The sequence below is a fragment of the Esox lucius genome, chromosome 10 (assembly GCF_011004845.1).
Source record: "Esox lucius isolate fEsoLuc1 chromosome 10, fEsoLuc1.pri, whole genome shotgun sequence".
In the NCBI taxonomy this organism is placed as follows: Eukaryota; Metazoa; Chordata; class Actinopteri; order Esociformes; family Esocidae; genus Esox; species Esox lucius.
In genome coordinates, this window is record NC_047578.1 from 4922833 (window position 1) to 5067011 (window position 144179).

At 45.3% G+C, this 144179-nt stretch overlaps 4 protein-coding genes across 11 annotated transcripts; 1 reads left to right on the plus strand and 3 right to left on the minus strand.

Annotated features, from left to right (window-relative positions):
* Positions 1-548: 548 nt before the first annotated feature.
* Positions 549-61538, minus strand: ppp1r9a (protein phosphatase 1, regulatory subunit 9A). Of its 4 annotated transcripts, none has more exons than XM_010891502.5 (20): positions 61034-61538; positions 54392-55954; positions 30981-31113; positions 29286-29406; positions 25125-25229; positions 21018-21153; positions 16447-16623; positions 15094-15147; positions 13741-13970; positions 11691-11787; positions 11299-11413; positions 8726-8811; positions 7569-7665; positions 5897-6017; positions 4303-4351; positions 3988-4032; positions 2459-2581; positions 2095-2118; positions 1599-1781; positions 549-1188 (listed from the first exon to the last, which is right to left on the minus strand). In XM_010891502.5, exons 2-20 carry the CDS (start codon positions 55856-55858, stop codon positions 976-978), a joined length of 3576 nt encoding a protein of 1191 aa, XP_010889804.2. In that variant the 5' UTR covers positions 55859-55954; positions 61034-61538; the 3' UTR covers positions 549-975. The 4 variants fall into 4 exon arrangements, with proteins under 4 accessions (XP_010889804.2, XP_010889803.2, XP_010889806.2 ...); XM_010891501.5 differs by lacking the exon at positions 61034-61538 and adding an exon at positions 57347-57693; XM_010891504.5 differs by lacking the exons at positions 2095-2118; positions 61034-61538 and adding an exon at positions 57347-57693.
* sgce (sarcoglycan, epsilon) lies at positions 59500-74015 on the plus strand. 4 transcript variants are annotated; one of them, XM_010891495.4, is made up of 12 exons: positions 59500-59669; positions 66808-66930; positions 67233-67390; positions 67870-67942; positions 68234-68432; positions 69346-69508; positions 70061-70275; positions 70845-70871; positions 71747-71932; positions 72421-72464; positions 73034-73077; positions 73284-74015. In XM_010891495.4, the coding sequence occupies exons 1-12, from the start codon at positions 59633-59635 to the stop codon at positions 73332-73334; spliced, it is 1320 nt and encodes a 439-aa protein (XP_010889797.1). In that variant the 5' UTR covers positions 59500-59632; the 3' UTR covers positions 73335-74015. The 4 variants fall into 4 exon arrangements, with proteins under 4 accessions (XP_010889797.1, XP_010889800.1, XP_010889801.1 ...); XM_029122872.2 differs by lacking the exon at positions 59500-59669 and adding an exon at positions 60489-60601; XM_010891498.4 differs by lacking the exon at positions 70845-70871.
* A 2225-nt stretch (positions 74016-76240) lies between these two features.
* On the minus strand, positions 76241-90889 carry casd1 (CAS1 domain containing 1). The gene is made up of 20 exons (XM_029122869.2): positions 90441-90889; positions 85717-86102; positions 84148-84244; positions 83866-83986; positions 83369-83413; positions 83160-83222; positions 82718-82762; positions 82506-82629; positions 82044-82258; positions 81402-81568; positions 80897-81152; positions 80589-80678; positions 80301-80420; positions 79876-80032; positions 79625-79704; positions 79384-79485; positions 79056-79196; positions 78052-78129; positions 77087-77179; positions 76241-76978 (listed from the first exon to the last, which is right to left on the minus strand). Exons 2-20 carry the CDS (start codon positions 86063-86065, stop codon positions 76700-76702), a joined length of 2622 nt encoding a protein of 873 aa, XP_028978702.2. The 5' UTR covers positions 86066-86102; positions 90441-90889; the 3' UTR covers positions 76241-76699.
* A 2468-nt stretch (positions 90890-93357) lies between these two features.
* Positions 93358-114378, minus strand: col1a2 (collagen, type I, alpha 2). Of its 2 annotated transcripts, XM_010891507.5 has the most exons (50): positions 114176-114378; positions 112499-112500; positions 111463-111474; positions 111060-111095; positions 110113-110196; positions 109356-109412; positions 108491-108535; positions 108213-108266; positions 107794-107847; positions 107571-107624; positions 107405-107458; positions 106729-106782; positions 106330-106374; positions 105948-106046; positions 105473-105526; positions 105030-105128; positions 104789-104833; positions 104348-104446; positions 104152-104205; positions 103935-104042; positions 103787-103840; positions 103598-103696; positions 103458-103511; positions 102947-103045; positions 102398-102451; positions 102096-102149; positions 101895-102002; positions 101614-101658; positions 101340-101438; positions 100879-100986; positions 100569-100622; positions 100406-100459; positions 99530-99583; positions 98869-98922; positions 98643-98750; positions 98437-98490; positions 98259-98312; positions 97982-98143; positions 97696-97803; positions 97286-97393; positions 97069-97122; positions 96856-96963; positions 96709-96762; positions 96460-96567; positions 96168-96221; positions 95965-96072; positions 95480-95726; positions 95152-95336; positions 94740-94982; positions 93358-94497 (listed from the first exon to the last, which is right to left on the minus strand). In XM_010891507.5, the coding sequence occupies exons 1-50, from the start codon at positions 114243-114245 to the stop codon at positions 94351-94353; spliced, it is 4071 nt and encodes a 1356-aa protein (XP_010889809.1). In that variant the 5' UTR covers positions 114246-114378; the 3' UTR covers positions 93358-94350. The 2 variants fall into 2 exon arrangements, with proteins under 2 accessions (XP_010889809.1, XP_010889810.1); XM_010891508.5 differs by lacking the exon at positions 111463-111474 and having other exon boundaries at positions 114176-114377.
* Positions 114379-144179: the final 29801 nt, after the last annotated feature.

A 144179-nucleotide genomic window follows, 5' to 3' on the forward strand; every position in this document is an offset into this window, starting at 1 on the left:
CTAAACAAAATCCGTCCCATCACTAAGTCCACAGTCATTCACATCGTCAATTGTGTTAGGTTGTTTTAATACGATAAAGAGGTTGGTTAATTGATTTGTTGAAATTCCAGTGTTTGGACCTCAAGTGTACTTCCAGTAATGTTTATAAATACTTTGTTATTCCCACAAACTCTGTTCTTCTTCAGGTAAGACAAGAAACCAAACTATTCAATAGACATCTCTGTAGTAGTTCGCGTCAGTCTCTAGTGCCAGGGGGCAAAGCAGCAGGCCCGCCCCCTAGTGGTGGGTTTTGCCCGAGATTTTATTATTACCACAGGCCTTTTATACAGTATGTGCTTCATAAGAGCTATAAGGGGAGATTCAGATTCCATACATCCATCTAACTGCAGACAATATACAAGTCTGTTATATCAAAAATGGCACATTAGACATATTCATCTCTATGTAATTGATATATACACTGTCATTATGTCTAAAGGTGCTTGATATAATACATCATATAGAAAGAGGGGAAACACTGACAGGTGTGAAGGTGATATGATTCCGTCTCCAGGTGAGCATTTTTTTTATTTATCCCGAAGGAAACATTTTACCTGAATTACAGCCAAATAAAATAAATTAAATGGAGCGGGAAAACGGTACGAGGATGTAAAATGACAGGCATGTGGTGGGGCTGGAAGCATCATCACTGTCCAACTGTTTGCTCATTTTGGTATCATTTGTTTGGTGGTCCGTTAGCTGGACAGCCTCCACTGCTACAGACCACTGTAGTAGTATTGCACTGAACTCCACGTCCTGTACTCAAGCCCTTTACAGGTGTTAAATCCACAGACACGTAATCAAACATCAGCTCAGTGGTTTTGTTCACAGTCTCTCCTTGGAGATGCTACCTGGTTGTAAGACAAGGAGGGGCGTGTCTTAAAGCCTTAGGAGGTGTGTCTTAAAGCCTAAGAGGTGTGTCTTAAAGCCTTTGGTTTACTCTACCGGGCCCCCTACTGTGTCAGAGGGGCCCTTGCTGCTCGGAATGCGGGCCTGTTTCTGTTGCTGCTCCAGCTCTTTCTTGCGGAGCTTCTCTCGCTGTTTGTCTTGCTTTTCCCGATTCCTAAGAGCCTTCTCCATCAGGACCTTGAGGTCCTTCGCCTTTTTCTTGATCAGTGCCCGATCCTGGGAAGAGGCCACGCCAAGTGTCTGTGAGCACAGACACACACACACACACACACACACACAGAGAACCAGAGTCAGAGATGCGAGGATGTAGCTATGATAAAAACAAACGCAAGCAAATTTCACTGTAGAAACACCACGTCGTTTGTTTATAGTTAATAGCTTCAGCCCAGACAGTTGGGAAAGGAAATCACAGAAATGTATTCAGAATGAGTGAATATCAAAAGGTTAAACTGCCTATAGTAATGTACGGTAACACACCCTAACGAAGGATAATATTCAATCCAACGGCACTTTAACACGAGCCGGCATACTGTGTTCATCGTGAACGAAGACGGTTTTAAAAGTTGCCCTGCCGGATGTAACAGTGCGGTTCCACGTAACGTGACCCATTCCGTACTCGGAGCAGGCCCCCCCCCCCACCCTCCCCTTACCTTGAGCTCGGCACTGTCTAGCCGCAGCAGCTGGGATCCGTCCACGCTCCTGGCCGTGAACTCTGGGATGTACTGATCCAAGTTGAGTCCGGTGAGCCAGCGGCATACCTGCTGTGAGGTCCAGTCCGGCACGCTGCGGTTCTGCCACTGGTGCTGCTTGGGAAACTGGCCCTCATCCAGGATCTGGACAGAGCCAGGCAAAACGGACGGACAGACGGGCATAACTGGTTAAATAAAACCGACATCCCTCTCCACACTCTGTGACAACACGAGGGAGGGTGCACACAGCGATGGGTGGCTTTAAAATAATCATCTCTAAAACATCGAGACAGAAATTTGACAGCCAGCTGAAGACTGAATGTCACATTACAGACATGCAGTCCAGGGTTGTGTGGGATCCAGGGAAAAACAGTCTCAGAGATATTGACACATGGGAGATAGGCATGTTGGAAAAAACATGTCCTTGTTGAAGCCCTGGTGGCCAATCAGATCTCACCTCGTCATCAATCATATCCAGACTCTGAACATGGCAGCACAGAGGAGAATAAAGAGGACAGGAGAATAAAGTTGGTTAACTCAAAATATGACAAGAACAAAGTGAAAGAATGTACAATGCAGTCCTGGTGTACAGGGTTCATCCAAGACCACAACTCTGGCACAACCAGGGCGTTTTTGGCTGAGACAAAGGGCTTCCCCAGCCTGACATAGCAGGACTCTACTGCCCCCTGCTGGACCTCAGGCCAATTCAGGATTTTAAAACACCTGGCTGCAATGACGCATCTGTACTGCAGGGCAGAGACTTAGAACAGTGGGGCCCACAAGTTTGAAGATCCAGGCGAGATAAAATCCCGATGTCTCACCTCGTCTGAAGAGAACACCACGGTGTGTGAGCAACTGGACCGCTTGGTGTCCCTCGGCAGACCACTGACCTCCACTGAGCTGCTGCTGCCACTGGCACTGAAATCGTCATTCAGCCCAGGACCCTATGAGAAACAACACAGCATGTCAGGACGGCCTACATCAAACATGGACGCCAAAGTCAGAGGAGAGGAACAGGATACCATTTCAGACCCAGTCGGTGGCTTGCGATTATCTAACATTTCATTTCACGGTCTGTTTAATTATAGTCCCAAGCTTCCCAAATGGAATTACTTTTTTTTAGTTGTATGATGTTTTTAATCAAAAGCCACCACATGCCGTTGCTGTAGCAATTTGCCGCTCATTGATTCGTCCACTCAAGGATTTCATAATTATTAGAGTGAATTGACTTTAGGGAATCACAAACCCAGAGAATAACAATTCAATTAATTTGACAAACAGAGTTTTCTTACATCTATGTCTGGTTCAGAGATGCATTGTATATAAATAATAATCATGACAAAACGGCAACTAAAAACACATTCATTATTATACTGTGTAATTATATGCATAATGCAGTTTTGCAGTGACAGCAAATGTTATTGTTGTTTTGGGTTCTGTGTGTGTGTGCGTTGTTGTTGAGTTGACGTGCACGCGTGTTTGTTAACGAGCGCTTACGTGACCTCAAGCCGTTCTCCCTTTCCCCGGGGATAACAACAATGCCAAGTGGCGACAGAGCGGGTTGAGGAGACGCGGAAGCCGACAGCTGCTCACGTACCTACACGCCTGCTGTAACTACCAGCCGGGGAGGGAGTTTCCCTGTTGTCTACAAGTCAGTTAGAGTCTCGAGGAAACATGTGTCAAAGGTAGCCTTGATTTGACGTGGGCACAAACACAGCCCCCCTTCTGAGCCTCTCCTCTTGCCTGTGACCGGGACCGAGCTGGGCTGGGCTGGGCTCTATGCTAACAAATATAGTATCGGCCAGTTTGCCTCTTATGCGGAAATCTGGAGTCAGTCACACCAGTCAGTTACAACTATCTCATTGGTGTGCAGCCTTGCGGAGAACGCCCGAGAAGGCCACGTCGTATTAGCCGTAAAAATACCAGACTAGGTACTACGGAGGCGATTTCCCTCGCCGCTATCTTCCCGTGATTGCCAACATCCGTGGCCAGAGCATATCTAGTTGATTGCGGTTGACGAACGAAACGTTGCCTGGCTCACTCTGAAAAGTCAGAGTGAGCGAGGCAATGTGACGGTTGTGCAAAAAACCTAACCTCTGAAATTAAAATAAAATTAATAAATCAGTTATGAGGGTTCATAACAGGCCACAAATTAGAAGTCTCATTTGTATTTGATTTTATTACCTCAAGCCCAATTGAATTATGCCTCCGTAAATGAATAGAATTAACTCTGATAACAAGTGCAGCGAGAACATGCTAATTAGTCCATCTCAAGCGTCTGCTACCTCAGTAATTGTTTGTATTCCATTTGATTGGGTATAATTTGAGCAAACAGAAAGAAATACAATACCAAGTAATGTGAATAGGAGAAAAAGTCTGGCCATGCACGCGATTTCTGTGAAACAGAAATGCATCAAGACCCGACAGAGGTTAGATCAATGCAACGTGAAAAATAACACGCAACACACAAGGCTGTGCATATCATATTATAATACTTAAAAATCGGTTAGTCTGAATTCTGAATGCTGGCTGGCTGATAGCAATGGTTAATGTGACTGTATACCATAGATAGGACACCACATTACTCTTTATTTGTCTGCATTCAGTTGGGACCCGGGCTGTACAATTACAGATAGCCACTCGCGGGTTCACATCACGCACATACCTTGGCCTTAAGTTTCTCTGGGCTATTCTCAGGAGAGTGCTCTGTAGAACTGGGGAGAAGAGGCATCGGTTACTTGAGAAAAAACAACGAGATCAAACATTGACACTGGGGGAGCCCATATAAGTTCTTCAAGGGAAAGTTTAAAAGGGTATTTCAAAGAACTTCTTTTAATTATTTTAACTATATTGCCTGCCCACTCAGAAATCAACCACAAAAGGTTATTTGAAAGGTTATTTAAAGAACCATTAAAAAGAGGGTCTTTGAAGGACCTATTCACAGTGTTCTTTGAGGAACCTGTAAGAGTCCCTTGCATAGCTTTCACTTTTTTCGAGTCTGTATACAGACATTGGTAGAAAACAAAACAATAATTTTGGACTATAGGTAGAATAACTGTTGACATGAAGAAAAATGTGCGCCAGTAAAATGAGTGCACCTCTGGAGATGATAAAACATAACAGGAGGAAAAACAAAATCCCACACGAAGAAGCTAGTTTAATTCAGATTGTAACAGGTTAATGTAGCTTCTGGTAATCTCAAATTGTAGTAGGTTAATGTAGCTTCTGGTAATCTCAAATTATAGCAGGTTAATGTAGTTCCTGGTAATCTCAGATTGTAACAGGTTAATGTAGTTTCTGGTAATCTCAGATTGTAACAGGTTAATGTAGTTTCTGTTAATCTCAGATTGTAACAGGTTAATGTAGTTTCTGGTAATCTCAGATTGTAACAGGTTAATGTAGTTTCTGGTAATCTCAGATTGTAACAGAATGTAGTTTCTGGTAACCTCAAATGGTAGCTGGTTAATGTAGTTTCTTATATTCTCAGGTTGTAACAGGTTAATGTAGTTTCTGGTAATCTGAGTTTATAACAGATTAATGTGAGATAACCTCTGAGGTGAACAGGGGCAGATGTGTAGTGAATATGAACCCTGCAATATTGGAGGCAAAGTAAACGAAAGAGAGTGGACACATTGACCTCTCTCTGAAGTCAGAAAGAAAAAACATCACTAAATAATAATCCTGTGTTGTGTGTGTGTGTGTGTGTGTGTGTGTTGTGTTATGCATGCATGTATGTGTTGGTGTGTGCACACCTTGGCTTGGCGGTATAGATCTTCAGGCGTGAGACACCCAGAATGTCCGAAGGGCTTATGTTTTTGTAGGTTTGGCCAGATAACTACCAACTGGGCCAACCAGAACCCATCTCACCCAGCCTGATATAAAAAGGGTCGATGTCTGGGTCACAATGGAACTTGATTCACTGTGTGTTTAGTGTGTAGTTGTGTGTGTAGATGTGTGTAGATGTGTGTGTGTGTAAATGTGTGTGTGTGTGTAGGTGTGTGTGTAGATGTGTGTGGGTGTAGATGTGCTACAGTGAACTCTTGCTATCATCCACATGAATGGAAAGTATCAAGGCCACCAGTGAGAATTCTTCCGCAGACGGGCAGACAGGCAGGCAGACAGACGGGCAGACAGACAGGCAGACAGACGGGCAGACAGACAGGCAGACAGACAAACAGTCAGACAGACAAACAGGCAGACATGGGGCTGTATGTTGCTCAGGAAACAGCCTGAGGTAGTGTCAGGGAGGTGGTCAGTACCTGTTTCCAGGTGAGCTTCTGGGGTCCTTCTCTTTGCTCCCCCTGAGGGGATCCAGGCCTCTCCTCGGGATCTCCTCTTCCAGGCTGAGGGAAGGGCTGGACACCACAGGTGACTGAGACCCTACAACACAGCCATAAAGACAAAGCTTTGGAAACCCGAATCAACATGCAGCACTTGGATCATCAGGTAGTAAAATCCTGTATTGGAACATCAGGGACATAACTGACGATCTCAGATTCCACACTCGAAATCATCACTTTAGAAGGTTTCCAAGACAATTCAGATTCCACACTCGAAATCATCACTTTAGAAGGTTTCCAAGACAATTCAGATTCCACACTCGAAATCATCACTTTAGAAGGTTTCCAAGACAATTCAGATTCCACACTCGAAATCATCACTTTAGAAGGTTTCCAAGACAATTCAGATTCCACACTCAAAATCATCACTTTAGAAGGTTTCCAAGACAATTCAGATTCCACACTCGAAATCATCACTTTAGAAGGTTTCCAAGACAATTCAGATTCCACACTCGAAATCATCACTTTAGAAGGTTTCCAAGACAATTCAGATTCCACACTCGAAATCATCACTTTAGAAGGTTTCCAAGACAATTCAGATTCCACACTCGAAATCATCACTTTAGAAGGTTTCCAAGACAATTCAGATTCCACACTCGAAATCATCACTTTAGAAGGTTTCCAAGACAATTCAGATTCCACACTCGAAATCATCACTTTAGAAGGTTTCCAAGACAATTCAGATTCCACACTCGAAATCATCACTTTAGAAGGTTTCCAAGACAATTCAGATTCCACACTCGAAATCATCACTTTAGAAGGTTTCCAAGACAATTCAGATTCCACACTCGAAATCATCACTTTAGAAGGTTTCCAAGACAATTCAGATTCCACACTCGAGTCTTCTTCGTTGTGTCTCGGAAAATGTAACGTAATGTTCACAAGCCCTTAAAAAGTGTTGTATAGTCCTGGATTAATTGTTTGACAGTATAGTTCAGTTAGGATATTAAAGGGATAGCATGAACGCAGGGATATTTTAGAACAGGTCAAGTAATGTTTAAAGTCTGTCCATCAACAGGAGAAATCAGGATTTTAAAAGTGAGCACCACAGCTTTGTAAATAGAAATAGATAGGTAGCCATTAGCTTTTATTCCAATTCTATCTAAGTAAAGCTGCAATACTGGAATAAGAGTTAAACAGAAGGAGAATGCGATGCACGTGTAGAGACATTTCATTCAGGGAGTCCTCGGAAGCTCGATGGCTAAAAGCTAAAAGTGCGGGCGACACTGACCAATACTGTCTCCGCAGAGGCCCTGGTGATTGGCCGGTGAGTGTTGCTGTGCAGCGCTCTCTCATATAAGAGGTGTGCGTGCCCATTTAACCAACCCATCTTTCGTGTGAAAAGGCCTGCCCCACACCAAGGGACATAATGACAAGGTCCGCATTTGATAACCTCTGTGAATATATTACGTGAAACAGATGCCTAAGATTGAAGAGAGAGTTTCTGCTAGGGAGCAATCCGGTCTGACCCAAGTTGGGCCAAATAATGTAATCTGTAAGCCAATGGTGTCATTTCTTTTGTCAATTTTATGCATAAACACACTATTTACCGACAGGTGGTATATGGTTTGTGATGCGGCTACACACTGACCGTTCTCTGCAAACCGCTGCAGAAGGATGTGTCTGGGGGATCTGGACTCATCCACAGTCTGAAGGGACGGACGAGTACTGCCAGGGCCCTCTGGCGACTGGAGGAAGAGAGAGAGAGAGAGGGAGGGAGAAGAGGGGAAGAGAGGGGAAAGGTGAGAAAGAAAGAAAGGGGGGAGGGTGGAGTGAGAACAAACAGGAACATTGAAAAGAGAAAGGTGGTATATGGAAAGAGAACAAAAAATGAAATCATTTAACGTGGATAAAACATTGCAAACAAATACGAAAAGAGGTGTTGAATACAGCCCCCCCTCTTATTTTTCAGAGGTGGTTATTTTACTGTAGCAATGTTTACACACTGACCGCTTGACTTCCCCTGCATACTGTTGTAAAAGCCAGAACACAGAGACTACGATCCGTTTCTAATGGACAGGTACATTATCTTTATAATGTGGTATTTTGTTTCCTGACGCGAAAAGTAGGAGCATAAGAACTGTATGTCAAGACACCAAAATACTTTGAAGTCTTACATTGCGGTACGTGTTTTTATATGTAGTCGATGCGTTTTGTCTTTAACAGCCTTTGGTGTCTGTCATCTTGGCTTTCTAAACCAGTGCAATCTGGCATTCCAAATGGCGACCATGCTCCCTTTAAAATCTAGGGAATAGGGTGTCACCTGGGGGCCAAGGCAAGTCCCATATTGTCGCTGAGTAAGGTAAAGAGCTGGTAATTAATGAAGAGTGTTTTCCAAAAAGAGACTTTACCAGCAATTACCTCAGGGAGGGGGGATAGAAGACTGACACCAGTCGAGATAAAACTGGTGTGACGCAGGGCAGAGACACACCAATTAATACATTACATAAAGGCTTTTACATAAGATCAGAGAACAGACAGGGATAACCCCAACCACACACACTACCACATACACACAATAACAGGCACACACTAACACTCAAATATGCTCTCTGTCTCTTAACGTGATTAACTTTGCATAAAACACAGAAATGTGAAAACGGATTTGACATCGTCGCCGACATGAAAGTCTGTTGTGGACATTAAAAGGATGTGTGTGTGTGCGTGTGTGTGTGCGTGTATGTGTGTGTGAGTGCGTGTGTGTGTCTGTACGTGAGTGTGTGTGTGTGAGTGCGCATCTACACCAACCTCTCCCTCCTCAGAGCTGATGATCTCCGGTACCAGTCCTCTGCGGTCTCTCTGTCCGCTACTGGACGGAACCACCTCCGTCGGCTCTGAAACCAGGAACATGACACACCCATCTAAAGGTCATCACAAAGGTCATGTCTTCAGCATCAGCCATAAAAGGTAATTTAGCTGGGTCCCAGGCCTCTTTGTGCTGTCATGTTTGGTGTGAAAAGCAGCTTGACACAGTAGGACAAACACTTCTGGCTCCAGGCAAATACAGGGCAATTTGATATTAAAAGAAATTGTACATATGAACATTATACGTGACAAGAGAACTCAGTACTGTTTAAATTCATTGCAAAATAATTGTATGACTGTATTTTTAGCTACTGATTCCATATTGAAATTTGATCTTTCTGTTTTGCAGGACTCATCCAGTTAGAGAAGGCTTCTATTTTCTCTATTTTCCACTTTGAAATGTTTGACTTTATCTTCAGAAAATGTACTGAACAAAATGTTCATAATTATAACCCTCTGTAACAACTCCCTTTTCCTGTTTCTGCAGGACCATCGATGCTGCTGTGTGAAATGGACTTAAGTGAAATCAGGTTTTGTCATAATGTCAGAGGTCACTGAGAGACCTGCAACTCACATTAAACAGAATTAATCAGAGAAATGACCTGATCACAGATGGATCTGCCCCTCCCTCCCTTTCCTGCCCCCGTGCTTTTTCTCTCTCGTAGTCCCTCTTTCTCTCTCTCCCTGACATAAACTGCCTCATTCAGTCTCTCCAGATCAGGGTTAGTGTTCTGGAGATTGTCCGCTGTCTGCTTATCTGGCTTGTTATGGAACCCGAGAGATGGCAAATTCGGAAGAGCCACTGTCTCCCATCTAAAATACTGGGACTGAGAGAAAGCCAGGGGAGTAGAGGAGCCAAACCAGGGCAAACCCATTCAGACGTGTCTAAGTCTCACTGACAGATTCACTTTGGGTGTTTGTTTACTGTTTGTTTATCAAAGTGGAAATGGAGAACAAGGTCGAAGTTCGAAAGGGCACGTGAAGAAAAGGTCATGAGGAACTCTGCAGAAGAGGAGTCCTCAATGAATCCAAGGGCAAGCAGAGCCCTTTGGGCACCGCGAGCCTCGAAGCTACGCGTGACAGTGTGCCGTAGCGTCCTCTCAAAACGAACCCCTAAACAGCGCCCCAAATTTTGACAGGCGCTAATAGAGCGTTACGTGAGGCAGAGACGGGGTCCTTGTTTGCCCCTCCGTGTCGTTTCAGGACAGAGGACACATGACAGGAGCTGACAGGACAGCTGTGTATCTCAGGGTTTGAGTGAGTCTGGCAAGCTACCTCTCCACGGCCTACATTAGCCCCTATTAAAGGGATAGTTAAGGTTTTTGGCAATGAGGCCGTCTATCTACTTCCCCGGAATACCGTTTTTTATGTATCTTTTTATGTATTTTGATCTGGATCCAGTATGATAGGAATAAAAAGTGGTGTTGCTACAACAAACTCAATTCGAGGCTAATAGCTTAGCGCAACAAAACCGGAAATCAACAGGAGCAGCTGTTCCCATAGACATCCAGTACCTGCGCTAACGCTAGTAAGCAGCTGCGCGAGTTCTAGACAGAAACTCCTCTCCACAGATGGACATGGTTTTCCGCGAGTTCCTCGGACTCTTGGGAAGTACCGCGGACGACCGTCTTTGGCTGACCAAATCCAGGACCACTCCTTAAGGACACTTTGGTAGACACGCAGACAAAGCCAGTCGTGGTCAATCACAGCCAGGGACAGGGTGTTCTGACTCTACCTCACAGGGCGTGAAACAACGCGTCATCTACACAGCGCCTGCATCCCAAATGGCACCCTAATTATGTAGTGCTCTACTTTTGCACAGGGGCCCATGGATCTCCAAGGTAGTGCGCTAACGTAGAGAACAGGGTTGCCATTTGGGACGCTGGCAATGCACTGCATTCAAAAACTCAGTAGTGACCTATTGCGAAATGTGCCAGCTTAGAGAGGCAGCAGCCGAGTGCAGAACCGAGGTCCATTACAGAAATGAACCGGATGAGTCATTCCATTTCCACTGTAGAGGGAGTGGAAGCCGGTAACAGTCTGACAAAGCCCTCCAGAGAAGTGAGCCGTCAAGTCAAGTATGGGATGTGAATTGTATTTAGCAGACGCTCTTATCCAGAGAGACTTACAGCCGTGAGTGAATACATTTATATATGTGCTTTATCGCAAGGTTCCAAGAACACAGTGATGGTGGTGTGTGGAATCTGGTGACATGGAGCGACACGCAACACCAGTTTTAATACAAGGACCAGTGTTGGGTCTTTGGGTGCCGTGTTCCCCCGAAGACAGGGTTGACAGCGCGTACTAACACCTTGTGCATTCCAGATACTCAGACAAACACAAACTCCCTGGTGGGACACGTTGGAGTGTCATCTGAAAAGGACCGGTGTGGGTGGTGCTGGGGAGGAGGCGAGCTGTAACAGTGGGTTTTGAGCCAGGCTTCTCCTCAAGGACCCGTGTGGGTGGTGCTGGGGAGGAGGCGAGCTGTGGGCCAGGCTTCTCCTCATCAGACTCACCTCTGGCAGGCCCGACCTTCCCGGGACTCTGCCGTTGGCCGCTGTTGTTATTGTTGTTCACCTGGACGCCATTTTGTTTCATCAATTGCATCAGCTCTGACTCCAGCGCTGCAATCTGCAAAAGACACAGTTTCCAGTTTCATTGAAAAGTGTGTGTGTGTGTGTGTGTGTGAGGTGGGGGGTGGGGGGGTGGGGTTTTGAACCCAAGGTGTGGCAGTACATAGACCTTTGTACCACGCAGAGTGTATACCTACATGTCTATGGACAGATAAACATCTATACATCTTGCATATCACACACATACAGAGGACTGCGGCGAGCCTGAATAATGGTGTTCAACTGGAACACCTTTTACCCGCCACAGGGGGGCCGCGGACGAGGGGGATAGTCACCCTGACTTGCAGAGCCTGGATCTCCTGCAGGTGGGCCTTTTCCGCGTCCTCCAGCCTCTTCCTCTCCGCGTCCTCCTTCTGAACGAACTCCACCTCCCTGGAGGAAACAGAGAGAGAGAGGGGAGGGTTGGAGGCTGCGGTAGGAGGAGGCGGAGGAGGAGGCGAGGGTTAGAAGGACAGGGCCCAGGGAGGAGCGCTAAGTGCTTCCGGGGAGCTAGGAGCGTGCCTCTCACAGGGGTGGGAACGCATTGGCGACAGGTAGACCTAATTTCTGTGTCCCCTGGAACAGGAGCATGCAAGGTGAAGGATGCGGTGTGTGTGTGTGTGTTGGGTGTTTGCATGCAAGCATGTGTAGTTGTGTGCATTTGAACGCCTGTAAGCACTTGTGTGTGTGTGTGTGCGTGGGTAGGTGTTTATATACATAAATATGCCGACATTATATGAAGATGTAGATATATTAAACTGGAAGAATAATATCCCTGAGAGGATTGCAGTCCAGTGATGTGAAGTCATTCTGACAGTCAAATAGAGCTCTGTCTCTCTCCTCCGGCAGGGGTTAGGGAGACACGGCTCCTTCGCACGCACTCCCACAGACAACCACAGACAACCACAGACAACCACAGAAAAAAGCTGTCATGGAGAGAACAGACACATACATTTGCTCTGAGACATTCGCTGTGTGTGCCTCTGTCTTCTTCCGGCCGGCTTAACTTGGCTTTTTAAACGGACGGGGGGGTTTGTCCTCCTGCGGTTGGCAGCAATGTTGCCTCAAGGGCAAGAGAGCAATTAAAGAGGGCCAGCGTTGAGGAGAGGTAAAGCCGTTCTGATGGGAACGACCATAGAGATCAACTCTGCTCAGAGAGAGAGGCTTTGGTGGGCAGAGAGAGAAGCTGTCGTGAGCAGAGAGAGAAGCTGTCGTGGGCAGAGAGAGGCTGTGGTGGGCAGAGAGAGAGAGGCTGTGGTGGGCAGAGAGAGAGAGGCTGTGGTGGGCAGAGAGAGAGAGGCTGTGGTGGGCAGAGAGAGAGAGGCTGTGGTGGGCAGAGAGAGAGAGGCTGTGGTGGGCAGAGAGAGAAGCTGTCGTGGGCAGAGAGAGGCTGTGGTGGGCAGAGAGAGAGAGGCTGTGTAGGGCAGAGAGAGAGAGGCTTTGGTGGGCAGAGAGAGAGGGGCTGTGGTGGGCAGAGAGAGAGAGGCTGTGGTGGGCAGAGAGAGAGAGGCTGTGGTGGGCAGAGAGAGAGGCTTTGGTGGGCAGAAAGAGAGGGGCTGTGGTGGGCAGAGAGAGAGGGTCTGTGTTGGGCAAGAAGGCTCCATTGGAATTCCACACAGCTCTTTATTTCCAGAGATGCTTCAAATAAGTGCCACTTGGATAAAATGTCCTCTATTATAAGGGGTGAAATGAGTTTGTTAAAAAGGGATTAGAACCAGCAACCCTTTAAATACTACACACACGCTTCTAACCACTAGACAGTAGGAAAATGATCCAGTAGCAAAAGGAAATTGAAAATGTTATGATCCTTATTTACTTTTTGGTTTTATGGCTAGATCAATTAAATTACAAGCTTATGGAGGGTTTTTAAAGGGGAATAACGATTAATATCTAAGATTTGTCTAAATAGCATGAAGTAATTGTTGAACTGTCTGTCTTTGAACACAACTCTCTCACTCATGGTGAGCAGTAATGAGAGTTAACTTCTCAAGGAGTCTGGATCTGAGAACTTAAGATCATTTCTAGATTCCAAAAACAGTTGAAAAATTCTTATTGGCCTCAGAAGCCAAATGGTTCTGTTTGATTGGTCCCAGAAACGAATGGAATGGGCCAGAGACAGTAGATGTGGGTTAAGCATAATCTAGAAGTGTCAATAACTTCAACACTTTGCTTAAAGACGAGCCAACCGCAGATGCAGTTCGCTGACCTTTTCACTCAACGCCCCAGATTTTGACTTCACAAAAACAACCGCAACGTCAGGCATCACAGACTGAAACGTGTAGCAAAAAACGACAGAGCAGCGTAAGCTGTCGGTTTGTGTCGTCAAGGCAACAACTCATGACTCACTTCTGCTGGAAGTCCTTGATGAGTTTCTTGGCCTTGTTGTACTTCTTCTCCAGGGTGGAGTACTGGCTTTGGGCCTCCTTCAGGTGCTCATTGACCGTGTGGCACAGGGTCTGGGCTTCGATCCAGTAGCTCTCCAGCTTCAGCATCCTCTCCTTGTTCTCATCAATGCTGGCCTTCAGCTGGCTCTTCTCCTTCTCCCAGTGTGCCTTCTCCCTCTCCACTGCCGCTAGCTTTTTTTGTGACAAACACACACACACACACACACACATACACAATAACACACAAATGTAAACACAGAAATATTACTCATCAAATACACAAACACTCACCAATTGTTTTCTTTACATATTTGGATCATCATTAACTTCAGCAGAGACTCTTTTTATTGCAGTCCTCACAAAACAACACAAAAAAGTCCCATTAATTAAATTCAAGGCCCGTAGCACAATAAGCACCACAGACAAACAAATGAAAGTGATGCATTTGGATGGAGACAAAGTACGGCCACACACGCACGCACGCAGGCGCACACACTAACATGCACAACGACTGTTACATACAACCCTCCCCAAAACACACCCAACACATTCAAACAAGCTACTAGACAAATAAAAAGCAAGTCAATAAGACACAAGAGTTATTTACCTCCTATTTATGTATATACTTTAATTCAAAACACGAGAAGGAACCAGAGGAACATCCATGGAGTCATTTACTGTATATGTATATTCTGAATATACAAGACAGACCGACTGAGCGTTTAGCGGATGGCATTAGGGTCACCAAAACAGTGTTCTACTGTGTATTACTTCACTAGTCAAACTGCGTTACCTTCTTATCGTCTCAGCGACCCTCCCACAAACCATAACCACTAGGGTTTCCCATGTTCATGGTATTACGTCGAAAGGCTTATCTTTCAATTTCGCTAAATCCTCAAATTCAGCTAGTATCTTCGGAGTCTTTGAATTAATTTCCCGCAGTTTGACCTAAGCTGTCCCGAGAAGGATGCGGAGGGAGAGAATGAAGCAGAGACTTTCAGGAAGCTAGCCTGTCTGTGCCTGAGTGCATGTCAGTCATACTAGCCTGTCTGTGCCTGAGTGCATGTCAGTCATACTAAACTGGCATCTCACCAACCAACACCTGTGACATGGCACTGCAGGACAGGTAACTAGGGAGTTACTGTGATGAAATATACATGCAACATTCATAAATAACTCAAAATAGAAGCTATAATGCACTCCACTATCTGGTGATTTAAACGTTTGTATATATATATTTTTTAATGTTTTTATTATTATTATTCTACACAATTCATAGAAGCAGAAGAGAGACAGTAATGTTTTTTTTTCTTACCTTGTTTTTCAGCTTCTGAATCTCAGCCTCTGTCACAGTGTGTTTAATCTGCAGCTGTGGGTGTAGAAAAGGAAGAAGTCGATTAGATGATCAAGTGCTTGGCTGTGCAGCCTCTGTGCCGAACAAACCTTACGCACACACACCCACACACACGCCTACAGACACACACACACACACACACACAATGAGCACTAGGACGGGCCTTACAGATTGGCCTTTGGATGACAGCACTTTCTACCACTGACAGAGAGAGAAAGTCACAGAACAGGAATAAAACCCAGGAAGAGAGAGTCACAGAACAGGAAGAAAACACAGGAAGAAAGAGTCACAGAACAGGAATAAAACAGAAAGAGAGCGTTAATAAACAGGAATAAAACACAGAGAGTCAAAGAAGAGGAATAAAACACAGGAAGAGAAATGCACAGAACAGGAATAAAACCCAGGAAGAGAGAGTCACAGAACAGGAATAAAACACAGGGAGAGAGAGTCACAGAATAAGAGCAAAAGAGAGGGAGAAAGAGTCATAGAACAGGATCTAAAGAGAGGCAGAAAGAGTCAGAACAGGATCTAAAGAGAGGCAGAAAGAGTCATAGAACAGGGTCTAAAGAGGGGCAGAAAGAGTCATAGAACAGGGTCTAAAGAGGGGCAGAAAGAGTCATAGAACAGGGTCTAAAGAGAGGCAGAAAGAGTCATAGAACAGGATCTAAAGAGGGGCAGAAAGAGTCATAGAACAGGGTCTAAAGAGTGGCAGAAAGAGTCATAGAACAGGGTCTAAAGAGAGGCAGAAAGAGTCATAGAACAGGGTCTAAAGAGAGGCAGAAAGAGGCATGAAGTAGGGAGAGAGAGCGAGAAAGATGATGAGAAAGAGAAAGGGAGGACCAACTGCAGAAAAAGAGAAGTGAAGAGAACTAGAGAACGGTAGAGAGGAAGTGTGACAGGAAGAGTGACACAGAGACCCCAGAGAGCCTGGAAAGGCATTTGAGCCACAGGAATTCGGTCATTATCACCCAATATCCAGAACACTGCAATGCAGCTCAAGCAATTAATTTAAATGTGCCACGCAGGTTTACGGTGGGGGACAACATTCTGTGCCGGCAGCGGTAGGGAGACTATTGGTTATTTTAAAAAGGCAAAGGCAAAAGGTTCTCCGGAGTAAATACTACATTGTTAAAATGCAAGGGATTCATTGTTCCTTCGACTTAGCTCCAATCAGGAGCAAGAACAGGTTTTTTCGAACAAAGTGCCGGACAATGTTGTCAGTTATGTTCGTGTGACAAAAACGAGTGTTGTTACTGTAGGTGTTTCTGGCGGTGAAAGATTGGAAATGTGGCAGAGAAGGTGGTGTCGTATCACCTCTCGGAACTTCTGGTAGAGTTTGGTGGCGTCCAGTTCAGCGGGGGAGATCATTTCATCTGGTTCCGGCAAATCAAACACCTCGATGCTCTTCTCCCTGTCTCCGTCCCCGCCCTTGTCTCCGTCGGTGGCAGGCCCCGCCTCCTCATCCTCTTCATCAGTGGCGTACTCCCCTGTCTGACCAGACACACACACGCACACACATCATAAGAAAACACACACTTTCTGCACAGCTTATCACACGCATCCTCTTTTCCATTGTTATGCGTTCATCCTATCATGGGTTCCCGTGGCTTCCAGTTTTACGTCATGCGGACTGTCGTGTCCATTCGTTAATGAAAATGGTTCGGCATTATTACGGCGAGCCCAAATCCACCATTAGGACGACCATTCACCGCTGTCCGCCTTACATAAGTGGGAACAGGAACGTCAAGGCTGCTGGACGTGGACCTGTAGCCTTGGGATTGTCTGTGCTTAGCAATAATCTTGCCTTTGACCTCCTCTGATAATTCCCAGCTGGTTTTCCTTTCTCCTCGCTCGTTGAGGTGTACTCGATGACACAAAACAGGGGAATTAGCCGTTTTCTCGGTTCAAACTGCCTAAACGATTTTCATATTGCGGACACCTGCAACTCACCAATGTCAATTGCAAAGGAAATTTTATATATTTTTTTAAATACTTTTAGTTGGCAATATAATGTTTAGAGTTCTGTTCAGAGGAAAACTACAAACAATGCATGCTGGTTAGAATCAAGCCTCAACCAATAACAACTAAAAAAGGTCGAAAAAAATCCAATCACGCAACCCTAACCCTAACCCAATCCTGCAAAGCCAAGAGTCTCTTCATCTACCTGGCCCTGTGGCGGAATTCACCAATCTGTAATCCTTACACACTGTGGCCCCACGAGCAAAACACCCAATCAATAACAGTGAATCAAATTAAAACACAGTCAAAACAGAATTACGATACCAACGGTAGTAAATCAACAGTACAATATGGGCAACTGTTTGATCATGGTTAGTGATCTGAAGCATGGAAAGGTTAGACACAGGAGAACACGCTTCCCTGTAAAGGACAGCCTGTACGATCACTTCTGTTTTTTGCTACTACATTGTGAGGTTAACTGCCCTGCTCAAAGACAGGACCGCACATTTTTCTCCTTGCCAGCTTGGGGATTTGCTACAGCAGCCAACTGGTCACTAGTCTGATACTGTAACCACCAGGCTAGGATTCTGCTGCCTTAAATACAGCAAACCATTATAACACTCATCCACGTCATCCAATACCTACATCATCGTTATCATCCCCCGTCATAACCATCCTCCACCTCCTCATCCGTCCACCCCTACTGTCATCATTACTGCCTTCTCATCCGTCCACCCCTACTGTCATCATTACTGCCCCCTCATCCGTCCACCACTAATGTCATCATTACTGCCTTCTCATCCGTCCACCCCTACTGTCATCATTACTGCCTCCTCATCCGTCCACCCCTACTGTCATCATTACTGCCCCCTCAACCGTCCACCACTAATGTCATCATTACTGCCTTCTCATCCATCCACCCCTAATGTCATCATTACTGCCCTCATCCGTCCAACCCTAATGTCATCATTACTGCCTCCTCATCCGTCCACCACTACTGTCATCATTACTGCCTCCTCATCCGTCCACCCCTACTGTCATCATTACTGCCTCCTCATCCGTCCACCACTACTGTCATCATTACTTCCCTCCTCATTATCCACCACTCTCATCCTCCTTTTCCACCCCTGTGCGGAATGTGAGTTTGAACAGAGTCTGACTGTAGCTCTCCTCTGTGGGCAGGTCCCCTGCAGCCTGATAGGCTCTCACAAAAATGATCCAGACAGGCAAGCATGATGCGTTCCACATGACAACCCTACAAAGCACCCCACAATTGTCCAGGACCCAATGAGCTGTGGTCTAAAGAAGGGCACTATATAGAGCGTAGGGGACTGTTTGGAACAGCTTACAGTGACCGGCTTATAAAATAGAGTTACGCTCTGCTGCAGCCAGCACTGGCTTCAGATCTGGTTGAAGAGAGTCAGGCTGGGAGAGTCAGGCAGATAGAGTCAGGAAGGGAGAGTCAGGTAGGTAGAGTCAAGCAGGGAGGAGTCAGGCAGGGAGGAGTCAGGCAGGGAGGAGTCAGGCAGGGAGGAGTCAGGCAGGGAGGAGTCAGGCAGGGAGGAGTCAGGCAGGGAAGGCCTCCACCCAGGATGAAACGATCTGTCCTGGCCTGGGGCCGCACATCTGAGCCCGTTTATATGGTCCTCCTGCCAGAGTTCCTCTGTGTGACACCTTGGAAACACGGCCTCCTCCGCCTCCTCTGGGCGGGGTAAACACCACCAGCCATTAAATGGAGCCCCCCTCCCACTGGGCGTCGACCTAGACGTTGCCTAGCATCACTCCTCATCTCTCTCCCACACATCCATTCCCCATTTCCCTCCCCCTTTCCTCCTCTCGGACACCCCTTAAAATGCCTCATTTGAATCGGCACCTGTATACAGAGAGAGGGGGAGAGATTATGGAAGCCTATCACCTCCTCAACACCACAGATGAGGTCGACTCCTCCTAGATCCAGAACCGAAAAACCAATGACCTTCTCCCCCTCAGAACTGACCCTGCGTTCCAAATCGCACTGTACTCCCAGTACCACACTCCTTTGGACCCGGGCATCATCAGAAGTGGTGAATTAGGGAGTGTTAGGGGTCCACTTAGCGTGGGAATCCGCTTCGAAGAAAACTAGCAAAACAATACATCACAATGCCAAAAAATGGTACATGTGGTTGACTATGAATCCGTGAGGATCATCTATACTCTTCAATAAATCAGAGCTTAGTATAAACAACCTGAAAAAATCGTAAATTAAGTTACACAAATGGCCAGACCTCCGGAGAGCTGATCGTCTGGTTGTTGTTTCAAGGATGTAGGCAGACGTAATAAAACAACTGTCAGTCACAACAACTAACGAGCCAGCAAATTAATAACAAGTTGGCCAAATTAAGTACTGGTCTTTGAAATGCTTAGTAGAAGTACTGTATACACACAGAGACCCAGCTAATGTTTTACCATATTTGCAATGAAAATCCTGCTTTCTCTACCCGTAACCCAAACCTTTAATTCAACCTAACCCCAAAAACCTCACCTTAACCTAACAAGTAACCTTTATAAACCTAATTGTTCTATTTACCCCGACCCTAAAACCAAAACAAACCTAAACCCAAACACAAAATCACAGTGTACTGATGCAGACCAACAGGATGTACTGACACACTGAGGAAAAACTGCCAAATGTCATTCTAGACCACAGTGTGATATGATTACGTGATTTATATCACACGTTTCTCATACTTACATCATACATACATCATCCTTCTCTTACATATATCATATACACATCACCCTTCACATATCATACATACATCTTTGTGTGTCACCAGACCAGAGCCTACAGGACACGCATCACTCCAGCCAGATACATGGTGATTAACACCACGTCTCCCTCTGCCTCCAAATGTAGATTTAATATAGACCCTCGCCCTTGAAGCCATAGTGACATGCAGCCCATTGTGCAAATGCCCCTGATATGCGTGGAAACACATCAGGGCATGATGAATGGAGAGAGCTGACAGACAGATGGAGGAGAGAGTCAGGGACGGAGGGAGGGATAGAGGTATAGATGGATGGGGGGATGAGAAAGAGGGCGGCTTTATTGTCCTCCAGCCTCCTGACCCATTAATGATGAGTGAATGGTAATGGGCTTTAGTTTGTACCAGGACAAACACAGGCGGGAACAAATGCTGAACGAGAGAGCGATAGAGAGCTGTTCTAACAATGAAACACTGGAGACACCCCACAGCCATTTTCTAATAACCCCAGACACTGAAACACGGGGGGAAAAACATAGTGATGTTCCAACACACCCAAGACACTTAAACACAGGAGAAGTTTGGTGAGATGCGAACAACCACGTTATTCTTTAAGTACATTGAGGCAACGCCTGATTTGACAGTACATAAATGCAACCACAACCTCCACCCATAGATATACAACCCATAGATATACATTGAACCCATCGATATACAACCCATAGATATACAAAAACCCATATGTATATTTTGTGGCGTGAACGCATCCTCTCCATACGAGCATAAAACGAACACCCCAGGAAGAACCACCCCGCCCGGGGCAGCGAAACGGGGCCCTTGAACGCAGCCCATTTGCTGTCCCTATATGTAGCTTGGCTGCCACCCCCTGACGAGGCCCACATGCCCCCGATCAGGCCTCGCCAGGGGGAACTAAAAGGGTAGTTTATAGAGCGGAAGGCAAGTCCTTGCACCTGTGGTTTTAGTTTTTCCAATTTTGTGTTAATTTCTTCCACTTTTTGTTAATAAATGCCCTCTAGGGCACAGAACACAGCTGCCGCTGTGTCTGTTCCCTGTGTCTCTCCCCATCACAATATATATAGAAATAATCTACATAGAACCTGTACATTTAGAACACATAGATAAAGAACCCATAGATATAGAACCTGTAGATAAACAACCCACCTCGTCGTCATCGGCGTCGTACTGGGCATATTGCTGCTCCAGCATCTCTCTCTGTCTCCTCTCTTGCTCCAGAGTTTGTTGGATCAGAGCCGCCACCTCGCTCACCTGGCCAGGGCGCTCCCGACCAATCACAAACCTAGAAAAAGGAAACCAACAACCGGGTAGAGCATATAACAGGGTAAAATATGATAATTATTAACTCACTTGATAGCATATTACAAAAACCCATGATTTCTGTCACGGGGAAAGCTTTGAAACGCTGTGCACTTTGGTTAACTGATGGTTAGGGTTTACCAACAATGACTTTTAGTTACAAGTAAAACATGAGACATTCCTCCTCCCTAGTTTGGGAAATAGAAGGAGTCCTTTTCACTCTGTTCACGTGTTTGCATGTTGAGCGATGCTTGACAGGCAGTCAGTATGATTGGCAGGAACTCAATTACAGGATCTGCTGAAATGGGGAATGAGGGGGGGGTTTAGCCCTAACACAATAATGTGAGAAATGTCATGCAGCCCTCCAGGGTGGAATGTGCACATCAGCACAGGAGTATTGGCACGGGCAGAGTGGCAGCCTGGACCAGGCTCAGGGCTACAGCTGTACCCTCCATTCTCCCAATGCATACTAACTCCCACTAACACCTACTAACCCATACTAATGTTACTAACCCTAACTAACCCACAGAAATGTTACTAACCCCGACTAACCCCTACTAACCCTTACTAACCCATAGTAATGTTACTAACCCTTACTAACCCATACTAATGTTACTATCCCCAACTAACCCGTACTAATATTACTAACCCCCACTAACCCATACTAATGTTACTAACTCCCACTAACACCTACTAACCCATACTAATGTTACTAACCCCTACTAACCCTTACTAACCCATAGTAATGTTACTAACCCCAACTAACCCTTACTAACCCATACTAATGTTACTAACCCCTACTAACCCGTACTAATATTACTAACCCCCACTAACCCATACTAATGTTGCTAACCCCCCACGTATCCCTACTAAACCATACTACTGTAACTAATCCTCACTAATCCCTACTAACCCTTACTAACTGCTACTAATGTTACTAACTCCTACTAACGTTAAAGGTGAATTTATATTTCCACTCGAAGGTGGATGAATGGCCACCATCTGAACACAATCCAGCTCAAAGAGCGAATGGCAGAGAGAGAGAGAGAGACAGACAGAGACACCGACAGAGAGAGAATGTCAGTAACATATCCTGCTGACTCTGCCTCAAACCTCCAAAAGAAGCATTTGTAAAGCACCCGGGTGATCAGTAACAGACCTGAGGACAGAGAGTGAACTCTGGATCACTCCTCCCCAGAACCACCGGCGGTACAAGCACGTCTCCTGACCGCAGCGCTGTGGTTCACTCCAAGATGGAGCCCTCCATCTTTGTGAGAGAGTCTCCAATCATCCGGACTGGACTGATTCCAGAGTGGCGAGGCTGAGAGCTGTACACTCCACAGGCTAACTGCACATCTCCTCCCCACGCAACAATTAAGAGGAATCAGAATCAAGCTCGGAGTGGCAGCTGACCTGGAAACAGATTCCCTTTTCCAGTAAAGCAACATGGCAGGGGGGGGGGGGGTTGGGTGGGCAGGGCATGTCTTGTCCAATAGAAGCTGCTGTGTATATTGGCCATAGGGCTCTAGGAAAAGGTATTTAGGGATTAGGGTGCCATTTGCGCCCCACTAGGCCACAGGGTTGAGGGTTTACAGGGATGTCCACTACGTAGAATCACACAACGGGCAGAGACTACCTCAGGTAACCCAACATCCACGGGGGCTATTTAATTCTGTGCTCTCCTTTCAAATCTGGTTCATAAATGTGATGGCAAGTTTATCCTTTTTTAATGCCCAACACGATTATGGTTCTCCTGGAAGTCGGGGTGAAATTTAGTTGAAATGGCAAATCCGGGTCAAGATAATCAATCCCAGAGAGGAAAGGGAGAGAGATTGATAGACATACGAATTGAGAGTGAAAATTAGAGAGAGAGAGAGAGAGAGAGAGAGAGAGAGACTGAGACAGAGAGGGCGATTGCAAGAGGGGAATGACCGAGAAAGGGAGTGAGAGAGAGATTTACTGGACATGAAAAAGAGGATGAACGAAAAAGAATAGGTAGAAACAGAGAGAACAGATGAGAAGGAAGAAAGAAAGCAAAATGCCGGCGTTTGATAAAATCGTTGTGTTACAGATAGCCAGTTGTCTTTGTGGAAGCCGCTTCAGTCACTATTGGCTCTACAAACCTCTAACTGTCCGTGGGAACAAAGTGCTACAATGCTGTCTGACAAGTCGTCTTTCTCTGGTCCTCAATCCCTGAGCACCATTCACGCCTTCACCCCGATAAGCAAATGAGGCCTTCTCTGAACAGGGGTCTGTCCCAAGTGGCACCCTATTCCCTGGTCTCTATTGGACCAGGGCACATCGGTAGTGCAGTGGTACACTTCATAGGGAACAAGGTTTGGTTTGAGACACAGGTGTCCCTGGTGGAATGGCGTAATTACCGTCAGATTTACTGTATAACAGTAACATTCACGGTGTTCATAGTAAAGAGTCCCGTTTGGTCAGATTCATCTCATATCTGATGGAGGGCGGAGCAATGTAACCCGGGGTGTTTGAATCCCGAGTGCGGCTCAGGCTGAAAACCGTGGCCGGAGTGTATTCACCATGGAGTATGGCCTGACCTTGCACTGGTCTGACGGCGTTGGTGACCCAAGACTCTGAGATGCGTCGCGTATAACAGCAGCTTTAAATGGTGGTATACAGGCCACAGAATACACCCCCTTGTGCCACATTCTGTAAACATATGACTGGTGTCACACAGAATGACTCGCTCTGCTGTTCTAATTCCATTGATAATCAGTTTGTAATAGCGGACGGCGTTTGGTTTTTGGTATACTCCCGATGTGACACAGATCAGGGCTCCAAACAGAAACCCAGCGTTACACCGTGTCTGACAACTTAACCCTCAGGCCTTATTGGTCAAACATAACGCAGACAGACAGATAGAACAGAGAGAGACAGACGGACAGACAGACAAGAGTGGAGGGGGAGGGAGGTCCAGAGAGGGAGGGAAAAACCTAACACCATGTTGAGAGGGGAGGGAAGACAAGAAGGAGGGAGAGATAGACTAAACAGTGATGGAGAGAGGTAGAGAAAAGAGAGGGAGAGAAACAGGAAAACAGAAAGACAGGCCACAGAAGCGACGGGGGTGATAAATCAAACGCTTCTCCTCACGCTGGGCTACCATTGTGTAGGAGAGGAGTACCCTGCTCTGTGGAGGCCTGCTGTCCAACGCTCCTCTCTCACAATGGCACATTCTTCCCGGACATCTTTCCATGCTATTTACATTATGCTAATGGGTACATGAATGGGAGCCTGCCAGAACTGTGTCAGCAAACAGGCCGTGTTACGTGTTTGTTTTGGCGCTCTGCAGTTCGACAAGCCTACAGAAAAGAGGTGGGCAAATGTGACCTATAACACAGTACAACAGTAGCACCACTTTCTCAAATGAACAAGCAGCAGTATGTGAGAGAAGAGGCGTGATATATGTCCAGTATACCATGGCCAATCACGCCAGAGTATACTGGAGGTGTTATATACGGCCAGTATGTATGGCCAGTATACCATGGCCAATCACGCCAGAGTATACTGGAGGTGTTATATATGGCCGGTATATATGGCCAGTATACCATGGCTAACCACGTCAGAGTATATTGCACATTGACCACAAACCCCATGGATGCCCATATACATAGATCCACACATTTTCTCTCTTTCTGACTCTCTCTGAAATAAAAATGTATGATTATGAACAGGAAAGTTCAAATCCTGAATTATGAACAATAATGCACGAGTATATTGCCAATATACCACATATAGTATAGTATACATATTGTATACACAGAATAAGTGGAATTTACATAGGTCTGTGACCATATGTTGACTATGTTGACAGGCATTTGAATAAACTGTAGACATCAACTGGTTCTAGCGATGACAAGGCAGCTTTAATTCCTCAGTTCAAACTGCCGACGGCCAGGACCTTGGTCGTACGGAGGTTCCTGTTGATCTTACCTGACCACTCCCTGGGTGTTCCTCAGGACAGAGGCGGCAAAGCTCTGGGTCACGCCCACCAGACTGGTCCCGTCCACCTCTACAATCTGGTCGTTCACCTTGATCCTAGGACGTAACACACAGGGGTCAACTCAGAGGTCACACAGTACAGCCGGACCCCCTGGAAACTCTGACCTGGCTGGTGAAGAGGGAAACCCACAGCCTTGGTTCCAGTCTACGTCATTGGTTAGACTATAGCCAGCTGTCATTTGGCACAACACCTCTCTATCTTTGCCCGCCTCTATCATTTCCCTCTCTATTCAATCAGATTAGAAAATCATAACATATCATTATATAGCAGGGGACATCATAACATATCAGTATACAGCAGGGGACATCATAACATATCAGTATATAGCAGGGGACATCATAACATATCAGTATATAGCAGGGGACATCATAACATATCAGTATATAGCAGGGGACTTCATAACATATCATTATATAGCAGGGGACTTCATAACATATCAGTATATAGCAGGGGACATCATAACATATCAGTATATAGCAGGAGACATCATAACATATCAGTATATAGCAGGGGACATCATAACATATCAGTATATAGCAGGGGACATCATAACATATCAGTATATAGCAGGGGACTTCATAACATATCATTATATAGCAGGAGACATCATAACATATCATTATATAGCAGGGGACTTCATAACATATCAGTATATAGCAGGGGACATCATAACATCAGTCACTGGCTTGTTGTTGATTCTCTGTTGCGCACTTGTGCAATTGGGCTGTATGCTGCTGGCAATACTCAGCCCTCATTCAGGGGGGTTGCGGTTGGTGGGTGTCCCTTTGGTTGATGCCTGGCAATGTGGGTGGATTGATTTCCTGCCTGTTGGGCCCTGTCCGGGGCCTCCCCCGGGTAGGGCCACAGTGTCACCGGACCCTCCTGTCTCAGTTCCAAGGTGTTACGCTGCTATATTATTGTGCTGGGGGACATGAGGAATGCACTACTAACTTTTTTTCAGTCTCTTCCAGTTTTAAATTTTAGGAGGAGATGAGGTCCTGGTCCACATCTGCGGATTACCTGGTTTGGGGGGCCCGTTGCTGTCCCTGTCCTTGTCCACCTGGTCATACTTCTGACCTAGTCTAAAATCAAATAGACTCTGGATTTAGCCCAGATAAATGTATTTATTATTCCAATTGGACTCTTAATATCTCACCCGGCACAGCCAGAAGAGGACTGGTCACCCCTCTGAACCTGGGTCCTCTCTAGGTTTCTTCTTATAATTCGACCTTCTTAGGGAGTTTCTCCTAGCCACTGAAATTCAACACTACTGTTGTTTGCTCCTTGGGGTTTAAGGCCGGGTGTCTCTGTAAAGCACTTTGTGACAACTGCTGTTGTAAAAAGGGCTTTATAAATAAATTTGATTGATAACATATCAGTATATAGCAGGGGACATCATAATCTGGTTTTCAATCTATAACATTGACTCTTGACAATTTGTGCAATCGCCGATTATCAAACGGATGATCTTGAAGAGACGTCACAGGGAAGACGGCTTGAGAGACACAGATTATTCACAGAAAGACCCGGAAAGACAAACAGCAGAGCTAGAAATAGATCAGCCCAGCTAGGCTGAGGTGAGGAAGCCACTCTCCATTACAGCAGCAGAGCAGCGCAGTCGACGACCCGACACAAGGCATTACGTTCAAGCTGCAGGGTGAGCTGGGACACTGCCTGCCAGCGGCCGAGGCGTGTGAGCCAACGTCACATCGGTCCAAAGAGGAAACGACGTTATCGGAGTGTCTGTGTCCACCCTGACAGGCTGCTCTTTATCTAACGGCAGCTAGGCCCACGGGACTCCACCCGAAAACGGTGGACGGCTTCCAGAACAGGCTGTCGTTTGGGACACGCTCAGAGCCTTCGACGGCGCAGAGGAAGTGACAGCTCGATAAAACGGTGACGGGTAGACGGCCAATTTAAAATTCCATTCTGACATAATAAATTAAATGTAATACCATGTGGCCCGTTTTCAAAATGGTTATGGTCCCCAACAAGGAGTTTCTAGGATTTCCGGGGCGTTCTTGGCCTGTCTACAGGGGGTGCTTGAGAAGACTTGTGAGGCACTGTGCCTGCTGGTGAAATGCACTGGAGGGGTACACCAGGGGTTCTCTGTGCTAAGCCACATCTTTGGAACAGAAACCGAAACAGGTTGAGAACCTCTACCTCTTCTACGGTCCCAAAACCATTCAAACAACCATGCAACTACTGCCCTGACACAGAGGGTCAAGCTAATCTGAGGACATTTCATTGCAGTTTAAAGTATGAATCACTGTGACTCCCAGCTAACTCAGTCATGATGGTGGACCAGCTGATATAATAACCTGTACATGTAAAATTGATAGACAGACAGACTGAATACAAGCCAGCTCATGAAGACAGACAGACTTCCAGACAGACAGACTGAATACGAACCAGCTCATGAAGACAGACAAGACACTGACTAAACACAAGCCAGCTCATACAGACAGACAGCTAGACTGAATACAAGCCACCTCATACAGACACGGGCAGACAGACAGACAGATTGAATACAAGCTGTCACTAAATCCATCACCGAGGTGACGCTCCAATCAACCAGCTTGGCCTCTCTGAGTCAGTCTGTAACAAACTCCATCACTGAGGTGACGCTCCAATCAACCAGCTTGGCCTCTCTGAGTCAGTCTGTAACAAACTTGATCACCGAGGTGACGCTCCAATCAACCAGCTTGGCCTCTCTGAGTCAATCTTTAACAAACTCCATCACTGAGGTGACGCTCCAATCAACCAGCTTGGCCTCTCTGAGTCAATCTTTAACAAACTTCATCACCGAGGTGACGCTCCAATCAACCAGCTTGGCCTCTCTGAGTCAGTCTGTAACAAACTTGATCACCGAGGTGACGCTCCAATCAACCAGCTTGGCCTCTCTGAGTCAGTCTGTAACAAACTTGATCACCGAGGTGACGCTCCAATCAACCAACTGGACTTCTGTCACTAAATCAGTCTGTCACTAAACTCACCATGTTAGGTTTTGGCTGGAACTAGGAGGTCCAGGGGAACATGATGCAGAGATATTTCAGGGGATCTCTGCCTGTTACTGGCTTGTGTGTGTGCGTGTGTCTGCGTGCGTGCTCATGTGTGTGTGTGTCTATGGAACATGGGCTCAGTGTTAGGCTAGAAAGCTAATTAGATACAAACCTCATTACCACCTACAACATGTTTCCATGGTGATGGAACCCACTCACACGCCCTTTTTATTAGGACAAGCACACACACATTCACACACATACACGCCCACACACATACACACAAGCACACACACACACACACACACAAACAGGTGCGCAAACACACATGCACACAGACACACACAAACACGCACGCGCACGCACTCATGCACACAGACAGACAGGCAGTGTGTTGGGTGCAGCGGTGAGATCCCAGAAACATTCCTTCAGCATCAGGCTCCCCACTGGCTGTAATCATCAGCCTCCTACTGTTAAATCTGTCTGGACAATGAGGGCTGTACCGTGTGTGTGTGTGTGTGTGTGTGTGTGTGTTTATATGTGTTTTAGGTCTAACTATACTCATGGGGACCAAATGTAAAAAACACAAATATTTGACTCATGGGGACCTTTTACCAGTCTCCATCAGGCAAAAGTCAATTTCCAGCTCAGGGTTTAGGGTCAAACTTACAATTCATTTTAGAGTAAGAATTGGGGTTTCTCTAAGGTCCAGGCAGGCGTTGTTGGTTAAGTTTAGGGTTAAGGTTAGGCATTAAGTCTAGGTAAAGTTTAGGCATAAATGTTACTTTATTGAGGTTAAGGTTAGGTTTATATTAGGGTTAGGTTTATATTAGGGTTAAGGTTAGGTTTATATTAGGGTTAGGGTTAAGTTTATATTAGGGTTAAGGTTAGGTTTATATTAGGGTTAAGGTTAGGTTTAGGGTTAAAATTAGGGCAAGGGAGCGTGCAATTTCTATTTTCTGGTCCCGATGAGGATAACCATACAAACTTGTGTGTGTGTGTGTGTGTGTGTGTGTGTGCACACGCGTGTGTGTGTGTGTGTGTGTGTACACGCGTGTGTGTGCGGGCAGAGAAGCTGAAAGCTCTCACCTGCCGTCTCTCTCAGCGGCCCCGCCTTCGATGATGGTCTTGACGAAGATGCCCAGCTTCTCCAGGCCGGCATCTGCCCCCACCCCCATTCCTATGATGCTCACGCCAAGGCCATCTTCATCTGGACACACACGGCACAGGAAGGACGGAAGAGTCAGTGTGTGTGTGTGTGTGTGTGTGTGAGAGTGTACAATCTCCAATGTCAATAACTCTGTGAGGAAGGGATGGATGGATGGATGGATGGATGGATGGAGGAATAAAGGGAGGGATGGGGGGAAAGATGGATACAGTTGGATGATTGATGTATTAATGGATGCGGAGTAGAGTAAAGTAGAGTAGAGTAGAGTTGGGTTGAAACATAAGTCACTGCCACTGGTCCCACTGAAATGGAAAACATGAAACACCTTGACATGAAACACTCCCAATACATGATTCATGATCCTGTGAAGGGTTGCACAACCAGGAAGGAGAGAATCCCACAATGCAAAGGAAATAGACTTGTAGGGCTGCAACAAACTATCAGCCATGATCAAACAGTTGTTCGCTTTTTAAGTGTGTCTTCGGGAGGCTTACGCTCATTGAACTGAAGGTTACTGTCGGTCTGACGATGCCAGGCAGATTAACCTTTCAGGTTCATAATGTGAAAAGTGTCTTTTTGAGGAACCCCTGTGAATTGGTTTGAGCCTGAATACTTGTTTCATAAAGGGAGAGGTTGCAATTATTAATAATTTAATATAATAATTATTGTATTGTAGAGGTAACAGTCCGTCCATGCTAGAGGTGTGGTTTACTCAAGACATTCTGGAGTGATTTTTGACCTCCCATTAAAGCTAATGTAATTTCCATTCATCATGTTAAGTTTTTACATGGCAAAGAACAATGCTACTTGAATATACATGTACAGTATAAAAATGTGAGTACACCCCTCACATTTTTGTAAATATTTGAGTATATCTCTGAAGAAATGACACTTTGCTACAATGTAAAGTAGTGAGTGTACAGCTTGTATAATAGGGTACATTTTTACATATTATTATCATAAAGTGAGTACTGTATTTATGTAAAATGAACAATAACTAAAATATATGCTATGATGATATCCACTCCAACTTTGGAATTTGCTTGAGGAACTCTTAGACCACACTTAGCCTCTTTATAGTCAAAAAATGCCCAAAGAATGACAATCCATTTAATGGGAGGCACATAAACGCTCTTATGGCCATGCCTGAACCCCCAGAGGTCTGTAGGAGCCGTTGGGTTTGTCTTATTTTTATATTTTTACCCATTTTATCCGTTTACAATTTTGTGAAATGCAATTTGCGATAACATATTTCCTCTGAAGCGCATCTTGACAAGCCGTTCTGCTTCTCAGCCAGGACGTTTTTTAGGATTCTGCAAACACTAGTTTGCAAAATGGAACTACTTATTCTCACTTCTCTTATCATGGCACTTTTTTATGCCCGACCCCAAACACTAAAGACTACGAATTTCTGTAGATCTAAAAAAGAGTGTTTGGGGTACGTAGGAGCAAGATGGTGAACAAGCTGGAGCAAAACACATAGAAAGAGGAATTAGAAAGGTTTTTGAGATTACGTTGCAATTCAACAGGATCTCTAAGTCTATGGATTTATTGGTTCAGATCAGTGCACAGTCACTGAGGACATGGCTGTATTTGGGAGCGAACCCCACACCCACCCTTCTCTAGTTCCACTGGGAAAAGTTCCAGTTTCTCCACTCTCTTCTCCAGCTCATACTCTGCAGACGAGGCCACTGGATCAACGTCCTCATTTCGCCGGTCATAGTCCTCATTAGAGTAGGTCTGGAACACCTGGCGGGACAGACGAGCACAGACGTGGGTTAGCGAACACGCCCAACTCACTACCTACCCAAGCTGCTTTGGTGGAACGCTGTGTTGTTCCTGCGTAGCTGGCGAGAAGACAGTGACGGCAGTAGTGGTATGTTGTGCATGAGCTTACAGTGAACGTTTAGGACATAATTCAGAATACCACATCAATAACAAATGAAGGTGACATTTTGACCCAGCTCAGTGAATAGTGGTTCTGTAACTGTATGGTCCACTAATATGTGATCAAGGGATCAGTGGAACTCATCCAAAACAAGGGAGAAAAGCCCCGGAATCTCCATATTGCAAAAAAAACCAAACACACATTTGACTTATATCCACTTTGTTGGATCAGATTGGCTGAACATGCTGGGGAGACGACATCACATCGCCCAGTGTTCCACTGACCTCCTTATCTGTCTATACATGGGCCCAGTGAGATATAGACAGCCCTGTGGTCCTCACTGCAGTGGCCCATCTGCACTCATCCGTAGCACAGACACACCCTCACGCGGCAGGATATATGACCACGCTCCACAACCGAGACGAAGCGGAAAAGGGGCCAAGTCGTCGGCCTCGATTTGAACATGGGCCCACTGGTCCTCACAGACACGCTCATCCCCTGGAACGAGAACCGTCACTTCCACTCAGCCTCAACATGACCCTCTCCGTCGTGGCTCGCTCGCTCTGGTGTGAAGGGGACAACCGCGGGCCACGTTCCAGGCGGTGTCTCTGCCACAGCTCAGTGCCGTCCCGGCCCACAATGACCCCCGGGTTACTGACAAACACCTGGGCCCATTTAGAGTATGATCCCGGATCAGCCCGCTCCGTCCTTGTTACCTTTGGACTTAAAAGACCAGCAGGCCTACAATGGGTTCTGCATTGCCAAAGATACGCCAGGATGACAAACTAACACACACACACACACCTGTGTATTCAGTAGAGTGAAACAGGAAAGCAAAACTGTAGAAATAGAATCAATAAAGCGGACACGTTCCTCCATACGACAGAACGACAATGTATGTTCTGTACTGCACTTTTCTATCGGAACACACAGAGCTTCCTCACAAGGGAGCCGCGTCTGGAGAACGGGTGACGGGTGTGTGTTATGTCGTCGTGCAGGTGCAGTGACCAGGCGGTTGACCTTCACCGCACGACGGTGACTCTGTGGCCGTGTCACTCAGCGTAATAAGCAACAACAAGAGAGTAATCGTGCGTCATGATTGCTATGTAAGGGACACATTCATTAGAACAGAGCACAGTAGACGAAGACCACAGAGAGACCATGGGGATGCGGTCCGTGATTTGCCTGACAACTCATACTTCCACTGAACTACCGCTTGGCGAATATTTTGCCTGAAACTCCGACCACGGTTGTATATGTGATGTCAAAATGAGTCATCGGCATCAAACTCATTTTCTAAATGCCGTTAACCCACACATTTTGACCATCTGTTTCTGGGACCAAACAGGCAGAACCCTTTGGTTTCCGTGACTAATCACAATGCCAATATCAGAAATAGTCTTGGAGCTACTTAGATTCTGACCCTGAGTTGAGAAGATCCTGAAATCTGTGGCGTGCCGTGGCAGTTCACCGGGCACTGTATAAGGCCTGGGGAGGCTGTCTGTGACGCAAACAGTGGGACAGCATGATGTTAGATGATTTCTGTATCGTCAGATCCCGTGCACATTATATACATTACCAAGAGGCTCGACCGTTCCGTGACACCACAGAGAGAAGGAACAATGGAGAGAGTGTTGGGTGGAGGGGGACAGGGGTGGGACAGGGGGGGACAGGGGGGGGACAGGGGTGGGGTGATCCCACGAATAGCATTGTCTTCCGCTGCGTGACTGATCACTGTGACCTTCCCATCATCAATCATTCAGGGTTATCAACGGCGCTGCATTATTGACGATTCCAGCCACGCCGCCGGTCAGATGCTGGAACGGTCCACCGGCTTTAGCGGCACATAATGGCAACGCCGCTGCTTCCGTATTTATTAGGGACTCTTCAGCGGCTAGGGCAGGGTAGGAGGGAGGGAGGGAGGGAGGGAGCTGGGAAGGCGAGGGAACACAACCAGGGCAGGGAGAGAGAGAGGGGAGAAACATAAGGAGGGGAGAGAGGGAGGGAGGGATGGACAAGTATAGAGGGAGGTAAAAGCCAGTTAGGAAAGGAGGTTGGAGGTTAGAGGCAGACAGGAGGTTGGGATGTTGAGGGGGAAAGGGAGCAGGTAGGGAGGGGAACGGAGTCAGAAGAGAGTGAGAAACACACAGAGCGGGATAGAGCGACAGACAGCGAGGGAGAGGGAGAGCTAAAGAGAGAGAGAGACACTGTGACAGTGCTACTCCTTTGAGGGGGCCAGAGCTGAGCACTGTCTCAATGGGATGTGAAACGTGGCCAAAACTGCAGGCGTCCTGTCGTTTTCTGCCTATAGAACTCCTACCCAGCTCCCTGGGTATTTGACGAAGCTCTGACAAGTCCATGAGGACTAGGACAATAAGCTGCCACTCACAGACAAAGAACCACCAGGAGCACTGAACCCAGGCTTTAGAAGACCAGAGACATAACTGATGTACACTGGAGAGAGAAATGAAGGGAGTAAGAGTGTGTGTTTTGTGTGTGTTGGTGGGGGGGGCGGGGTGTGATATGCAGAGAAAGCGTAATATAAATGTGAAACGGGCCAGGATAAGAAGAGAGGGGGAGTGTGAGATCAGAAGGGGAAGGTGTGTGTGTATGCACATATTGTTTAGTGTGTATTTGAGCAGTAAAGGTACAGAAAGAGTGGATGAGTGACAAAGAGAGGTAAAGAAAAAGAAAGGAAGAGGGAGAGAGAAGTAGAGACATACATCTCTAATATATACTCTACAGAGAGAGAGAGAGAGAGAGAGAGAGAGAGAGAGAGAGATCTTTCCTAAGAGAATCACTGCAGAGTGGCATCCCTGAGGAGTCCGGCATTGAACCTGGCAACCTGCTGCCAAAATGCCCTTCAGCGGACGTCCATATGTTACCATCTACCTCCACACAAAAATACATACGCAAAACAGCTGTTGACAACAACACCCAGGCACATAGACAACAATCTAAACCAGGACTGGGTCAGAGCGTCAAGGGTTACGTAAAACACCAAATAAAATGTCCCTCTGTCTGTGTACCTCTGAAAACATTACGATAACACAGAACACCAGTCGCAGTGGCTCCCAACCTTCTCTGGTTACTGTGCCACCAACTGAATGTTGTTCCTCTCAGAGGTCCCCTGAAGTTAATTTAACCAGTAAGTCTAACCAACGAGCATTCTGAAGGAACCCCTGTGAACATTGTCAGATGTCCAAGCACCCTTGTTTGGGAACTGTTATCACATAGAAAGCCAATGTCCTAACGAATAACACTGAACTCCTACTGTTATTACTGTAACAGTAATGAAACAGAACTCTCATTTTATAACTGCAGTTATAACAACATACAACTCTAATGTTATAACTGTAATAGTAATGAAACAGAACTCTCATTTTATAACTGCAGTTATAACAACATACAACTCTAATGTTATAACTGTAATAGTAATGAAACAGAACTCTCATTTTATAACTGCAGTTATAACAACATACAACTCTAATGTTATAACTGCAAATGTAATGACTTATAATTCTAATGTTATAGCTGCAGTTATAACAACATACCACTCTAATGTTATGACTGCAAATGTAAAGACATGGGGGGGGCTTCTAACGACTTCCCTTTCTAATTGTCTTGTTTGTTTCATCTAGATAGACTGGCGGGCTACAATAGTTAATACTTCAGTGAATAACTTGCTAGATTACTGGTCTACACAGAAATACTCAAGTCAATATTACCAGGTGAAGTAATTACACTGTATAATTGTAAAATCACAAAACAAGCTGAACTATTAGTTTAGGAGATTAAATCTGACCATGTTCAACTTGGTAAAGATTGTGTTTCCACTTCAGAGCTGTGTTTATCAGGTTGCTGTGGTGATGTGTCAGGACGGAGAAGGTCCGTTGGCTCATGGTAGTTAGAGGAAGAAACATTACTAATCTGAATCCCCAACGTATACATTCAGGACATCTTTATGAAAAACTGTATGTCATTTGTCATGACAATGTAGATATGGATGGTTTTTGTTCTAAACAAGTACATCATTTTCCCAGGTATCGCCTCCAGCTATCGATTTCTGCACGTTTACACCACAAAATGATCTAGCATCTCGAGTCTTCTTCGATATGTCTCAGGGTGTCATCTGGCTGATGTGTGTTCAGATGTTTGAATGTTTCAGATGCTTGTGTGTTCAGGCGTGTGTGTGTGTGTGTGTGTGCATGTGTGTGTGCAGGTGGGCCTAACTTTTTGCATGTGTGTATTTAAATGTTTGTGTCTGTGTGTGTGTTTGTAGTCATGTAGCAGATGCTCTGATCCAGTTTGTCTCAGGGGAAGGCTATGCTACCCATAGAACAGACACTGGCCCGTGTTGCAGCGTATCCTAAACATCTTTCCGTTGGGAGTGGGGCCATTCCCTAGGAGCGATCTGGGGCAATTGTTTTTTGTGGAACAGCTGTCAAGCGGTTGTTTCTGTCAAGCTGTTGTGCATGACACCCCAGCCTTCTCTTTATTTACTCTGACAACAATTGAAAATTCATCTTCAGGGTGGTATTTTTTTGTTTCTGGTGAATGTGGTTTCTAGCTTATCCGCTCAGGCTAACTGTTTATAGGGAAATCTAGGAAACAAATAGCAAGACAAATTTGTTATTATAAAGGTGCTGTAGCTGGTAGTAGAAAAAACACAAAAACATCGGGGTACTTTTTGGTTAACCGGCCACTGTGACAGGTACATTCAAAATGTATCAGCTAATTACATCATAAAACCTGTGTTCCTTTTGGAGAGTGAGTGGGAAAATGAACTACTCATCCCATCAAACGTTGTGTTCTGTGGTGCCAAACCACCAACTAAAAACTAAGTCACCTGGCCTATCTCCTCATAATGTGCACATTCAGTAGATCTGGTATGCAAACACTGACATCGGGAAGCTACTAGCTAGCATAACTTTGTTTGGTAAATATCAGAGGTTAATTTGAGCTGGATCCTGCTGGAACAGAATCCAACACCTTTCAGATTTTCCTCAGTTTGTTCCGGCACCTCCTTTTCACAGATCCGGTCTGCTGCGCATGACTTGTCTTTTTCCATCACTGTCTTCGCTGTAAAAATTCCACAAGAAGCAATCAGATTCCATAAAGTTGCCTATCCCTTGTTGCTGGCCATCCTCAAAACCACTAGAGCAAATTAGCTGAATTAGCCACCACTTTGGTTAGCGCTAAAGATAATTAATAGCTAAGGCAGTGCCGCTAATGCTTGTGGTTAGTGTCGTTTTTGGGCTCTTAGAAAAACGGAACTGAAGGTAAAACATTTCTCAACACAGAGGTTGAAACATTTACAACCGATTGCCACTACATGGACATACGAAATGTTCCACCATCTTGACAAAGAACAGAACTTCTACGTTCCACAGTAATATAGGAGTCCTAAATATTTAATATCTCCGGGGGTCAAAACAATGGATATTTTACTTCCGGAACCTCCCTTTCCAAGTCTCTACCTCACTATTCCGACTTCATTGCTAGCTGGTGCTAGAAGACAAACCAATAGTATAAAAAAAAAAAACAACAACACTGAAAATACTGCAAATATGCATTTTATGCAGTCATTTTATCTTTCAACGCCACGCCACTTTTTGCTGCTGCTGCAGCTGAGCATGATTGATTAGACATTCGTAATCCAGGAGGTTTTTGGTAAAACTTGCATATATTATTTCCCCAAAAAAGAATGAGTGACACACTTAGCAATATATATATATATAAATTAAATAAAAGTGTTTGCAGGCTGAGCCTAGTAATTGAACATATGTCTTTATCTCTTCCTGTTTACTCTGTAATGTTTACTACAAGAGAAGCCAATGTGCACTGCACCTCAGACACAGTCCAAAACTGTTTCGCCTTGGTGGTGTAGATTCAGCAGGCGCGTAACAGCCGGACATACTGTCCTGTAGGGCAAATAACCTCTCCATCACAATCCCCCTCTCATCCACTCTCTTCCCATCTTCCTCTCATCTCTCTTTTCCATCGTCGCTTCTCCCATTTCAGTCGCTTTGAAAGTGAAAGGCTGAGAGAGAGACAGAGAAAGAGTCAGACAGAAACTAGCAGAGAGAGAGAGAGAGAGAGAGAGACATAGCAATAGAGGGAGATTAGGTGTCGGACTCCAACCTACTCAGTATTCATCTGACGGCCTGCGGTGGGCCCTTTAGCCAAATTATGTCTGACTGCTTTTTCTCCAGGCCACAGTCGAGGGATTAGCGTTGGGGGAGGGGGTTTGGGGGGTATGGGGGGGGGCAGTTGAGTCAGTGCCCAGGATGGTACCACATGGTGCCCGCAGCCAGGGCCAACCCGCTGCTGATCGCATTAAATGGTCCTTTGGCACGGCTGTGCCAGAGACCACACAGTGCCACCCGATTGACCCAACCAGCCAGACCAGACCTAGATCAGTCCACAACCAGACCTAAATCTGTCCACAACCAGACCCAGAACAGACCACAATTAGACCCAGATCAGACCACAACTAGTCTAACAAGAAGAGAATTATGAAGGACACCTGATTCCATTTGGGAGAGAGGTCCGGGCCAGGTTCCCAGGTGCGAGGAGAGGCCCTGAACACGTCCCCAGAACACAGCCCTTAAACACATCCACAGGACTCATAGTCTCACACTGAACTCGATCAAAAATTATCAAAAAAATTATGTCATGGATTTTGTGCATTTTTGTGCACTTAAGGGACTAATTTGTGCAAAAACGTATTCATTTGCAGGCCGTATTTCATGCGTTTTGTTTTTGTGGTTTTAAGGAGACGTGTTTTCTTGAAAATCATCACCAGAGCATACCCCCTGAACACATCTCCTGAACACAGCTTTAGAACACATCCCCAGAACTCACCGCCAGCAAAAACGGCAACATAATTCCCGGCACCCGCGTCCTTATCTGTTCTCCTGTAGCTTTGCGGCAACAAGGACTGCTCACCATATTAGCATTCCATTACAGCAACGTGTGGCCACACACAGACACACAGACACACAGACACACACACACAGACACACACAAACACACACACAGCAGACACACACACTCAAACTGCAACACTATTGCTACCGCTGCCTATTGATGAAGAGTAGGTAGGATACTGAGAGTATAGTGCATTAGAAACTGTAACTGTGTGTGTGTGTGTGGGGGGGGGGGAGAAAGAGGCAGCAATAAAGACAGGGAGATGAAAGTTAGTGAGGGAATAAGAGGAGAGAGAGAGAGAGAGAGAGAGGGGGGGGGGGGAGGTAGAGGGGGAGGAGAGAGAGAAGGGAGATTGAAGCCTAAAGAGAAGGAAGATATTTCCCAAACAACCTGGTAGCGTCCCATTGGTGGGCTATGCAGCCAGAGCTCAGGGACGACGCCCCTGTGAAAACAGACTGTTGTCGTGGAGCCCAGTCGTTCGACCTGACAAGCCGAGCCATTACAACTCCCAGCCAGGCAGACTCACCTGAAAGACCGTAATCCTGCGTGATCCGTGTACAGGAGTATGTGCCACGGCGTATCGCGCAGTCCGTTTGACCGGGGGGGGGTGGGGGCAGGACGGACGATGGGGGCACACGCGAATAATCCATCCAGCTAGCTGAAGCTTTCACGCGTGTCATCCGTCGGGGGGGGGGGGGGCAGTGATCCTTTTTCAGAATGGTCATGGCAAAAAGATTGCACTGGTAACCAGACTTCAATCACAATAAAGCATCTTGAGGGTTTGTGATGCATGTAGTGGGACTCCTCAGTGCCTAAGAACAGTTATTTGCTGTGGTATATTGGCCAATTATCACCCACCTTCGTGCCTTATTGCTTAAAATTAACATGTAAATATAAACAGAAACACATAATTTGTACTAGTAAATGTTTGTTTATGTTGTTGTTTGTATACTGTGTTATGAACTAGATAAATAATGCTGCAAAGGTTGCATCATCCATGACTTCCAAGGTAATGTACAGAACATCAGTGTTTATTCCTTACGTAACATAACCCATTTAGTTGTTTTTGCAGTTTTCAGGGGTTTGCTTGATAAATTACACTATTTGTTTTTCTAGCACAGAAGTGATGTGTGGTAGAGTTTGCCAAACAAATACAGGCTGGCTGGACAAAAATAGTATTGAAAACATTCTGTCAGGGAACCATAGGCTAATTTGTAGTTAAGATTTTAAAATGAAGATTTACAATAAAATCTTAATATACCAGATTAATATTTAATTATGTTTATTGTCAACAGTTACACAAATGGTAGCACTGCATGCAGAAAAACAGGGCATTCTTGTTCCTCTCTAGTGTCAGGAAATACACATCATGGATGCATTCTCTTCATGTCTCTTCAATGGGAAAATAAACATGTTTAATACATTTAATTCCCTCCCTACAAAGTTTAATACATTTTGGAATACTGTTAAACTCCCTTATAAAGTCCTGAATCTGTCACAGATTCCTTCCTTTCCACTCAGTGGAGTACAATATCGACATCGACAAGCCCTTCCACACAGTACACAACCTAATGCCGTATTCCTGTTTTTGACCTAACACACTTCAGCTGTAGGCCCCAAGAGCCCCTCTAATTCATTAGCGTCTGACACAGTGAGATGGGGAGATTGCAGCCACACCATTGGCTGAGAGGCTCATCACACCACAGAACACTGAGTCACCGTGGAGACGTCTCCAGGGCTGCGTCCCCAACCACACCCTTCTTCCCATTAGTGCACTATTTTGGATCCGGCTGTTTTGTGAGACCACAGGGAGAGTACGAACAACTAACCCGATTGGTGGGGGTCACAGGTGACAGACACAAATCATCGAGGGACAACTGACCAAACGACAGACAGACGACAGACCAACCCACAGGCCTACAGAGAAGTCAACCGACAGACCGAAAGGCAGACGACCTACAGATGACAGACCAACCCACAGGCCTACAAAGAGATCAACCGACAGACGGACGACAGACCGAAAGGCAGACGACCTATAGATGACAGACCAACCCACAGGCCTACAAAGAGGTCAACCGACAGACGGATGACAGACCGAAAGGCAGACGACCTATAGATGACAGACCAACCCACAGGCCTACAAAGAGGTCAACCGACAGACCAATGTACGTGCCTGCCGACAGACAGACTAAAGGGACAGACCAAACGACAGACAGACACACCCTCCGGGCTCAAAAACCACAGGCCTCATCTCTGGTTTCCAGGATCATAAAAAATGCAACCCCAGGAGATGGTCTGGTGTCACATGAAAGCAAGCAAACAAACCCCCCAAACATGAATGATAAACAGTAAGGGATGGAGACACTCACACACCCTCACATCACACAGTCCTCCAACCAGTCTGGTTAGTTTACATTACCAGCGAGGGTAAAACACTAGATTAGATACTGCACCGTTCGGTACAGGACGTTTGGTTCGGTACGCGTTGTGATCCGGATTAATATAGTCTTGTTTTCACCACACACGTGACTTTTTTGTGTGCAAAACTAACATTCTAAATTCAGAGTTTTCCCCCCGGAGACAAATCTTGGAGCCATAACTTAGCAACTGAAGTAGCCTAGAACATGTGGCGCAACCTTGCAAATAAATGTGGCGAACACAAATGACAAGCCAGAGCTTGAGGACCTCCCGTATCCTTCAGATCTGCCGTTTGGGAAAATTACGGCTTTCCAGTTAAAGCTGAACTAGGTAGGATTTTTTCAGTAAAAAAAAACTCTGGTTTTGTCCCCTATAAACATGTTGTGTAGGCTAATGAGGTCCTCTAAGAGTTGTTTAGCAACACAGAGCTCAGGGCCAGTGAAATGTCAATTTATCATTTTTGGAGCATCCCGCTACTTTCTAGCCAATTGGGTTCCCGCAATCCTGTTCCAGCCAATTGCCTTCTGCGAGGTGGGCTTTCCTCCGTGGTTTATTTTGTGAATGCAGATTTTACCTAGATTACATATATAGCATAAGTACGGGAGTGAAGTTCGCTCACTGTAAAAAACTATAATGGCAGCTAGAGACCAGGAAGACAAACTGCCAGCTCCTCCCTTGTCTATTACAGCATACACTACGAAAACTGCAAAGAGGCGAAAGAAGACTTAGACTAGTTCTCTATTGCTAGCCACCAGGAACCCTAACCAACCATTACAAAGGCTAACAATAACTTAGAGCATTTTTTTGTAACAGGTAACTCTATTTTTCATATTGGTGCGGAACTGCTTTCTGACCGGTGAGTAATTGCAAAATAATCGCTGCAAAGAAACTTGATACAGTTCTTACACAACTGTCATCACATTTGCAAATCTCCAAGGCGGGGTACGATATCTCCCAAGTCCACGCAACAGAATAATCTAGCATCTTCGTCGATAAGTCTTGGAAAGTGTAGCACAACACAAACAAGCCTCGGTCATCATCCTCGCCACTATCACGGACGTGTGATTTGAGATGAGAGAGCTCCTCCCGGGTCACAAGTCGGTTCCCTTCAAACAGGGCTTCTGCTCAGGAACTGCAGAACCCTTGACAGGACACAGTGATAACACGGTGAACCGGCTGAACAGTCCTCTTTATAGGGACTGGAGGACCCTTGTGGCCTCGGACCGCGGCGGGGCTGTGAGAGTTCAACACTGCGGTGTGCTTAAACGGCACGAGGGCGTCATTTGAAATGGAGCCCGGTTTTGTATTCCGGAGGCACCTCATACTGAAGCCAGTGGAGCCAGTGTGTTTGTTTGGGCTTCGCTGTGCGTAGGGTCCGTTCATTACGGACCCCTCTACCTCATGAAATCCCGTTCAGTCTCAATGCAGACAAACACAGACTGAAGAATGATCAGTCTGAGGGGAGGGACTTCTGCCTCACTGAGCTCTGTCACAGAGTTGGATGGAGAGATAGAGATGGAAAGAGAAAGAGAAAAGGAGAGAGATCGAGAGATGAAGAGATAGAGATAAAGAGAGATATGGAGAGACTGGAAGGAAGAGTGAAACAGCCAGCTAGGGAGAAAGAGATACAGTGGGGAGAACAAGTATTTGATACACTGCCGATTTTTCAGGTTTTCCCACTTACAAAGCATGTCAAGGTCTGTAATTGTTATCATAGGTACACTTCAACTGTGACGGAATCTAAAACAAAAATCCAGAAAATAACAGTGTATGATTTTTAAGTAATGAATTTGCATTTTATTGCATGACATAAGTATTTGATCACTAACCAGTAAGAATTCCGTCTCTCACAGACCTGTTAGTTTTTCTTGCTTTAAGAAGCCCTCCTGTTCTCTACTCATTACCTGTATTAACTGCACCTGTTTGAACTCGTTACCTGTATAAAAGACACCTGTCCACACACTCAATCAAACAGACTCCAACCACTCCATAATGGCCAAGACCAGAGAGCTGTGTAAGGACATCAGGGATAGACCTGCACAAGGCTAGGATGGGCTAAAGGACAATAGGCAAGCAGCTTGGTGAGAAGGCAACAACTGTTGGTGCAATTATTAGAAAATGGAAGAAGTTCAAGATGACGATCAATCTCCCTCGGTCTGGGGCTCCATGCAAGATCTCACCTCGTGGGGCATCAATAATCATGAGGAAGGTGAGGGAATAGAGCTTTTTGGTCTAAACTCCACTCGCCATGTTTGGAGGAAGTACAACCCCAAGAACACCATCCCAACCGTAAAGCATGGAGGTGGAAACATAATTCTTTGGGGATGCTTTTCTGCAAAGGGGACAGGACGACTGCACCGTATTGAGGGGAGGATGGATGGGGCCATGTATCGCAAGATCTTGGCCAACAACCTCCTTCCCTCAGTAAGAGCATTGAAGATGGGTCGTGGCTGGGTCTTCCAGCATGACAATGACCCGAAACACACAGCCAGGGCAACTAAGGAGTGGCTCTATAAGAAGCATCTCAAGGTCCTGGAGTGGCCTAGCCAGTCTCCAGACCTGAACCCAATAGAAAATCTTTGGAGGGAGCTGAAAGTCCATATTGGCCAGCAACAGCCTGAAACCTGAAGGATCTGGAGGAGGTCTGTATGGAGGAGTGGGCCAAAATCCCTGCAGCAGTGTGTGCAAACCTGGTCAAGAACTACAGGAAACGTATGACCTCTGTAATTGCAAACAAAGGTTTCTGTACCAAATATTAAGTTATGCTTTTCTGATGTATCAAATACTTATGTCATGCAATAAAATGCTAATTAATTACTTAAAAATCATACAATGTGATTTTCTGGATTTCTGTTTTAGATTCCATTACTCACAGTTGAAGAGTACCTAAGATAAAAATTACAGACTTCAAATGAATTACTTAAAAATCATACAATGAGATTTTCTGGATTTCTGTTTTAGATTCCATCGCTCACAGTTGAAGAGTACCTAAGATAAAAATTACAGACTTCTACATGCTTTGTAAGTGGGAAAACCTGCAAAATCGGCAGTGTATCAAATACTTGTTCTCCCCACTGTAGATTAGTGAATGGTATTAATATTTTGAGTGTTGCTCACTGAAAGCTAGTCATCACGAACTGACCCACAAACTGTCACCAACCCGCGTTCTGTTTAAACACCAGTATTACCAACATCCCAAGATTTATTTCAAGACTTATACAAATCCTCTGTCTCTCTCCTACTGAACCAGCCTGTCATGGAACATGAAAACCATTCCTATAGCTTAGTCCTTCACACAATTCATCTTCTACCTTTGATAGTTTGAAAGATTGGCTCTATCACGAATCTGTAGGCGGCTCAATCCAATCAGAACAACCCAGTCTGTCTTTATATACCATGCTGGTATAAATCCTGAACCCTGTGCATTACACACGCTGGAACCCCCTTGTGACTTCGGCGACGGTGCAGTGGCCACCCAAATGCCGATGTATGCCGGGGGAGCGCTGTGCGATACAAACAACGGAAACAGGCTGAGGTTTGGTAACACTCAACTGAGGTTCAGAGAAGAACCAGTGGGACTGGTGCCCGCCCCGCTTCCTCGGGAAAGACACCCTAGTACAAAGCTGCACACGTGTTCTACTGCCCCCTGGCATGCCGACTAAACATACCATAGCGTGTTATGGTAACAGAAGAAATCTGTTATGAGCAGGAAACCGCCATCTCTTCGGAGCGCAACACCAAGGGTGACATTTTGGCATTCTGCCCCGATTTCAGACTCCGACAGATTCTGATTGTGTACAAAGAGCAAATATTGGCTTTGCCGTGTTTAAACATGATTATTACGCCTGCGTTCCAAATGACACCCTACGCCCTACATAGTGGTCAAACAAAGAGCACTATATCAGGAATAGGGCGCCAGTTTAGGTGTCAGACTACATGCTTGGTGTCCCTCCAGCCAAGCCACTTGCTGTCTATAACACAGGCAGGCCAAATGATCGCTCCTTCATCCCATTACAAAATCTCTTGTGAAAGTGTAAGAGGTTGTTGATGTGCGATGGCATTCAGTCTGTGTGTCCTGCTCCTCTCCACATACCAGCCGGGTCTGAATGAAACAGCAGTATCACTGCAGCCTCTCTGAAATGTAGGCTTCTATAAGGACGCTGCCAAAGGCTCTTCCTGTCCACCGCACAGACCACGTTTTACAGCAATACAGAACATGGACCAGGTTTTACAGCAACGCAGAACATGGACCAGGGTTTACAGTAGTACAGGATGTTTTTAGTAAAAAAAAAAAAAAAGACACACACACCCACACACAGGTTCATTGTTTACCAGTGGGACCAGGTAAAATATAATCAACAAGATCACCAATAACAAATAGTGAAGCAAAGGTAATAAGCGGTTTACTGTGGTACAGTACAGGTGGATGTGACGGTACCACAGACCAGCGGCCTGTCGGGGCAGTAGTCTGCCTGTCGGGGCAGTAGTCTGCCTGTCGGGGCAGTAGTCTGCCTGTCGGGGCAGTAATCTGCCTGTTGGGGCAGTAATCTGCCTGTTGGGGCAGTAATCTGCAACGCTACCCCTTCTTCAGAGTCAAATTAAAACAGGAAAGGAAGGAACAGTTAAACACAACTCTCCATATTCTCCACAAGACAGACAATAAACTCTGCCTCTCGCACTCCTACTTGTCTCTATGGAGGTTTAATATGCCTTTGGTTGTACCCAGCATGCTGTGCCGCTCAGCTGGTGACCTACTGAGTACAGTAGCATAAATGGCGAGCTAAACGCTACAGCCTCTTTGGTATCATGACAGGGTGAGGTGCTGAGAGTCAGTGCAATTCCACAATCACTTCAATGGCACATTCATTGACACTCCCCATGCCCTCTCGCTTGGCCCTTCCTTAATTCCATTAGGAAATCAAGATGTCCGAGTTAAGGCAAGAAAAAAGGACTGCCTTTGAACAGCAGACACACAAACGGCTCTACAGAGCCGCTATAAACACTGCTTGAGTGGAGGTGCGAGGGAGGAGCCGAGACTGGGAGGGATGGGCACGGGGAGGACACGGGAGGAGAGGACACGGGAGGACTGTGAAAGGGAAGGAATGAGAGGGGGTAAGCATGACTGATTGGGTTTGAAAACGGATTTCCTGCACAGAACAAAACTGTGGATTCCCAAACCTCTCCTGGCTTCCCAAGACATATCACCTGTTTTTGGTTTAACACCAAACGGCTGGCAGATGTGAAAGAATTTCTCAACTAATCATAATGCCTTTGGCTAACTGAATCAGGTGTGCCAGAATAACAAAACCTATAATGCCTGGGAAGGCCTGGGGCGGCCAGGAGAGGCCGGGGGGAGGACTAATGAGGCCGGGGGAGTGGTTTAGGACAACCTGCCCTTGGCCAAACCTCTGCTATGGATCAGACAGCTAACATTAGGCTTGAAAAGAACTTGTGCCTACATCCCAGGCCAGTCTCAAATGTCAAGAAAACTACCAGCGAGAACCGAATATAAGTGTAGTTGCCTGCCTTTGAAGCAGGACATTACCCAGTCCCCCTCATCACACCGACCAAACTTGGAATTAAAACACACCAATCTCCACCTTTCATGTGCTTCAAAGGATCTCACTGAGACGGAACATCGCCGTATCCAAGGGGGGGCGCTGTCCAAATGGGTGGCACTATCCAAACAAAAAAAGGGCGTTTTCAGTTCATTTATATGCCAAGAATATATATATATATATATATATATATATATTATTATATACACATATGCACGCGCACACACACACACACTGCACAGTATACAGTATATGGTTCCCCTTCTTGAGAAAACCATGAACTGAGGATCAGTAGAAGGACATTGCGTGCTGTCAGACACTAATGATATTGTATGTTCTTCCTTTTTGAATAGCTTCTGTTGCTTTTATTGGCAGCATGGCATAGTTGTACTATTATGTAGGGAACATCATGACCTTACCCATGACCAAACCTCCCTGGTTGTACAAAGCATCTATAATTAGAAAATATTGACTCTGAATCTTTACAGAAGGGCTGTGCACACCTCCTGTTCAGATGAGAACACGGAACGTCTCAGCCAAGCAGAAGGGAAACTCAGTGCCTTGCCCAGCCCTAACATTGTATGCCGAAGTGAATGATAAAAAGCAGAGGGGGTGAAAACTGAACAAAAGTCAATTCTTTTTAGAAGGGTATCCACACAACACAGAGTCCCAATGGAGACACGGATGACTGGAAAGCCACACTGCTCTTTTATCCCAATTCAGGTATAATGTCGACCTATCTTTTGTTCAGTGTCAAAGATCCTCTTCGATCTCAGGTGGGATGAAGACATCCCCCTTGGACTGCATGACAAATCCTTGGCGGAGCTAATCTCCCACTAACCCAGGTTAAAATATTAGGACTCAACCGATCCCAGCCAGAGTGAATAAGCATATACAAATGAATGTTTGCCCACATAGCAAAATCTTACTTCTGTCTCTGAGAATCTGAACATGTCATTTAAGGGAACATTGTGATGAATGCTATTTGCCCTTTTTTCCCTTCATTTATAACAAAATTAAATGCTACAAACTAATAAACTATATATATATATATATATATATATATATATATATATATATATATATATAAAAACTAATAGATTATCTTTTAGTAGCAGCAAGGAAATGTCTAAAAAACTAAAGAAAATGAAAGTGTAACTTCAACATTGTCTTGCTAGGTTTGAGACATGTCAGGTGTCTACTGAATGACTAAATCGCAAACGTTTCACAATTTTTAACACAAAATGTCCATAATACAGAGATTTTAAAATGTAAATTACAGAAGTCAGAACCCTTTTTAAAACTTGCTGTGCAGGAACATTCTCAGCCACAAAAAGCAGTGATCAAATGGAGAGCCTACATCCTCAGGCCATGTACACAGGAGGGATAACAAATATAGACTAAGGCCCTCCAGTAGGGCAGGAGAGTCACTGTTTGGATCACCAGTATCCTGAAAAGGAGTAAACAAACTCTAGATGAAAACAGACAGTCACTAAGGGAAGGCAAAAGAACAGCAACTCTGTAGTTTTCTAGCTGTGCTTTGCCCTTCTGTTATTTCCTTATCCTTCTGATTAAGGCTAGATTAAGGGTGAGCAGCTTTGCAGATCAAAGTGTCCAAAAGCATCTCATTTGTCATTTTTTTGAATTGCCATTCCTCTATGCAATGAATTGGGACTGCAGAGGCTGTAAGCTACAGAGCTGTCAGAATATAGTGGAGACTTGTGATGCAACACAATGGGTAAAATAATCAAAATACCTTCAAAATGTATTTACGTTTTTACCCATGTAAGGATGGAGTAAATCAACTGAGATCATTGAAGAAAGGGGGAGAATTTCACGAAAAGCTGGCATTAGAAAATGACAGCTTTTAAAGATGCAGTACACAATTTTGGGGCAGTGTTTGAAAAAGTGGTGCTGTTGAGTGAAAAAGGGTCCCTGAAAATTGTGCAATATTTAATGTTTTATATTTCAGTGTGGCCGATTTTTGCTCATATCATCCAAACCACAACCTTTCAAACTTGGAATTGACTGTGTAACTGAGGTATGATGCTGGTTCTACTCACAGATGATTCACATACAAACAACATATTTTGTTTAGAAAATATTTTGTTCTTTAAGTAACCCCGGTGAGTATTTTGGGTAGTTTTAAATGTAATCCAAGTGACTTGCAAATTAATGTATTACTCCTGTGTAATGTATTACTCCTGTGTAATGTATTACAGTTTTGCTCATAAGTTTGCATACCCTGGCAGAAATTGTGAAATGTTGGCATTGATTTTGAAAATATGACTGATCAGGGAAACAAAATGTATTTTATTTAAGGATAGTGATCATATGAAGCCATTTATTATCTTATAATTATTTGGCTCCTTTTTAAATCATAATGATAACCCAAATGGCCCTGATCAAAAGTTTACATACCCTTGAATGTTTGGCCTTGTTACAGACACAGAAGGCGACACACAGGTGAAAATGGCAATTAAAGGTGAATTTTTGCAATTAGTGTCTGTGTATAGACAGTCAATGAGTTTGTTAGCTCTCACGTGGATGCACTGAGCAGGCTAGATACTGAGCCATGGGGAGCAGAAAATACCCGTCAAAAGATCTGTGTAACACGGTAATGGAAAAGGATATAAAAAGATATCAAAAGCCTTGCAAATGCCAGTCGGTACTGTTCCATCACTTAAGAAGTGGAAAATTCGTGGATCTCTTGATACCTAGACAAGGTCAGGTAGACCAAGAAAGATTTCAGCCAAAACTGCCATAAGAATTGTTCAGTTGACTAGACCAAAATAGAGCTTCATGGTCAAAACCATAAGCACTATGTTTGGAGAGGGGTCAACAGGGCCTGTATTGAACAGAATACCACCCACACTGTGAAGCATTGTGGTGGCTCACTGATGTTTTCGGTGGTGTGTGAGCTCTGAAGGCACAGGGAATCTTGTGAAAATTGATGGCAAGATGAATGCAAAATGTTATCAGAAAACACTGGCAGTCAATTTGCATTCTTCTGCAGGAAAGCTGCGCATGGGACGCTCTTGGACTTTCCAGCACGACAATGACTCCAAGCACAACGCCAAGTTGACCCTCCAATGGTTACATTGAGGAGGTCAGGAGACTGTGATCTCAAATGTGCAGTTCACGTAAGACGACCAAAGACTGTGCATGTGTTTTGTCTGCTCACTCATATTTTATTTACAAATGGTACACATATTGCCATTTTTTTTGCACAACTATATATAGTGTATATACCTCTTTGGTAATGAGGTAGTACTCCTGTGGCATATATAGTGTATATCCTCTGTGGTAATGAGGTAGTACTCCTGAGGAGATTATAGTGTACATCCTTTGTGTTAATTAGGTAGTACACCGGTGGCTTGGTAGTCCAGATGGTTTAGGGTTGGAAAGATAGTACCGTGAGTTTCTAAAGAGTATTACGAGATTACAAGTAACTGTAACTGATAGACGAACTGGCAAGAAAGTTTAAATGAAGAGCATGTCAGTCACTGATTAATTTTGTCGAAAAATATCATTTGAAACATTAACTTGTAACATTAACTGCAGATGTAAATTGGTAATTTTTTCTTATTTTTATTCTAGTGGTACAGTAAAAATCTTGCCCCTTCCAAGTTACCTCATTATGATTGGAATTTCTTCCTTTACCCTCTCAGAAGCAAAAACAGTGTACACAATGGAAAGTCAGTAAATTAAGTGTTCTGTATGTGTAGAATACCACCGCAAACTGGTCAAATCAGCGCGTATGGTTGTGGAAACAAAAAAAGTTTGTATATAATGCCAATTGCCACAAGCTTATATGCCGGCAGCCACTAGCCTCCAAATAGATTTCTAGATTAATTAGAGTTTAGCCTAAATAGATTTATCCGCTTTAAAAAGCAAGCCAGTAAGAAATATTACAATTCTGAGGAAAAAATTAAGTAAGTAAGATTAACTGACATGTTTTCTTTTCAGTGTTATTCACCGTAAGTTTACCTCTCTCTGGGTCGAGCTGGTCTCGTGTGGGGTCGGCCTGAGTGAATGGCCTACGACTGAGAAATATCTTTCATGAGTCGAAAAACAAAAAACAGAACACTGCTTGTTCGCTATGGAATTAGAAGGAGAGGAGACAGAGAGAAAGGAGGGAAAGAATGTGTGGTCTCATTTTAATATTCCATATGATTTACGAGCACACTGACAGACCTTCTATGGGATAACAGATGCCTGAGACCTGCTTAACATTTCAACTCCACACACACACACACTTTAACTATTCTGTATAAATCAGAGCAGTTGGAGGAATGACTCTTTCATTAAACCCGAGATAATGTTTTTGTAGCAGTACGTTGTTGATATTTTCTGTGTAGTACAAAAGAAAGCAAACATAGTCCAGTACAGCTGGCAGAACTATACACAAAGTTTATAATTAGCCGGCTAATCTGAGAATTAAAACTGAGCGTAGCATGGAAATGTGATCAGATTATAGAATTCTTGGAATATGATACACATTCTAGAAGGCTTTCCTTGTCGATCCCATTGTCTTCAACAAGGGAAAAACACACTATTGTCGGAAGTGACTTCCATTGTGTGTGTGTGTGTGTGTGTGTGTGTGTGGCTAATGCATGTATGTGAGCGTATGACCAGGATTTGTGGTCCAATGTCAATATTATCCTGTATACTAACTAGGGTAATTGTTCTGCTCTGTTGCAGAATGTTAATAGGATCGATCCCCAACCACTGGAATGTATGGGTTAACTCTGGTTTTTTCTACTTGGTGGTTGATCAGCTTAACCATTGCAAATCTTGATCGTCATACAACATTTTGTCTTATCCTTACTAATCCTATTTTTTTTTTTCTGGCATTCCCTTTAACCCACACACAGACACACACGCACACATCTTTCTTAAATGCACATAGAAAAACACACACACACACACACATACAGTTCTTTGTCAGTGTTAACGTTCCTCTCAGTATCAATACCATAAACAAGTAAGTCTTTGTTTGTCCAGAGTCAGCAGATCTTCATGAACAAGCAAATATACTGGAGCAATTTGAATCAACACACAAATGCACCCATTATAAGCAGGATGTAATCCCTTTAAAACACATAATTCTGCTCTAACGGCGAAAGGAGTGTCATCCACAAATGTGTGCTAATACAGCTAAACAGATTCTCTTCATTTACTGCCTCGAATGTGTCCAAGTGGTATTTTTCTATTATGTTTTTATACAGTCAATCCAGCATGCACACGTTCTTAAAATATCACAGTTTAGCCTGTGGTCACATCACAGCTACTGAAACACCCCATCTGTGACAAAGTAGTAGTGTGAAACCGCGACCCCACAGCAGACTTTGCACTTTGACCCTGGTCATCGATTCTAAAAAGCTAACATGTGCTTGTTGACTCCACCCATCGCTTTCTTCTTAACCCGTGTACAACACTGTGTTTCGCCGTGCGGAGACCAAGGGACAATGTGCCCAGGTGTTGGGCTCCTGGCACACTCCACCCCCAATTAAGTAAAGTATTACACCAAACTTCTAGTGTCCGCTGACAGTATTACATCCTGAGGGGAAGAGAAGTTGGCCACCATAGGTATGAACATGTGTTAGTCACTTGCACTGGCTTATCGATGTGAACCCAGAAGGAGGTAAAGTCAGCAACTACAACATCAGCTGTAATGTTGATTAATGTGACGTCCAGGTTGTTCAATATTACAAAGTATTTCTCCCTCGCCCCTCAATTTAAACAATATACATAATTTTTTTTTTTTTTTACAAATGCTAGTGCCTGACTGAGTGTGGTTGTCAGCTTTTTGCGAGGTTGCAGTGGCAGTACCAATATTCCTCAGCCACAACAATGACCGCTCTACTCAGTTAAAAAGAGGGAATCTTGGGAATCCACTAAGACTTGGGCAGTCTGGACTGACTGCGAATACAACAGCTAGATATATGGACTCAAACAAAGTTGTGAAACTATTTTCTTTGAGAATGTGTCTATAATGGACTTCTGACCACAACCAAACCATTGGATAAAAAAGGTAAAAATGTCCTTTAATGATGGCTGATTAAATTCAGACAGCTTACGCAGCTCACTGACAGAAAGGACATTTCAATAACCTCAATTCACCTAAGCTGATAACTAATCCCACCAGGCTGACCCTAAAAGACACATCTTTTCCTGAGGTGGTTGCATGAGGTTGTTTGAGCACACGGAACCAAACACAACACTGCCAACAGAAGAAGCAGGGTCTCTCTGATTTCCAAAGGCAAATTGCCTATGGATGTTGTATGATCCCCAATTCTACCACAGCTATTGAATGTAGCTAGCTTAGTTAGAGGTATGTCAATCTCCAACTTTCTCTCAAATCCTCTTTGTTAGCCATGAGAAATCGCTTCTGAAACAGTAATAATCTGACCTCAGTGTTGATATGAAGCCATTGTGTTCTGTAAATAAGTTAGTTAGCTAGCTAGCTACCACAGGTAAAAACAAAGACATCTAGTACATTAATCAATATAACTGCAGAGGGGATAACAAACCATGACAAACGCAACAACACACAAAACAACGTATAGATCAGTATAACATGGATGATTGGCTAAAAAAAACATAAACAAATGTATTCTTCAGATGTCGCTCGGCCTTCAGTGCACAGTGTGACCTACAAGTGTAGTTTGGCGCGCAATTCCATTTCCATGTTACACACCACAAGGTCGAACTTTAAAACAAGAAAAACACAGCATTAAGACACAGGATTGCATAGTACCAGATATGCCAAATGCAGCTTCTAAGCTAGGTAAAACCGCATTTAATTTGTCCCACAGCTGTGAGGTATGTTGTAAAATGAGGTTGGGCTTCAATTGTTTTTGTCTATACACCAATTTAAAGCATTGTCAAACATTAACCTTTAGGGCAAATGTTTGTACAAATTGTTGAGTGCTTGCTTGTCGTAATACAATGTGAATCCTATCGGTATGCATGCCCTTTAGTTCATTTTGTTCCTATGAAAAGGAAAGGATTTCTCAATGAGTTTTCCATGATCCATTACTCCTGGACAAGTCAATGTAATCAATCTCTCCATTCAATATTCTCTGAAATGCACTTATCTAAATATCTGAAGACAGATTCTCCACTGGGCAAATGCCATGAACATCAGAAACAACTGAGAGCTGTATCTGAAACGCCCACACATACAGCAGAGAAGAAATTAACGGCTCCATCCACACCTCTATCTCTAAATATGACTCAGCACAGGAGAATGAGCAAGTGTGCACGAGTCACAATGCTTCTGAATCAACACCACTCGCGCCTGAATTTGTGTCATTATTGAACACCATAGTGAAACATTCTGCAAACCGAAAACCCATATTGGACAGGCGGACGTAGTCACTCCCCACTTCAGCCAACTGCTTTTGTTTTTGCAGCAAGTGAATAAAACCCAGGAACTGTCTGACTTGTGAAAATGGATGTTCAAACACGTTCGCTTCCACGTCTCTGTGAAAAACTGTCACGTCCTGGCTATGCCCCTAGCCATCTCTGCGCTGGGCTCGGGGCATAGTCAGGACAGGACAGGAGGTGGCACATCTAACCACCTCCAATCCTTTTGGTCTCCCCAATTGGAGGCAGGTGTCGGTCGTTGCCTCCAATTGGGGACCCTATTTAAGTTCCTTGTTTTGCTTTGCCAGTGTGGTTAATTTTGGTTTTGCCTGTGTATCAGTTAGCCCACGTCACTGGTTGCTGCATCTTTTTGGTTTGTTTGCGTCTTTTTTTTATCAAACATGCATTATCCCTGTTATCGCGACCCTGCGCCTGTGTCCTTCCACACCCCAGCACGTGACAAAAACCAATGTTCATGCACACATTGTCCGGAAGACAACAGTGACTGACCCCCGGAAACCATGTCACTACCAGACTCCCGGGCCTACCAGTCAAGTCAAGGGTTCCCGTGCTCTAACTCACAACAGTGCTCTAACTTTCAAAACAAATATCAAACAACCTGACTCATGTTGAGAGACGAAGAGGGAAGGCAAAACCTGCTCAGATCCCCTCATCCTACCAATATGACTCGAAAAACCATTACATTTTAAACAGATATAGGTTCATCTTCTCCTCTCCCAATCTTGGAGGGGGTAACAAAACTGACCTAAAATCGGCATCCAGGGGCAACTTGACGAAGTTTGACGAGGTGGCAAAGGCCTTTCAAAAAGGCCACAACAAGGAAATGAGAACATACCATCATGGGTTTGGTGCTGAAACGGATTTTCCTCTTCTGAGGAACATCCTCTGTCGCTTCCTCCGGTAGACCAGGGATCTCAATTAGCTCGTTCCCAGGGTCATAGATGACATCGTCTTCACCATAAAGGTCATCCTCCAGGTCGGTACAGCTCTCACCCCAGCCCTGGTAGCACGCGTCCCCATCCGCATTAAAAACCACCCTCTCATTCCCGCTGTATTCCTCATGAGGCGCCACCTGGTGCACTGGAGGGACCCTGGGCATGGAGGCCTTCTCCACCTCCCCACCGGCCTGTTTCTCATTCTGGGCTTCTTCTAGGGCTGGTGAGGCTGGGGTGTCAGGAGTGTCGTCAGATGTCTCGTCCCTGACCGCGGAGTCATTTGTGGGCCGAGAGTCCGTGCAGACTCCCTCCATCTCCTTGGAGGTATCGGTTTCCTCCGCTCGTTTCTCCTCACACAGTCCTTTCACCTCGCCCCCATTGGTGGTGGCCCCTGAAGGATGTCCTTCCCTGTTGCTCTCCCCTGACTCCTCTGTTTTCTCCACTTTCTCCTGGGGCTCCTCCTCCTGCAGGACAGGTTGTAGCTCCAATGCCTCTGACAGTGGGCTGGGGCTGAGGAGGTCCTCTGAGGACGAGGACACCGGAAGTTTGCCCCCCACGCGGTTCCTGTAACCACCGCCGCGCACTGGGGACTGTCGCGAATCATCTTCACTGAGGTCACCTTGCCGGTGGAAGTTGTCTGGGGAGTACAGCGCTCTGCCCCCGTAGCCTCGCCGTACAGAACACGCGCCAACTCCTCCTCCTCCTCCATGATGGTCAACGTTTTCGAACACGGCGCTCAGCTGGCTCACAGTTGGCGACTGGGCTTCCGTCCTGGAACACAGCGAGTCCAGGGAGTCTGTGCTGCCCCTGTTGGAGCGCACCCCACGCCAGTCATCCAGGTGCTCGCAGGAACCCCTCTTCTCGCGGCCGTAAGAGTAAACGGGCGACTGGGACGCGTCGCGCGACTGCTGCTCAAAGAGCTTCCGGGTCTCGACGACTTTCGATCCCGTGCCGGTCCGGTCCGCTGTAGGGTGCTGCGTGAGCTTTATGACGGAGCCGTCCGCCTTGTTGATGAAGTTGGTGGGCTTGACCATCTTCTGAGGCGACGGGTCTTCCCGTCGCGGGGCGCCGGCGGACCTCTCCGTGCCCTGCATCTGCATGAACATGTCCTTGATGCGGCTGACGTGGGCGCCATACTGCCTCCCTCTGCGCTGACCAGCACGCTCAGGGTCCTTGAGCTTGGCTTCATTGCCCTCCTGCCGTGGCGGCTGGTCGAAGGCCTTCTTCAGGGCCTGGAACTCGGTCCTATAGGCGTTGCGATGCGGGGAGGCGCTCCGGAGAGTGGTCCTCTCCCCCGAGGCCTCCGTCTTCAGCATAATTGAGTCACCGGCGAGGGGGCGGAGGGGGTTCTCAGCATTGCTGGGCATTCATATCACATATAGTCTTATAGTGTGCAGCAACTGTTCTGACCGTGGGATAGTCGCTGTGGTTAGACTTCACACTTCATTAAGGTCCATAGACACCTAGGAGAGATAAGGAGATACAGTGATTATTAGACATAGGTGAGAAATGCTAACCTGGGACATTTTCACAGCATGAAGGGACATTAGGTAAAACAACACTATTCTTGTCACAAATAATGTTAAAGTGCAAAGTCATCATAGCTAGTGCTCTATCCCTTTAAAGCTGTTAGCAGAAGTGCAATGGTTTTAAAACGTATAAGACCTCTTAGAGCAAGCCCTGAGTGTAATGATGTATCTGATTTGAAAGCATTGATTAAACGCTTTCCTCAGATCAACAATCCCTTCAGCAATCAAATCACATGTGGTTTGTCGCCAAACTTTTCGAGAAACTTCAATAATCTTGAAATGTATTCGTATATTTACATTTATAATAAATGTGCAATACAGTGTTAACACCGTAAACTATGTTACACCTTGCAGCATAAGAAAAATGACAATATAGTAGAGACATCTCCATTATGGTCGTGAGGCTAATCTTTTCCTGGGCATGAGATATGACCCAGCTCACCGCGGCCCCGACCACTGGGATTCTGCGTGATCGTCGCGAGGTCTGAAGGACAGTTCACAAACACACGGACCAGAGATGATTTAAGAGGAATTGTTTACACACCACACAAATATACGATAAATTAATAGAAATTATCCAAAACACTGATTACATTTGTCATGCCAATAATGTTTATGTATTTTCAGAATGAACATAACAATTCAAATGCACTTCTTGAGTTCGCATGTGTTATTACTGTCTATAGCCTGCTGTAGCCTACTTTATCACACACCATCACACATTTTTGTGGTGTCGGATTTTAATTAGCAAATTGAAAAAAGAAACCGAATTAGACAGTATCTACAATATAGGAAACACTGAGCAAGAGAAAGAATAAAAATTATACAATGTTAAAGTAATGCTGCCGGACGCAGTGGTCGCTTATCACACACCAGGTCGATTATCTTGTTCATCATTTGGACTCCATTCAACTAAATGTCAAATTGCAAAATTCTGCAAATGCAACCGTTCGTTACTGCGATTATTTAAATAAACGTGTGCTGTTTTCAGAAAGCGGTAGACTACAGCATCCACCCAGCCATTTTAACAACGTCCCACGTAAATGGTGAACTTAGAGATGCACAAGATAAAACTGGAGCGTGTAACATCAGTTTCAGCTCGACACATCGAATGAGCAGATAAACGCGCTTCAACTGCACAGGTCATTGCCAGCTTCGACAAATGATCGAACTCTTTATTCTGAGACATGATTACATTTCAGTAGCCGAAGTAATAAAAAAAAATGCATTCTTATCATCATGTGTATAAAAAAAGCAGAAGTTAACTGTTACCACATAGGATACCCTCGTTGTTTACACAATGCTCAAAACAAAAGAGTGACTTACGTTTATTGCTTAGTGTGACATAAATGTCCTCGTCATTAAAAAATGTCCGGCAAAAATGAACATGTAAATATCCCTCGAATATGACATTTCCATTCAAGCCCGTCGATAGCCCAGTATTCTGTCGCCTTTTGAAACACTTTGATATGCAAGCCGGGATCTACACACTGCCAGACAACGCCATTGCAGGCAATGGATGATGCTGCTATTTGCACAATGGGGGAGTCAACGTTATTAAGAATTCCATCCCTGTGAGAGGTGCGAAAGGGCACGTTTTCTACGGTGAAAACGTCTCACTCGACTCCGTAACCGACAAACGAAAGTTTAATTTACGTGTAGGAAATATGATGTCTGCAAATGTAATACACATGTGACAGGTGTTTAACCTTATCCCAATAGGCTAATGGTTCGGTCCAATCATCAACATGGAGGGGGTTCCTGTAAAGTGCAATCTGGCAGAAATGTAACCACAAATAACTAAACCAGCTTTATTATGTCGGTCGTGCGCGGGCGCTACACATTACACCCGGAAACATTTTACATGTTTGATGTTGTGATCAGTTGTTGGGTTACTGAGGGATGTCCACACGACATATAGCCTACTATCATATTTCAGCAAGCAGATGTAACAGATACTGCAAATGTGTGGGAAAAAAACGTTAATGTGGGAATTTTTATAATAACATAATGTACGCTTATAATTCAATAGGCTTACATAAAAAACAAAAACAATACTAAACTTATGGTGGTTTCGTAGTAATATTCTGTAGTTACACAGTAGCGTTAATATTTTATACAGAAATGCGCGTGTTGGTGACAATGCAACATGACAAGGGGGAGGGTGTGACGTTTAATAGATTTCACATAAGTATGATGATCAGTTGGATCAAAAGCTTGTCTGTCTGGAAAATGTGAATCCAGGGCAGAGAGTGAAGGCATGTGTGCTCGTGTTTGGCAGGAGTAATCTAGAAGGCTTGTCTTGACCAACATTGTTTCCCCCAATGAATGCGGTGTTTTGTCCTTCACCAGCCAATGACCATGACTCCCCAAAGACCACGGCAAGCTATATTATGAGGTAGTCTACATGAAACTCACTAGTTACCATGTCCATTATCCACCCACAATCACAAGCAACTCAAATCTGTACATGTTGCTAAGCAACCTAAAAATAATCTCTGAATTTGAAAGAGGAAAACAGTCTGGCAGTACAAAAACAGAGGTGCCATTTCGTTCTTGCCTGCAGTCTGAATACACTCTGGCAAGATCCCCATTGTATAGGCACATCATTCATAACAAAGGCGTGATCAGTTATCAAACCCAAATTTGAGGGGGGGGGGGGGGGTCGCCAAGGGAGGTAAATAGCGACTTTAAGGGACCCCTTTTCCTTCCTCAGGACCACAGCTGATCTAAATACCCCCAAAGAGTGAAGGAGGCTGCTAGTGGCCATCTGTCTGCGCTGGCTCACCACAGGGGGTAAGCACAGATTTTAATAGACCTCAGACCTCTCACTGCTTTCTTTACAGCTGGGGTTCCAGTGAAAGGAGGCGTGAGACGGATCTGATCTGGGGATAGCCTGTGTTGGTCAAGCCAGGTCAGTATAGCCCCACATCTGCATACATTTTGAAGCAAGGCCCAGACAAAGGAAGACAGTGATAGAGAAAGTTATACACACACACACACACACACACACACACACACACACACACACACACAGATAGCGACAGAGATAGGCCTAAATGTCATTCATACTCAAATGTCATATGGTTACAACAATACATAGAGAATTTGAATACATTCGCAATGCCGTTTTCATGTTTGTTTTAAAGCTACTTATTATATCTGTCTAACTTTCCACGTTGGCGATGTAAACAGATCCATTCCCATGCCAATAAAGATTTTACATTTAATTTAATTGGTACAAACATTTGTTACCATCAGGACTGAAAAGACAATTAATGTTTGTCAAACAGACTGGCAGCCAGGGGTTAGCATGATAAGTTTTAGAAATACATTTGAATCATTGAACATAATGGTAACGATGAAGACGGATTTTTAAAATGAAAGTCTTTTCCCAATTTATTTGCATACATTGACGTACATTTCCACTTTTTTGACAGCGCATCTTATTTTCCAGCTTCTGCGCCAGATGTTCCAACCAATGAAACCGCGAGCGCTCGGGAAGGAGGAGGCGGAGGCTGGAATTTAAGAGATGCTTGTTATGGCCGTTAAACGGCTAGCGATACGAAAAATATCAGTTTTCAAATAATATTAACCAGCCCCAAATGCAATATGGAGACTGCGGTTGTTCTCGTATGGCTTTCAATCGGTACGTATCGATTTAGAATGGAAATATTGATTTACATGCACGCCTTTTCGTGTTTAACTAGCTATGCTAGTTAGCGTGCTGGAGCTAGGCTACATGGTTGGTGGTTCATCTCTTCCCACAGCCATGGAAAAAAATGCTAACTATAGCTGGCAGCTCGTATTATTCAGGCAGAATAGTGTCATTGTCGTTAAAATGCGCAGGTTCTTATCTAGCTTGTAAATATACAGTTTTGGATATGAGAAAAATAACTGTTGGTAAAATGTAGCTGTATACATTTGCTGGCTAAAATGTAATTGACCCTTCACGTTCCGTTGGCAAGTGTTGCTATTCATCCAACTAAAGTAATGTGTTTTAGATTAGCATGTTCCTCTTACATTCTGCTTCGCAGTTATATCTACTGTATACTATAGTACCTTGTATCACCTTATTTAGAGCAGGTTTATACACGTTAAGTAAACGAACGATAGTATTACACACAGTAGGATATGTTGTCATCAATTGATGCCACTGATGTGTTCACCTTGTATTTATTACTCCACAAGGATGTTTGGATTAAATTATTTAGGCTACGCGAACAAGACCTATCCTATGATAGAAGTAGTTCTCACGTCTATTTGCCTACTTCATATAAAATACCTTATCGTTCCAGTCTCTGCTGAGAACTTGATAATTGCAGCATGACTAGATGTGCCAAAACACAGAAGCAATCTGTGTTGGAGTTTAATGTATAGCTAAACCTCTAATGTAAATAGAATACAAATCCTATGACTTTGTTAAACAGAAAGTGTTGATAATATGTATTACTTTTGTTGTTTTGTCGGTCTATTAAGTCTTAATTGTGCATGCCTGTGGTGTCACACATGGTGATGATGGGAGAAATAGCCATGTACAACACGCTCTGGCCTTGAAGCAGAGAACTGCCATGCAAGACGGTGAGTGGGCGTGTCTAGTGTGACTCCCCTCTGACCTCCACCCCTGCCACAATAATGTGACACACGCTACTAGTTCCTCATTAATGGACACATGTTTAACCCACAGGCTGTGTAACCACTTTTGCTTGGTAAATAACCTTCAATGTGCAGTTGGTTTTGATTTCTTCAGTCTAATCCTGGCTGGCCATGATTGTGTCATTTTGAGGTCCTGTAAGTTAGAGGTGACTTGCTTGACTTTACGTTGTGAGCTACATGTGGACGCTTGCTGAGTTTTTCTGCCACAATCACAATCGTCTTCAACAGAGATCGCCTGTTAAGTGACGATGACAGTAGTTCATTTTGGAAATCCTAGACGGAAGCCTTCTAATCTTTTTTGTAACCCTTACAAAGACACTCAATGCCCTGGGGCAAAAAGAGATAAGAAATTGTTACCTCAGTCCAGAATTATTCTGCTCCGAGATCCTTCTGTGTTCAGTGGGGACGTCTGAAGTTCGCTGCGCTGCCCCCCTGATAGCGACGCTGCCTAGACGTTAAGCCAGACACAGAGGTCAGTTTCACTTCCAGGTAGTCCCCGTTTGGAAACAGACCAAAAGCAATGTCCCTGCGTGGTTTCGAATGTCCCCCGTAAATCAGTGTAGTTTTTATGAACACCAACAGCGCATGCATTTCCTCTGACCGCCAAGGAAAGACAGATCCACCTCTACCACCCACAAAGAGCTGAATCAACGAAAACACGGGACAGACGACATCCCCTCATTGCCTGGCCAGCCATTCAACAGACACGGACTGTTCTATGTGTGGCCAATGGCAATAAGAAAGACACTTGGCTGAGATGTGTGTGGCCAAGGTCAGGTACCCATAAAGCCATAAAAGCAGGTTATCCATTCTGTCAGTGATCTTCATGGAACGAAACGTCACGTGGCGTACAGGTGTGTGTTTTCGTGTTGCATTAAGTACCCTATAGGTGTGTGTATGTGTGTGTTTTTTTTTGTTGGTTTAAAGACCCTATGTGTGTGTGTGTGTGTGTGTGTGTGTGTGTGTGTGTGGAGAACGGCAGCCACATGATTGGCCGTGGTTAGGTTTAGCACGTTTGGCATTAACGGTGAATGGGTAATGTATTAGGGTTGGCATTAACGGTGAATGGGTAATGTATTAGGGTTGGCTGTCAGTTCGTCATCTCCAGAAGGCCTTGTAATGCTCAACGAGCCTGGTGTATGCAGATCTGATCTGATGACTTGTCGCTAGCTTAGCTACCGATCTCTGTGTTCTTTGGCTGGAGTCCCAAATGGCACCATATTCCCTGTGTTAAATTTGTGAGTGCACTACCCATGACCAGGGCTTACAGGCATTTCCTTTTCTTCTGATCGGACAAGAAAGATTTAAACAGTGAGACAGTTCAGATGACATGGTGAGACAATTCAGATGACAGGGTGAGACGGTGCGATGACCGGGTGAGGCGTTTGAGATTATAGGTTGAGACATTTGAGATTATAGGTCGAGACCGCTCAAACGATGTGAGGTCAGACGGATCAGATGATAAGGTGAGACAGTTCAGATGACAGGGTGAGACAGTTTAGATTGCAGGGTTAGACAGTTTATATTGTGGGGTTAGACACTTCAGATGATAAAGTGAGAGAGTTGAGATGATAGGGTGAGTTCAGAGGGGTACTAGCTTGAGTGGCGGGTGAGAGCAGAGGGTAGGACCAGAGGGTAAGGCACTTAGGTTGTATCCAAAGACGGACTGGCGGCAACCAGGGGAAGTTCATCTGGGAATTTGTAGACTTCAATTGGGATATCTACTTGAGCACTTTTGTTTCTGCAACCTGCCACAGTTTCCATACAGTGTGTATTTATTTTACCACATCAAGGAGCCCCTGAAAACAACGCAGCGGTGACATCACAGATTTCCATTTGGGTTGGCCACTTGGTACGACCACAATGGGCTTGACACTCAAACAGCTTATTCACTGAAAACGTAATACAATCAGTCTTTGAACAAGGCCAGAGGAGTGTTTCACCTCTCTAATTCTTTGATCAGTGTGACCTACACACTTCTTTTGACCAGAAACGACTAAACATGACTAGCAGCAATATAACTAGTATCCATCTTAGGGAATAAAAAGTTCCTATAATCTTGTGTTGTACGATTTGTTTGTATCGTGTTTCTTTGGAAATGCAAAACTACTTTTCACCTGTTTAGCCTGGATAACTGGTGCTTACAGATATTAGCAAAGTGATGATAGCTGCCACTAACTCTATGTGTGTAAAAAATAATTTTAACATCACAAGCCTCAAAAGTAAAACAGCCATAATTCCTGTTCTTCTTATCAATATGCGCTGCACAGACCTTAATATAGATGTCATAGTTTCTTCGCTGCGTGGATTCTAGATATGACACAGCATGCTGTTACGATAAAACAATGACGTGATGGCACTGTTAATGTTCCTAAAACGAGCTGTGGATCAAAGCAGCCTCAACATTTTCCACTTGACATTAGCGCCTGCCTTACAGAGTTAAAATGCCTAACCAGTGCTTTTTGAATGTATTATCGTTGCTCGTGAACTTTGGCGTTGTGGCCATTTAGCACTTCGGTAAGAGGGGCAGTGGCTTTGAAAACATCCGTGTTATCCTGGTCTCTGTTATGACAGCTGTTCCAGACCTGGTTCAGGCTTCACCATGGTGACAGCGTCTCCAGCTGCACCCAGTTCACAGTATTCACAGTGGGGAGGACAAGTATTTGATACACTGCCGATTTTGCAGGTTTTCCCACTTACAATGCATGTAGAAGTCTGTAATTTTTATCATAGGTACTCTTCAACTGTGAGTGAATATCGTGAGTTATATCACACACACGTCAGTGCAGCCCTAACCAATCCTCAAGCGCAAGTGACACACATACAGACGAAATACCTACTGTGTCTTGCTTCTCGACGCCACCTGCAAAGGCCAAAATATTCCCACAGTCTCCCGTTCCTCTATGACAGTACTGGTTCCTTAGTGTCCAGTGACCGGTCATACCTAGTACATGTCTTATATACTTAGTTACGTTTCACCCAGGGACAACCTGACATAAGCGACGTAAGCGGTCGCCTAGGGCCTCCATCCCCTCGGTTGCCTCCGACTGCTAGGTAGCCCCCAACCGAAATGGGAGAGGGGGGCCCCAAATGAAATTTTGCTTAAGGCCCCCAAAAGTCCGGCACTGGTTTCACCGGAACCGCACACCTCTTGTTCATGACTTCATCATTGGGCAAGTTGGTGCAGCAAGCAACTAGCCTATAATCTCGTCCTTATTAGGGGCCTAGGACAGTGGTTCTCCAGAGGTGACCGCAACATGACTTACAAGGAGTTTGGATGATTCCCTGGTGTCAGCGGTTTTCATTTTTATGTATTTGTATAAATGTATTCACATGTTTGAATCTAGGTGTTTTGAAAAGCTAATGAGCCTAAACTATTATATACTGTATTTGAATTCTTTGAAAACCTAAAGTGAGTTTACCAACAATCTTCATTAAGAATATGAGCAATATGGAATTATTGATAATGAAAAGGTCAATATATGTCAATATATAACCATATATAATCCATATAACCTTTTTTAAGGCATATATAGGGTCACGTGTGAGACACATTGATTCACATCTAGAACACAGGCCTAGGGTGTAGGCTATCGCTTGCATTCAAGGTGAAGTGACCCATCAAATCCCAATATAACAGCTGTCTAAAACCCTGGTTCCCTGAGGGAGGGAAGCATGTACAACACAAATCAGATTGGTGGAGGAGACTTAACAGCACCTGGAGGGAGGGGCTTCCTGCTTCCCGTTCTGCGACCTGGCCCCATTCAAAGTGTGACCGTATTACATTTTTCAGTGAATGAAAGTACTGGAGTGTTAAGCCTTTAGTCTCATTGCCTTCCCTTCCCTCACGCCTGACTGATTTAAGATGTCTCTGGGCTTCGTCCCAAGAAACATAAGCCTGTATAGGCAATAGAGCGCCATTCGTGATTTAAGGTTGTCTTTATCGGTTCACTGTTAAAGGAACAACATAGATATAGACCATATCTGTAGTACATATATCAGCGTTGGCAGAAAAGTTCCGTTTTTCTATAGCTCAAGTCGCTGTGTAACAGTGACGACCAGCTTACAGTGACAATCAAACGCAGTTTTCTGTGACAAGATCTTGAGTACAAAACACCACTGGGTCACTAGGATGTGCGATGTCTTACTTCAGACAGGAATTGGTTGAAAATGGGCCCGTACATCAAAGATGTTTGCAAAACTCTATACTTGATATGGCTTCAATCAACTGTCGGCGCTGGTTAGGATGAAAGCTAGCATCTGTTCGTGCTGTGTTGCCTTAATCTGACTGTGGTGTTTGTAATCCCTTCCATATCGGAGTGGTTTAACCCTTTATGTGGACTCTCGTTGTGTTTATGTAACTCAGCGTCACTAAAGATAATGGACTGGTTTCCGGGACAAAGAGTAAGCCTAGTCCTGGACTAGAAAAAGCATGTCCATTCTATTTTAAAAATGGTCTTTAGTCAAGGTAGGTCTAGGCCTAATCCGTGCCCGGAAAAGAAGCCCAAATCTCCCAATGTCATAACAATGACAGGATAGGGACTTATTTCCAGATTTTCCAGGCTCCATTTGCAGCCAATGCAGTTGGTTTGTCTGCAGGCATGAACAGTGGAGCTCTCTCTCTGACACACACACCCCATTACTGCAGTTCTCTCCCTCCCTCCCTCCCTCCCTCCCTCCCTCCCTCCCTCCCTCCCTCCCTCCCATCCCAGCACACTCACTCTCCCATGGTGATTAAAAATGTAGCTCCCATCCACTGGAGAAGAGCACAGGGGGTGTAAACACTGTAAAAACAGACTATAGGAGGTGAAGGTACGGTGAAGTAGAGGAGGGAGGTCAGGGGAGGAGGAGGATGATGAGGAGTAGGGTGGGGGAGGGGTTGGGAGAGTGAGGGGGACGGACGGGGGTTTTTGATATACAGTAAATTGACCAAGGCTAGCGGCTGGAACCAGGCACTCTGCTTTGGGTCATAAAAAGAGATTTTAGTGTGAAGCCCACCTTTTCATTACTGCATCACCATAATAAATAACATAATGCTTATTAACAAACAGGAATGTGTGGCGAATAAGACGTTTTGCTACAGAAATGCCGTTTCTCACCGTGCTCTACAGCTAGCGTCCAAACCAACACCGACATAAACCTCAACATCAGATGTTATTCTTCGCACATGATGTATACAAAATGAAAGACTGTGTGGGCAGCAGACTATGGCTGTAGCTGCCTTGTGGGGGGGGGGGGCGGGGGGGGTGAAACACCGTATTCACACCCATTGACTTTTCCTCATGCCTCAAGTCGGCCAATTATCAACTGGGTGGGTTTCGAGCCCTGAACACTGATTGTCTGAAAGCTCTGGTATTTCAGACCTAAATAACCATGGGTATGAACAAAACAAATCAATTTTACTGTTCTATTTATGTTAGGAACTAGTTTAGGATAGCAGTAAGTCTCTGCATCTAAAGGCTCCATCTAGACCTGTAGAACCTCCACTTCAGGACCCCCGATCCAACAGTGGTTTACCAAAACAATGTGGTGGTGGGCCATTTGGCTGTGCATCCGAATCCCAGACTGTCCCTTTAAGGGTCTGACTGAGCCGACGCCGGCTCCGATTCACCGCAGAGCCCCCGCCGCTGTGGACAGCCAGTCACCTCCCTGGGCCCCTGACAGTGGTTGGCTGATGTCACAGGCCTTTAGCTCTTAACAGCTACTGACAAATCAACCGCAGCCTGGTCACCTAACCGACTGTTCCTGTACTCAACGCTGGGCTCACAACAAGGAGACGGAATAATTTAAATGTCCCTCGCCGAGGGGGCAATGTGCGATTCAAGCAGTAACAAAGGGTCCCGCCCACCTACTGAATTCTGATGGGGGGGGACGGGGGGGACATAAATGTATAGTAATATTAACAGGACGGGGAACAACCGTCACAGTAACAAGTGAATAGTTTGATGGATCCAGGCACAGGCATTCATTATTCTGATTGATTATTCAGCTGGTTGTCTCTATGGGTGTGGTGGGAAGCTACTTATTTTGCTGCTAATGTGGTACACCAGAGTTTTCTCTCTCTCTCTCACACACACACAGACACACACAGACAAGCTAATGTTTTCTGTGTCCTCTCCTCTGTGCTTCAGTGGTCGTCATCCTGTCAAGGTCACACGCGGACCGCAACGTCTACCCATCGGCCGGCGTGCTGTTTGTCCACGTCCTGGAGAGGGAGCACTTCAAAGGGGAGTTCCCACCGTACCCTAAAGCAGGTCTGTGTTCTCCTTTAGTAATAAGCAGTTAAGTTAAGCTACTACTGTACACAGACAGAAAGCATGGCTTGGGAGGGGGGGCCCACAGATCGTAATCATGTCAGTGTCCTCTGTAAGCGAGCGGGGCCCAGGCACATTCATGTACCCGTGATTCCCGGCGATGGCCCTGTATGTCAGTGTTGCGAGTGTCACGTGAGCCTGTCTGCCTCAGTGCCCAGGTAACCTCGTCCCCAGGCAGGCGTCCAGGGACAGGATCCTGTGTGTTGAGTTTCCTATGCGTGTGCCAACGTCTGGGTCCACAGGGGATTCCAGCAATGACCCCATAACCTTCAACACCAACCTGATGGGCTACCCGGACCGGCCGGGCTGGCTCCGCTACATCCAGAGGACGTCACACAGTGACGGAGTGCTCTATGGATCCCCGACCGCGGAGCACGTGGGCAAGGCCACCGTCATAGAGGTGTGTGTGGCCGCCAATTTGACAGGGGGGCGGGGTTGTTTGTCTCGCTCTCTGACACACACACAACCGCACCCAATCATAGACACACACACACGCACACAAACTGCAATAATAGTAGTTATGAATCGATGAATGAATCAATTACTGGTTTAATCTGGTTTAAACTGGTTTAATCTGGTTTGATGCTATGCTGAATAGTCTAGCAATGTAGTGGAACAGTATGTTTCGTGCACGCACGATGTAAGAGGTGTCCACGCAAATTTCCACATGTTCTGGCGTGCCTATTCTATTCGGCTGTACAGTAGCTCTCCCCCAAAGGATTTAGGTTCCCGGTAGGAATATTCCTATAATATAACCGTGACCCAATTTTCCACTTATGAGCCTACAGCTATGGTATGTATGTTTGCCTCTGGCACAGGCCTCTCAGACGAGCCTCGAATGTAAGCTGGACTGATCTGGGCTTAAACTTTATGTTTCAGATTACTGCCTACAACAGACGCACTTTTGAAACGGCCCGACACAACCTGGTCATCAACATCATGTCCACTGAAGGTAAGAGAGCAGAAGGTTTTTCATTTTTACCTCGTAATGACACAGCCAACGACTATGAAAAACACAATGGCTCATTGGTTCGTCCGTGTTGCGCCTCTCGCTCCAAATGCGAGGCAAAAAACATGACAGTGTCCAGCGAAAAGCAGGGCGAAATGTTTTGTGGCCAACGCGCGTGGGCTACGTCCTCACATTGTCTGACCCGAGGTCCTCAATGGTCGTTATGCACACTGAACTGTGAATGAATGGAACGGACATCCTCATGTTGCCTTGGTCCCTCTTTCCCTCCCTCAGAGTTCCCGCTGCCCTACCAGGCGGAGTTCTTCATAAAGAACCTGAACGTGGAGGAGATGTTGGCCAGCGAGGTCCTGGGAGATTTTCTGGGGGCGGTGAAGAATGTCTGGCAGCCCGAACGCCTGAACGCCATCAACATCACTTCGGCTCTAGACAGGGGTGGCCGCGTCCCCCTGCCCATCAACAACCTTAAAGAAGGGTGAGGGTGTAGAGATGGAAACACCGACACTTGCCTCCGCGGGTGACAGTGACCCTGTTTAGCACAGTCCAGTACAGAGGATGAGGATGAATTAACACATGACCTCGTCCTGGACTGGCTCCAATCCCCTGCCCGTCAACAACCTTGAAGCAGGTAGGGGATGTGGACACAGTGTACGGGCCTACAGAACCAGAGCACTTTGATAAACTTTCAAAGAGGAAGAGGGATTCAAATATCGTCAGATGACAGTGGATGATGAATTTCAGTTGACAGAGGAAGGGGGATTAAAGTGTCTACAGATGACAGAGGACGATGTATTTCAAGTGAAAGAGCAAGGGGGATTAAATGATCTTCAATTTTACTGAGTGTCATGAATTAAATTGTCTTTGGATGACAGAGGACGATGAATAGGCAAGCTTACATTTTATTTTTTCAATTGCAACACATGATGCGCGTGCAGTTATAAAACCGCAGTAAAACCTCCATCCTCTCTGCTCACTTTACAGCATGTCTTAATGAAACACTACGCCCAGTGTCCTTTAAACGGACACTCAGAGAGGCTGTGTGTTAGAGATCCACATCTAGAGTGCTTTAGACCGCTGGTTCTCAAATAGAATCCATTAGACCGCTGGTTCTCAAACGTCTCCCCTGAGACCCTCAGCCGTTCCACAGAGTTGATCTATTCCAGAGATATTTCTGTGTAACGGTCTTTCTTCCCCTTGAACTCAAATGTGTTTCAGTGTAGATTATTCCGGTGTTGAATTCCCATCTATTTCAGCTGTGTGTGTGTGTGTCTTTGTTTGTGTGTACTGTACATCTTAATCATGGCCCTGATCTTCAGTTTGCCATGTCCATATTTTCTGATGTAACACTTGACGGCACCCCAGTAACAGCCAACTGCCACCCCCCCCAGGGTGTATGTGATGGTGGGGGCGGATGTGCAGTTCTCGTCCTGCCTGCGGGAGGTGGAGAGCCCCCACAACCAGCTCCGATGCAGCCAGGAGATGGAGCCTGTAATCAGCTGCGACAAGAAGTTCAGGGCCCAGTTCAGCATCGACTGGTGCAAGATCAACCTGGTGAGGATGGGCCCGTGGGTCTCAAGACCCGTGTGGAGATTCAGAGATTGGATCGATTGTTGCAGACAGGCTTTTTCCCCCCGTAGAGCTGTGATATTTACCTGCTAGGGTCGGCTGTCTGGTGCCACATAAAATGTGGGGGAATTCTCAGTCTCCAGAAGAAGTTAAAAGTTGTAGGTACTCACTGGGACATTTTGAGGGGGAATCAAAACAGCCTGAGAAACTCCCTGGGCGTTATGACGAGAGGATTCATTACTGACCTCCCTAACATGGTTCATATAGTGAGGGTTGTGACACAGTTTAAAGCCTGTCTGAGTGCCTGATTCTGCTGGACTTGAATTTAACATCTATGTTTTTACCACGTGGAAAAAATCATCAAGGGCGTCTGGTTTTTTGAGCAAATAAATTTATTCTGGCCATAAGTAAATGTTCACTGTATTGTTACAGTTAATATCGCCAAACCACATCGGTCCAGACCAGTGAGGTTCCTCGGCACATTGTGAACCCAATACCAGTAGTTAAGGCTCTGACCGTACCTCCTCTCTCCTCCAGGTGGACGTCACCAAGGTGGTGACCATCCGCAGTAACCGCCCCGACCCGGGTCCCGGCGTGCTGCCCGACATGGGGGAGTATAACCCCCCGTCCGAGGCCCTGAAAAGCAGGGACTACTTTGCCGACTTCCTGATCACCCTGGCGGTGCCCATGGCCGTGGCGATGGTCCTGTTCACCATCCTGGGCTACTCCATGTGCTGCCGGCGGGAGGGGGTGTAAGTCCGCCGCTTTCACCGGGAACATAACGAGACTCGCGCTTTAGGGGCGCGTTGGACGCCCGGGGGGGGGGGTAACGGGACGTTGTTCTGCCTGAGCTTGAGGACAGCCGTGTTTCCCGTGGGAGCTCCCTGTCGTGTAGGGTTGGAGAGGGTAGATACCGAAGGGATTCACAGGCTAGTGAAGCAACTGTTTAGTTATGGCACTGCAGATGGAAGTCGGGCAGCTTGTCACCACCATCCTGTCCCAAGGTCCATGGACGTATGTCCTCCATACGTTACACTGCTACCATGTCCGGTTGGATTCCTCATTTAGCCGTTTGTTGGCGTAACCATTGTGACATAGATGGTCATCAGACTGCCCATTCGGCCCCCTGTCCATTCTCATCTACAGGCCGGGAGACCCCCCTCCCCCACCACCGCCACTCACCAGTCAGTATTCATGCAGTGATGTGTACCTGTCGCCCATTCCCTCTGTCCACCCTCATATGCTCTCCCTTCACCTCTGCGTGGATGTCTTTTAACTATTAATAATAGTATTTAATTCATTCATTTTGTTTTGTTTCTAGGGATAAAAGAAACATGCAAACACCAGAGTAAGTGTCTCCTCTCCTGTGGTTTTCTTTTGAGTTTTATCACTTTGGCTTCCTTTTTGTTTGGACCCCTCCCCCCTTTCAGATAATTTGCCCTTTCACCTTTTGCTTTGAGCTGCCATGTTGACATGCCCATGTCCATCCATTCTGTCATGTGTGTCCCTACCCACGCCATCCGTTGAGCTGCCTTGGCTGCTGGGAGGTCTTAGAACAGACGGACAACTTAAAGGTAGACTCGGTGAAGTGACCCAGGTCCAGACGCTGTCAGTCAGTTTCCTCAGGAGCTCAGGAGCGATGACCCACGATGCACCACTCCTGTGTCGGGCCCGTGTGCTGACAGTGTGTGGGTTTCTGCGACAATGACGTGTTGCATCTCAGTCATCTGCGGCGCTGCTTGTGGCAAATGTCATTTCACCGAATGTACCTTTAACCACTGATCCGCGGTGCTGGTTCATCACCTCATATGGTTAGGCATTGACGGTGCAGTAATCTGCACCTTTGGCTACGGGCAAGGGGAATTCTGTAGTTCTGTAGGAGGGACATCCCGGTTATGTCAGGGCACATTTGTATAGAGAGACGATAGAAGGAGACGATGGAGATGGGGGAGAAGCTGGAGAGGGAGAGAGAAGGAGAATGGGAGGAGAAAAAATACCAAGGTTTAGCAGCGTTAGAGGGAGCGGAGAAATACCGTCAGGCAGTCAAAACTAAGTGACGACAGGTTCATCAGAACAACACACCCTACGCTGTCCGAAAACGGGTCTCGTCCCAGTATGCAGCACGTTAAATCCCAGACCACAGGCTGAGTGTTGACTGTGACGGCGGAGTCGTGGACTGTCTGTTCACGTCGGCGGTGTGACCCGTCTGTCTGCTCTGCCCAGTGTTCAGCTGATGCACCACAGCTCCATCCAGAAGTCCACCAAGGAGCTGCGGAGCATGTCCAAGAACCGGGAGATCTCCTGGCCCCTCTCCACCCTGCCGGTGTTCAGTCAGAGCGGCGAGGTGGTGCCGCCGCTCCACCCGGACAACTACGAGACCACCAGCATGCCTTTGATGCAGACACAGACGTGAGTGGGACCACTGGTGGTTTTCACACCATTGTTTTACCGGGAAAGTGTGGCAAGGCTTGGATGCAAGGGACAGGTGCATTTCCTGTTGGCACTGTTCCCTCTCTCTCTCTTTTTCTCTCCCTCCCTCTTTCCCTCTCCCTCTCTTTCTCTCCCACTCTCTTTTTCTCTCCCTCCCTCCCTCTCTCCCTCTCGCATGGACAATGTTGGCATAATAAGGTAGATTGTGAAGTAGTTTACAAACAGCATAGTGTGACTTCTGTGAAGCTCTGGGCTTAGCCTGTAAACATTAAATCGGTCATATGATTTCTCATATGTTATGGCTTGGAGCTCTGTAAAGCAAGAGCAGAGGGGGCCTGTTTAGTTTGCAAGTCAAAGTGCTTTTTCCTGATAATAGTGGACAGATTCAGAAACAATACTGTACCTTTTATTTATTTATTTATTTGTACAAATTATATTCATCATAATCTGCTGTTCTCTCATTTCAGAAACCTGCAGAATCAGATTCAAATACCACAGCAGCAACTATCAGGTCAGTCCTGTCTTAACATCTGATGTCCCATGATCTAATGGTAAAGTTAACAATAAGGGTCTTTATTAACTGAGAAACAACTATGCTCTTACATTGATCATGGTCAATCATCTTGCTTTTAAGAGCTTGAATTATCAGTTAATAGCAGGCGCCGTTCTGATTACATAGATTATGCTGACTGACATGGTTTTTATCCTGTTTTCTCCCTTTGATTCTACTTTAAACACACTGAACCCATATCTGACCTCAACTTGTAAAGTATTGGTCTCGTGTTTCATGAGCCCAGAAATGTTCCATAGGCAACAGAAATGGCATTTCTTCATGTTTAATCCATAGAAAAGGGCCTAAAGAATTCATTCTAATTGACCAATTTCCTTACAAGAACTGTAATTCTTGGTAAAATCTTTGAAGTTTTTATATTTTTATTTCGTGTGCATTCTCCCCCCCCCCCCCCCCCCCCCCCCCCGCTATGTATTGATTAACTAGACTGTGGCTCCCTCTTGTGGGCCTGTTAATTAACTGCAAGAGGTCCCATTAACGTCTCTGTCTTCATTTTACTGCTAACAAAGGAGACAGGGATAATTATTGTATGTCAACATTTCGGAGACTCGAGGCAAGTATATCCATCTGTTTTTGTTTCCGGTGTTGTAGAATTTATTCCCACTAGTCTGCCATCCACTTCTGTCTTCGTAGTGCTAAACCAGTAATCGTCAAGACAAGACACCCATTTAGTTACACCATTCCCTCTCTGAGCCACTAAACTGATATAGTTTCATCCCATGTGGAGTGGGTTAATGTGTGTTTTCCTATCCATCCTAGGTAAATGGTATTCTTGAGGATGGAAAAGTGTCTGAGGCCCTGAACTTGTGATGAGTGAAACCCCAGGAGCAGGTTTCCATCTGGATGTCTGTGCACCACTGTTTTTTTCCACGTCCAAGTTCCAAGTGGCACCAATATTTCTCATCAAAGTCAACTACTTGTGCAAAGGATCTCTGCCTGCGAGGAGTGGGTTAAACAAGGAACAGGGTGCCATTTTGGACGTAACCTGAACTGGTGCCCATCTGCTAGGTGCAGCCAGCAGGGCCTTCATAGCAATCTGTCACGTTTCTGTTATAAAGCGCTTTTCGCATCAGCAGTTGTCACAAAGTGCTTCCATACTCAACAGCTAGCGTCCGTCCTCGTGCTTCAGAATAGGCTCCCGGTAAGTGCACTTAGTGTTAGAGCATGCCCTGTTGAAGTGCCATACGGTTTCGTCAGCGCCAATTCACTTCGTCTTTCTAACCGGGTGCTTTCAGTGCACTTTAATTTATCATTAGCGGTCAACCTTACATGGAGTGTGTGTGAGTAAACAAGCTCTGTCGTCGTTAACTAATGCTACATTCATCAGATATTTTGTCAAATATTCTAGAAATGATGACAGGATGAGATCATATCCCATTTATTTTTTACTTGCCTCACCGCATCCTCTTTAGAGGATAAGGAAGAGGTGCTTGTGTCTGTGTATAACTTTGGTCTGTCACATTGTTACAGTAAAATTACATTTGGTTTTAATTTGCGCTTCAGTGTTGTGTGTGAGACAACTGGCAGCCTGTTGCATTTACTGCCTACTGGGGATTTGCAGGTTGGATGTGAAGCCAGTCTTCTGCCACTGGAGTCTTCAGGTACAGCTTACCTACATCTAGAGACCAATCTGTTGGAGTTCAGCAACAAATATCTACTGCCGGAGGTCATTTTTATTATGTCTCGCTGGCAGTTTCCCGTTGCTATATTTAGGAATTATTAATACAAGAGAAAAGGAATATTCAGGTTTTGATAAAGAAGGGGACCAAAGAATTATGTGAATATCTTTTTATGAAGGTATTATTGACAATGTACAACAGAATAAAAGCATTTATAAATAAAATGGGTACATTTCACATTTAAGACTTGACAAAGGAATTTACATAAACATCTACTGATGCTCTGGCATATAAATAGTTGTTGCTGTTCTTCATCTGGGAAAAAACCCCTTAAAAACAGAAAACTGATTATACTATAAATCAAGATAGATACATAAAAACTGAATGGAAATTATGCCCTGGATGGAAAACAGGTGGACAGTGGACACAATTCAAAATTTGCCCTCCATTTTACCAGACCTCTTTTGTCAACATCCTCAGACCAAAAACACAATTACCTGAAAAATCTGAACTCCGTTCAGAATTTCTTTCAGAGTGATTTTTAGGCCCTGTTCAATAAAGAACAGATGCAATTTGGGATTCACGGTCTTCCCTCAGTGCCAAGACATGTCCAACATGTTTAAAATGGAGAACCTAAATGAATGTGTCCAAGGCCTTACCACGGCACAGGAAATAACAAATACAATTCAAATACCAAATGCCTCATTACCAATTTTCAGCTTCTTAATGAACGCACAGCATTTACAGTAGCTCTTACATCAATCTTTGAGAAAGTGGTTTACACATTGTGGAGGGTGCTGAATAACAGCCACTACGAACCAAAGTTGAATCAGAACGGTTCAAAAACGAGATATGAAGTGGTTGAGTCTTTCTTTAGATCATAAATCTGATTTTGTCCGTTGTATTTAAGATACCCCCAAGATGAGATACAAAATGGAACTACGTGAACATACACAAAAATGTCAGTTGACAGTGCCATGTCAAAGAAACCTATCCTTCTTCATGGATTGAGTCGTCTGAAGACAAAAGGTAAACGTTTGGCATATATTCTCTATTTGTAGGTAAATGACCACTACTTTCCATTCACTCCATTAGTTTCAAATACCTTAAACATTTATTACTTATCAAAGGTGAACTTGGCACTGACAATGTGTCATCGGAAACAGGAAACTTCGTCGGTGGAAGGCTTCCAGTCAGGTTACGGTATTCATTCATTCAGTCCACCAATCATCCAGCCACTCGTCCGAGTATCATCCGTTCATTCACTCCATCATCGGGAGTGAGAGTGGGCTCTGCTGGACGTTCAACCATTGTCCGGTAGATACAAAAGCAGCACAGTTTCGATTATAGCTTTTAAAAGCCTGGTTTGAGGTTGGGACAAAGAAACGGGGCAGAGCACTAAACGAACAGCCTATGGATTTCCTATAGAATACACCACCAGTATAAAGTGCCAGAACACGCTGGCACGCACGGACACCCACGCCACAGTTTCCTCAATAGGCTGCTTTCAGGACCAGCAAGCAACAACATCTGCAGATGAAAACAGGGTCACCTTCTGACCGGTGTGACTACACTTGTTTTTGAGGTGGTTCATTTAAAAATAAAAATAAAGCAATACTTCATTAAAGAAACAGCAGTCACGGGCACCCGTACAAAAAAACAACTAGACAATAGACCTGTACAAAACACGCTTAACTTATTAAATTAAATACTGTACATAAAACGCAATGTCAAAGCACTAGGCAACTTCCACTGTCAGGACAAGGCAAACACTTTCTACGGGCGCAACGGTAACGGCACCTGGACCACCATCTAGTGCCACGCCTTTCCACCAACACTCCGTGAGGTCATTACATTCCGGAAAAAGCAAACAAGGAATTGGGTGCCGGGTGGGAAACGTGTCCGTCTTCTTTACCCACTCAGTCGTCGCTGTCAGGGTAGGGAGGGAGATAAAGAAAGAGTGGGAGAGACGGGAGAGAGAGAGTGGAACTGGGAGACGGGGGGGGGGGGGAGAGAGAGAGTGGAACAGGGAGACCGGGGGGGGGGGGGGGGGGGGGGGGGGGTGGTAGAGTGGAACAGGGAGACGGGGGGGGGGGGGGGGCAGAGAGGAACAGAGGGGAGCCGTGAGAGGAACTAAACAGGACTGAAATAGGGAGAACTGAATGGGCAAGGTTTGGGGGGGGGGGCTTAATGTAGCAACGAGTCCCACAGCTCCCCAGGATGGCCTTTTAGTTTAAGATCCACACCTCCCCCACTTCTGTAAACATCTAGAGTGTGGAGCCGGAGCCCTTCAGTGTACGACTTCCTGCTCAGCCGTCGGAGTGCAGCGGTCTGGGGACAGACGGCGTGGCCAAATCCTCCTCGGACTCTTCTGCTCCGCGCCTCCGTCCATCAATGCAACCAGTGGTATCAATGGTATCGTGGGTTGTTTTTTTTAACAGAAAGAATGGAGAAGTTTTTATTTTTTGTTCTTTCATTTGGTGCTGCAGAATACCACCCTGGGGTCAGGGGGACGACGACGGCGGCGACCTCTCACCGGTCGGTCGGTCCGGGTGTTCAGTCGGTTTTCCCCGCTCTCCGGAGGCCCTCGTCACTTCTGAACACCAGCAGGGCCAGGACGAAGACTCCAGCTGCCAGGAGCCTCTTCAGCAGGGCGCCCCAGTCCTTGGGGATGGCCACCTGGGCTAGGTCGTTGGTGATCAGGGAGATCTCGTGGGCCACGCACACGAAGATGAAGGTGCTGACAATGATGTTGAGCGACGGGCTGCCCGGGATCAGCACCAGGATGCCCTTGGTGTCTGCTGCCAGCCAGATGTGGTATTGGCAGATGAAAAGCTGGGGGGGGGGGGGGGGTAGGAGAATAAGGCGTATAAATGGAATGAGCAACAAAAAAAAAGTATACAGGGATAGCGACACTTGTTGCTGACACTGCGTCGGTCTTACCTCCAAGGAGATTTTGCCGAACCAGGCGAAGAACGAGCTGTACAAAGAGCGGGCGTAGCCAGGAATGTTCCGGATCAGGACGAAGGCTAGGATCTAAAGACGGCGAGGAGGGGAGAGAGACCATCCAGCCAGTCAGTCAGTCAGTGTGGAACGGTCGCGTGGTGTCAAGCAGGGGTGGATTACATCATCCAACGCATACAAAAATGGGGTTCACTGATTCATTGGGCAGCAGAGGGGGTACATGAAGTAAACAGCCTGACAGGGTCTGCAGACCACACCCATCCTGTCATGGTAGAAGGCAACTAAAATCCCATGTCATTTCGGGCTATGTATACCCTTCCTGAATACCATGGCTGAAGAGGGTGTACTTAAGGATGGATGGATGCCCTTAAGTATACACTAAATGAGGGTTTCAACCTAAGCCTTTTCTTGGCCCTGGGCTGTAGTATTCCTCCCACACCAGACTGATGTGTTCTGTTCTCAGGTGAGTTAAACTGAACCACAACAAAGTCAACATTGGAGAGATCCATTGGGTGTGTCAACGACAATGTGTTTTCAATGCATACATAAAAGATGTTGAATACGTTACTTGACTGAGATGTAGAGTGTGATATAGTATTTACCCGGAGGCCTGAGATGTAGGGTGTGATATAGTATTTACCCGGAGGCCTGAGATGTAGGGTGTGATATAGTATTTACCCGGAGGCCTGAGATGTAGGGTGTGATATAGTATTTACCCGGAGGCCTGAGATGTAGGGTGTGATATAGTATTTACCCGGAGGCCTGAGATGTAGGGTGTGATATAGTATTTACCCGGAGGCCTGAGATGTAGGGTGTGATATAGTATTTACCCGGAGGACTGAGATGTAGGGTGTGATATAGTATTTACCCGGAGGACTGAGATGTAGGGTGTGATATAGTATTTACCTGGAGGACTGAGATGTAGGGTGTGATATAGTATTTACCTGGAGGACTGAGATGTAGGGGTGCATCTCATTACACTCAGTCTTGTTCCGACAGCTGCTGGCCCATATGGAGTAAGTCTGAAACAGACAGATGTGTTTGACAAGTCCGATAGGTACGGAAGAGACTCATCCGAGTTTAGCTTTTGACCACAGGGCAAACTTGTAATAGTTGAACTGTTTGTGCTTTCATTTTTTTCTGTGAGGACAGCTAAAAGGCTCATCTGACTGATTAAACATTACAGAAACACAGTAAGTTATTATTCTATACTGTGCTTTGATAGTTTGAAAACATTTGGGTTTTTAGGATTGTTTTAAAGTTGCAGTTAGTCCTCTGTAGCTAGCAGATTCATTACTCAGCAAAGAAACAGATATACATTCCCGAAAACCAACTTCATGTAAGAAGATTCAATTTCTTGCTTTATCTAACAACACTATGAATCGAGCAAATATTTACTCTGGTTCTTATCGTTCTATGTATTTATTTAGTGTAATAGAGAACATTTGGTTTGGTTTCATGTTACCCCACACAGGACACAGCCCTGCCAAGCCCAGTGATGTTTCCTGCCAACAGGTATCACAGCAACATAGCGCCACAAATTCCCATGGACGAAACCACTAGCGTAACCGCAGAAATGTATTAATAAAATAGGAATTCAGCTTTTAGGAACAAGTATCTACATTTAAGATGCCGTTTGGGAGTTAAAGAATAAAAACTGAACTGTATAATATTTTGTTTATATGCGCATCAAAATCACTATCATACCTCAGTTAGCCATGAAAGCGAGGGATCTTTATGACATGGGGCACATACACAACCCTTGACATAACAACAGCACCATAACAACGAATGGCAAAAAATCCCAGAATGCATTGCTGAGGCAGTCACCCATCATTCATTATATAACAATGGAAACAGGGCTGCAAACCCTGGGGGGGGGGGGGCTGCTATAATCCACATAGTTTTCCTTTAAGAATGGTTAAATAAAAACAATTGCCTCTCTTACCGTGAATGAGACCACAGAGATGAAAAGGAGGACGTTGGAGATCCTAATGGAGAAGAGAGGCTCTCCCTTCCCCTCAGAGAGGACCTGGCACTTCTGCAGTACCAAGTAGACAAAGGCAAACAGCATCCCATGGATGATGGCCTGAAAGACAGGAACGGTCAGAACACAGATTCAGCAGGCCTACAAGAGTTGAAATCCAACATTTCGCAGCCATCTTTGTCCGATCCAAACTTTAAAATGCACCGACAATCAAACAAGGACCATAGAATAATCAACTATTTGTCCGGCTACTCATTACTGTCATACAATGATCAAAACTTTTACTTACAAAACGATCCAGCTTCCACCTGAACCACCATTCGTGTATGCTCCCGTTTAGTTCAAAGAGCTTGGAAATGGGCCATACGGAGAAAATGCTCTCAAACAACCCCTGGGAGAGATACATTCAGTACAATTGAACAATTGAGGGGAAAAAGTACCTTTTCACAGGGCAATACTGGTGGGACTATTAGCAAGGAAATGTACTGTGGACATTGGATGGAAACCTAATAATGGACTGGGGAACTCACCTGTGAATAGGCAAAGAAGCAGATGAACAGGAGCAGCCCAAGAAGCTTCACTAGAATCCCCATGTGCCACATCCCACTTCCTGTAAACAGACAACCAACCAGGCTGAACAACAATGCCAAACACTCACCGCGCTAACCGTGCTAATGGCGCTAAACTACCACATTTAAATGGTCCTACTTATAACTAAATTCTTCATATTATTAACAGTACTAGACATCACCTGCCTGCTACAGCGGTTGAACATACTGACCATTGGCTTTCTTCTGGAGGATCTGGGGCCATGAAGCCATGGTGGCGTAGATGACCACAAACCAGAAGGTGACCAGAGGCACAAAGTAATAGAACTGGTACGGCCGGTCCATCACCAGACACAGCACTATGACCAGGAAGTTGAGACGAAACAGGACCTGTGCCGAGGAGGTGGACGTTACAACAGGAAGTGCTCAAAATGGAGAGAACCTTCATGGCGGTTCCCCACGCTCTCAAATTCCCCAAAGCGTCAGAGAAGGCAGTCCCAGTCCCGGATCAGTACAGTAATAGCAAAGTAGCCATGTTTCTGTTTTTGATTAAATATAATTATGTCTACTGCATAGAGTACCGTGTCAGTACAGCATGTTGCAATGTGTACAACCTTACAAACATCGGTAAACACAAAACCCGTTCCGAAACGGTTACCTGGCAAACTCTGTAGAGTCCGAAGTCCCCTTTGAGCCAGAAGAAAGAGAAGTGTCCGTATCCGGTCTGGAAGAGGTAGGCTGCCACCAGGACTCGGACATGCATATACACCGGGATGAACTGGGAAGACGGAAGGCAGCCTTACTAACGCAAACCCTCATTTCCACAGTGCATAACTACACATGCGCTAAAGAATTTGGCCATTAGAACGCGGACGCTTTGTCAGGATCCGGGCTCATAGCGACTTTTTCACACATCGCTACTGAGACGACGGGCGGCATCACTCACAGCACTGGCTCCAGAAATGTGGTAGATGAGGATGACCAGCTGCATCCAGCCCTTCCACTCGTCAGTCTGCTCTCTGTTCAGGAACTTGGCCTGCGTGGGAACCAGAAAAGCCCATTGGAAAAATGCAGGCGCAACCTTTCGCTTGGGGCAAAACGGACGATTTCAAATCCTCAAAGGAGACAAGAGCTCCGAGGTCATGCATGCTTATTCTTCCACGCCCAAAGAAACCGCTCCCACTGAAAAATGTGTACGTTTCTTCCTACCCGCCTAATGACAACCAAAAACCCAAAAGTAAATCCCAGTCTCACCTCCTTACTGTTCTCGCTATAGAAGACGCCCAAGACGAACATATAAATGAGTGGGATGAAGAAGGTGGAGTGGGTGTAGAACTTCTGCTCCTTCATGAAGACGTCTGCCCGGTCACACAGATAGAAGTAGGCCATGATGAGGCCCATCTTACACACTGCCTGGAACGGGGCCATGTGGCTGAGCGCTCCGGACACCGCCGGCTTCTTCTCCTCCCCGCTCTCCACGTCGGACGGCGGGGGCCGGGACTTCGGGTGCCTGGTAACGCGTCCGCACGACATTCATCAAAATCACTTCACCACAAGACACCACAAGTCCACCGAGTTCTGTTACAAACGTCGAGTCGCGACAAGGCCCTGGTCTCAACACCCCCCCCCCCCCCCCCACGGTGCACGTTTGGGTGTATGTGGCCCCAACGGTGGGGGGGGGGGGTCAAACCCACATCCATGGCGCACGCAGCGCTATGCTTTACCTCGACCGGGGCAACGGAAAGGAGGGTGTGCGTACCGGTTGTGGCCCAGGACATGGAGAACCAGGAGGACCAGGGCCGAGCCCAGGAAGACACAGGCTGTCAGCTTCTGGAGGAGACTGGGTGCCGGCAGAGACTGGCAGCAGGAGCCGTCGACGGGCCGCAGCACCCGGTTGCAAACGGCGTTCAGCAGGATCATGGCACCCTGGCGGGAGGAGGGAGGAGGCCCGTTACACAGCCACACGCGGCAGCACACAGCACATGCCTCGCCGGCTACAGCCCTGAGCGGCTGTGGGGGGGGGGGGGAGAAGCTGCCACTAGGCACTTGTCGCGTGTGCCAGTTTGTGCCAGGCTAATGGCCCGAGGAAGGGAAAGAGCTGATCCTAGATCTGTACCCAGGGGGCGGGTTATGTAAGGCCTGTTACCCATTCACTGCTGGAGAAGGTTATCGTGGTGTTTTGTGCCGAACGCACCTTGAACCTTAACCCATGACGTGGATCACACTAATCATCAACCAACAGGGCCTCTACAGCAGGATGTAGGTCATCGCATGATCAGTGACCAGAAAGTCACGGTAGATAGAATGGCCAGGTTTCAGTCAAAAACCTTTGCTTTGGCCAGCGCCTCATGTCTTTTGCAAGCAGATGTGCCAGGCCTGACAAACCAGATAAAGGACCCACCACGTTCCGGGTGCTCTCAGGCAGGTGCAGGCCGTCAGCTGACTGGGAGATGGTTTCCATGGCAGCCTGACGCAAAGCACCCAGGAAGCGAACTCGGCCCTTGCCGTTCTTCTTGCTGCTGTTCAGAACGTCGAGCGCTGCCTCGTTGTAAAGCTCCAGCTGTTCATTAGTGATCATCTTCCTGCTCTCACTCAGCCCCTCCTCATGGACGGGATCTGGAGGGAGACGGGGGTGGGGGGGGTATTGAGGAGGAGTGGGAGCAGTAAAGGAGCGTGGGTGGAAAAAGTGAATGAGAGAAAAAACATGAAGAACAGAGCGTGGAGAGGGAGAGAGAAGACAAATTGGGAGGGGAACAAGTGAGAAAAACAGGAGCAACATACTTAATATGAATTCCTCTGTTTCAAAACACTCCTCATCCTCAAATTTTGTGTCTGACTAGGGGATGACAGGCAAAGCACCAACCCTGTAGGACCCAGTAGACCTCCCCATACTCCGCCAGCCGTTCCAGGGACGAGGAGATGGCGGTGAGGTTGGCCCGGTACTGTTGCAGCGCCTCGCTGCTGCCACCACGCAGCTTGATGGACCACTGTGGGGGAAAAACGGAACCCAATAGTGACACGTTTCCTGATCGAAGCCACGACGAAACGAGTCGAGAGCCAGTAAAATGCACTCACGGTGGCAGCGCCGATGATGAGGATGTCCGGTTTTACAGAGGGACCCTGAAACACAGCCAAGGAGCCCCATTAAACGGTCTCGAATGGTTAAAATGTTGCTCTTTACGTTTTGCGTACAGAAAAGGAAAACACCCAAAACTAAGGGCTCGTCAGCTGGCCCAGATCAATCAGAAAGAGTTGATTTGCTTTGTGTCAGATTAGATAATATTTATTTTTTATCCAGGGCTGATTTAAGTTAATTGTGATTGGCTTCTGGCAAACCCAGTGGTGTATCCACTAAGGAAGCAAACAAAATGAAATAGGCCACAACCTGAAGGGACTAACCTACATGAGTCCAGTCAAAAATGCTTATTTGTTTTGAGACATTCTTTGCTACCAAACGCTTTGCGACAGAGTTTTGTAATGAATACGCTGCAGGGGGTTAGTAGTTAAATGTCTTCACCTCTGTCCATGACACCAAACGCTCCTTTAAAGAGTTATTCACTTCCGCATACCACAGAAAGTCCTATAAAAAAGAACAAGGTCGAAAAAAAGTGAAACAATTCTCTCAGAGAAATGCTCGGCTTAGACATTGTTATTGTAGGAGAACATAGGAAAGTGATTTGAAAAGAGAGTGAGAGAAAAAGTGGAACTGAAATATAAATAGCTCACCACATTGACTGAAGAGCTCTTGTCTTCAAAGGGAATGTTTTCGTGCTGGTGGATATCACACGGGAGGGGGGGGGGTAGAAAACAGTCAATTTCCCTCTATTTTTGTGCTCAATATTAGACCAAACATGTCATGACAGAGTGCAGCAACTACCTGGCCTATTTAAGGAATAACATGAATGCAATTAATTTACACTGCAGACGCAGTCGAAGATGAATTCTAACTTCGCCCAGACTTGGGAGTAATCATGCATTACTGCCAATAGGAGTCTTGTACTGCACGTAATGACTACTAGTTAGGGTTCAGCCCTACACTCAGAGACTACTAGTTAGGGTTCAGCCCTACACTCAGAGACTACTAGTTAGGGTTCAGCCCTACACTCAGAGACTACTAGTTAGGGTTCAGCCCTACACTCAGAGACTACTAGTTAGGGTTCAGCCCTACACTCAAGGACACACTGTGGGATGATAGTGCTTGACACCGGGGTAAGTTGGCTTACCTTCTTCCCATCCTCTTTCAGAGCAGGATTGATTATCTGTATGAACGAATAGAACAGCTGCCGTATTCTGGAATCACCAACGAAGGCCACCCTTTTCTCAGCAAGGCAAGTCTTCACTTCACTATGGGGGTGGGGGGTATATGTAACTGACAAGAAATTCTGCAATCGTGTGGCTGCAGAACTGGTTAAAGATGCTACACTAGTTACATAAAACATTTCACAGACGTGCGTGCGTGCGCACTCCTATAAAATACATGTTCCCCCCCCCCCGACGTGACTCACCTGCCTTTGTATCTGTGCATCATACAGCCATAGGGCTGCCATACATTCCCTCCTAAGTAGCGGCCGCTGGACAGCAGCCATTCACATGTGTCTCCGCCTGAGGGGCATGACAGAAAACATCCCAGTCAGCCATCACACACCCTCCCACACCTGTGTTCACACCCAGTGGACCAGTCTGCCAACTCAGCAACAGAGAATAGACATGCTGAAGGACACACACACACACACAGGGAGAGAGAGACAACTACTTCCCGGACCTACGCCTTCCATAAACACAGATTACTGTACGCTGGCCATCATCAGGGAAGGCTTCACACCAGACACCAATCACTGTTTATGATGTATTAGGCTCAGTGCAACACTGAATAGTTAACGTCATTCCTTAGGCACACAATAATAGATCCCACTATTAACCACAACTTTGGCTTTCTTCAAAAGACGTCCATGTTGCTTGATATTAAGTAGTGTTGTATCAAAGCACATCGACCTCTCTTTTCAGTTCTCATGTCATAGTAAGGAGACAAGGACAGAAGAGAGGAACAAGACAAGGATAGTGAAAGAGTACGGGTAGTGGACAAGGGGGACAGTCAGGTGAGACCTGATAGAGGCAGTCTACGATGAGTGCAGAAGGGAGACAGAAAAAAGACAGGAAAGAAAGACAACAAGGAGGACAGAAGACATTGCTATGTACCTTTCTCCACTGGAACAAAGGTTATGCATCATTCTGAATGACAGACCCGTTGAACAGCCTGAATTAAAATCATTTAATTTAATTCGGCTAACAATCGCTGTATTGCACCTCGTCTACATATGATCAATGTTATTAATTATTTTACCTTAGCTTAGTCTCAATGCGATTACATGATAATACGACGAAAAACGGTTGGTGAGATAAATAACTGAAGTCATTCAATAAGGCACAGAAATAATAATAATAAACCACGGCGTCAAACCAGAACGTCCCCGATTTTCAATACTGAAATCTGGTCATCTTATTCTACTACGGTAGCTATCGAAATAACGTTGACTAATAGCTGACAGCCGTACAGTACATAATATGTATTGGAAAATGTTTCAGCCAATTATCTTAAGTTACAAAAGTTAACGTAACTGGCTAGCTTAACACTACGAACTAGCAACCACATTTGATATAGTTCAATGTACATGACCGCTATAGCGCCCTTTTCACAATTTCCTAAACATAGCTGGTTACATCTGTTACTTGCAACAATGCGATATATGTCTAATTTTATCCACTGCTCTGAAACAATGTAGCCAGCATTAGCTAGCTAATAGGTTATTCGTGCCCCTGCAAGTTTCACTGGAATAGCTTAACAAAGTTGGGTGCAGTATTCTGTACTCTCAGTCTCAGTGTGCAAATACCATTGCTTCTGCTGCACAGTAGCTACATGAGCTAGCTACAAGACCTAGCAAACGCCCTAACGTCGGTCAAAATATGTCAGAGGGACGCTAACGTTAAGCAACCGTAGTTAGCTGCAAGTTCCGCTAGTAAGAGTTAAGTCAAGCTAATGCTAGCTAAAGATATTGATTTAGTGGCCCGTCGCTTACCTCCATAATATCGAGAAACGGTGTGAAAGACCGTGAGTAGAATGACGGCGGCGAGAGATAATAATTTAGCATTTTTAATGCTAAAATACTGATTTATTTCCCGTTTGCCTAGGCTATAGGCCAGGACCGCCATCTTGGCTCCTCCATGACAACAAGCAGACAGATGGGATGCAGCGGAGTGGTACGAGGCTGAGTACTCCTGCGCGTCCACGCCTCCGCTGTCTGGCTCGGTTCTTGTGTGCGGTATAGCAGGTGCACGGGTTTCCAGTGCTGCTCGAACTGCAGAGGCATATTCGTCTACTCCAGTCTCCTCCAGAATCTGCCTATCACCTTCCATCTTTATTACCATACTGATGCAAATCAGCCAATAGTAAATTCCAAAGATCCTGAAAAATAAAAATGTAATTCTTAACAGTTGCTGGAATTTCATTCACCCCTCTCCAGCTGGAGGATATTGTAATGATTTAATTTACTTCATTCCTGGTTTTATGAAATCAACAGAAAGTACCATAATCCGAAAATCAATCAATCAAAGGGATTGGTTATGGCTGCTATAAAGCAATTTACAAGGTAGGGTTAAAAAAGGCACTATAAAAAGGTACTCATCATCAATAAGTTTAGAGTAAATTCTGTTCCTATGTGCAATAAAAGTTAAATTTTCACATTTTAGTAATTGAGAAAAATAAAACAATAATATCAGAAATAATAATAATAATGCCAAAAATGAGGAATTGTGGCATGCCTTTCCATTTACTGTCTGGTAAACCTGTAGGTCTAGGTGTCATTCCATTACTTCTTGTTTAGCTTGTCAAACAACTTGTTTTTCATTGGGTGCGTTTGAGCAGATCACTTTTGTCATTATGACCATTGTTGTTCATCGACTTTCAAAATTAGTTGAGCTCTGGGTATGAACTTTTTAAACTTTTCAAATATCATGTGATCAAAGGTAATGAAACATTGAGCATAGAGCGTATTTACACTATGATAGTTTTTTTCAGATGAACAAGACTTTGTGTCAGAGAAAAAAAAATGTATAGTGTAAATGGGTGATGTGGAGAAGTCCACTTTTCCAGGAAAAACAATAAGGAAAATTAATCTGAAGAAACTTTGCAAATCAAGTTAATTATTTCAATTTTATTAAATCTTTTCCAGTCAACCTAGAGAATAAATCACAAAAACGTCTGCAGATTGTTCCGGAGTCACATTGTTGCTTTTAGCCTTTTATACCCCTCCTTGTCTTCTGCTCAAGTTACATACAAGAAAAAAAGTAATCACAAAAACATGAAAATTAGATAGAATGCTACACTATCATAGGCATCCATAGTTCTAGGTCAGAGTTAACTGAACTCCTGATAAGAGCTACCACTTATTTCTCTTCTGCCCCAAATGGAAGGAACAGAAGAGTAAGAAGGACACTTCACCTTGGATCTATCTGTAGCTGTACCATAGATAAGATAGTTTTGAGGCCTGGTGCCGTCGGTTGTGGCCACTAACATGTCTAAGAACAGGGCATGCTGACCTAGGTCTTTCCATATCGTTGGTGTCCATTAACAGTCGGAAGCAAGTCTATCACAGTCCATTTATTGCATTGGATTTTGCATAGCTGTGAAGCAGGTTTCTAATCAATAAACAGAATACAATAGATTCAAAATCAATTTATGCATGAGTAACAATCTTCTTAGAAACCTTTGTCCTCTACAGTGAAAACAATTGTTGCACATCCTCGCGGCTCTAAAGACGATTTATTGGTCAAGGTATGGGAATGGAATGGATTATATAGGAAGTGAGTTTCTGAATTCCTTCCAGCTCCATTATAAATAAAATCTGAAAAAAATATTTCTGTAGTTGGGAATCAACTAAAAACGTCCCACATTGGCACTTACAAAATCATCAAGTACAGCACTTGTTCTACCTAGAAGGCCATGTTAGTTACTAGGTAAATGCCTTCGAGGTCATGGGTCCGGCCAAAGCACTGCGTGCAAATGTGTTGCGGCTTGTGAATAGAAAATTATATTTACATAGAAAATGCTATTTAAATGCATGTGCTTTATCAACAATTGTAGTCTAAATAGTTTCTGAGACCTAAAGTGCTTCTACCAGGTGTTGTAGAACACATACTGGAAAGAGAGAGAGAGAGCGAGAGAGAGACTCCTTCTTGTGTAATTGCTCTCCTTCTCTCTCACACACATGTAAAATTGGGTGCAATATTCTGTGCTCTCAGTCTCAGTGTGCAAATACCATTGCTTCTGCTGAGACTTCAAATTTTCCCTATTTCCTAGAGGCCATAGTTTCACCGCACAGTCAAGCTCAGATGTCAACCAGCTTGGCAGCGATCAGGTGGTCACTTTGTGAAAACCTCTGCTCCACCTGGGAGATGACTGTGTCGCATGTCTCCATCACCGGCTCTGTGTTGGTTACTTGTCGGCCTGGCTCGTCTGTTCCATTGTGAACGGTGTCAGCCCATTCATCAGTTTGCTTCCGCATATTCTGGACATTCTCCTTGAAATGGGTGAGCGCACTACTAATCCCTGATGCATTGATGCTCCGTATTTGCAGAGTGTTGTATAAAACATCAACTTCTGGCATAAGGAAGAAAATAAATTCCAGCAGCTGCAGAAAGGCTGAGTTTTTTTGACAGGCCTTGTGCCTCACTTATGGTGGCCTCATCCCATCCTGGTTGTGTGCGTTTGTCCTCCATACACAGGAGCAGCGCAGCACGGTTTTCCCAAACTGTATTGACAGTTCTACTTTTAAAGTTCCATCGTACAGCGGGTGGCCTTGGAATGTGTCTCTGTGTTGCCTCAGCAAGTGCCACAACACGTTTTGGAGCGCCAGAGAAAAAGGTGGCTAAAGCAGTTAAATCTGCAAAAAACACCTTCAGCAAAGTTGCTGCAAGTTCAGGTTCAGCTGGTGAGCATAGCAGTGAACAAACTGGGCATGTGGGTATGTCTCTTTCATTAGCATCTGTACCCCTCGGACATGTCCACTCATTACAGCCACACCATCATACGTCTGAGCGATCAGCTTTTCTCCCAGCTTCAGTGGTTCCAGCACACCCTTGATGCCATTAGAGAGGCTGAGTCCAGTTTTATCTTTGATTTCCACAAATTCCAAAAACCTCTCTGTCACTGTATTGTCAGGCAACATGTATCGCAACACAACCACCATTTGTGACTTACAGGAGACAACAGTTGTCTCATCTGCCTCTATGGCAACAAATGATGTCTTGTCCACTTGCTTGGCTATCTCCTCCCTGTACAATTCACACATACAGTCTAACAGTTCATTTTGTACAGTGCTAAATGTCCCTTTGAAGATGGGCTGAGCGTCATAGTGCATCTGAAGTCTAGAATCGCCCTCACAAAAAGTCACAAAAATATATCTGAATATTCCAGGATTCAGAAAGTCCACCGAATATTTGTGCCCCCGCATTGCGGTTTCACATTTTACACACAGTTTAATACATGTTATGAAATCCACTTTATTCATTTTATCTGGCATTTGTGAAGCTAACAAGCTAGCTAAGACAATCTAACCTCCTCGCTTTTCTTGCCGACTAATGTTGGCGCCAGACAGACAGCCAATCAGGGTTGAAATACGAAATGACGCTGTAGTGGGGCTACCGGCTGTCAGCCCCACTTGGCATCAAATTCGTGTGATCTGCATTGATCACAGTAACATTCTGAGCATGCGTAATCATATTTTCACACGTACAATTGCATTGTGAGAGAGGGGCCAGCCCCACATTCACGCTTAGCATATGGCCTACTACTACAAACTCGAATCGGCAGAACACAGTCTGAAGCAGCAAGGCTGGGACCAATTAACATTAAATAAAATCCTAACACAAATGATATGCACTCTAGGAAGATGCTATATTCATAGATAATAAATTATAGGAAGTAATCTTGGAGAAATAATCTTGGAGCTGTGCCCCACCTGCCCCTAATAACCAGTCGCCCCTGTGTATGTGTTTCTGTGTACTTTTCTGTCTCTAAATATTTATTTTGGTGCGTCCATGTGCCTGGAGACAGATGCACTAATGACTTGCTTGTAACAGGACAGGTATAAGATATCAGTTAACTAACACTGTTGATTTTGCGGGTGTGAAACTGCTCATCAGTTGGGGAAGCGATTAGTGCTGGTAGTGTGCAGGTCTAGTTGTTGCTACGCTTGCAGCGCTAGGGCCGGGGATTTTGTGGGGACAGCAGTAATCTTCGTATATGACTGTGGATATTGTGTTCCGAGGATCCGTGGCTCAAGCAAAACTGTTACATAGATACGACTCTACACCAGAAGATGCTCTTCACTTATTAATCTTGAAACAATCACGGGTATTCATACTCTTCAAAAAAAAGTATAAAATAATAAATAATTATATATATTATAAGCAGCTGGAATAAGTGGGAGGGAGACCCATGGACTTTTAGAGAACGACAGGATAAAACGTTAGGGAAGTTTGTGTCAATAGACTGATATGACAACATGTAGAAATCATAAAAATAAGTACAACAAATAAGTACAACTTTTTTTATATTTACTCAACAGCTTTGGCGTCACGTTGTAGAGCTTTTGAAAACAACGTTTTGCAACAGACTCAGTATTTTGCAATCTAGTAATGTGCACTTTTCCTCAGTACAAAATAATTATTTCAGCTTTCGAAATAATAATATTAAACTTAAATGACAATTTTTGTTAACAAGACTGAACAGTGCAGTACTCACCCTAAATATACACCTTTAAGCTTACTTCCTGTGCTCCTCGTTTTCCCTCTGACTGAATAAGTCGATCTGACAAGAGGACAGTCACGTTTTTCTACTCGTTTGACTAGCTATTCGGGTACATGGCATCCTCGGGTGTATTTTTAATGCTCAGATGATCAAAAGAAAATAGAAGTGGCAGATAGTTAATTAAGTCAAATCCGGTTGCGTCAGTGCGTCTGTCCAACTCATAAGCAGAGTAAATAGGCTACAATGTATTCTCCGTGGCCAAGGCTTGTAAGATGTCAAAACTACAAGCAGCTGCCACAGAATTGCAGGTTCCCAAACTGGGGCACTGCAGGGAGACAAATAATCCGGTTATTGTTTTGAGTAAAATAAAATATGGAATCCCGTCACAGGTTATAAAGTCCCTGCCTGATTTTCACAAGGAGAAAGAGACACAGGAGATAAGTTTGCGTTTTCTTGTCAGACGGTTCTTCCCCTTTCGAGGCAGAGGAGTTACGCGCCTTCTACATTACCACACTTCTCCTGCAGCTCCCCCTAGTGGTATTTATCAATGTTGCTCCCCATCTCAGATGCATAAAAAAAAAAGAAATCGGGCAAAGCCTAGTTCAGCCGGCCCTTAATAGAAGGTGTTGATCATGGCTGCCCTCTCAAGATTCTAACCTGGGTCGCCCACGTGAAAGGCTGTGTCTTTAATCACAACACCACCCAGCTGACCATTTGCCAGGTGTCAGTATAGCACAGAGGTGTCAAACCGGTTCCACGGAGGGCCGAGTGTCTGCAGGTTTTCGCTCTCACCTTGTACTTGATTGGTTAATTAGGTCACTGATTGGTTAGTTTCTACCCTCACCTGGTTGTGTAGGTATGAACTAGGAACCAATTTATAGGAAAAACCAAAAACCTGCAGACACTCGGCCCTTTGTGGAACCGGTTTGACAGCATATTGACATTATATAATGTTGTCATGCATTAACATCACGTCAAGTTTGAATATTTCATTAGACACCATTAACCATCGTGTTAAACTGAGTAACGTTTCTTAATAAGTTTACCTCCAACACAAATAGTATCTACTGTATGAACTGTATGACTTTTGCCACTGGCCGTTTTAAAAGCTTATTAGCAAGTAATATGTCGCTAGACGCCATTACGCATTGTGTTAAACTTAGTAACGTTTCTTATTAAGTTTACCTCCACCTCAAATAGCATCTACTCACAATATGGCTTTTGACACTGGCCGTTTTAATAGCTTATTTCCCATTCATGAATGACATTGAAACAATACTGTATCAAGATAGGTGACGATAACGGACTTTTACGTCAAGTGAAAAGACGAGAGAATCGTGTAGCCAGTGAAGTGTTTTTCTATCCTGAAGAAATCCTAAGACATAATTTGAAAATCCACCAGAAATAATTGGAAAATAACAATAGTGATGGCCGTTCTTCTAGCAGCAGGATATAAGGCTAGCAGAGCTAACTCAGATTATATTTTCCAAAATAAAAGCCATTATTGAATTATATAAGGCGATATAAATAACAGTCTAGTCCAGGGGTGTCAAACCGGTTCCACGGAGGGCCATGTGTCTGCAGGTCTTTGGGTTTTCCTTTAAATTGGTTCCCAGGTCAGACCTGAACAACCAGGTGGGGGTAGAAATTAACCAATTAGTGAACTAATTAATCAATCAGGTACAAGGTGAGAGCGAAAACCCGCAGACACTCGGCCCTCCGTGGAACCGGTTTGACACCTGTGGTCTAGTCTGTAAATCTAGTCTGTCATTTTATGTTATTCTTCTCTGTTCTTTTTTACATACTAGATTGTTAACTATATGGGCTTCTAAATGTCAATGGTAGCTTGTATTGGTATCAGTTGCCAATCGGTGGGCATTTAGTGTTTCTTCCCAGGATCCAGTACGTTATTAATTAAGCTGCCAGAAAAAAAAAAATTATGCTATTTTTAGCTCACTCCTGTTGGGTTCCGGTTTTGACAGGGGTCCGATGAATTCACTAATTCAAAAGGGTTCCCAGCCCCCAAACATACCACTGTTATAGAACACTTGTGTGCTATAAAAGGGGACAACAAATTAATATAAACAGTTAACAAAATGATTTACTGTTAGTTTGGAGACATTTTCACAATATTGCAGCCTCTTGGAAACCGTTGTTAGGTTTGGTGGGGACACCTTGGTGATTACCTGCAGCCAAATCTAAACCATTTTGCCAGCGTTTACAGATGTAGCCCAATAATGTGTATTAGTAACCGATCTGGAGGAACACAATTTATCAATCCAATGTCATCAGGTCGGCACAGACTTCAAAGACGTGCCATTTAGTGTTCCCCTGCACTTACCTGTTCATCTTGAGTGAATTCAGTCTGAGATATTTGCAACACATGCAGCTCCTGAGCACTGCTTGTTCTTGACCAAGTGAGCACACAGCAGAAAACGCCTCAGAATACACTGCAGGAGGAATCAACATTCCATTAGTCATTGTATGGTGTTCAAACACGGTGCTACCACATCATTGGCGAGAAATCAATTTTTTTCAGTTTGTTTTGATTCAAGTGTTACTTTATTGATTACGCAAGAATAACTGTTAGAAATATCTGTTTTCAAAGGCACTGGATGCATTGAAAACGGTGTCTACAAGCAGATATTTTGGAATTCAACAAACAATTGTAAACAGACTGTATTACAAACAATTGTAAACAGATCCATATTAATTTAGACTTGTGGTCCAATTTTATTGCAAGAGAAATGGAAGAAGTATAGGCCTTGGCATTTAATATGACTGAAATTTGGTGATGATGATTAAAGCAGTTACTTGCATACTGGTAGAGTCTTTGTTATTTCCTCTTGGTCATCAAGCTGATATGTGATAGGAAAGGTGTTCTCTATCTAACCAAAAACACAAAACAATGTTTCAACTCCAACCTCATTTAATGTATCATCATCATCATCATAAAACATGAAAGCACTTTAGTCATTGAATGGTGTTGTTTTGGAACACTGGACATGCTTTATTTCAGAACTTTTCACAATTTATTTAAACATCTCACATATACAAAATAGGTACAATAAACTTTGTGGTTTTGTTTTGAGAGAGAGAGGCCGCCTAAAATCCATTAGAAATGGATGAAATAATGTGCTGTCAGCATGAACACTGCATTGAAGAGGGGGATTTGAAGGAGTAAAATGCCTGAACAAGAACAAAACTTCTAGACAAAAAAAAAGTTGAAAAAAAAAATCAACAAACAAAAATAAAAAGTCAAAACCGGACAAACATCAGACCAGATTAAGGAGAATTCCACCTGCTTAAAATGGGGTTTATCAGGGGGACCTGTGCAAGACTCTTCAAAGTCAATACAAACTAATACAGTAAGAGTGGTTTCCTCCTCGTCCACAGCTGCATGTTTAGCACCATAGATCTCCGCTTCAAGTAATTCAGCACCTTTGATACAGGACAGAGCTTGAAGCCATTGAACTCGTAACATCTAGGTTGTGGATCAAACAGGTTCTCAATATTATTTTCTTAAACACAGGCATGAGGTAGCTTCAACCTTTTTTGTAATATAAAAAATGAATTGTGGTTTTAAACCTCCTCTTCGGAAGATATACAAAGACCACAAAGTGATGAATACTTTCAGCGTTTTTATTACACTTCTTTTTATTTTTTACAAAATGATGGCATGTCCCACAACATGGTGTTTCCCCGCGTCTCTTTGGGATGCTGTATTAATTTGCATTGCACAACGCTCCGTTCAGTCCATTGGTCCTCTCCGATAGAGCCCAGCTTAAGCAAGTGGAGTCGCAGAGGAAATCAGCATTCGGTATAAAAAACAACACAGAAAGAAGGGCAGAGATTTTTTCTTTTTTTCTTTCTTTCTCTCTTTTTTAATTTATCATGAGTCCATTTATTTGAAACAGACTGGGCCAATGTCCAAACCAAACTCTTGATCAGCTCCACCAATGTCCAAAGGTGCAATGTCGAGGATGGGCAGGCGAGATGGTTTATTTGTTCTGTATTCAATGACTGTCTTGCTCCATTGGCCAGTGTGTCTCTGCAGAGGTAGGACAGAAGGGGAAACCATGCATCAGAACAGTGTCCCCGGTTTTACTTAGAACAGCCTAGGCCACTTTAAATAGTCAGGTTTCCAAACTCTTTCAATAATCAGAAAACTACCCGGAGCCACAATGAACCCTGAACCCTCCACTATTCACTGCATCTGCCTTCTGTGAGCGAAACCAGAGTGAACAAAGCCATGGCTGAGAATGCCACGGTGGAAACGGAAAGGGTACTTACAGTGCAGCCGTCCTCCAGAACGCTGAAGGTGAAGCGGCTGTTGCCCTCAGCCCTCAGCTCCACGTCGTTGGAGCCCTGCAGGAGCACGGCCTTCTTCAGGTCTCCGTTCTCTCCGTCCATGTAGGCCACGCTGTTCTTGCAGTGGTACGTAATGTTCTGGGTGGCCTGGTTTGCCAGGAGACGCATGAAGGCCAGCTGGGTGGCCATGCTCTGGGGGCTCAGGGTCTCGTCGTTGTAAGCAAACTGTGAAACGCATGAGAGGAATCAAAAACCAGGGCTCCGGTATCCGGCTACGGTTTCGGTGGGGGGGCTCGGACAAAAAAACACGGCGAATAACCGGCAACACCCTTTAAAACGGAATCAAAATGGCCCCTGGAGTCGGTAGGCCCGGTGCCCTTTGGGTCCCACTCACCTCAGTACCACCGTTGATGGTCTCGCCGAACCAGACGTGCTTCTTGCTCTCAGCGCTCCTGTACCAGTTCTTGCGGGCGATGCTCTCAGGGTGAGGGTGGATGCAGGTGTGCCCGGTGGCGAAGTCGCAGTGGACCTTGATGGCGTCGGCGATGCAGCCCTGGTTGGGGTCGATCCAGTAGAATCCTGCCCCGGGGGTGGATGAGACCGACAGTGGTTAGCGCTGATAGCCGATACTGTTAAACGTACTCTGGGACTAAAGAGCCTCAGTGAGTCAAGCCAGTGGATAAAGGGAAAGCCAAAGGGTGGGTCTGGTGCCGTCGACTCACCGCTGCTCCATTCGGGGTGGGTGAGTCTGATGTCTCTGCAGGTACGGGCGGGGTTCTTCTTGGAGCCCTCTGGGGTGAGCAGGTTCTCGATCTGGGTGTTGAGGGACTTGATGGTGGCGTCCACCTCGTAGTCCTTGGCCCTGAGTGAAGGCTGGTCGGCCCTGTACTCGTCGTATCCACCAGACTGGTCGTATCCGCCGCCAGCGGGACCGGCGGGCCCGGGAATACCAGGAGATCCGGGGGGTCCCTGTAGGTGCAGCGACGGGGAGTTAGTAAGGTTGGCCTCTGCTCGTGACGCTGCCGCTACGCCATATTCACACCGTCCCCCTGCTACCGGATTTAACCGCACAGTATTTTCCGGCGCGCGATGGAACGTATGCGGCCAGTGTCTGCCTTCACACCAGCCATACACGACCACACCAGAAAATTTCGGCCCTTGCCAGCCGGTTCTGAGGAGGCAGCGTGTGCACAAGATATGTACTCACAGCAGGTCCAATGTGTCCGGGAGGACCGCGGTGTCCAACGGGTCCAATAGCACCATGACTTCCAGCTCTGCCGTCCTTACCAGGGGGGCCGTGAGGTCCAGCGGGGCCCTAGAGACAAGGACAGGTGGTTAATCCCATATCTGCCCGGTAGGAAGAAGACCCAGCAGAGGAAGCAAATGACGTGAAAATGGACAGGTCCTTACTCTGGGTCCAGCGGGGCCGGTCATACCAGAAGCACCAGTCTCACCAGCGGGTCCCTGTAGACAGGTGAGCAGATGTGAGAGGTCAGATGTGGCTACGGCAAAAGGACACGTGAGACGTGACACAGGTTAAATGTGGGAGGCTATTGCAGCTGTGGACTCATGGGAAGGGACACTCGGGAAGAGGTCAGACCATGTCAAGATTAGGACATGAAATTATGCGGATTGGCTGTGGGTGAAAAGGACGCATTGGATGATCAGAGCGGCGCTCATCCCGCGGGCCACGACGACTTACGTTGGGTCCGGGCATTCCCTGGAGACCGCCGTGTCCGCGCAGACCCTTCATGCCTCTGTCTCCCTTCTCTCCAGCCACGCCTTTCTCGCCACGGGGACCGGCGGGGCCCTGAAACAAGACGCGGTAAAACCGTTGAGCGGGGCATGGACGTTCTCACACACGGGCCTGACGCACAAGCCCGACTCGGGCTCGAAACCTTTGGGCGTACTGTAATCCGGCGGCCGAGGCGGCGGCGGGCGAGACACTTACGGGGGCACCGCGAGCTCCGGCGGGTCCGACGGCACCAGAGTTTCCGACCGGGCCCTGGGGGGAGGCGGGCGAGGGACAGAGTTAGACATGGAGACGTCGTGAAAGTGTACGGCAGAACTCGGCCGTCTGAGTGATCTGTGAACTTACAGTCTCTCCGCGGTTTCCGGGGCTACCGGTTGCGCCAGAGGGTCCGTTGGGTCCGGGCTGACCAGAGTTTCCAAGGGCTCCGGGGGAACCAGGCTCGCCGCGGTCACCCTGCAAGGGGGCAAAGGTTCAAGGTTGAGAGGTGAAGGTTTTCCACTGGTACTGATCTCCTCCACCCCTCTCAGTGAGTGTCTATGACTTCCTCCTGCACTGTACCTTGTGGCCAGCAGCTCCGGGACGGCCGGGAGGTCCGTCGTTGCCGGGGCTACCCTGTGGGGCGACGCAGGCATGTTAATTGTGTTGCCACGGGAACTGTGGCGTCTATAGTGTGTTCCAGACACAGGCTCTCAGTGCTTGTTCAACTGTTCAGTCAATCAATAAAGCAATAAACCAATCCATTAACCAATGAATCAGTCAAACAATCAGGTCTCACCTCGCGTCCGGCCTCTCCCTGAGCGCCATTCATGCCAGGCATGCCGATGTTACCGACGGGACCACGGGGACCAGAGGCACCGGCAGGTCCAAGTCTTCCAGGCTCACCCTGAGAGACAAAGGGCGTGAAAGGGTTAACGCGTGCCACACCGCCGCACAGTCGCCGTTCTACCAGGAGCTCGTCGACAGACGGAAGAGTGAACGGATGGGCTCAAATCTGGAATAACAGGCCTTTCGAGAAGCGATTTCAGGCCTATTTAATCCAAAATATTTCCCCTATAGTTCATAGACAGGTAGCAGTTTGTCCAAATAATGTGGCAAAGAAATGTATATTTTTAGTTTTTCTTGTCAGTCATGTCTGCTAGGAACGTTTTGAAAACGTTCTGAAGCAACAGGTGTTTATATGCTCACCACGGGGCCGGGAGCTCCAGGCAGACCCTTGTCACCACGAGAACCAGGCAGGCCAACAAATCCAGCGGGTCCGAGAAGACCTTGGGGTCCAGGGGTACCAGGGGGACCCTGAACAGGAACAAGAGAACAGGGTGTCAGAGGTCAGAGAAAGAAACGCAAACCCATTGCCCCCATGTTCCTATCTGATGAGAACTGTTTTGGCCCATGCTGCCAGCAATGTAAAACCTTCTGAGAACAAATGACAACCTCACTGAGAACCCTCAGCTGGCGTGCTATGCTGACTTACAGGGGGGCCGCTCTCTCCACTGGCACCCTTGTCTCCAGAAACACCAGGGGGTCCAACTTGTCCCTGTTCTCCAGCAGGTCCAGCGGGACCAGGGTCACCACGGAGACCACGAGGGCCATCCTTACCAGCGGGGCCGGCGGAGCCAGGGGGGCCGGCGATGCCCTGTGTTGGGAGGAGAGGACGGGACGGGTGGTGTGTTCAAAATCAGCAGGGATGTCGTCTCTCACGACAGGTTGACGTGTGTGAAGTGTGTGTGTGTGTGTGTGTGTTTACTTACAGCGGGACCAGGGGTTCCAACTCTACCTGCAGCACCAGGGAAACCAGTCAGACCCTGAGGTGAAAGGACACGCACAAAGGTCAAAGGTTAGAAAGCAGTTTGGCCACTCCATCACAGAAAGCTTGTTGTCCTTCTGTGTGTGTATGTGTGTGTGTGTGATATCCATGACAGTACTCACAGTAGGTCCAACATCACCACGAGGACCAGGGGGCCCAGCAGGTCCGGTAGCACCCTGGACAGGCACAAGGAATGAAAAGTCAGGGTGCATCTCCACATCCGACCATCTCCCCCGCCATGTGCCCGTGTGCGTGTGCACACTGTATGAACTGACTTAACCCAGCCCCTCTAGAGATGTTGGCGACAGGCCTGGGGGGGGGCACTTACAGAAGGTCCAGTTTGGCCGGAGGGCCCGGCGGCTCCAGCGGGTCCTGTGTCTCCCTTTCCTCCAGCGGGTCCCTTGTCTCCTCTTGGTCCGGGCTGACCGTCAGCACCCTGCATTGGACAAACGGGCCCGGGTCAGAACGCACAGGGCAACGGCTGCACAAATGCAAAGAATCGTGTGTGTTTTGTGTGGCGCCGGGGCCTCGGATCAGGGGGCGAGCCAACTTACATGGGGTCCGGCGAAGCCAGGGGGACCTGCAGGTCCGACCTCTCCACGCTCTCCCTGAAACGGAGCACAATCACAGGGCGCCACGGGGTCAGAGGAGTCCCCTTTGTGTGGAAGTGCGGTACACAGCCACCCAGACATACACTAACAATCGATATGACATGGCCTTCATAAGCGATGCCTGAAAAATAGGGTCTGTTGGGTAGACATTCCCGAATGATAAATCATGTGGGTCCTTAATTCCTTTCATTGGGGCTGACGAGATGACATGGTATATGTTCAGAACCTGAATGCAGATTGGCTGAAAGCCATGTTGTGTGAGATCATACGCGATACCATGACTACAACGTCACATTACTTTACACCGTTTTAATTGCATATGTAAATGTTTATAATAGCCATAATGTGTCTCGGGGGAGTTGTGATTTATTGGCAACATACTACAGCTAAGTGGCATTTCAAGGCAGCCGGCGATAAAAATAAAAACAGCACTTAGCAATGGTATGATTGTCATATACCACACTCCCTTGTGCGTTGTAGTTATAATGTATAACAAATGTGTTATAATGTGTCATAGATGTGTTATTATATATTCTACATGTGTTATAGATGTGTTATAATATATTATAGGCGTGTTACAAGTTGTTATCCTGTAAGTACTTACAGGGGGTCCACGAAGGCCAGCAGGTCCAGCAGGGCCGAAGGAGCCAGACTCACCCTGAAAACAAGCAAAGATAGTAAATATGAATACAAAGCAGACAAGAATCAACTTCAACAACTTCTTCAGTCAACTCTGGATCTTCAAGTTCAACACAATGAAATGTATTAACTAGCATTTCTTTAAAATGCAAAAGATTGGTGGTAATTTTCCTGTAGATCAAGAAAATATAAAAATTATTTGATTTAAATTATTCTAACATAATATAATGGTTGTCCAGGCTGTGTCTCTGTGGTCTCTTCATGTCCAGTAAAAACGCACGGGATAAAAACATTTTTTAAACAAGGAGGTCATGTTTTCCAATTACTAACATTTTATGATGAAAAAGTAAAAATATCTAAATTCAAGCTGTTTCCATCCTTGGAAATGACCTAAAAAATCTGGTGACATTGTGCCTGTGTGCTGCAGCAAGCTGTCCAGCAGGTGGCAACGTTGAGGTTCTCGCTTGACAAGCTGTGGGGGGTGGGTGCTGCTGGCTGCCGGTTGAGTTGCTTTTCGTTGTCCAAACATTTCAGAATGACCAAATTTCACAATGCGGTTCATTCCCCTTCTTGATCATTCGTGATGAGCTAGAGAGTGGATTCATTCCCCATCTTGATCACTTGTGAGCCCAGAGTGTGGACTGACCCCTGCAGTGCCTCTGCCGTGGTATCAGCGAACCGTCGGCCATCTTGAATTTCTCTGATTTGCATAATTGTTGACAGAACTTTCCAAGTGAATCACCCCACAATATGTATCCTTATTTAAACCCATGTATCACATCCATCGTCTGGTGTCCTTCCACGGGTTCCGGCCACGGGGCACGATATTTGGGCCGGTTACCTTTTCTCCGTTAGCTCCGGAGGGTCCAGGAGGTCCGCTTGGTCCGGGGGCTCCCTAGAACACGAGGAAGGGCAACAACGTCAGACCTCAACAGAGGCAGGACCAACAATGTGTTTGAACGTGGCCTGTGACAGAGACCGAAGAAGATGAGGAAGGAACTTACGCGGGCGCCGTCTCTTCCCAGGTTACCCTCGAGTCCTCTGTGTCCACCCTCACCCTGGAGTAGAAGGAGTCAAATACGTGTTATTGAAAATGAAACCACAATCAACCCGTTTTCACCAGTCCAATGGAAATATGCCAGTTTTGGCTAAACATGTCAAATTCCACCAGGGCTTGCAATCAAGTCTTATTGAGCACTGTCCTCCACATCAGTACATTTTAAATGATCACTGAAGTGAATTAAAGGGTTCATGCAACTTCCAGTCGTCTTGTGGAAATTAATGTTTCTGATGTGCAAGTTCTGGGGGACGTACCTTCTCCCCCTTGGGTCCAGGAGTACCGGCAGCACCACGCTCACCGGGCATTCCACCGGGTCCTTGGTGTCCAGGGGCACCAGCAGCACCAGCAGCACCGGGCTCTCCCTGAAACAGAGGCACGTTGGTGAAGAAAGGTTAAAGCTCAAAGCTCGTCAGGGAGAAACACTCTGAACAAGAAAAGGTCCTTGGAGCATCAGTTACTTAGAAACTATAAGCCCAATGATTCTTACCATATAAACAAGCTAACCCGCTAAAAAACCAACCCCAAAATGCTCTTCACATGGTTCTATGAGGAACAATTAAAAAAAAAGTGTTGGTTGGAGAACCCTTTTAAAGGTTTCTTGGAAGAACTTATAGGAGTTCCCCCACCGAACCCTTAAAGGAACCCCCAGGAACATTTTCTTTTTAGAGTGGAACTTGGTCATATGGTAATAAGCCTCTCATAGGGCAGTGTTCACCTTTCCACCATCGGGTCCAGGAGTTCCAGCGGGTCCACGGGCACCAATAGGTCCCTGGGATCCGGCAGAACCGGCAGGGCCGGTGTTTCCACGCTCTCCCTATGAGTGGAAGGAGAGAGAGAGAGGGCAGTGGTTACAACCAGGGCTCTGGCAGTGTGAAGACAGCAGGGCCCAGATGAGGCCTAGATAACGCTCTGCCTAAGACTTCAGGTGACTGGGCGCATGGCAACAGGTGTCTGGAGACCAAAGGGCTGATATACAGCAGTAGACATACCTTGACACCAGCAGGTCCTGAAAGACCTTGGTCACCGGGCATACCCTGTGGACAGATGAATCCTTTGTTAGTGCAGAACAGGACAATGCTGGGTTACTGAAAATATGTACATATATATGAGCCTCTTTTTGTACTATTAACAACATATGGGTCATGAAGAAAAAAAACACGCATTTTGTAGTCCATATTTCTCTGTGGACATCTGTGTGGTTGTGTTCGGTCCTTTCGATGCGCTCCGTGCCTGTGTCTCGGGTGCAAAGCTCCCGGGTCTGGTCACTCACCTGGTTGCCAGACTTGCCAGCCTCACCAGCGGGTCCAGCGGGGCCGGGAAGACCCTGGAAACCAGGAGCACCGGATGGTCCCTGCTCTCCCTTCTCACCGGTGTTGCCCTGTAGAGGAGCACAAAGGCACGGTCAGCGCAACGCGGTGTGAGGTACCATTCAGTCTCTTCCTGTTTTGAGAAATCTGGGTGGGCTACTTACAACAACTCCCATTGGGCCTGGGGCTCCGTTGTTGCCATCGGGGCCAGGGGGTCCCTACGCAGAGAGAGAAGGGGGGGGCAGAGGGATGTCAAATACTGGCAGTTAGTCACCAGTATTGCAGTACGATACATTGCTAATGTTCTACACCAAAGTGTTTGTTTTGACTGGTTGACTCCTGTCAGGGATACCATGTTACGGTCCAGGAATAGGTAGCCCCACCAAGCACTCTGCTGCTTGTGGACAGGTGCTGAAGTGCGGGATGTGTTTTGAATGTGTGTGGGGGGGCGGGGGGGTTCACTTACTCTCAGACCGGTGGCACCTGTAGATCCCTTATCTCCAGCCTTGCCAGCCTCACCCTGCAGGGAGGGAGGAGAGCAGAAGAGTTAAAGGAAGATCAAAACAAATGAGCCACTGGTTAAAACGGTGATTAAAAGAAAATGTTCACACCACCAATCACACAAATCTTTTACATTTGGAGCATAATGAATGATTATGCTGTGAATGTTTAGATTTCGAAATAATTGGATTTTGACTGAATAGATAATACATTAAAGATTAAAATGGACACAATCATTGAAGTTCAGGAATTCAAGCATTACGTTTATTCCATCCATCTACCCAATTTCACTTTTTTCAAACGCAGTCATGAATGCATTTTCTTATATATTGGGTATTGTTGATATGTTTTGTGCTACATTAAAATAATACGGGCTTAAAAGTGAATTACTAAAAGTGATGAACTACACCTAAAATGTCCCTTCCACTGTTCAAGCTCATGTTATATTAGGTTGACCTCTGGCAGATTGATTTCCTGGATTTACTTCCTGGTTCTGGTTCCTATTTCTACTTACTCCAGGTCCTTTGGGGCCGGGGAAACCGATGTTACCGGGCTGGCCTCTGGGTCCAGTTGGGCCGGGGGGGCCAGTACGGCCATCCTGACCAGCAGCACCCTGTCAGAGGACACAAAACACTGGGGGTCAGATATGGAACAACACTTCCAGGTATGTGACAATATTCTGGGTATGTGACAATATTCTGGGTATGTGATAATACTCTGGCTATGTGATAATACTCTGGCTATGTGATAATACTCTGGCTATGTGATGATACTCTGGCTATGTGATGATACTCTGGCTATGTGATGATACTCTGGCTATGTGATAATACTCTGGCTATGTGATAATACTCTGGCTATGTGATAATACTCTGGCTATGTGATAATACTCTGGGCCACATGTTTAACCAGCCTCATAGAAATCAATCACTAGCAATCCATAACTGTGATCCTCAGCTGTGTTGGAGCAGACAATCGTCAGGATGACGTATTCGGTTTGACACACATTGGGGAAGATGTTTACTTACAGAGGGGCCTTCCTTGCCAGGGGGTCCACCCTGCCCAGGGCTTCCAGGGAGGCCCTTTAAGAAGAAACAGGGTGTCAGTCATTCAGATGCAGCGTTTCTGACGGAAACCTTTTGATGGACAGGATCGTGTGGATACTCACTCTGGGTCCAGTCAGACCAGGCTCGCCAGCACGTCCGGCATCACCAGGGGGTCCACGGATACCAGAAGGGCCGGTGGCGCCACGAGCTCCGGGCATACCCTGGCGGAGAGAGGAGCTGCCTCAGACAAATGTCCATCACTGTAAATACTGAGACAGTTTAATGAACGCAATAATGTGTTCCTGACTTACGATGGGACCAGCTCTTCCCTCCAGGCCGGGCACGCCACGGTTTCCAACACCTCCCTATGAGAGACACAAGCACACCTGAGTCCCCCACCTGGACCTGTACACGAACCACAACAACATTTCGCCCCTGGACCGGTTACCGTGCACTCACTCTAGCTCCACGCAGACCAGCAGGACCGGTGGCGCCGGGCTCGCCAGTCGAGCCTCTCTTTCCCTCCTCACCGGCGGGCCCAGGAGGCCCAGCGGGTCCGGAGTGACCCTGGAGGACAGAGACACCAGAGACATCAGAGACGGAGACGACAGCGGTGGACCATGGAAACGAAGGCCACATCACCATCGCACCACGGAACAGCTGAAGGTCTACTCACAGGCTCTCCCTTGGCACCAGCGTCTCCCTTCTGTCCAGCGACTCCGGGGTCACCCTGCAGTTCAAGAGACACAGGTACCTGGTCACATTACACTCAACCGACTGTTACATTCATGTGTGGATGAAGTGATGGGCTGTTTCGCTGCTTTTACGGGTCAGGTTTAGTTTTTAGGTTTTTCAGGGCCGTCGGTACTCACGCCAAGGCCTCTAGCTCCAGTGGATCCCTGGGGGCCCTGGGGGCCGGGTCCTCCTCTTGCTCCGGGGAAACCGGGGGCTCCAGCAACACCGGGAAGACCCTAGACGAAGGAGAGCAGCTGATTTTACTGGAAGGATAGACATTCACCATAATGCTGAATGGTGTCCCAAGGACTGTTTCGGAGAATGTCTGTTTGTTTTGTGTAAACTGTGAAAAACGGAATTAATTAAGATATTTGATGAATTCTGAAGACTAAATGATGCATTGATGATGCTGTTTTTGAGGTGTACTGTGTGTTGGTGCTGTGTGTGTAGTCTGGTATTTCAACCACCACTCTATTCCTTCCTACATGCATCAATCAAGTGAATGATATTCTACATCTTGACCTCTAATGACTTTCAGTCCAGTCAACTGAAAATGCTACGATATCCAGAAAACTTACAGCAGCTCCTTTGGCGCCATTGATTCCGTTGTTACCAGGGTTGCCCTACATGGACAGGAAAAGAAAGAGGGTGTGTTTACAAACAAGACGGTCAAGGAATGCCAGAACAATAACACATCAGCCAGCCAAGGCTGCGGAAGAAATAATAACAGGACCACTGAAGAAAGTCACAGTATCGACGTCAGATACGAGAACCATGATGGAGCCCTGTGTGACTGGTGTGGTGGTACCGGATACTTACAACAGGGCCGACTGGGCCAACGGCTCCATTGGTACCGGGCTCTCCTCTGGATCCCTGAGGGCCGGTTGGGCCGGTTGCTCCAATAGCTCCGATCTCACCCTGTTAACCGGAGGACAAGACACCATCTGAGTCCCACAAAGCAACGCACTGGATAATCAGATGTTGTTAAGTAGATGTTGTATGGACTACTAAATAAATTCTCAGGCGATTGGTCCATTTAGACATTAAAACTGTTCTCACATTATCATTGTTGGATAGGGACAACCAATTTGGGATTCATTTTGTTTTGGGTTATGGAGAGAGCTCCACTGAGGTGGTTCTACAGTTCAGAGAACTGAGATTCTTCTCCGTAGTTCATGGTGATAAGGTCATTGAGACCTTTTCTGAGGACCACACTGACAAATGGAGAAACACTCTGGGAACCATGACGTCACTGCACTCACCTTGGGGCCAGGGGCACCGGGGAAACCAGGGGGGCCAGCTGCTCCAAGAGGACCCTGGGAAACAGGATTTAGATAGAGGACATGAGGTATAGGGTTCTGGTAATTGTTGTGAAATAAATTCATTCTAGAAGCAGATGATCTAACTTCAATTTTAATATTTCCACCTGTGATGATTCAGATTTGGATTAGGTGAGGAATCCTAGATTGCATCTTTGCTAGAAAAGTGTTGTTAAAACTCTAGTGAGGTCGTCAAAATAATGTACACCCTACTTTTTTCCCCTCCAGTGGAGACTGGAACAATATCAAGGGACAATATAGTAATGTTTTTGAAAAATATATTTTGAAAAATATAAGAGGGATAAAAATATAATGAATTGAAGATTGGTAGTTATGCACAAAAAAACGTGTCCCTCTTTGGTGATCCAGTGAGGTTAAGCAGTGAAAGGCAGTGGGTAAAAGGGGAAGCGGTACTCACAGCGGGCCCGGCGGGTCCAGTACTGCCATCAGCACCGCGGGCACCAGCAGGTCCAGCAGGGCCTGCACGACCTCTCTCTCCATTCAGACCACGAGGACCCTGTGGGGGGGGACAAATGGTTAAGAATAAATGTGAAGAATAAATGTGAGGTACACTAAGGCTTGATTAGGCAGGTCACATGTGAATGGGGGAACAGTATGATTTAAAAGACTGGGGGAACAGTAAGATTTACAAGACTGGGGGAACAGTAAGATTTACAAGACTGGGGGAACAGTGAGATTTACAAGACTGTAGATTTACAAGACTAGGGGAACAGTATGATTTACAAGACTGTTGATTTACAAGACTAGGGGAACAGTATGATTTAAAAGACTGAACTTACGGCTGGTCCAGGGGTTCCATTAGCACCATGGGCACCGTTCTCACCCTGCAGGAGTAAACAAGAACAGGTGTTTAGAGTACAGGCCCTAGTGGGAGGTGACAGTTCAAAGGGTGTGAACTCTCGAGACACATCTAGACAGGCAGCCATGAGCGAAATGAAAGGCTGCGATGGCTCTGATGTACTACGATGAGCGACAGAAGAAACATTGACATTTCGACGGCTTCATGCCTGGGACTAGCGTCAAATCCTTTTAGGTGTGACAGCGCCGGTTAACCAGAGCCAGGTTGATTCTAAACGTGGAATAAAAGCCTAGTCCGGGACTAAACAATGGCTTAGTCTGTGTCCGGGATCGACTCACTCCTGAACAAGGCCTTTGGGACACAGTGATTTAGATGTTACCTTAGCACCAGCTGCACCAGGCTCTCCCTTGCGTCCATCCAGACCATTGTAGCCCTGAAGTAAAAAGAGAACAAGTTAGTATCCTGAGACGGTTCTGAGCCATTACAATTCAAAACAGTTACAGGGGTGCTACAGGGATTTTGGACAATTTCAGCCGGTCGTCATGAAAGTAGTGATTACGAGCCAAAACCATCTCCAACACTAAAACAGATTCCTCAGTATACGACGCATGCGGCTCAAATGACGTCCTATGTCCTTCGCGGTGCACTTGACAAGATGCCACGTAGGTCAAAACTAGTGCTCCGAACAGTGAATAGGAAGTCATTTGAAATGAGCACTATGAACTGTGAGAAACAGGAAGCAGGAGAAGCTACTTCAGATTCTGTGAGAAACGACTTAAGCGAACGGAAGAGTGTCACATTTGGTAGGATGCGACAAAACAGAACATCCGAACAGAACAAAGAAATCCATTATGTAGAACAGACATGCTTCTTTATCATGTGGGAACGAGAAGCATGTCATCCCTGCCTAAGAAATGTCCATCCGTAACCTTCGTAGAGCGTTACTGTCTCTTGAACGCCACCCAGGTGTGTCATCAGAGCCGAACAGGTGTTTAACACGTTCTCAAAGTCGGTGTAGGAGGCGGGGCCAGGCTGGTATGTATGCAAATACTCACTCTGTGTCCCTTCATTCCAGGAAGTCCAGGAGTTCCGGGGAATCCACGAGCACCCTACGAAGGAGGCAGAGATGTCATGAAAAACTGCCCGAGTGTCTGCCCACATGATAAAACCGTTGCCATTTCTTCCCGACAGTATATTTCACTTCTGGACTTTTTCCCTCACCTGGGTTCCAGGGCCACCTCTGTCACCGGGCTTGCCAGGTCTGCCATTGTTACCCTACGAGTGAACAAACACACATCGCATGAGAATGGATGCATCCACTCAAAATAAAGCTCTTCTGTAGTGTTGCTCCATATCCAATTATTTGGATATTAATGTGGTAAAGTATTGCCATGGATAATAATTTCACCAAAATAGCTCAAGATGATTGAAACCTTTTACTTACATCATCTCCAGCTTTGCCAGAGGGTCCAGGGGGTCCGCGTGCACCAACGGGGCCCTTGGATGAGAGGCGACAGGTCAGAGGTCAGAGATGAGGTTAAGGTCACAGTCAAATTCAGAGTTGTTTTTCCTGTGTAGCATTGCAGTGTGTATGGCTGCACGTGTGTAGCAATTCGATATATAATCGGCTGCACCGGGATATCCATGTCTGAACGCCCACGGAAAAATCCATTCAGCTTAACCTGACGGACGGGATATCAGGGGTTCTGGCTGCGTTTCGTTATTCTAATACACGTGGGGCCTTAGAGGAGGACATGTGGTGAGAGGATAAAGGGTCGTGGGGGTGGAGTGTGAACAGAGGAACATGTAGAAATCTGGTTGTCATTCTATGTGGAAAATGTGGGTTGCTCAGCATTCTCTTACGGTCTGTCCAGGCTCCCCGGGCTCTCCAGCATGGCCTGTGAATCCTTGGGGTCCCTGAGGATGAGCAGAAGACACCATGGGTTAGATGACCCCCCGAATAGGTCAGGTGAAATGAGCAGGGACGTGCAGTTATTCCATTCTGACCATGTGACGTGACCAGGGGAAAACTCTGGCCGCTTAAAAGTGACCACCGGCCTTCTTGTCAGGTTTAGAAGAGACGGAAACACACACGCGTGTAATTTCTGTCATTTGACGTGTTACATTGGAGGGGCACTTACGGGAGGGCCGGGAGGTCCGTTGGGTCCTCTAGGTCCCATCAAACCCTAAAAGGAGAAGACACATCCAATTTAAACCAAACACATTCACATCCTTTCAGTGTATTTGAAGAAAGTCAACATCCACACTACTCTGGCTGCGGCGCACCGGTCCAGAGTTTGTCCAGAGCTCGGTGTAACACCGCGACTTCTGCTTCGCGGCTGAGGATGGCGTTGTTCTGTTCAGTGTTGAAACACTGGGGGATCTAGAACCACCTATGAGCACAATGTTGTTCCTGGGAGAACCTCAAAATAGACCCTGTTGGCACTAATCTACACAAGTGCCACATGTTAGGACAGGGCTAGTTTCCCAGGGAATAGGGACAGTGAAGTCAACTGGTCTAAGCGAATACACTGCCAGTTCTAGGTCCTAGATGCTAGGCAGGGGCTAGCTGCGATGTAGTTCCGACTTGGACCTGACAGAATGGGGACTTTGGTGTCAGGAAGTCTCCCTCCTTTGCATAGTTCGTTATGCTACACCTAGATACAATATTGGATGCTGGGGTGCACTGTATTAATGTCAAGCCTTCCCAATGTACCTGTGTATATGGGTTAGAGCTAGTTGCAATGCAAGGGTTGTGGGTCTGATTCTCATGGGTTTCCAGTGAGAAAATGTATGCACTCATTAGAGTGGTTGGCTCTAGATAAGAGTTTCTACAAAATTACTTAATGTAAGTGTTGAATGAAACAGATACATCTTTACTTTTGATTCATCTTTACTTTCTCAGTTTGGGGTTGATTCATCTTTATTTTCTCATTTTGGAGTTGATTCATCTTTACTTTCTCAGTTTGGGGTTGATTCATCATGATTCTCTGTGTTGAGACTCACCGCAGGTCCAGGTCCGGGATCAGCTCCTTTTCCATGATCATACTGAGCAGCAAAGTTCTGGCAAAATATAAAAGGGACACAAATTATTAGCCCATTTAAATGCCTACAAATAAATGCCACATTGAGGTAAATCCATTAATCACCATGTATTTTTTCACAAATAACAATAGTATAGCAGTTTAAAATTTTGTAACATTATTCCCGGATGTTTGGTTGAGGGTGTTGACCACACTGAGAACAGTGGTCATAAGAGTTTCAGAAAAGGATGAACAATATTGACAAAATGTTCCAGTATTTGGTCTATTAATTTTGGTGTGAAACTAAATTCTCAAAATATAATCCTTGTGTGTTTAAGGACATAGCAGTAGTCATGTGGCAACAGTACTGGTAGCCATTTTAATGCTTTACTGTTTCATTTGGGGTCATGGTGGGGTCAAAGGGTCATATGTTGCAGGGTCGAACAGCAACAGGGTATGAGATCATCAGGGTAAGGGAGGTCGCGTGCTATACCGCGGGGTCATGGGATGAAACAGAATTCTGAAATAGAGGACGACCAAATGTAATCCATCCCTAGTGAGTGCCACGTTTGGCTTCAAAAACCGTGAAACGGCAGACTTTGAAAGAAAACGTCTTTAAGTCTGTGTCCCCTCAAAACAGACGGGCCCGGTTGGTGACGTTCAGAGTCAAAACATTCTTCACAGAAACATATTTAACAGATATTTCTGAGGGGTCCAAAGGATGTTATATGTTGACCTACTCCACCAAGTCCAGGGGGGCCGGGGGGACCAGCGGGGCCGGTCAGGCCAGGCTTGCCATCTCTTCCATTGCGACCTTGTGGACCCTATCAGGCAGACACAGAAAACGGGTTAAAATACTGCAAAACCATTAGTTCATGATTTTTATCATTCGTTTCCGTTTCGTCATATCTTTTGCCTTTCTTATCGTCCCAAACTCTTAAAGTCTGACTTAGGACCTGAAACAATTAGGAATCCTGGAGAGCCTACAGAAATGTCACACTTTTTCTGCCACCTGTGTAATTCGTCACCTCTGCAATTAGTCAATAAAACATTCATTATAACAATAATTTCACCAGCCTGAAAGTTCTCCTTACAAAAAGGCTAATGTCTGTACATTTACACAGGGATAAAGTACACTTCTCAACTGACTTTAATGACCTCCCACAGAAGGTTATTTGAGGCAAGTTGGGTGTTCAGTAACAAAACTGATGTGCGCACGATTATGGATCCAGTCTGATAAGGTTGGCTTATTGTTGACAAGAAATGTTTACTGAAAACATAATTTACTTTGGCGCAACGGCGACTTGCTGTCACATGGTTGTTTTGTTAGCTAGCTAGCGAACATGAGCCACATTAGCATTAACATGACATCCACCACTGGCGACAGAAAAAGGACTATGTTAGTTAACTTCACATGACTCTAAACCCATTGCTGGGCATATGTTACTTCCGTTAATACCATGAGGGTCAAAATGCATCCACTAATAATTGGTGTCAACATCAAGGATGTAGGCCTCTGTGAAAAATGGGTGGGGCCACAACAGGGGTCAAAGTATATAATTGAGTTCCCTAAGAAATTGGCATTTAAGCCAGTGTAGACACTTGACATACCAGAGGTGCACACCAGCATCAAAGCACCAAAGCATTTAAAAATCCCACTGAACAGGCTGCGTTTTTCATTGCTTACCCTGTCACCTCGAGGTCCCTTCTCCCCCGTTGGTCCCTGCGGTGAGAAAATATACGAATCAGACAAACGCACACAGGGAAAAAGAGTCAAATATGAGTTTTAAGAAGTTGTTCGCCGCCTCAAGCGAAAAAAGCAGGCCAACGACAATCATCATTTTATGACTTAGTTGATTGCATTGCTGTCATGGAAGCAGTAGCCCATGAATAACATCTGTCATGATGGTGCACGTACGTGTACGCAACGTGTGTCTGAACTCAACCTCAAAGGTTTGAGGACAAAGAACGTCAACACAGTAATGGAAAATGTCGACAAGCATTCTGGCTAAGCCTCAGAATGAACTTTGACCTCAATGTTCAGACACGCCACACCTGCTAGTATATGACACAGGAGAACGTTTGCTCACCTTGCGCACTTCCTAAATTGAAAAGAGGATAAATAAATGTAAGATTTATTTATTCAGTCTTTCCCCACTTGCCTAATGTCATTCAACGTGTTGGCAATATCAACATTAGCATTAACATTAGTACATAAGCTTATCCTGAACTCCCACTCATACTAATGAATCATGTGTTATGTTAGTTGCCTGTGCAGTGAAACAGTATTGCATGCATAAGTAATTTCGTGTTAGTCCCATGCTTATGCAGATGACTAGGTGAGATATCAAACAGAGTATATCACATTTGCATAGGCATGTTTAAAATAACACTATAAAGCCGGTTAATTTACTTAATCCAGGTTCCTACCACATGGCATTAAGGTACACTAGCGTATTAATCAATACATCAGTCATAACCAATAATCTCAAAAACATGTTAAAATGTCATGCTGCCAGTATAACTGCTGTGAAACAACATCAGCGACACAATCTAGAGCAATCTCAACCATACCAGACAGTTGTGAACTGGTAATAAAGTATTCAATACTGTACATAAATATATAAAATCAGTTACATAAACATGATCACAATCCATCTCAAAATCTATTCAAATAGCTTCTTATTGTAGGAGTCATATTCGAGATCCATCTCCTCCTTGTTCTCATAATATTAATATACAAACAGGCTAAACTGATCCTAGACCAGCACTAGTCTGAAAGTTTGCAAATGGAGCCTGGAATGTGCCAGCCATGTTTAGCTTTCAGACCTGCCACTGACCCTTTTAAAAGGCCCATTGTACCCAGTTAGGTTTTAGCTTTCACCGACACTAACCCCTGGCCAATGGGACCCTCAGTGAGTCCCCGGCAGAGAGTGAAGAAGAAACAAAATTCTACCCGGAACGCTTTGCTATAGTTGAGATTGCTCAAGCTGTCGACATTAGGGATATTTTGCCACCAAATATCAGCCTGGAACGTGGAGCCAACAGACAAGACGCACAAAGGTAAAATATGTTTTTTTTAAAGCTGTTTGAATTTAAAAAAAAAGATCATGCAGAAGTACTAACCGCTGAGATGTTGGATGGAGGAGGAGTGAGAGGAGAGAAAGGGGGAGAGGGAACATCAGTCAGAATATCATCACAGTCTGATACTTTCTGAATTCTTTCTTCTCACTTTGACAAACAATATTTTCATGCTATAAACCTAAATAAAATAACTGTTCAGTGAGTACATTGAGGCAAGGCAGCAGAGGTTTGATATGAAAGTCTTTGATCTATGATCTAAGATGTAATTAAAGATTTAAAAAAAGGCCTAGGCTATTCTTTATGGCCAACGCTAAAATTCAGCCGCACTTGGGAGTACCAAGATCTTTAACTGTTAGAGAATTGCATTTGCTTCTCTGTTGGACATCTCCGATCGACTGTAAACGTCACTGACATTTAGACACCTGCTAAAAGCCCCCTGAGGACTTGTTTGTCAACAAGGCACACTTGTGATGGACAGACCAGATTAAAGCACACTGGTTGTGTGGATATATTGCTGTAAACCAAGTGACCCATGCCTTTATGTAATACAGAATTATATGTTGTGTTGTCATGTTGTGATACATCCTTTCCCTACACTGCACTCTTGATAACTGGTAACTTGATAACTGTGCCAAATTAGTTTTAAAAAGATTTAATTGAAGAACCAGACTGACATTTTGAGTCGCCAGCACTGTGTACATACATTGCTATTGATGACCTCTGGTGACCTAGGCTTTTTCTTGTTCAGGCCGCAGTGGGTGGTGACCTCAGTAGGATGTGGCATGACAACTGATTTTATATAACTGGTCCTTCCCTCCTGTTTATTGAAGTGGAGTTGCATCGCCTGTAATTACTTTTGTGTCACGCCCTAAAGTATCCACTAGGTGGCGCCTTTGAACACTAAAACAACAAATCTGGGAAATAATGTTGCGTTTATATTCCTTCTAAATATAACTCAAATTTGTTTTGTATTACTTTAAAATAATTGCACTTAATCGCATAATACTAAAAGTGGCTATATTTGAACGAAATAGCACTAACCCTAACTATAGAGTACCTTATATTTTACCTGGAAACTAGGCCATAAACTGCAATAATTACCTTAATTAATATATCTATACATAATTTCGGGATCAAACATCTATACTTTTGTAAAGCTCTATGTTTCTTTCTATAAAAATAAATTGTAGAGGTTGATGCCAAAGAAGATGCTGGTCAATTTGACCACCAGGGGGCAGCCTTCAAATTCCTTATAATAAAGGTTAATTCCCTGGACTCATGGTACAGTACGTACAACAACGCCCCAAACTTTTCATCACTAGAAGTGTCATTAACACATTCCAACAGTAGCCTAAATGTCGGTAGTTCCACTGGGCTAAAATTTGTTCAAAGATACTAATTAAAGAACTTTAAAATATTTGTTCAGGGCTGTAATAACCCTTTTCATCAGTACGTTTTCTCTCTCTCACAGAGACTAATTAAATTGCAATTGTATCCACAGAAAAAGCAAGAAGAATCCGCGGAAACGACCAGGATCCGTTCGGTTTTACACTGGATAGCCAAAGGGAAACCCTCAAATGAACTTTTAGCTGTCCTCGGTTGATTCCCAAGTAAGTTCCATATAAAAGCCGAGCATACGCGCTGTGAGGTCCTCCGAACTCTTTAAAAGGGACCAAAAATCCTCGGTAAAACACACAAAAAAGCAGATATCAAACTTACATTGGCATGATGCTAGGAATGAAGTTACTGCAAGCAGCAACAGAATCCGGTTATCCACAAAGCTGAGCATGTCTAAGCAGACATGCAGACTCCTTGTGCTGCAGTGCCCTGTTTTAACTACTTCAAGCAGGCATACAGTTGTGGTGACTAGAGTAACTCCAAGCTTGGAAACCTGCTGCCGTGATGCTAGAATAATAAAGTCCAATCAGCCCTATTTATATGGCAGGAGGTTCCTTTGTCTGCGTGTCAAAAGTCAGCCCCCGGACCAATAGGAGAAGAGAAATTATATATGACTCCCATCCCATCCAAGACCGAGTAAGTCATGTGGTGCAACATCTCCAGCCCTCTCTCAGAAACGTTGGCATCGCTCCGGTGATGATGACGAGTGCAACGTTTTAATTAGATCCATTCTTGAGGACGTGGACAATGTAGAAGTTTAAAAAGCAGTTAGACCTGCGTTTTTTCTCAGACGTACTGCGAGGTGGTCTGTCATGCTGGATGTGTAGCCGAGAAGGAAGGGGTAGTTCAGATCATACTGTAGTTCAGTGCGTCTAGGGAACGACGGGCATCCAACTGTCGCCTTGCGCTTTGAACCGGGTCAGGTCTGGCGCGTTATCTGTCCAGTGTGGTGCGCGCAGGAATGCGTCGGTGAGCACCAGGACAATTCTTCTCCCCAGCGGATTGAAAGAAATGCATACAGGAATAGAATGCTTGTGATTTCTTATTTGTACATCAATCATGTAATTTTTATCTCAACTTTTTTTTTCTTATTTTTATGGGCGGTTTTAGTCTTTATTCTCTATTCTCTATTCTATAATCTGTTTTCCAGGACGTCAGTATTATTTTTGGAAGGAATTAAGGGTTATTCATTATTTTAACCATTTATACGGTTTTGCCCAATCATTTTACTAACGTCACACACAGATTCTCCCAGCCTGTCTTAAAGCTCCTAGATTTTCTGAATGTCTCCTCATTAATAGAAAGCATGTTCCATTCACCTTAGAAAAAAATAAATGTGAATCTTCTATTTTTGAGTAAACAAAATCACGTGTTTAATCACACTCGGTAATCGTACAGTAGGCTGCAGTACCCGGGTGTTGCCGAGTATTATAAAACAGCTGTAAATTAATAGATGGCGGACTGACGCATCCTGAATACATGGAAACGCCTGTGCATTGCCATGGAATGCAACGGAGGTAGCTCTCTGTCTTGAGTATACAAAACACAGGTGAGAGAGATCTAATTTCAGATTCCCTCTCCCTCTCTCGGCTCTCCCAGTCTCCCGTGTTGCGGCTCCACCAGGCCGCAAGACCAGACTTGCATTTAGTTACACTGCTACCACACTATGGCTATGTGCATTCGGTCGAGTCATTTAGCCTTTGAAAAGCCACATAAAAGTGGTGAAGTTTATGTATATACTTCTGAAATAGACTAGTTTTTATGTAAAGAGCCCATCACTGACACCCCTAAGACACACACTTTACAAAACAAAGTTATTAATCACCTCAGGACAAAGAAGGCTTGCTTAATGTATGGCTGTGATGATCAACCTCAGCAGAGAGTAAAATCCTTTCTGTAAGGTTTATGCAGAACTTAGATCAGAAATATCCTCATATGGTGAAACCTGACCAAACTGCAGTATAACCAGAGTTGTGAATTGCTTTGTGGTTATACGTTTGAGTTTTTTGTCTCATCTTTCTCTGGGTGACATTGCAGCGTGAATATACTCCATTGACTTGCTCACAGGCAATGTCATGTTATCGGTTTATTCTTATGAATCAGCATTACTGAAAATAAGGGAAACCTCCTCCTCCCTCTCCTCCTCATCCTCCTCTTTCTCCTCCTTCTCCTCTTTCTCCTCCTCCCCTCCTCCTTCTCTTCCTCTTCCTTCACCCCCTCCTTCTCCTCCTCTTTCTGTTCCTTCACCTCCTCCTTCTCCTCCTCATTCTCCTCCTCTTTCTCTTTCCCCTCCACCTCCTTCTCCCCCCTCTCCTCTTCATCCTCCTCTTTTGTCTCCTACTCCTCCTTCTCCTCCTCTTTCTCCTCCTCCTTCTCTTTCTTTTCCCCTCCACCTCCTTCTACTCCCTTTCCTCTTTATCCTCCTCTTTCGCCTCCTCCTTCTCCTCCTCCTTCTCCTCTTTCTCTTTCCCCTCCACCTCCTTCTCCTTCACCTCCTTTTCCTCCTCCTCCTCTCCTCTTCCTTCTCCTTCTCTTTCCCCTCTACCTCCTTCTCCTCCCTCTCCTCCTTTTCCTCCTCCTCTTACTTGCGATGCCTTCATTATAATGTCACTCCTATAATAAAGTGTAGTAGTGTACAAGGATCAGTGTGGCCCAAAACCAGAGAGTATTTCAGCCAGTGATAATTAAGGGACATAATTAATGACTTGGTTTCACCCGATGCAGCCAACAGTCACCAGTTGTCTATCAGGTATGTCCCCTCAAAAAAACAAGTCCTTTAGGAGTTCCTACTATGGAACCCGTTCTATTGGAGGATATGATGGGGTACTAGGAAACCCCAGTAAAGAACATCTCATAAACATCTTTAAGGACACAATCCTGTAAGAAAAACCCAATAAGAATCTAATGGGACGGTTCCGAATAATGTTAGAAAATGTTAGGATAAATCCCAGGCAGTGCTGAAATATATATATGTGTGTGTGTGTGTATTTATGTATACAGCTCTGGAAAAAATTAAGAGATCACTGCACTTTTTCTTTCCTTTCCAAAAATGTTGGAAAGTAAGGTTTTGAGTGAGGAACAGAAGGGTTAAAATTAAGAGACCAATGCAAACTGAACGCTTCTGTTCCTCACACAAAACCTTCCTTTTCAACTTTTTTGGAAAGAAAAAGGTGCAGTGGTCTCTTATGAGAGGTGTGGATCATCTTAAAGATAATTATGATCTTCACAGAGGCAATCTGAATGGGAAAGAAACAATTGTTTTGGGCCCCAGATCTAACCCTAGTCCGTTCTGTCTCAGAATGGCCGAAGCTGTTCTCTTCTTTTTCCACGGACCTCCTTCACAGGCCTCCTCTTTCCTCCCCTTTTAGTGCCAGAAAAAAAGGAGTCATCGCTGGAATATCCAGACAACCCAAATTCAACTCTCCCTGAATCAAAGGAGAAGGAGATCAGAGAGGGGAGGGGCGTGAGCCGGGATGAAATGTGTTTTAAAGATGGCCTCTCGCCCACTGCCCCGCCTCAGCGAGAACACGGACCATGTTCTCTGTTAGAGGAACCTGGAAGTCTTGAACTAGTTTTTGACCAGACGGCGTCAATATGAAATGAACGAGGCTTGCTACCTGCATGACTCCAGTATGTTTGTCCACCACGATAGATTAACAGTGGTCTCTCAGACTACCTATAGTTGAAAACAAATCTAGTTGCTCCTAATGGCATATTTATAGAGTTATTTTCAGATCTGTTCGCAATGCCAAGGATCAACAAGCAGTTGTTGATTAAGTTGTTGTTGTTGATTGTTTGCTTATGAGACTTAATTCAGTCATAATTCAGCAAGTGTGCCTGAGATCATGCATCTCAAACATGGACTTATCCAGAAGCATAATCCCAAATGCTAATAGTGAGACTAGGTCTCTAATGGAGTGAATATTGGTTTTCCCGTCCAGCTTAAAGACCTGGAATGTTATCTTCCCTGAGATTCAGAGAGTTCAACATTAGTACCTGTCAAAACACTGACAATATCCATAGGATTCCCAACATTTCCTTGAAACCTTCTAATCCAACAATCTAGTCTAGCCTTTGGAACCTGTCCAGGTTAAGTTAAACAATACTGTCCTTTTTCCTTCAACCCTGAGAGTTTCCATCTCCAGTCCTGAGGGTTGACGACTCTTATTTTCTTCCCTTGTACTACGTTTTGGTAACTAATTAATGACCTCCAGTCTAAACTCCACGATCTCTCTTACTGAAAATTCTTCCAGAAAAAGGAGAACTCCCTCAAACCCTCCTTGCTGTCTACCATTTTGCGGAAAGGTTTTTTTTCCTTTCTTTTCCACTCTTGCCTCCAGCCCCTGTTTCTGTTTCAGCACTGCCTGTAGTCATATCCCAGATGTTGTGCACTCTGATTGGTTAGTGTCGGCCTCTCGTCTCATTTGGCACCTATCACAATGTATCATATTTCGCTCAGATACGGAGGCGGGCACTAGGAATCACAGGCTGGATGAATCCCTCCATGTCAGTCGTGTTTTTACATCTGCCAAGCAGCTGGTACACAAAAAATCCACAAGCAACATGACAAGTTAATATCAACCTTTTCTCACTTTTGAAGCACATTCTTTTTATTGTATTTAATTCTGCATTTCTTGTCCCATCCCCAAATGTTTCTCCCGTTCCCGATTTGATCATGTCCAACTTCCCTGTCTCAACGCTCCATACAGAGTTCAAACCAGAGAATCCCTGCTGTCTCCATGCTCCCTGAGCGTTCCTGTCTCCATGCTCCCTGAGCGTTCCTGTCTCCATGCTCCCTGAGCGTTCCTGTCTCCATGCTCCCTTAGCGTTCCTGTCTCCATGCTCCCTTAGCGTTCCTGTCTCCATGCTCCCTGAGCGTTCCTGTCTCCATGCTCCCTGAGCGTTCCTGTCTCCATGCTCCCTGAGCGTTCCTGTCTCCATGCTCCCTGAGCGTTCCTGTCTCCATGCTCCCTGAGCGTTCCTGTCTCCATGCTCCCTTAGCGTTCCTGTCTCCCCTGCTCATCTTTGGCTGCACCAGACACTTTTCACATAGCTGCACAGGCGAGGCTCAAGCCTAGACTGTGGTGGTTGGCAATGTACTACAAAAGAGATCCTCAGATCGCTATGCCACCGAGGATACACTCCATTGTTAGAGGAACCCTAGGATGTCATGTTAGAAGAGTGAATACAGAGTCCTGGGGTGATAGACATGTTAGAGGAGTGAATACAGAGTCCTGGGGTGTCAGTCATGTTAGAGGAGTGAATACAGAGTCCTGGGGTGTCAGTCATGTAATAGGAGTGCATACAGAGTCCTGGGTTGTCAGTCATGTTAGAGGAGTGAAATACAGAGTCCTGGGGGGATAGACATGTTAGAGGAGTGAATACAGAGTCCTGGGGTGTCAGACATGCTAGAGGAGTGAATACAGAGTCCTGGGGTGTCAGACATGTTAGAGGAGTGAATACAGAGCCCTGGGGTGTCAGTCATGTTAGAAGAGTGAATACAGAGCCCTGGGGTGTCAGACATGTTAAAGGAGTGAATACAGAGTCCTGGGGTGTCAGACATGTTAAAGGAGTGAATACAGAGTCCTGGGGTGTCAGACATGTTAAAGGAGTGAATACAGAGTCCTGGGGTGTCAGACATGTTAAAGGAGTGAATACAGAGTCCTGGGGTGTCAGACATGTTAGAGGAGTGAATACAGAGTCCTGGGGTGTCAGACATGTTAAAGGAGTGAATACAGAGTCCTGGGGTGTCAGACATGTTAAAGGAGTGAATACAGAGTCCTGGGGTGTCAGACATGTTAAAGGAGTGAATACAGAGTCCTGGGGTGTCAGACATGTTAGAGGAGTGAATACAGAGTCCTGGGGTGTCAGACATGTTAGAGGAGTGAATACAGAGCCCTGGGGTGTCCCCTGTTGACTGCCAGCACTCCTTCCTGGGCTGACCGGGGCTGACAAGGACCGACATGCCTATGGAAAGAATGCCTATTAAACCTATGAACCAGAGCGACGTGGGGTCGGGTTACCGTCTCACCTATGCCAGGTAACAGTATCATAGTTTAACCAATGTGCTTTAGACGGACTATTGTGTAAGGAATCATGTTGATTTACAAATTCGCAATTTTTGGGGGAAACGTATGAGGTTTTAGCTAATATAAACACGTTTTTGAAGAATGTGATATAGTTTATATATTTCTATATATTTAAAACAGACAAATTCTATGCTTTATTACACAGGTGATTTGTGAAATACAGGGGAGAAAGTTTCTGCTTTCTGCAGTGGACCGGATGCTACAGCAGTACATGGCCAGAGGCGACGGTTCCAACCCAGGACCAACCTAGGACCAAACCAGGACCAAACCAGGACTAACCCGGGACACACGTAATAGAGTTCTACTGAGCACACGTTTCCATTCCTCCAGATGACAGAAAGCAGAGCCGGGGGGGTGGGGGGGTGTATGTGGGGGGAGGGGGAAGACGCAGGGCAGGGAGAGAGTCAGTGATTAAAGAGGAGGAGCACATACAGCCATAATGATGGACTTATTTCACTGAGCGAAAGGAGAGAATAACACACACACACACGCGCGCACACACACGCGCACACACACACACGCACACACACACGGCAGCAGCACAATGACCATGGTGGCTGAGGTTTCAAATCACAGGCTGTGTCTGAGGCAAGTATGTTCTTTCCTGCTCCGGACGAAGTGGTGATGAACTTTTCACATGAAACACCAAAGGGAAGAATCTGCAAGGAAGCGCTTTGGTGTGACAGTCAGTTCAGTTACAGGAATCACCACCACGTCCAGAGACAGAAAAGAAGGAACCATAATAAATGTAAATAAATGACTAAATGTAAGGGAAAAGGGAGTTCATTATAGCCATACAAGCAAATAATCTGGAAATATAGGATGCCCTATCCGCCCAAAAAATATCTGATAAGCGACAATGTGAATATTCCGATGCACTTTGGTTAATGCAGGACTGTGATCAAGACGTTTCTTCCTTCAGCTACTGAAACCCACTACACCTGTGCCATCCAGGGGAAGGGAGTGCTGTAGGAGAGATCCATTTGTCAGTTGTCTTGGCTTTAGGCGAAACCCAACACGGTATCTCGGATGAGTTCCCCCGCTGTAGCGGTGCACACCACCATGAGCATTCTGAGGCAAAGAATTTGGCGCATTTAGCCTGCAGGCCTGAGCACATGTCAGGATGCCGAGGCTACTGGCACACAACTCCCGGCTCGACATACGTAGACAAGGAAGGAAGGAACCCTGGGTGAAAAAACTTGTAAAATAAACCAACAAACATTTTAAGGAGCGCTCATTCACTTTATGTGCTTGAAATTATACAACTCTCTCTCCGAGTCTGTAAGTAGACTCATTCTTTCTCTCTCTCTCTCTCTCTCTCTCTCTCTCTCTCTCTCTCTCTCTTTCTCTCTCCCTCTCCACTTCTGCGGGCTGTACCAGTGGAACATATTTCTCTAAAAGGTTTCAGAGCGCTGCTACCAGGAGAGTGATGGGGTGGGGTTGTTGAGGAGCTTTTACCATAGGATGGGGGTGGGGTATATGGCCCGTGTGTATAAAAATGAGTCACGTACATGAAAATGGACGAAAGCAGACAAGTCAAGCAGTCAAGTGGCCCTTCAGAGATAGGTCACAAATGAGGCTCGGCCAGCTCAGACAAAATACTCTTTTTTTTTTTCTCTCCAAGAGAGAATCTTCTGTTTACAGAGACTCGGAGCCTCACAGCTGTCTAAATTGATGCTCACAGCATTGCTTGTTTCTCTGTGAGCTCACAGAGTCAGATTTTAACTTTGATTGGTTAAGATACCACCCAAGGTGCCCAAAGGTTATCCCTAAACTATACCCTACTCCCTGTCTGTGAGAGTTGAAGTTAAGTGAGAGTATTGTTGAAGAAAATCAAAGTTGGGAACCTCCCCTGCCTAACACATAGTTAGCTTCGCTCTGTGTCCACATGACTCATAGTCTGGTCAGAAAAGGCATAATAAACGTGACAGAAATATCCCCACACAATGTCACTGGAGTCCAGAGTAACAGGCAAATTGGTAGATAGCTCTGTCCGTGGTTTCCCGAGAAAAAACTGCAACGTGCTGTATTATAGAATTTAAGACCAGAGAGAGCTTGTCCAGTGAGACCTTTATTTATAAAAGTCTGGCGGTCATGAACAAACACAGCGTTTTCAGATCAAGTTCAAAAACTGCCAATGATTTCAGAAAGGTTCAAGCCTCATGATTGTCTTCCTGAAAATGTGAAGACAAAGTTTGACAGGATTGTTCCCACACTGAGGAGAATGTTGACACTTTTTCACTTCCATGAATGTCCATGAAGACAATACGTTGATTACTGCAGCAACAGAGATATGCACTGAAAATTAAAGGGGAATAACGACAAATATGTGAAATGTGTCTAAATTCCTATAAGGCACTGTTGGACTGCATGTCAAGGTGTGCTGCTCTCCCATCAAATCAAATACCGTTGGTCACATGATTTGTTAACAAAAGGTTGACTGACAGTGAAATTCTTACATTCTAGAACATAAAAAAAAAAATCAGCTAGAAATGATTCCAAATAATTTGACATGAACAAGTAGTGATTTACATGATTTACAACAAGTTAATGTTACGAATAACAAGAAAGAGCAATGCCATTATATATTGTCTTGGGAAAGGATTCAGACCAATTCACTTTCTCCACCTTTTGTTGTGTTATAGATGTGATTTAGTTTAATTTATTGACCATCAATCTACTCAAAATAACCCCCTAAAATGTGTACCAATTTATTGAAAATATTTAATGTACATAAATATTCAGAACCTTCTCCGTCACATGACAGAATTGAACTCAGATGCATCCTGTGTCCTTTGCTCATTCATGACATGTCTCTAGATTGAAGTCCGCCCAAATGTGTCTATATAAGGTCCCACACATCACAATTAATTTCAGTCTAAGGAACACTCTGTAGATATCAGGGAATTGTCGAATTTTGGTCAGGCATAGATCTGGGGAAGTTTACAAAAAAATTGCTAAAACACTGACAGTTCCTTGTAGCAAAGTGGGCTCCATTATTGTAAAATGGAAGAAGTTTGGAACCACCAAGATGAGGCCTTGTCGGGGAAATGACCATGAACCGAATTGCCACTCAAACCAAGATTCAGAGTTAATTTCTTGGAAATCATTGCTTGGTTTCTGTGAAGTGTGAGACATTATATAGACAAATGTGTGTGTGTGTCTTTCTAAATCACGTCCAATCAATTGAATTTGCAAAAAGTCGACTCATGTCAAACATGTTCAAGAGAGATTATCAAAGTATGCATGTTCTATCTGAGCTCAATTTGGAAAACTATGGCTAAGGGTCTGAATACTTATGTACATGAGGTATTTTAGTCTTTAATTTTAATAAATGCACTTTGGGGTTTTACTTATGCCAACATAATTTCAGGATAGATCTGCCCCAAAGGCTGAAATGAAAATGATGGGTTGGAAAGGGCAGAATGCTCTAAGACATTTGACAAAGTTTAGTGTTTGTCACCCTAAATCCTTACCATAACCCTAAACTTAACCCATACCTAACCCTGATCCTAATGTTAACCCTTACCTAACCCTAACCTTAACCGTTACCAAACCTTAACTCTTACCAAACCGTTACTGATGTTAACTCGAATTGAACATAAATTAAACATTTTATATAAAATCTAAAATCTAATCTGAAATATGTAGTCAACTTCGCCCTCTCTAATGAGAGGACTCAGGGCAGATCTGCTTCCAGATGTTTAATTGAGTCAATCAATCAAATTTATTTAGAAAGCCCTTTTTACAACAGCAGTTGTCACAAAGTGCTTTACAGAGACACCCGGCCTTAAACCCCAAGGAGCAAACAACAGTAGTGTTGGATTTCAGTGGCTAGGAAAAACTCCCTAAGAAGGCTGAATTTTAGGAAGAAACCTGGACCAAGGTTCAGAGGGGTGACCAGTCTCTTCTGGCTGTGCCGGGTGAGATATTAAGAGTCCATTTAGAATAATAAATACATTTCTCTGGGCTAAATCCAGAGTCTATTTGATTCTAGACTAGGTCAAAAGTATGACCAGATGGACAAGGACAGGGACAGCAACGGGCCCCCCAAACCAGGTACTCCGCAGGTGTGGACCAGGACCTCATCTCCTCCTAAAATTTAAAACTGGAGGAGACTGAGAAAAGTTAGAAAGTGCATTCCTCATATCCCCCAGCACGATAATATAGCAGCATAACACCTTGGAACTGAATTAAAAAAAACTCCCAAAGTCAAAAAGCATCTTTAATAAATGATTAATTAAGTCTGTAACCCAAAAAATAAATCTGAAGAAAGGGAAGGGTTCTGAATACTTCCTGAGTGCACTGAATAGACAGACACAAAGCCAGCTGGCAGAGATGGAAGAACTCTCATCTGAGAATAAAATTCTCATCTGACGTCTGCTAGGAATGCAGAAATCAGCGCAATTATTTTGTGACTTCCACTCGCAGGTCAACGAATGAAGGCCAACCACATGTACTGCAGGTAGCAGTCGGACGTATTCTGCCTCTGTATGGACTATGTTTCTATGTCTTCAGTACCACGAAAGGGTTAAATTCAGCCGAGGCAGAGTGAGGGCAGTCGAAATGCTAAAATCTTTTCCATATTACTTCACACATGACATGAGGAACAGACTTAAGTAGGTCCAGCTGTCTGGAGAGTCTCTCTGTCACGTCTCAAACGGCGCCCCATTCCTGTTTGAGTGCACTAGTGTTTGTTAAAGGTCCACAGGGCCTCTGGTTGAAAACAGTGCGCTACGAAGGGTGCCATTTGGAAAGCAGTCTTTCTCCCTGGCAACCGGGGGCAAGTCCAGAGCAACTCAATATATCATTAAACATCTGGGAAAAAGCATAGAGACCGTCGGGTCTGTCTGACTCGGTAGAAAGAAGAGGCAACACGCTTGATCTGTGATCAGCTTTAGTGGGAAACATGGACTTCATGATGAAAAGTAATAGGAAAGTAAACAGTCTGTGGTAAAATCTTTATCATTGTGCTGCATTGCATCCATTTGTGCTCCCCCAGGATGTGGGCGGTAGTGAGATCTGGAGAATGTTGTTGAGGCTGCTCGGATGAGTCATAAGGACCTACGTTCATTGGTCCTCTCAAAGCAATGTTTCCGTCTTTTATAAAGAATGTGTGGGAGTTGGGTCATTGGGCTCCACCTCTTTAGTGAGTATGGGCGAATTACCAGGGTAAAATATCATCATCGTTAATATTCATGTGGAGGGGAATTTGAGACCCTGCTCTTGGTCGCCTCCCATTTGCTCTTTGATTCCTGCACCTCCTTTAATTAGAGTAGCTCAGGATTCTTACCTTCTACTTGTGTCTGGAATAGATGTTCACTGGCTCAGTTTTCATGGAGAGGAAGTCTTTTTCCCTCCTGTTATTTTCCAAAATGGAAAATGTAGTTCCCTGGCAGCTTCACACCACAATAACACATTTTCCATGACTTCAACTGCTTCGTCTCAGACTGCAGTACTACTGACCACTGCCTCCAGATAAGCTAGCATTGCAGTGCTGCTCACGCCAAGACCTTATCTCCCCTCACTTTTCAACATACACACTCACACACGCAGGCAGGCAAGTATGCAGGCATACCCACCCAACCACACACACACAGACCCACACCAAAACTGCTCCCCAACATGTTAGAGGGTCTCTTTTCTGCAACCATATGGGTCATCACTGAGAGTTATGGAGAGGAGGTCAAAGATGAGAAAAATCTGCAACAAGCCAGTGCAGGAGTGAGCTCATATCCTGCCGCCATGCCTGATTTCATCTTCGACTTCCTGTGCATGTCGAGTTTGTGGAGGCTGTGGAGACCCAAAAGAACTCCTTCGTTTTTCAAATTCCCTGTCTCTCGCTCTCTTTATCTCTCTCTCCTATTCTGTCTCTTTTTTGCCTCAACCAAATCCCTCTAGATGAGACCTAGAATAAATTCTCCCTTCTTTTTCAGATTTCAGTTAATCCTTTGTCCCACAGTCAAATGTCATTTTCACATCGATGGATCCAAGAAGAGAGTCTATTGTCTTTTGCGATCTGATGGAATTGGACTGGGCCACATCCCTCTTTACTTTAATTGCAGTCCGTGTGACTTGGACTAGAATGTCCAGGATTGAGGGCACTTGAATTATTTGCCATCAGCTTTGTGTCAAAGCGCAGCGAGTGACATCTATCATCACCAAATCCACCAATGTATCCAAACGAAGGAATAAAGATAGTCTGAATCCAATTTCTCTATTGATGTACTCCTGGTTTTAGGAATTTCAGGTTCTCTGTTGCATTCCTTGTGTCCCTCCCTCAGGACTCAACCTCCTGCTTTTATGGCTGCTGAAGCCATCAACATCCCAGGAGGTAAATTACTCATCCAGACCTTTTTCGTGTATTGATTAGTTTTACAGGTGGGAGATTAAGAAAGTGATATCACTCAAGAATGAGAGTATTAGCAAATTCACTTTTTTAAAGGTGATTTTTATTCACTTTTGTGAAACTGGACTGAAACAGAGTTGTACTGCAAAAACATTTCTTCTAATACCTTGAAAATCTTATGCTATATGAGTGTCAATGTGAAAGAAGGTCTGAAAGAAGGCTAGCATTAGCAAAATATTCCATTGCTTCAAGAGAAATATAAAAACAAAAACATTACTGATTGGATGACTGTCAAATTATTGTTGTATCAGTATGATGTATTGTAGTTGGGTTACATTAGCTATCTTTTTGGAATGCATCAGCCGTTCATTTTCAGGGCTAAAACTGGAAATGTCCACATAAGAGGTTATATGCTCAGGGCTCTCTGGTTTCAAACATCTCTGAACTTGTGGTTTTCCCTCAGGCCAGCCCAAAACATCGCAGGGTTTTGGAATACCTACTCAATAGCAATGCTACTGCAGTTGTTGATGTTGTTCCTAATTTTGTTAGCTACTGGTTGTAAGTTGTTTTTATGCTTGTTTTAATGATGGATTCCTGGTAACAGATTGTGTTTACTTCTGGATTAAAAGCACAGTCTGGCCTGGTTTTGCAGCCCTAGATTAAGCATAGTCCTGGACTAAAATATTTAGCTCAATGGAAATCTCCCCTGATTTCCATTGAAACCAGGACTAGGTTGAATCTGGAGGTGCAAAACCAGCCCTCTATGGACTAGGCATGATATTTGTCCAGGAAACTGCCCCAGGGATCTATTGCTTCATCTCCTCCCTAAACGTAGTATGTGAAACCTTGTACATCTGAGTCTTTCTTCAAATAATGCACACCGATCTTGTGCTTATTGGAGAGATGTGCTGGTGAGGAAAACAAGCCTGTAATGTGTGGGTGTATCCGAGTGTGTTTTAATAGAGGAGGGTGTTCGGTTCCCTGTTTAGGTTTGTCTTTACGCCCCCCAAGCTCAGCTGAATGTTTTGGTTTTACATGTTTCATTCTCAGCTCTCATAGACACATGAAGAGAGGACAGCCATGTGAACAAACTCCTTAGGTCATGCAAGAGGTTTTGTGGTACATTGCCAATATCGTATGGGCTGGGAACAGCATTCTGCAATGCATGCTGCGTACATAGTTTATTAGTCCCATTTACAAATACCCAGTTTTGAAATTGGTGTACAGATTCTGCTACTGGAAGACAATATACCAGTATATGGACAGAATACACACATACAGTTAATAAAGTCTGCAGGTATTTATATATGATCTACATCAAGAACATGAAAATTAGGATAAAAAGTTTAGCTCCGAATTACTTGCCTTCTGCAGAGGTCTGTCATGGTTGAAGGAAGACAGGACACGAGGTGCATAGCAAGTAAAAGGGAAACATCCTTTTAATTGTAGCAACAAAACAGAAAAAGTGGAGAGGCAAATCGCAAACTGAGGCAAAAACACAACTGGCACAAACAATGATCCACAACTGAACGCAAAACAAGGGCAACTTAAATAGGGTCCCCAATTAGAGGCAACACAGCGCAGCTGCCTCTAATTGCTGACAAAATAACTGCAGTGCAGAGATGCCTAGAGGCCCCCTGCCAGGACCTGACAGTCCCCCCCCCCAAAGGCGCGGGCTCCTGACTGCAAAACTGGAACATCTAAGGCTCTTTGAGCCACTCTGTAGGCAGTGGTGGCAGTAGCTCTGCGTCTCAGTCCTCCGCTCTCCTCCGGTCCCCGTTCTGCAGGGGCTCCTCAAAGAGCTGCCACGAGCTGGTGCCGCTGCCGCCCTGGATCCTGTTCTGGACAATGGAAGTACTCCTCAGAGGCTAGCTCCTTACCTCCAAGGGGTTCCTCCATCGTCCAGCTCTGCTTGGTCCTGCGTTGGTGGATCATTGTGTCATGGTTGCAGGAAGGCAGGACACGAGGCGCAGAGCAAGTAAAGAGAAACATCCTTTTAATTGTAACAACAAAAAGGAGCCGCAAACCCACAAACTGAGGCGTGGCACAACACAACTGCCGCAAACAATGATCCACAGCTGAACGCAAAACAAGGGCAATTTAAATAGGGTCCCCAATTAGAGGCAACGCAGTGCAGCTGCCTCTAATTGGGGACAATCAAAACTGCAGTGCAGAGGTCAGGCCCTGATTGTCGCCCCCAGGCGCATAGAGATGCCTAGAATTTTATTATTATAATAATAAAATTATAATGTCTGATAAGAGCAAAATATCACTTTTTGGCCTCAACGCTAAGCGATAACTAAACAAGACCAACCCAACTGTTGAGGCCTAAGAACACCATCCCTACTGTGAAAGGTGGTGGTGGCAGCATCATGCTATGAGGATGCTTCTTTGTGTCAGAGCCAGGAAATCTTGTAAAGAGAGAGGGCAAAAAGAATGCAGCAAAGTACTGGAAGAAAACCTGCGAGGGACGTGGGAGAAGATGCATCTTCCAACAACACAATGACCCGCAACATATGAGGAGACCAGCCTTCAGTATTGAATAAATAGAATTGGACTGTCATGACACCAATGAATGAATCCTGAGTACAACCCAGCAAACACTACTGATTTATTAGATTTTTGAATCAGGAAATATATGTGATTGGTTAGAGTATATAAAATGTCCAGATGCTGGTTTGTTGAAAGCTCAATGATTACTACCATAATTTGGCCGGTTTTAATAGATATGGAATGTCCATGGTGGATCATCATTCAGTGATTTGTTTTTTAAAAGACAGACTAACTATATATTTTGTCTGCTTGGACTGAAGAAAAATATGTGTTGGTGTTCATTTCATTGTATGTAATTTCTTCCTTCAAGGAATGTATTTGTAAGTTTAATGTTATATATTTGTTTTCATAAATGTATTTATATTTTAGACAGCACATAGATTTCTACAGTAAATGTACTGTATTGCAAAATGCCATCTAGTTCTGTGTCTTTAGAACACAGTTTTAAAAATCAGCAATGTTGTTCCAAGAAATGCTTAAAAAACGGCGATACTGTACGGTAGCCTTCGACTGTTTCGTTTGGTTCAGTATAACATTTGTGTCTGTAAGCAGTTAGCAACAGGCCGCTCTCTCATTTTTTCCAGCTCATCCGCCAGATGAAGGAGGAGGATTGGAGTTGAAACCCTGGATGTGGGCATACTACTATCACTGACAGTTACTTTTTTCTTTGTCTTTCTCTCGTTTTTCTTTCTTGATCTTTTCTCTCCATCTTTCTCTCCTCTGTCCCTCGCTGTTTCCTTAATCTCATTATTCCACAAAAAAAAAAAAATCTAAGTACCTCGCTCAGTATCATAACCATACAAGCTCCTTCCGCCATTTCATTGTTCTTTCCGCTTCTCTCTTGTCTCCCTGCGGCTCAACATGTCTGCGTCTTTAGGTTTTACAGAGCCAGTCTGGCTTCCAGAGAAAACAGACGGCAGCGCGGAGGCTAGAAAATGGAGGGAGACGCTGAATAAGAACCGACCAGTGGTGTCACCCACCTCAGCTGCACCAAAGAATTTGAGGTGCAGTTCAAAGACTAAACTCTGTTTGCATTTGATGAGGACACGCAATGTGTTTTTTGTCAGAAATACAGGGCCTGCTTGAGGAGAGACAGGGAAGGATAGCTGCAGCGCATTTTTCTTAGTCTGAATGACATGAGAGAGGGCCAATCAGATATGCAGTCCCATAGACCCTCCCCTCAGTTCCGAAAGTCTTGGGTCTGAGAGGAAACGAATGGTGAAGTAATTACAGCATCCAAATAAAAAGGGGCTACGCAGCAGTTTATGTCAACTAACATCCAGCAGTTGAAACCTGTTTCGAGGATATCACTCAAGGAATAGTGAAAAGTGCTATTATTCTGTTATTATTGACATGACTATTATTTTGTTAGGGCTTTTATTATTTAAAAAGATGAGCATTTTCATGTACAAAGTTCTGAATTAGTTCCAAACTAATGCTGAATTCTGATGTAAATTAATTTAAATTGTGTTTTACACTGGACATTTGGTCTAATTGACACTCAATGCACGTAACATGGTAAGATCTAACCATTTATATGTGGTACCAGATATGGTTTTGGGGGAAGGCTTCAGGTTTATATTCTTTAGAAGTGAGTGTGAGGCCTGTTTTCTATGTATATAACTTGACCTTCTGCTGGAGGACTTTAAATCTTATTTGGACATTTTTGGTAGGATAGAATCGAACAGGACACAGTTAAATAGAACTTTACTTGTGGCATAGGCTTAGGGATTTCACCCTCCTGTAAATACCTGTGAGGTACGTGGCCACACAAGTGTAGCCACGTTAATTAGCTGTTCTGCTCACTGTCACTTTACAGTAAATAAGAGAACACTATGGGACACCATGGTGAGGCTATAATGAGCTAATTACTCCGCCTTTATGTATTTTTTTTACCACTGCAGTCAGCTCTGCAGTAACTAAACAAACTGCTACTCAGCACGAGTCAACGGACAGCTAATTGACAAGCCACCAGGATGCTGCAACGTGAAATGTCCGCCTCTTTCTGTATGATCTGTAGGAAACGGCCGGCATTCTGGGTAAATGTTGGACTTTGTAAATGTTAACGAACTTATATCCACTCTAAATGGAGTCCTGCTGAGTTTACAAATATGTGTGTATGCGTGTGTGTGTGTGTGTGTTTGTTTATGCTTTTTACATGTTTCTTTATTTGTATTTACAAGGCTTAGGTGCTTCTTCGCAGCTGACGAGTGGTTATCCGAGTCTCCAGTGAAAGGGGGTTGCAGATCCCGTGGAGTTTCCCCATAAATTCAGACCCAGTTGAAGGTCAGGAGTCCTAAGCCTCCCCCTGGGACTGTAAAAACGCCCCCAAACACACCTGGAACACATTACCCCATGTGGCTGGCACATTGAGTCTTAAAGAGGCCGACATTATGTGTGTGTGTGTGTTTGTGCGAACGTGCCAGTGCTTGTGTGTCTGTGCGTTCTCATGTGTTAGTGTGGAGCTCCTTCTCCTGCTACACGGTCTTTTTCCAAGCGAGGACCAACCCTTCCCCCCGCAGGTGCTGTGTTTGGAGTGACCCGGTGACATTACCCCCTGCGGTTGTCATGGCCCACCGAGTGTTTTGTGTCCTGAACATGGGCATACCTTACTGCTAGTCACTGGTTACAGCCTGGAGGGAAATGACGGCGTGATTGGCTTTCTGGGTGAGACAAAAAAACGTAGTAGTTGGCTTAACTGAGATACTACACGAGATTTGCTTCACCACCAGCCCTTATCTCCTTGACCATAAGCCCTTATCTCCTAGACCCTAAGCCCTTATCTCCTAGACCCTAAGCCCGTATCTCCTAGACCCTTAGCCCCATCCCCTGGACCCTAACCTTGTCCTAAGACTTTATGCACGGCACCAATGAGCACAGTCTGACATTGCTGGACCTTGGGTAACAATACAAGGTCTGTTAACGATGTTAGCTTTTCTTGCACATTCTGAGATGGAGAAACAATTTGTTTCCTGGTGGGTGTATTTTGCTGTTAAGTATGACTATTTCAGTGCAAATTATGAATGCATTGTGGTACTCTACTGGCTGCATACAAGGGTAGCAAGAATGACTATATAGCTGTGTAATTGCAACTGTAGCTAATGACATTTTGCCAAACACGGAGCACAGGGTTGGCCATGTTTGGTACTGGTAGAGTAGACTTCTAGATGCAATATCACGTTAGCTAGCTAACTAAAGTAAAGCTGTTGGGCTGTCCGCTGAATTAGTTAGCTAACGTCAGCATCCTTAGCTAGTGACAACACTGTCTAAATCATTTATGATATGAAGATAAAGACAATTGTTTACTGCTAAATATTTTTCTATTTTAGCACTTTAAAGTCATTAGCGTCAAACATGCAACCAAGGCACAGAGGCAAAATCCATGAGTTAGGAGACAAACTTTCAAACGAATTCGCTGTGTATCTTTCATTGGTGTTATTGTCTGGAGCTGCATCAAAAAACATCTGCTGAAATGTTTTTAAATGCCATAATGGGGGATGTAAACAGGGATGCAGAAGAAAGATACAGGGGAGGGTGTATTGGCTGTTTAAACGATTGAGCCAATGGCTATCGACTTGAAGATGAATGGCGGTTTTCTTATTGACTACGAAGGGCTGAAGCCAGGATCCACCAGACTTCAGTGAATTTGAGTGGAAATGTCTGGGAACGAAATCCTTGCCCCCAGTCATCCTTCCCATGGACCCTGAATCCTAGCCCCCAGTCATCCTTCCCATGGACCCTGAATCCTAGCCCCCAGTCATCCTTCTCATGGACCCTGAATCCTGGCCCCCAGTCATCCTTCTCATGGACCCTGAATCCTAGCCCCCAGTCATCCTTCCCATGGACCCTGAATCCTAGCCCCCAGTCATCCTTCCCATGGACCCTGAATCCTAGCCCCCAGTCACCTATCTCCTAGACCATTAATCCTAGCCCCCAGTCACCTATCTCTTAGACTGTTAATCCTAGCCCCCAGTCGTCCTTCCCATGGACCGTTAATCCTTGCCCCCAGTCGTCCTTCCCCTGGACCCTGAATCCTAGACCCTAGTCACCTATCTCCTAGACCCTGAATCCTAGCCCCCAGCCACTTATCTGCTAAACCATATATCCTAGCCCACAGCCACCTCTCTTCTAGACCCTAACTTTGAGCCCCCAGCTCCTATCTCATAAACATTAACTCCTAGCCCCCTTGTTCAATAAGTTAGCATAGATTAAAGACAATGACCAAGCTTTCCTTCTCTTTATTGACCTTCCCATTCGGTTAGATTGGGAGGTTTGGCAGGCGATGCCAGAAATTCCACTGTAGATTTGCAGACGGCTTTATTTTTCAGCAGTTTCCTTTGTCTTGCCCCGCCCATCACCATTCTTCCTCTCTCATTCGTTCTCACTCCAAGCGCTTGGTGGAAAATCTGTGTCACTGTAAATGTGAGAGGCAGAAGGGCTCCGGCTATGAGCTATCTCCCACTGCGTCTCCACACTCAGGCTAGCGGGGAGAACTACATTTGGGGAGATGGGGGAGGGGATGGGGTCTCCAGACCACCCGACCACCTAACCACACAACCACTACCTGAGCCATTTAATGAATGTATCTACTCCCAGTCGTATCAACCTCATTGGGTTACCGGCCGGTTTGAGGCCCGAGTGACACCGTAACTGTCTCCCGCTTGCCTTTCCGACGTCTCACATAGATCCAAACACAACACGGAGAGATAGAAGAGATAGAACGTGCCAACACCGTCTGAGGCTGACACGTCTGTCCGTGTGCGTGCGGGAAGAGGACTTCCCAAGTGTGGTGAAGGTCGGTGTCCCGAAGGACTTCCCGTTCCCTCCGGTCTGGTCACGTACTGGTCACTCACAGCACTACGCAGGGCGCGAGGGGGTCATTTGGTCCCCCTCTGGTTCAAGTGTGCCGTGTATGAAAGAAAGGTAGTCGAGGGTGGAGGAGAGCTGGAAACGCGACGGAGGGGGCGGAGGCAGGGCGGGGGGCTAGAGGAGGTTGGGGCATGATGACATAGCTTCAGCATGCAGTCTGGCGGCTGTCCAAAGTGAAACTGTGGCTGCATCTGGTTGAAATCCTCCGCTCTCTGCTTCTCCCCCAATCCCCTCTCTCCCACAAACAAAAGGCTAGAAGAGACCATTCCAACTACAGCAGATTTTTCAGAGGTAACAGAGGGATTCGTCTGAGCAAGTAGAATGTGCGGCCTCATTTCTGAGGGGTTGTATGAATCGCAAACCCATTTTGAGGTTTGTGTAACGACTCCTAAGTAATACATGTGTGCATGTGAATCGCCAGTCTGTCTACATACATGCATAGATACGTACGTCTACATATCCCCTCATAAGTTCAACTAAAATCCACTGTGAATGTTGCATAGTTATGAGCGTTTTATAAAAGTCAATACTTTCCTCGACCGTTTGAGATTTCTCTGACGTGTGTTTCTTTTTCTCCCGGTGCCTCCTGAGTATGCATCACTAGGAGCGTTTAGGAGTTGAGGAGACCTTGCCTCAGTGCAGCACAGGGGCTCAGACGCTGCACTGACAACAGCATGTGTTGGAAGACCTCGGTGGTGCTGGGTAGTCAGTCATTCCTTGGTCCACACGACAGGGGGGGGGATGGGCATTGGCTTGCCTCACCCTAGGCCCAGGGTGTGTCCTCCCAGCACGAAACCCACTTTTGGATTTTTGACCCAGATGAATTTGGAGTCAGTCGCAACGAGGAGGCGGAGCTTGGGTTAAATATATTTTGTGTTCCTCTTTTTTTCTTTTTCCTTCCAAATCCCCAAAACCTTGTTGAACTTAGATTTCATCCACGTGTGCATTGATGTCCACTGTGGGAGGGGTTAAAAAAGAAAAGAGTTCCTCCCTACATTTTGCCAAACCACGCCAACATTATACCAAGCTCCTGAATAACTCAGCCAGCTGTTCATTTAATTAACACAGTTTTGGCAAAGGGGTTAAGTAATCCATAAATGGATTGACCATGACTTAATAGCAGGGGAGCTAAACAGTGGCTCACATTATCTAACATTCACCTCTGGATACATCTGTGGTTCTCTTGGTGGCCTGAGAACACAGGAAACCCAGGGTTCATGGGTGAACCTGCGACAGGGCCGAGCTGGATGGACATGTAACTACGGAAACACAGCTGGCAGGATAATAAATGATGTGCAGTATCTGTGGCAGCGCTTGATTGAGGGGGGATGCAGACGGGAAACTCTGAGAGCATAACACTAATTTGCGATCAAACCGTAATCATCGCTCTTCTGTCTCAAAGGGTGGCTGGGGTGTGTCTGTCTCACCTGAACCAGACGGACATTTAACTGTTATTAAAATGAACTGGCTATGAACCATTATTTAACCAGGAAGTCTCCGGAGGTATGAGACTATTTCCAGAGTGAGACCTGCAAGCAAAGGAGAAGTGAGGAAGGCGGAGGCAGAGTTAGGGAGGTGGAGGGAGGGAGGTACAGAGAGCAGAGGTTAACAGGGTTGGAGAATGGGCTCCAGCTGCCTATGAGAGAGGGGGAGAAGAGAAACAAAATGCCTGGAAGAAAGGAAAGATAAAGAGACAAAGAAAAAGAGCTCAAGAGAGAGTGAAGGGAAGGAGAAAGGAGAGGAGAGGAAGAACGAGATAAAAAATTGTGAGAGAAGAGAGAGTGAGAAAGAAATAGACAGAGAGAGAATCAAACTAGAACGGCAGAGAGTGAAGACAGTAGAGGAACCCAGGGAAGAGTGTGAAGGAAGAATAGTAGATGATGAAAGAGAAGAGAGGGGTAGAATGGTAGACAGAGGAGAGAGTGAAGGATGAATAGAATAGGACAGGCCCTGACTGGTGCTTCTGCAGCCTGAAGAGAGACACATTGCACTTTCTTTCACTCCTCCCACCCACTTATCCTCTCTCTAAACAAATCTCTGGCCCAGTTTATGCCTGCTTTAAACATGTAGCCCTGTATCCTGCTCTTGTCCACATTCTGGTTGCGCGTACATCTCTAGACAGGTGTAGGCGATGAAAAGACGCACTGTGATCTGACTGTGATCAGAACTTGTAAGTGTGAACAGACAAGATCAGTTCAAGATCAGGGTTAAGGACACATTTTAGAGGCAGGTATGAAAGGGTCTGCTGTTTCCTTCTAACTCTGTTTCTTTCTCTTGTTTCCCCCCCTTTCTTAACATCAGATCTTCACTCCTTGCTTCTCAGGACATTTCTGGAAAAAAACAATCTTTACAAACATGGAAATAGTTCAACTATATGTTTTCTTTCTGTTGAAGATTGTGGAGGGCATGAAATTAATATCAGACGACCGTCACCTTTTAGTGTACAGTACCATGCCAGGTACCATGCCAAATTCAAAGGAATCTTTAACTGCAGTAACTACTTTAAAGAACCTCGTCCACATTTTTACACTTAGAGTGATTGCATTAACATGTCAACATTGGCTTCCTGTGCCTACATGTTGACTTAAACAATTTGTGGTCTCCATTTCCAAATCCCAGCTCAGGGAGGTCAGTGTGACATTTTAAGTATATTTATCAGGTCAGTTGCCCCTTGAAGGTTCATATCAGGACCACATGTTTACACAAGACTTTCATCTTCTGCTTTTGTCCTTTGCATCTGAAATTCTGCTTCATTTGTCGTGTATTCAATTCAAGTTTTTCATTTTGCATACTGCATTTTTCTTTTGTTATCTACTTGTAGCTCAGCTGATAGAGCATGGCGCATCCAATAGCCTGAATGTACATTGTATATACGCCTTGGCTTAATGGCCTTGATCATGGAGCTTTTCTGGTTGACCAAATTGAATTGGTTTTATAATTTAGGCCCGAGAGCCAATCGAATCAGCGGTTTTGGTTGAAACATTCCTTTGTGTCTTTAAACTGCATTCATAGCAATATGGTTTTGATGCAAACAGTATTTCAAAGTGAATACCTTTTGCTGTTGCAACCCAATCTCCTCTGAGCTCTTAAAGGCACAATGCTCACCTCAAATGCTACACTGTTCTCAGCGACACTGGCTTCACAGACAAACTAAAAACGTTCACCAGGAACAGGCTCCCGCTCTCAAACTACACCTACCCTATTCATCTCAGTGAGAATTAAACGACTGACAAACTTTAAAAGCCCGACCTTTTCACATGTAAAAGGGATTGCCGCCAGGTCGTCTACATGAAACCGTGTAGTCATTTACACGTTGGGGGGGGGGGGAAGAAATCCCTCCAGAAACAGTGTTCTTGCTGATGAGTCCCTCCACCTCTCTTTCCCTGCACCCCTGGTTCCGTTGCGCTCCGATCCAGCGATCGGTTTCTCTCTCTCTCTCTCTTTGCAGTCCTTCATTTGAGATCCTTTCAGGCTGGCTGTGGTGAGGCTAAGGGCTATGTAGCTGGCCAGTCTTGGTTAAGGGAGTCTGATGTGCTGGGACTTGCTGCTGCTATGCGCGGGACCGTCCTGTTTCAGCCTTAACTAGAACAGGCGAGTCTTGACCAAGTGCCTTTGGACAGTATTAGTGCGATTGCAGGAGTGTAAAGCCGTCACAAAGTCACAAAACTGAGTGGTGGTCAATTGTTTAATGAGACCCCAACAATGGTCCAGCTAAGCGAATTCCTCTTTTCCCCATATGTGTGAATAAAACCGTCCTGTATAAATTGTTCATTTTCAGGTTAAGTGCTACTTGTTTTTAAAATGTGGTTTGTTTGTGATTTTAGTCTGGTTTTTTTTGTGATTTAAATTGAAATAAAAAAACTATTTTTGTCTACTCTGTTTATTTATATGCCTCCTCAGAAGCAGACTTCACTGCAACAGTCTTCCGGGGGCTCTGATATTTGTTGTTATGGCGGGTCCCTGATTGGCTGCTCTGTGTAGATTGAATGCTCTGGGCTTCTCTGCTTCTACCTACACCCAGTGAAGTTCAGGAGGGATGATGTGCTCTCCCTTTGATTCATGTGTCATCCCTGGCCAGAACATGCAGGAATGTTCTGTGTGATCTTCCGGGGGAAAAAAAACTGGAAGAAGGAGCAAACACGTGGAGATTGTTCAGCTTACATACTGTATCTTAAAAGTTGTCCTCTGGTCCACATTTCGGCTTCACACCGTCTATTTGGACAGCGCTCAGTGCTCCAAGCACCATTGCCAGTTGTCCACACACACTCACACACACACTCACACACACAGGAACATGTGCACAGACTGGCACACGCACAAACACAGGTAGCTGTAGGAAATGGTTGGCTGTGGTGGCAAGTGGCTGGGGAGTGGCTCATTTAGGTGTATTTGCTCAGGCCCCAGAGGGCAGGATGAACCACACTGGGTTGGAATCAGCACTCTTTCCTCTGTGTGTCCCAGAGGTACCAAGATAAACATGCTTATAAACTGGCCTTTGGCCTGGACCCTCCCCTCAACGAGTTCGCGCCGCACGCCCCCCTGTGTTTCTCTGTCTGATCCTCTGCGCGTGTGATCTCAGTCTGTCCCAACACAGGCCCTGTGACCACAGACGAGGCCCCCTTTACCTCTCGTCTCTCTCACCCTGGTAGCCCTCCTGTCTGTCCCACTGTCTGGGCCCTCCCAGTTGCCCGACTCTTTCTCACCCATCTACCAACGGAAATATAATGAGCTGTAGGTTTTCAAGGACCAGAACCTGAATGTAATCAAATGTTCAATGCCCTGAGGGTGGACTGAATCAATATTCACATCTTTTTATGGAGGTGGTTCATTGCACAGAGATGAAGCCAGAGAGGAAGATGGAGAATGGAAAGAGAGAGAGAGAGTGAAGAGGGAGAAGGAAAGTGTTCAGTGCAGAAAATCCAACCCAGTCCTCCCCTAGTTCTCCTCGACTGTCTCAATGATCTGGTTCTCCTCCAAGATGTCTGGAATGCTCCCTCCCCATTTCACTCTCGTTTGCTTTTTCTTCCTCTCTTCATCCACCATTGTTCTGTCACGTGTCATGCTATACCACTATCCTAAAACACTTCCTCTCTTATTTATCAATCAATCCTTGCATCATCAATCATTCTTTGCATCATGGATTACAAATAATCTCCCAACATTGTTTAGTATAGATAACAGCAGTGCAATGTGCCTCTTTTACTCTTATCCCCAGTCAGGAAATGTGTGATAATTAACATACGGTATGCCTCTAAACTGTGATTATCTTCGCATGTGTATTCTATAAATGATATGATTCTCACAAGTGAATCTACAGAAACAAAACTCCACATTAGAATCTCTCTATAGGCTTGTTGGTGACGTGGCTCTGTGAAAAGAGTTTCGGTGGCAAGTCGCTCCAAACCATTTCCAAAAAGAAAGAGAAAAATCTTAATGACAAGTCCGGAGTGGAGTGGAACCTGGCAGCGGCACATTGCACCACCTCTTCCTTTAGAATTGTGGAAACTGGTCAGTATTTAGGGAGGGGCGTCACAAGCCTGGAATAACATAGCATTACAGACCAAGGATGACAGTGGCATCTCCTTCCTCTCTCCTTCGCTCTCCTCCTCTGTCTCACTGTTCTGTCTGTCTCTTCTGTGGTCTTCCACGCCGTGTGAAAGAGTGTGCAGGTTATGAGGGTGGAGGATAAAGTCCATGGAATTCCCTCATAACCCTGAAGATAACTTAACAATGAGCCCTAAACCTCAGCACTCTGCGTTTTGTCTGCCTGATACCTTCAGCACACGGACATTGGAAAAGAGCAACCCGACTGCTCTCCAATTTCTATTCTCTGAGATTGTTTTTTTTTCCCCCCAGATGCCAGATGTGTTTCTACTTCTCTCCTTTGCTCCCCCCTCAGCAGGCCTCTCTGTGATTCATTTTCCACAGACATCTAAAAGCCCAAAACAGGCCTCCCGCCCCCCCTTCCCACCGCCTGCCTCCACCTCCAACCCAGCGATCGCCTCCACCCCTCCTGGACTGTCTCAGCCTGCTGCATGTCAGCCTCTGGAAAGAAATGGAGGACAGGAATGGAATCCTGTGGCCTGGAGGTACGAGGAGAAGATCCTGGCTGGGACTCTTCTCCCCCCCGCCCCCAACCCCCCACACCATCTCCCCATGGTCTCTCCCCATGTAGTCAGTTTGGCAGCCAGAGACTTGGACTGGACCACTTGTGTGGTGTAAAGGGGGGGATTACAGGAACCCTTGGGCTGGGGGGAAAGAAAGCCCAATTCCATGGGAAGTGAAGGGAGAGATGGTTTTGGTAACGGCCGAGTTACTTAAACGGACAAGAGATAACTAAAAGAGTAGGGACTACGATGTCCGCGCCTCTCCCTCTGCCATCGTTCTCTACCTCTACCCCTCCTCCTTCTCCCACTCTACCCCTCCCTTCCTTATACACTCCTCCCCCTCCAACTCTTTTCCCACCTCGTCCATCTTTCTCTTACACCGTCTCCGGCAAATTCTGCCCAATGTGTGCTTCCCATAAAACACAACACATTCCCAAAGCTGTTGGTAAGACGGTTTTCCGGGTCGAATTCTGCCCAATGTGTGCTTCCCATAAAACACCACACATTCCCAAAGCTGTTGGTAAGACGGTTTTCCAGGTCAAATTCTGCCCAATGTGTGCTTCCCATTAAACACAACACATTCCCAAAGCTGTTGGTAAGACGATTTTCCAGCTCGAATTCTGCCCAATGTGTGCTTCCCATAAAAGACAACACATTCCCAAAGCTGTTGGTAAGACGGTTTTCCAGGTCGAATTCTGCCTAAGGAAGCAGAGAACACGTGTTGTCATATTTGTGAGTGTTTTCCCCCGATCCTGGGTACATTTGTTAATTGACTCTGCCTAATGCTTTTCTCCGACATATCGTGGACCTCTGTCACATTCAAGTGATTTAAGTGATTGATAGCTACCTCTTCTTTTCTCCTGAACCAACGTTTCAATCTGCACGTTCAGGCTTTTCCCCCCAAAATGGACGGATTCTCTCAGCATGCAATCACAGTCCACGTGCCAGTAAATAGCAAGTCTGCCTCAGGTGTATAATTTGGAGGTGTGCGTGGCCCCGGATAGAACTTCTGCATTGACTACACCTACCTGGAGGCCTGCGCTGGAATCCGTGACAACACTGGGTGAATCTGCTGCTTCGCCATAGTGTGTGGGAATGCTCCCTGACGTTTTTATAAACGCCTGCCAAGTTTTCCCCTTCTCACTCCCTTAGAAGAATAAATATGAGCGTGTCAACCTGGGGACAAATATATGTTTTTTAGCAAGTTTGTTGATATCAAGGGCCACATTCAGATACACTGAGGGTAGAGTCCATGGAGATGATACCTATGCTTTGAAATGTTGACTGTAAATATGTTTTGCTGAGCCTGGGTACCTTGTGTTTGTCTCCACCTCTGTGACAGTGCCCATCTGGGGATGTCCACAAGTAAATATTTGACACTTAATGAGGAGACAATTCCTTGGAAATGAGAGACTTTAATAGACTATATAGGGGCCAGTTTTGAGGATGCAGAGCCTTGGTACTCCAATAAAAAAAGCAAGCTTAATGGAGGGTGAGCAGAGTAGTGTTGTATGACATATTGTATGTATGTAATGTATGTTGTATGACATGTTGTATGACATGTTGTATGTATGTTTTATGACATGTTGTATGTATGTCGTATGACATGTTGTATGTATGTTGTATGACATGTTGTATGTATGTTGTTTGACATGTTTTATGTATGTTGTAAGTACACCATGTGGAAAGATAATTTTTTCTATATATTTGGGCACATTTAAACAAAATGTCAACCACATTAATTGACAAAGGTAACTCAATTTAACAAATTACACCAAAAACTGTTTTATCATTTATTTACACAATTAAAATAAGTGCAATTTCCTCATGTAGAAAAAGTTAGTACAGCCATACCTTAACGATAACATAAAATGTCCAGAATTACAATCAAGTGCACCAAAAAGTCTGCGCAGGAGCTGATGAAAAAGTCACTAAGAACCTCATAGGAACACCCAGGGATGTACAGACCTCTATTGCCATCATCAATGTGGAACTACACAAGTGACTGAGCAAGCCTGGCTTACATGGGAGCTCAGGAAGGAAGAAACCTCTGCCCTCCAAAAAGAATATCAAGACAGGACTGACGTTTGCCAGGCAACACCTGGGTAAAGGCCAGAACTACTGGGACAGTGTGATCAGGACAGATGACTCAACGACGGTTTTAGCAAGCACACCTTCAGTAAATCCACTTATATCATTTATATCATTATGCATATCTTCTCAAAGTAAATCTTTCAGAAAAATACTTTTCCTCCGAGAGAGATTTTACGTTTACCCACGACGTTTTTTAACATTACAAATAGTGCGGCAAATCGTTTGCATAATGAGTGGGACGGGGAACTGTGTACACCAGCCCATACACTAAACTATGATTACTGCGTCTGAGTCTCAAAGCTGTGTAAATACAGTACTGTGGGGCTACGTAGCATTTGAGGTGATTATACTGTACATTTGCACAACGCTCCACCGCTACCTCGCTTGACCCCACAACACCAGCATTCTCTCCAAAGAGGAGACTGGAAAAGCCAATTGCCACGTTGTCTCTGTTCCTCCCCTCCCTGTTCCTCCCTGCCATTCTATCTCACTTAACTGTCTCTCTCTTCTCTGCCTCTTTCTCGCTCTCCCGCTCCTTCCGTCCTTCTCCCGTCGCTTTCTCGCTCGCCCTCTGCGGCTTCCAGCCTCATGGAGGGGTCAGGGTAATTGAGAGGTTTCCTGTGTGCCGTGCGACTTAAACGCCGCCTCGGAAGCCAATGCGCTCTGGCTGCACGAAGATCACGGAGGTGGCCTCGACGGTGGAGGACCTTTGACCCCGGTTTCTCTGTCATACAAGTTCAGACAGAAAACGTCACGTAGTAGTGTAAACATTTATTGGAGACAACAATCAGGTCTTGGCAATGTGTTCTGCTCCTCTGGGGTGACTCACTAACATCACATGGTGTACGAACATACCAATACCAATATCAAGGTGTAATATCATTAATAGCAATCCCAACAGGCGATGAGCAAGAGACGAAGCACTGACCCCCCCGTTAAAACAACACAGAACCAATTAGGTGGTGGCAGGGGTGGTGGGAATGACGTTAGACAGTAACCTGACCAATAAATAGACAGTAGGAAATCTAATATTGTGATTGGAGCAATCCCAGGCATCAGCTGATACGTCACTGACCAATGACCAATTACCGAGCATTGTTAGACTTTTTATGTATGTGCTAAAAGATAAAGACATTTGCAATGTCTTACAATCATCTGATAATGATCCTGTGCAGTGTTGACACATGCTTGTGATGTGACCTCAGGTAAACACGTTCAACGGATATCTTCTGCATTGACATTTTACCACAGACTAAGTGGTCATCTGTTAATAGAGACCTAAGGAAAATGAGACTAGTCTTGAGCAACTGTTAAGGCTCACATGAAAGTAACAGAGTTACTTTATCACTCATCAAATGTACATCCATGCTTGCAGATATTTGCGTCCAAGGTCGATGAATGCATGATGGAATGGAGCCTAACCTTAATCCCGGGTTAACCCTTCGCCAGCTAGGCTTGTATATCAGTAAAAATTGCATCCATTTTGGGAAAAGCAGCAGGGCTTAAAACACAACAAAAACATAAGTGGAGTGCAGGGCCTTGAACGCCTGTGTGTCAGAAAAACGTCTATCACTGGGCTTGTAGACTCTTTAACACCACACAACTCTGCTTATTTTGCCTATTAAGATGTATTCATGGAGAAGAGCGTTAACTTTTCAACTCAAGCCCTCGCCTCCAGAATTTAACATTCTCAACCCCACCCCTTTCCCCTCTGCCGTCCCAAATGATTTGACCAGGCCAAAAGAGAGATAATAAGATAAAAGAATCCTGTTTCTGTAAACACAGAGGATGAGACACACAAAAGAGACAGATACAGTTCCCCTAACCCCAACTCATAATGTTATCCCGTAAATTACAGGCTTTTTGTGGTAGGTTTGAACAGCATTTAAGCTGTATGTGCTTAAACACATGATAGAATTCTCCTTGAAATGACATGTTGGCCTCGTCCATCGCGCATATAAAGCGCATGGGAATAAACAGTATCTGCTTGTTGTTGTTTAATTAGACATTTTCTTGTCTACAGGGCAGTAATTCCAGTTAGGAGGCTCAGCTTTTGTGTGTGGAGGCAGGCAGGCAAGGAGGCAACACGGTGAAATCCTGTCCTCGGGGAGTAACTGGTCGAGTCTCTATGAGTGAGAGAGGAGCATCCTCTTCTGGTTAGAACTTTCAATAAACCAGAGGGGAAAAAATACCTCTGAAAGGAAAAATGACATCATCTAAGTTCTCCTCCATTGCTTTTACAAGACTCTCCATCAAACTGATTT

Coding starts and splice junctions, on each gene's coding strand:
- sgce (XM_010891495.4), top strand. CDS start 59,633: ATGGAGACTGCGGTTGTTCTCGTATGGCTTTCAATCG. Junction 67,391..67,869: donor GCAAGGCCACCGTCATAGAG/GTGTGTGTGGCC, acceptor TTTATGTTTCAG/ATTACTGCCTACAACAGACG. Junction 69,509..70,060: donor ACTGGTGCAAGATCAACCTG/GTGAGGATGGGC, acceptor TCTCTCCTCCAG/GTGGACGTCACCAAGGTGGT.
- col1a2 (XM_010891507.5), bottom strand. CDS start 114,245: ATGCTCAGCTTTGTGGATAACCGGATTCTGTTGCTGCTTGCAGTAACT. Junction 98,144..98,258: donor TTGGAACCCCTGGTCCCGCT/GTAAGTAAACAC, acceptor CTCCCAACACAG/GGCATCGCCGGCCCCCCTGG. Junction 96,964..97,068: donor CCGGAGCTGCTGGCCACAAG/GTACAGTGCAGG, acceptor GCCCCCTTGCAG/GGTGACCGCGGCGAGCCTGG.
- casd1 (XM_029122869.2), bottom strand. CDS start 86,065: ATGGTAATAAAGATGGAAGGTGATAGGCAGATTCTGGAGGAGACTGGA. Junction 82,259..82,505: donor GGTCTACTGGGTCCTACAGG/GTTGGTGCTTTG, acceptor GTCTCCCTCCAG/ATCCCGTCCATGAGGAGGGG. Junction 80,033..80,300: donor GACTCTACAGAGTTTGCCAG/GTAACCGTTTCG, acceptor TCCTCGGCACAG/GTCCTGTTTCGTCTCAACTT.
- ppp1r9a (XM_010891502.5), bottom strand. CDS start 55,858: ATGCCCAGCAATGCTGAGAACCCCCTCCGCCCCCTCGCCGGTGACTCA. Junction 11,414..11,690: donor TCCAGGCTCTGCAAGTCAGG/GTGACTATCCCC, acceptor TGTCTTTTGCAG/ATTGCAGCGCTGGAGTCAGA. Junction 4,352..5,896: donor AGAAGCTCACCTGGAAACAG/GTACTGACCACC, acceptor TCTTCTCCCCAG/TTCTACAGAGCACTCTCCTG.